At 43.4% G+C, this 121,896-nt stretch overlaps 2 protein-coding genes and 1 long non-coding RNA gene across 4 annotated transcripts; 1 reads left to right on the forward strand and 2 right to left on the reverse strand.

Moving 5' to 3' along the window:
- Positions 1-28,855: 28,855 nt before the first annotated feature.
- Positions 28,856-31,650, reverse strand: LOC115605190. The gene is made up of 3 exons (XR_003990533.1): positions 31,525-31,650; positions 30,603-30,733; positions 28,856-30,504 (listed from the first exon to the last, which is right to left on the reverse strand). It is a non-coding gene; the product is annotated as an uncharacterized LOC115605190 (long non-coding RNA).
- Positions 31,651-64,322: 32,672 nt separating this feature from the next.
- Positions 64,323-75,982, reverse strand: KIAA1143 (KIAA1143 ortholog). Its single transcript, XM_030479255.1, has 3 exons — positions 75,832-75,982; positions 73,801-73,960; positions 64,323-71,221 (listed from the first exon to the last, which is right to left on the reverse strand). Exons 1-3 carry the CDS (start codon positions 75,937-75,939, stop codon positions 71,013-71,015), a joined length of 477 nt encoding a protein of 158 aa, XP_030335115.1. The 5' UTR covers positions 75,940-75,982; the 3' UTR covers positions 64,323-71,012.
- A 133-nt stretch (positions 75,983-76,115) lies between these two features.
- Positions 76,116-115,864, forward strand: KIF15 (kinesin family member 15). Of its 2 annotated transcripts, none has more exons than XM_030479278.1 (35): positions 76,116-76,164; positions 78,648-78,687; positions 79,999-80,182; positions 81,403-81,479; positions 82,604-82,641; positions 83,567-83,664; positions 84,038-84,217; positions 85,333-85,542; positions 85,638-85,763; positions 86,866-86,988; positions 87,600-87,720; positions 89,976-90,067; positions 90,978-91,187; positions 92,261-92,438; positions 92,845-92,986; positions 95,821-95,962; positions 96,228-96,428; positions 97,377-97,484; positions 98,271-98,376; positions 98,966-99,131; positions 100,562-100,703; positions 101,862-101,941; positions 102,137-102,212; positions 102,475-102,561; positions 103,529-103,633; positions 104,482-104,604; positions 106,284-106,430; positions 107,404-107,508; positions 107,753-107,917; positions 108,365-108,471; positions 110,707-110,779; positions 111,332-111,369; positions 112,965-113,130; positions 113,533-113,664; positions 113,970-115,864. In XM_030479278.1, the coding sequence occupies exons 1-35, from the start codon at positions 76,146-76,148 to the stop codon at positions 114,051-114,053; spliced, it is 4,191 nt and encodes a 1,396-aa protein (XP_030335138.1). In that variant the 5' UTR covers positions 76,116-76,145; the 3' UTR covers positions 114,054-115,864. The 2 variants fall into 2 exon arrangements, with proteins under 2 accessions (XP_030335138.1, XP_030335130.1); XM_030479270.1 differs by having other exon boundaries at positions 76,120-76,194.
- Positions 115,865-121,896: the final 6,032 nt, after the last annotated feature.

Consider the following 121,896-nt stretch of genomic DNA (forward strand, 5'->3'; position numbering starts at 1 on the left):
ATCACAGGGATCAAGCACTGCTTGAACACCAGTGCCACAGATTGCGCTGGGGTTGCTGGGGACCAAGGGAAGAGGGAAGCAGCAGAGAGAAAACCAAAAGCAAAGGACAGAAGCAGAGGAACAAGGGGTTTGCCTCAGCAGCCATTCTCAGGCCTGGCTTGAGGGCTGTTGTTTGCCATTGGGAAGCTGCACGCAAAAAATTTCCCCTGCAGGAATGTCAAGAAGGGCATGAAGTAAAACACTTGGGACTTGGGAAATAGCAGCTTTCCCAGAACACCTTTTATTCCACATACACATGTGCAATGAAGTGTTGTGTTTTTCCACAGAACCCCTGCCTGATTGTTAGCCCAAGATGTAGGCAAAGGCAAGCAGAATCCAGACATGAACAGTCACTTACAACATTCCCTAACTTTTGACCAGTGGACTTTGTAACTGCAGCAGCCCTCTTTCACGATTGGTATGTGTCAGTATGTTGATGAACACACATACATGGACACACATGAGGTAGATTTTCAGCCTCTACCAGTGTGCAGAGCACTGCTGGAAGTAGGAAGCCTTGTGCAAGGTTGTGCAAGCCAAGACACAAACTCCAGAGCATGGAGGTAACACATCTCCCACGTTAAGCAGCACTACACCCATCAGCTGAGTCACAGGGGTTAGTACCCAGGCACCTATAGCAATCAGTTGTGGTTTCTGCAAGGCCTGGGAAGAGACAGCACTGTTACAAGGGAGGCCAGCAAGCAGCAGCTCTTCTGCCATCTTCCCAAGCCTTTCCAAGTGAGTGGTTTGGATCAGTTAACTCTTCACCAACCAGCAGATATGTCCTCTCAATCAATGCACTGGTTTAGCAGGCAATGAAGAAGCAAGCTTTTCCTCCTGCTCTGCATGCTTAAAGAGAAGGTAGCATTGGCCAGAAACATATTACCTGACAAGATGAGACACTCATTATACATGAGCCTGTGGCAGATTGCAGCCTCCCAGGTTTAATTGAAGTTAGAGATGTTTTTCCTGCTTTTACGGAAGGACTGTGTGCTGGGTTTGGCTGGGATAGAGTTAATTTTCTTCATAGATGTTCATATGGGGTGATGTTTTGGATTTGTGCTGGGAAGAGTGTTGATAACACAAGGATGTTTTTGCTGTTGCTGAGCAGTGCTTACATAGTCAAGGCCTTTTCTGCTCCTCACCCCACCCCGCCAGTGAGCAGGCTGGGGATGCACAAGAGGCTGGGACAGGACACAGTGGGGAAAGCTGACCCCAGATGGCCAAAGAGATATTCCATGCTATATGGCATCATGTCCAGCTTATGAAGCTGGGGGAAGAAGGAAGAGGGCAGACGTTCAGAGTGGTGGCGTTTGTCTTCCCAAATAACCATTACACATGATGGAGCCCTGTTGTCCTGGAGATGGCTGAACCCCTGCCTGCCCACGGGGAACAGTGAATGAATTCCTTGTTTTGCTTTGCTTGTGCACATGGCTTTTGCTTTACCTATTTAAACTGCCTTTATCTCAACCCATGAATATTCTCACTTTTACCCTCTCCCCATCCCAGCAAGGGAATGTGAATGAGCAGCTGGGTGGTTCTTAGCTTCCAGCTGGGGTTAAACCATGACAGACTGCCAACAGCTTGTTGAAAATGTCCTTCCCAGCAACAACAGGCCACCCAAGTCCCATGGCAGTGTTAGTTTCCTGCCTGGATAAGCACAAATCTTGTAATCAGGAGAAGTCTTTGCAAAGGCCCTCGGTGGCTTTCCCTGCCTAGGGACAGGAGGCTGATAAGCTGTGACTATGAGTTCTGTACAGACCATTTTCAGCTTTTCCTCTCTAGGCCACACAGACCTTTGCCTGAGGCACTGCTACTTTAAAAAGAAAAAGAGAAAGAAAGAAAAAGCCAAACTTAATCTGCTCAACAGCTTTGTTGGTGAGATATGGATCTGACAGTTAATTCTGTCTGAGTACTTGTTAGACGTACTTATGCACATGCATGTTTTTATTTATGGGAGACTGGCACACCCATGTCTGGCCCACTTCATAGCCTTTGTTCCAGAGACCTGGCAGAGCTTTCTGAAAACAGGATCCCACGTTCAAACCTATTATTCTATTTGCAAATAATGAGGTTTAATTTTGCTTGCAGTAGGTATCCAGAGGAGGAATGCCTGACTGAGCGTTCGCAGCTCGTGAACAGAAGAGAGCTGTGAACAGATAAAGCAAGCATATTTTGAAGTCGGAGCAAATACTTACAGAAAACATACTGCATTCCTCCAGCCTGGTAACCAGAGAGCTGAGCTGCTCTGTTTACTCTGGAAAGGAGTGACTCCCATCTGTGCAAGAGTTAGACAGAGGCTCATAGAACTCAAGCCATTTGTGACAAACAACTTTAGAGATTTCAGCCTTTGCCATCCACAGTTTGTTTGAAGCAAGGTTCTTTTTTAAACAAACCTCTTCTGTATTCATAACTATTTGGCAAACTCCCTGGGCAAACAAATTTCAGCCTCCCAATTGTTTGCAAGCTGTGTCCATTTGCTATTATTAGTTCTGTTGCAGCGTGGTGGACTCCCAAGTTCTTGCATGAGAAGGAAGAGTTGCCCCTGGGCTAGGCAGAAGTAGGCAGCCCAGCCTTGATCAGCAATTCACACCCTGCCTGTATAAATGTACATATCCACCACCACCTCCGCCATAAGACTATGAGTTAACAGGTCTGCTGTAAGCTCCAAGACACCCAGGAGCAACTGGTGCTGTTGTGAGAGGTGCTCATGATATTTTTGGCTGGTGAATCATTTATTTGCTGGGGAAAAAACAACAAAACAAAAAAAAGCACAGTTTCAGGGTGGCCGAAGCTATTTGTAAATTCAGGCAGCTCCACTTTTCATGAAGCATTAGAACATTTAGCAAGCTGGAGACAGGCAGACTGAGAGCAAGCTGTTCCAGTTGCTGCTGATTGGGGTGAGAAGGTTACCACCCCCAAGCACGCTTCACTTTCCCTACACTAAGGGTAGTTATCACATTTGCTTTTTTACTCTGTTTTACTCAGTTTGTTTGATTACTTCCAAACTCAAACCTGTAAACTTTACACTTTCCAGCTTAATAATAAAGATAAAAAAACCCTAAGAACATACCATTAATATTTATTTTGTTTTATTTTATTTTATCTTATTTTATTTTATTTTATTTTATTTTACTTTATTTTATTTATTTTTAATTTCCCAGGCCTTTAATCATTGCACAATTGAGAGAAAGTTACACAGATGCGGTAAAGTTATACAGCAGTAGGAACTGATGACAAGGACATGGGCGGAAATCATGACAACCAGCTGGGGACTGGGAGAAGAGAATAATCTGGACCAACAGCTGGAACAGGTCATCAAGGTCAACAGCTGGAACAGGGAGAGCAGGCAAGTTCATGGAGGAGCAATACCTTGGGTGTTACTAATGCACAGAAACTGCATTTGGTTCAGGAAATCCCTGAAGATACTTGAAGGTTGGGAGCGCATTCAGGAAACCCATACTTGACACGCTCGAAGCCTTCCCCAGGCACTCACATCTGGCCATTGCTGGAAGCAGGACACAGCACTAGGCAGATCCTTGGTCTGGCACTAGAGAGATACATGCCTGAGGAGGTGGACAGCTTAGTTCAGATCCCTGCTTCAGTTCCAGCCAAGATAGTCTGGTGAAGAGATTGTTCATTTGAGTAGTAATGACGTGGAGCTAGACTGTGGGAGTATGAGGGGGAGGTGGTAATGCACCTTGAGCTTTATCTGCTAAAGATACACTCATATAGTCAAGCAGTGCTTTTTTAAGGATCCTTGAAGACCATGAAGCAAGGCCAGATCACAGTGAGAACAAGTGGTGAATGATCCATCCCCGGCAGTGTTCAAGGCCAGGCTGGACAGAGCCTTAGGCAACATGGTCTAAGTGTGAGTTGTCCCTGCCCATGGCAGGGGGTTGGAACTGGATGATCTTAAGGTCCTTTCCAATCCAAACCATTCTATGATTCTATGACTCTAAGTGATCCCAATGTACAGAGGAATATAAGTTGACAGGTCTGTTTTCTATGTCTCTTACTAAGGATACAGGTGTCTCTGTGATCAAGAAGCATTTGCTAATACATTCTTCCAGTGAAGCACTTTTCCAGTCCTTAGAACCTCTCCTAACAGTTTTACAAAAATAATATTGCCTCCACTTTTTAAGGTCACAAAGACTCTTTATTTTTAACAAAGGCTGTTGGAGCAAGTGGGATAAGTGACAGCATCTGGATTTGATCTGCATCATTAATACTGACTTCTAAAGAAGGCAGTTCACACAAGGCAGGTGATAAGATCAAATATATTGTTTAAGCAGGCACAAGAAGAATAACCATCTGTCTTCCTTGCATCCTGAAGCTCTCCAGAGCATGTAAATGACAACACTTTCATGTCACTAGATCAGCCAGTTGGAACAGTCCTGGGACCACTTCTTTCAGAAGTTAGTATGGCTCAGACACAATCTCCCTGCATGGGAATCACAAGGTCTTTTTCTAGACGTGCTAAGAGAACTAAAGCATCACCTCCCAGAAATACTGCAGTGACCTGTGTAGATTTACTTACACTATTGGCTCCTGCTGGGCAAATTCAGGCTAGTGAAATGTATGTTTTGGGCCACACATTATAAGCCAACAAAATATGTTCTCCTACAGCATGGTAGAATAGAGTTTCTGGAGTATTAGGAGTATGTTGAGCCCCTGATGTCATATTTAACTTCTGTCTAGCACCGTCAAACCTTTAAACACATTTAGCATGGATGTGAGGGCATGGAGGAGAGGTGAAAGGTTTGGTAGAAACCTCACGTTAATTTCAGTATGTGTTCAAGTCACAGAGCTTTAGTTTTTGAAAGACATTTGGGGCTCAATTTGAGACAAAATTTGAGGGATCTGCAACTTGCACTGAACTACTGAAAACCAGGTACCACATCAAGACACGAACTGGACAAAATCCATGCCTCAGGCGCTGGTGCTGGGAGCAGTTTGCAAGTGAGCCTCATATCTAGCCTTTCCCAGGTAACTGAGTTCAGTGGCCATTGCAAAACTGCTACCCAAAGCCATCAGGAACGCTTGTCTTAGAGAAAGCTGCAAGCCCCACAGGTTGTGTTGTGATTTCTATAGAACTGCAGGGATCCTCCCATGCCAATTGCTGCATGGCCTTCCTGAGGGTCTTTGCCTAGGAATTGTACCCAGAGGTGCATTAACAAGGATTGGCATAGCAAAGGAGGTCTGTACCCTGCACCAGTCTAGAAAGCTCCCCTGTTCTGCAGACAGGAGATTTTCATCAGGGACGCTGAGGGTTTGAAAACTTCCTCTAACAGATCCCATTTTAATTCACCAGTGGTGTCCAAAGCAAGGCATAAACCGACCCTTTCTCCCCCATGGGCATGGTGGTGTGGAAGCCCATGGGCAAAGAGCTACACAGCCTACACCCTCTTACTTGCTTCAGGGAATGGGCAAACCCATGCTCTTCATTCCTAGGAGGACCAGCCCTGCTCTTCAGGCAGATGATGTGAGCAAGCTCCATCTGCAACAGCATTAATGGTGAGCCTTGCACATGGGGATTCCAACTCTTTTGCTGCATGTCAGTTCCTGTGCCTCATTCGCTAAGGATTCATTAATCTGTAGGGTAGCTTTTCCAGTCAGAAACCCTAACAGCTAGAGATAAATTAAGTCGGAATTGGAGCTGCACCAAGAACACTTGCGTAATCCATCCATCTTAAGCAAGATCCCCCAAGACAAGAAATCTCAGAGAGAGCCTAGAAAGAGATTATAAAAGAAAATAAGCCGAGGCACCACAATCATGTGCTGGTGGGATGGCCCAGCAGAAATGAGAACACCTTAGCCCGTACAGGCTGCTATAAGCACAAGTCAAAGCATAAGGCAACTTCAGCTGTGACCAGAACTTCTTTAAGAAAGAGAAAAAATGGCATCCTTCAGGACCTATGGTTCATTTTTGTGGCTTTCTCCTACAGTATATTCTGCTGTTGCCTTTCCCTGAGTACTTGTGAGAGAACAGGAGGAAAGCTAAGGAATCCCATGCTTAAAAGTGCATGCTCAGGTTGAGCTGCAGCCCGTCGGGTGCATTTCATAGAATCCCAGACTGGTTTGGGTTGGAAGGGACCTTAAAGCTCATCCAGTTCCAACCCCCTCACACTAGACCAGGTTGCTCTAAGCCCCGTCCAGCCTCGCCTTGAACACTGCCAGGGATGGGGCAGCCACAGCTTCTCTGGGCACCCTGTCCCAGCGCCTCAGCACCCTCACAGGGAAGAACTTCTGCCTTAGATCTAACCTGAACTTCCCCTGTTTCAGTTCGAACCCATCACCCCTTGTCCTATCGCTACAGTCCCTGATGAAGAGTCCCTCTCCAGCATCCTTGTAGCCCCTTCAGACACTGGAAGCTGCTCTGAGGTCTCCACGCAGCCCCTCTTAGCACAGAATACTCTAATGCCATACCTGTCCTCAGAGGGAAAAGAACAGGAAAAAGGTACACTGCCATTGTCTAGAGCTACATCCTGAAGTTGGAGAGCCCAGGCACCCGTGCAGTGGTGTTTCTCACAGCCTAAAACCACATTACCGGGTGGCAGCAACTGTCACTAGGTAGCAGTGCTGGGATTTTATGGGCCATTTCTCAGCTCATCCCTGTTTTTTCTCTTCTACAGTAATGACAATCCTGAGGTCAAAAGATTCACCTTTATCACGTAACTCCACCAGCGCGACCACCCCGCCCCTCATTTCATCTTATTGCCACAACAACCAGGGCACCTTGCTGAGGACAAGGGCTGGCCAAAACACTTTCATCTCCAGCAAAGGCATTGCTGGCTAACATTGTGCAGCATGCTTTCCATCACAAATCCCACAAAAACCCAGAGCAGCGTTTCTCCTGGTTGCACACAGACACATCTCAGCTTAATGCAGCGGCTATACAGGACAAGTAAATTAGCTGTCCTCACTTAGGGGCACTGCCTTGAGGCTCAGTGAGACTCTGGCATATAGAAAGGTGGGTAAGCACAGAAAGCATGACAAACCTGAACACATACAAAGGGGACTTGTATCAGAAGTAAGTGGGAGAGGATAAGGACTGCCAAGCTTTTAAGAGGAATTGGAATTTAATGAAGTGATTGAACAAAGAAATTGAAAGCCTCCTTTGCCTCCTGCAAGGGTTGAACGGATCTGAGCAATACTTGGCTTGGCTGCATTACAGGGTTGTTATTTAATTTTAAATAACTTGGAAGCTTTCAATGCACTTCATAATTCTATTGACATTTATGATTTGAGATACTTAATCTTGAAAACACAAACACAATGCTGATCTGCCTCTCACCCAAGAGAATTGAGAATCAGTGCCTGCAGCTCTTTAACGCAGCAGATCTAGGCTCTGTTTGCCATAGGCTAGCTTTTACCTAGCTCTGTCGCCGGTACCAGACAGGGACCTTGCACTTTGCAGAGCTGAATTATTCAATCCTGAGTAATACCTTTAAAATTCGATTGCTCCACATTTACCTTGCAAGGCTGTGACTCTGGTCTTGCTCCCGGAGAAAGCCTGGGCACCCCTTCCGTGGTGTGCTCAGGCTGGGATCCTTCCTCCCATAATCCTGGCTGGAATGAGTGGAGCCATGGCCACATCATCCAGACATGAACAGCAAAGCTGGTACAACTTGCTCTTGATAGATCCCTGGCTGCATGGAGGAACCAAGGATTCAATATCCCAGGCTCATTCCTGGGTACCCCAGGGCATCCCCAAAGCTACAGCTGACCTGTGTGTATGTTGGGGTGTGTGCACATGATACTGTACAACAGAAACTGGCTAGGTACCTTGGGGTCATTCTGCCTCCTCTGGAAAAGGATCCCACAGGAACCAATATGAGAAATGTTGGGATATTAAGTCTCATATTCAAGATCAATATCCAATTCATATATTTCAAAGCTCAAATCTTTCCACATGTGAGGGTTCATGTTGTCAGTAAGCATGTGTATTAAAATGGAAGAATATATGTGGCAAGCCTGAAATTAATTAGGGTCTGATTCTGCTCTTATTAACAGGCATGCAATTCCTATTGACTAAACAAGATGCTGTACCCTTAAACAGACTTTGGTCCTTAATTTTCACACCACAAAATTGGCACGGACATTTCAAAGGCATTACAGTAAGCAGAAAGCTTGACCCTTGGTCTTTGCTACCAAATGTGTTTTCAGAGCATGACCAATTTGTAAAGCCTAACATTACACTCATCAGTTAGTGAAGGAAGAGCACTTTGAAGATCAAAAGTGCCATGATTATTTCCATGTTTTTCCCAAACCAAAGTTCCCATGCCAAAGCCATGTGCGTCAAATGTCAAGCATTCCCTCCAATGCTTTCTTTCTGAGCAGACCCTCCCCATATGCCCCCATTGTTCTGCCTTCATCTGTGGTTTCAGGATGATTTTGCAAAGATGCGCTCAATGTACTGCAGGGACGGTGGAAGGTGCATCTGGACAGGGCAGCAAAGCAAGGTCTGATTTGGATTTCACAACCGTGTCAGGGAGCAGAACCTAACACCCATCTTAGATGTCAGCAGAGAGGGAGGATGCACTGGAGATGGGGCAGTGGATCACCGCTGCTCTGGGATGGCAGCTTGAGGTGAGGAGGTGGGAGGACACCAGGAAGCAACCAAAAATGAGAGGAAAAAGGGATGGCAAGAAAAAACATACTCTCGACTGCCTGACACTAAGCCCCATGCCTGGTTGATGGTGTGCTAGGATGTGAGCACGAGCATGGGAAAGCGGATGAATGGCAGATTTGGACCAAGTGGAAACCCCTAGAGCCTCACACTTCGCATAGGGAGACAAGGCTCCCTTTAGTGAGAGGCTTTGCCAAAAATCCTCCCCTCTGAGCTCCCACAGATGCCCTGCATGTCCATACAGCCAAAGGGATGTAGCCAGGTGGGAGCTGGGAATAATCTAGCGAACAGCAAACCCATTGGAATTTTTCCATTGATTTTAGTGGACTTTTGATCAGACCCTGAGCGAAGCAGAACTTCCATGTTTGACACCAAATCCTGTCCTGGTTGCAGAGAGAAGGAGGAGGATCAGGTATTAAAATGGGAAAAACAGGAGGCAAAGCTGCCTTCAAGGTTTTTTCTCATCTGTAAAGCTTCTGCTGTTCACAGACTAGTGGGTGCAGAGGAGAGGGGAGACAAAAAGGCCCAAATCACTATGTGAGGGAAGAATTTGCAGTGCTGAGATGCCAAAAGCCTGCCCCTTGTGAGATACTCTTTCTGATCTGCAGGCACACAAAGCCTTCATAATTGCCAGAGTCATTATTTGCTGTAGATGGCAGAGAGACATGACAGGTACTGCAGGACACATAATAAGCTGGAATGAGCAGTGATGTTCATCCAATACCATCAAAGATCGGGCTCATCACAGGATCCCATTTAGAGTCCACAACAGCAGCCTTGATATCGCTAAGGAATATGTTTCATTTAAGTGCAGACCTCACTCATTGCAGTCCATGGCTGTGTATTTGCTATATCCTCCTCTGCTCCCAGTTGCTGCAGCTACAATCTACCCACCCCAGCCTACCCCAACCGCGTATCTGACCCACTGTGTGTTAGAGAATGGCCACCTGCACTTTATTCACTACCTAAACTATCTCCAGTAATGAGGAGGCTGGTAACAACCTTAAACAGCATATGTTAAAATTCTCTTATCTGTCAGCCCAGCTTCCAAGGCTGCAGGTGCTGTGCTGCTCTCATGCACTTAGAGGCTGTAAGCTGCGTTTCATCTCTCAGACATGTTCTATTTACCATGATTCCCAGATGCAGCATCAGTGAACACCCCAGCATCCCTCCTTGCTTCCACAGCATGCCAGGGAAGGAGAATATGTCTAGACAGAAGGCAAGGATGAAGCTAGGGATACTTTTTCCTTCAGCAAACCCCCTGATGGCTTTCAGCACAGGAATGACAACTAGGGATTTATGGTTAGGTTGCCAAGTCCAAGCAGACAGACACCTTACTCAGGTGCTTTTGTGGGCTTGGGAGACGTAGGAGACAGCTGCTGAAACAGCATGGTGTGGGAGGATGTGTTTAGTCAGAGCTTTGTGAAGCACATTCCTGAATGTTTATTACATTCATATTGGACTGCGCAATTTATGGCCACTAAAGCTGGATACGAGCATTCCTGCAGGCAGACATGAGCAAGAACTGAGCCGGAACGGCATTTGATTTCAGTGGAAATCGTGCCCAATGTCTTGAGCATTTGCCCTTGGTATTTATTTATTAGCACTTGAATTTTGCACTGTGGTCTCTCTCTGAACTTCATCTTTTGTTAGTAACCAGAGTGCTCTATGTGAACAAAGCAAGAGAATCATAGAATCATAGAATGGTTTGGGTTGGAAAGGACCTTAAAATCATCCAGTTCCAATGCCCTGCCATGGGCAGGGACAACTCACCTTAGACCATGTCACCCAAGGCTCTGTCCAACCTGGCCTTGAACACTGCCAGGAACGGAGCGTTTACCACTTTGATGACAACTCTTCACTACTGCTGTAGGGCAAGCTGCAAACACAGAACAGGGCGCATGTGAGTTTAGGCCAAAGAATTTCATTGGCTGACTAATGTTATTTAGAACTTCATTAGCTGACTAGTTATTTAGAAACCATAGCAGTGCAACGTAACAAACAGCCCGGGCAACCAAAGATTCAGCAGCAGAGGCCTGGTTTGGGTGTACAAATATACTATAAAGCCAAAATGGCACTTGTTTTATTATGTTTCTGGGATATAATGCCTTTTCCTCCACTTCTAAATAAGCAGAAAGTGACAAATTTTGATGGCTGCAATTAGCCTCCCATCTTAGTTTTGTGGCTCTTCTGTTTAATGGTTCTTCTCCAGGAAAACCAGTTCAACAAGGGCTCAACTCTGCCTTGAAAACTTGATTAACTTCTAAAGGAGGCATTAATATAGCCTGGATAACCAAGGACAGATAGGGCATAACTGGAAGGAAACCAAAGAAGGCAGAGAAAACAGCCTTAAAGGACAGCTATTTGTACTAGGGAAGCTCCTTCCTTCAGCTGCAAACCAGAACTCAACCTCCTTACCCATGATTAATGCATTCACACTTTGAAAAACATGCAGCACTTTGAGTATGAAGTGAATTTTCAGGAGATTTACAACAATATCCATTAAGTGCTTTGTGTTAAAAAGAAAGACTGGGTCTCTATCATGCTTGCCATTTCTTCCAGTGCTCAGGATGTATTTGAAGACATTAGCTTGTAATCAAGCCAAGCTGGTAATGGTTCATGCAAGTTTTTGTAAGTCTGTGTAAGATTACATAGACCACTGTCAGGGTCTATTCAGCAAATCAGTTATTTTCACACCTGCCTGATGGTTTGTGCACCAACTACCAGCAACACTGTATGGTAACATGCCATGGCCTATGGGCAGAGCACTGGTGGCAACCAATGGGCACTTTGTCTTGTGGCTTATTAGCTCTACATGCACTTAGTCTTAATTAGCTGCCTAAGTTTGCTCTAGGAGAAACAGAGGGAGAACATGACATTTCCAGGAGGCAGTTCATCCCTTCTGACTTACCTTAGGACAGCTCTTTCCAAAGCAGCCCACCTGATAGATCTGCACTAATGAGAGAGTTACTTAAGACAACTAAACTCAACACCTTGCTTTTATCTAGCTTGAGTTAGAGTGTACTTGGGACTGCCACCAATACAACAGGAACTTTCAGGTAACTCAAAACGGTTTTAAGCTTGTTGTACCCTCCTTGACATTGCCCTGCTTTGCTGTCAAATTCACTGTCTGAAGCAAGCCTTCCAGACTGCCAGAAATAACCAGCCGTGCAGGCGAAATAAAGATTTGCAACTCATTGCATTAACTTGAGGCTAACGAGATCCCTAAAGCATTGCTGTTTGTGCTCAAAACCACATTACATCCCTTCCAAATGTTGCCTAACCCCTAGACTAGCAAGATCCCCCCAGTTCTGCTGGCTGTAACTTGCAGAGAGATTACCATACACTTACACTGGTGCCACACCACCATACAAGAAGGCACTTGAGCTTTTACTGCTACTGCTACTTCAGATCAAGATTTTTTTTTGCTTACAGATTTACATTTCTGTTGCAGGGCAAATTTAGGGGGTTTTGGCAGATTTAACCTGTATCTTTCTTGCAGTAACACACAAAGATTTCTTTTAAATGTCCCTCAGTGTGCTTCTTATCCTTGAATTATTGAAATAAACACTCCATCTTAAAAGACTTTGAGTTCCTTGAGGTCTGGGGAACTGAACATTTATTCACTGAACATATTATTATAGCGGTACCATTGCTCCTGCAATTAGAAGTCGTCTTCAGTCTGTTAGATCATCACAATAAAGATATTCTGCGTGATTTCAGATAGAAGCCTGTGATGTGCTCTAATTTCCAAGAAATTAGTTTTCTTTATTAGAAATATTTCCTTAGGTCAGTGTTGAAGACTCACAGGATGGCTTGCATTGCCAAGACCAATGAGTGCACTCAAATCTGTAAGCAGATTTAGCATTCCTCTTTCAAACAGCACTGTCCTGCTTCCTGACCCCTACCATGCCAGTAAATCCCATGTGTCTCTCAGAGCTCATGTGTCACCCTGTGAAAGGTGGGAACAATCAGTTGCAAATATAGACTCAGGCCTCATTAGTCAGCCATGTACTTATATAGCTCTTATCACTTTTGGGGGATAGGAAGGTATAAACAAAGGATCCCTTCCATTTCTTCAGACTCACCCAGAGTCTGATATACAATACAGCATGTTCCCTACGGCATCCATTGAGAGAAACCTTCTCTGCCATCCTCATGAAAAGCTGCCCATGAAGTTGGTGGGAGCCAGCCCTTTGCATTTTGAGTGCACATGGAGAACTGAGTAAACATTATTACTTGGCAGTGATCACAATGTACCCATGGTTTCTGAGAGTCACAGATAAACACTGAGTCCTAATGGTTAAAGCTGTCTTAGTTCTCCTTCCTTCTCACCCCAGCACCTGCTGAAGTGCTCAGGAAAATAGGATCAGAGCTCCTGTAGACAATCTATGCCATGCCCAGGCACTTGCCCTTTCCACTCCAGACCACTCCCAAGGCTTTCAGAAATCCTCAGCCACACCATCTCAACCAGCATCTCTAAATGAAGCTTTACCTACCATTCTGGTGCTAATGGATTTAGAGTCCTGCCTGGCAAGCAGAGAGGCTGGCTTAGAACATGAAGGTCAGTTGGTCAGTAGCCATTTACCAGGTTGGTACTTTGAACAGCATTGGACCACGCTGTCCAGATGTCAGCTTGGATGCTCCTGCCTCCGCTGCCTGAATGGTGAGTGAGGGGGTCTCCCCTGCCTCCCCCAGGTCCTCCTACTGCGCAGGTCTTCACATTTGTCCTTAAAACCTTTACTTATTCTCTGCATACACATGAAAAAATGGCCAAGGTATAGCAAACCTTGCCAGAAAGTGCAGATCTGGGGAGAGCAGAAGCATTGGGAAATTCAATCTGAATTTAATTGTTTCAAGTCCCACAAAGGGAGCAATTTTCTCTTTTTTCAGTGTTGAAACATTCATTTTCAACTTAAGGACTATTTAATTCCTTTCAACACTTCATTCTGAGATGGTGTTTCTCATTTCAAAATCATCCCAAGTTACAAGCAAAAGAGCCAGGCACCCTAAAAATAAATATTTTCCAAATAAAGTGTTACAGGTCAAGCCAAAAATCATTTTTGTATTTTCCCAGCGAGTCTCATAAACCTTTGGGGTTTTGATTCAAAACCCAAATTCTTCAGCCAGTGCCTTGACAAACCCTTTTCCAAGCTCTACTTGCACAGGATGTTTCCACCATCGGGTCTGTGTTTAGTGCTACAAGCTTCTCCGGATTTATCACATGTAAGGTGATTTTATCCTGGAAGACCACAAGAAGCACCATTATGGTTGTGAGGGCCCCATGTAGACCATCCAGTCCAACCCCCTGCCAAGGCAGAGCCACCCAGAGCAGGTCACACAGGAACGTGTCCAGGTGGGTTTGAATGTCTCCAGAGAGGGAGAGTCCACAACCCCCCCGGGCAGCCTGTTCAGTGCTCTGACACCCTCAGTGTAAAGAAGTTCTTCATCATGTTGAGGTGAAACTTGTCGTGTGTTAGTTTATGGCCATTGCTCCTTGTCCTGTCGCTGGGCACCAGTGGAAAGAGTCTGGCACCATCCTCCTGGCACCTGCCTTTGAGATACTGATCTGCATTGATGAGGTCCCCTCTCAGTCTGCTCTTCTCTAACCACTTCTCATCACAATCACCACAAGAGATAGGGAGAGCTGAGAGGAGATTTTAGACAGGATGCATGGTGAAGGAAATAACTTATTTTCACAAGCAGAGAGGCAAAAGTGCAAAGCTCAGTCAGACCAAGTCTGTGGCTGCTTTGTATTACCAGAAGCAGAGAAGGGTCTACCAGAAGCCTGCTGGACCTTGTAATGGGGGCAAATGCAGCTCTGACTCTGCCACCATCTTGAGAGCTCCTTCTCCATCCGCACACCCCCATGCAATACCCGTGCCAGACTCTTCTGACTCAGTGATGTTTGTTTTGATGTTTTTTGGTTCTCATCTATCACATCCATGGGAGGGGGAAGGGGGTTGGTAATTGCATTTCATTTAAATACTCGAAAGTTAAGCTTATCTCTCTGCCTGCACATGGGAGCATGTGTCCTGGCTGAGTGAGCTGACACGAGGTGGTTTCTAGGCAACTTCTGCAACTCATGAACAAGAACATGAATTAAAATTAAAAACCAAAACCCAAACAAGTCAAACAAAACAAGTAGCAGCTACTCCACACAAAACCAGCTTTGACTGATGCATAAGGTTCATGCGAGGTCCTCTGTGGGATTAATATTGCTTTACTGTTGAGAAAACCCAGCACCCCTGCGCCAGCATCTATTGTGAGACACGTGATAAGCATGTTTATATTGCCAACACACATAGCTTGTGTGTGATAAGAGGCCTGACAGGCCACGTCTGCGCGATGACATTACTTGGTTGCTGAAATTCCATAACCCAAGTGTTCCAGGAACGCCAGCCTGAGTACATCTAGGGGCTGGAAAATAGTGTCATTAACTCCAGTTCTTTCCTCCTGTCCAAAGAATTTTGCTTTGCATTTATCAATTCACCATACCTCTTTTTTTCAAGTGACAGGTAAAGTTTAGGCAAAAAGTACTGTCCTTGGGAGCTGCCTTTATTTGTTTCTTTTCTATGTACTACAGGAAAGAGGTTAGGGTATTCTGCAGTGTGTAGGAATTGATTGCTGTACTTTCTACTTCTCAGCCCAAGTTTCAAGATTAGGGTGAGGTGATCCCATTTCTCTTAAAATGTATTCTTCCAACATCTTGCCCAATTTATTGAATTACAAAGCTCTCAGACAGAACATGACATCATCCAGAGCTGCGTCATTTTTCCAGTGTCAGGAGTTTTCCAGAGGCAGGCGTGGTGTAATTTGGAGTGACGCAGCCTCTCTGCTGTCAGGCTCTGGCCCTTCCAGAGGGATAAACTCCTACAACTCACAGCAACTCACAGTGTTGGGACTGAATCATTTGTCTTCTGCAGAGGCTCCTCCACCTCTCACTACCTTTTATCAACTCTCCACTATTCAGAAGATGCGCCAAGGGCTATTTCTGGGGAGGTCTTGGATTGTTCAGAGAAATTGCAGCAGAACAAGGAAAGGCAATTTCTCCTCTCAGGGATTCGAGCTACTGCCTCAGGAAGACTTACAAAGAACTCTCAGAAACCCACAAAACTAGATGTTGCTTATTGTAGTTCTAACCCAGAATGAAGGACACCAACTGGGTTTGCAGTGCAGTATTATTATTGTTATTGTTATTACCACTACTACTAATGCAGAGTGAGTACCCAACATTGCTCACATACTAGAGAAGCTAAGTGCTGTCCTGCATTACCTGTTGGGATTTTAGTGTTTTCCAAGGACTTCAGCTTAGCCACAAGTGAAAATTTAGCAGAAGAGCTGATGGAGCTGCACCCTTTGTCCCCATGCGCTGCTTGATGCAGAACTGAAGCACTAGATCACCCAGCATGATGGTAGTTGCATAGTTATAGAGATCGCCTTTATGCATCTTGGCTGCTCTCACCCCTGCCAGCACAGGGGGAAATCTGACATGAGGTAACATTGGAAGATGCTCTTTGGAAAGTTCAAGTGGAAGATATGTATTTTGCAAAATTAAACTTCAAACCATGGATGACTCAAATCTAGGTCCTGTCATATCTGTACCCCAACAGTCTGATAGGGAAAGAAGGCTCCAAAAAGAACTCTTAGTTTACCTCCCCTGTGTAAGCAAACACATGGCTATGTATGAACAAGTGTCCCAGCAATGGCTAGGTGTGTTTCAGAAACCTTTGGTGGTTTTAGGAATTTAAAAGACCATTCACTCATGAAAGGCCTTTTCCATACTCTCCAGTAAGATAGCCAGAGCTTTGGAATTTCTCTTCCATGAAGGAGCCATCTACCCCAAAGGCATGGTGGTGCCTCATGGGTCTCACCATTTCAAGGATTTCACAAAAAAGGTGGCTGAGGTTTACTTATTAGGGCTTTACTTATTAGGATTCATCTTTGTGGTTCATCTCTTTTAGAGATCCGAGGTCACTGCAAGATATAGGAACATCTGTTTCTTGAACCCAAACTTACGGGCATTGGCAGCTTGCTCTAATTGTATGTGTGAGTTTGAGGGCAGAAAAAATACAATGTGTTATGCACACACACATGCACACAGAATATTCTGTTGGTGGCTTAAGCTAAAGCCTTAAATTAAAACACCAGAGGTATCAGAACCACAATTCTGCAGGTTCACCTTGCCCAGTGTTCAAGAGGCTTGCACCTGATGATGGATCAATCACAGCTAAATTCAAAGGCAGATGTTTAAAGACTAAAATAATTTAAGAGAGTAAGGTCTGAATTTTTAGCATCTAATGTAACACACTTGCATGAAGACCCTATATGACCCTATGTGAGCAATCTAGAAGTTTTCATCACTGGAAAGGAAAGGGAGAGCTATCTCCTCTCCATCAACTGCCAAGGAAGCTCCCAGGAATGTTCTCCTAATGGAGGACTCTCAGCTGAATGCTTGAGGCTACATGTTGGGAACAGAGGCTGTCATTAGTACACTTGGCTGTAGTATTCAGACTTGAGTGTAGACCAACACTCAATTACAGGCCTCACTGCTCCAGTGATGGTGCATCAGGAGTCCAGTTGCCATGCAGATATGCAGCATCTCTCCCACTTCCTGATGCTCTAGTGGTTATCTGCAGAAGCTGGTCACCTGGAGGAGTGGAAATAACGTAGTGGTAGCCAGAAAGTACTGAAGCAAACCCACTGAAGCTGGTAGAAGACAGTGGTCAGCATTTGCTAGCCATCAAATCACACGGTGAGTCTCCATGAAGCTCCCAGTGTACCAAGATCTCCCTTGCAGACACCTTCAGAGTCAGTGATGCCGAAATGAGAGGGCCATTCCCTGTTACAGCGCCTTTCATGGGATGTTTTTCAGCCCTATGGATCTGCTCATACATGCTGTTGTAGAGGAGAAGACCACAGGTTCCTCAAGGCACTCTGTGAACTGCAGAGACTGGTCTTGTCGACACCTCTCCTTCCAAACCCTCACTCCTACTGTGCTTTTTTCAAGCATATTTAAAGTTCTCTTTCATGTAATTGGCGATTTCCTTTCCCTCCCTCCTACACGCTAGGTTAAAAGGGGCAGGAGGTCCTTTTCTGTATTGATTTGTTTTCCTGACCTTTCAGATACATGCAGAGAAGATCAGCAAAAAGGCACTGCAAAAGGAGCAGAACAAAAGCACCGTGCTTGCTCTCATTTAAAGAAGTAAGGCAAACACGAGACTTAGCATCAAGTAGAAAATACACTATCCGCTGAGGAATAGAAAGAGGCTGCCTGTAAGGAGAAGGGATGGTGAGGAATACTGCTTGGCACTGCAGCACCGATGGAGCAGGCTCTGGAACTGGGCAGTCAGCCTTCAGAGAGCAGTCATCATCTCAGAGGGGTTTTCTTTTTAATGTTTCTTTTCATTTATTTTTTTGGGAAAAAATGTAATTTAACTGGATAAATCCCGTTGCCAAATAAAAAGAAATCAGATAAATTATTCTCAATCCTTGATATTTACACCTTGCTATTAAGCCACATCCCAGCACAGTGCACTGTGTGTGGTACACGTTATGCACTGTGCTATGGATCTGGTTAGACATAAAGCAGATGCCCTGATCTCTGGAGCTCCCCTGACACTTTCTGGTGAGTGCATCATGGTGGTTTGACCAAATTCTAAGCTGGGTAGTAACATTTTTTTCCTTGCTTAATTGCTCCCATGCATTCAATAAGATCTGATATTCATCTTCCCTTCCATATCTTGTAGCACTGCTTTGCTGTATTCCACCCTAAAAGCAGACATAGCACAGCAAGGAATGAAGCGATTCTTACAACGCCTTTACCAGCCTCACAGGGACATGGGGAGGATTAATTAATTGCTTTTATATCCTAAGATTAAAAATAGTATAATCATAATAAAACCAGCTTCCTACATTATCAGAATCAGTTACTAAAATCCCCAGTAAAGACAATACGAGTTTCCTACCAAAAAAAAAAAAAAAAATCAGGACTGTATCCTAATCTCACTCCTGCTGGGAGACACAAAAAAACTAACCCAGACTAACTTTTATGGTCAGTAAATTATATCTCATTAAAGGCCTGTGTAACATCCTCTTTCATAATTATGCTGAAACAAATTAGGACCATTTTAATTCTGAAGAGAAGAATTTAAGGAATCCATCCATTTATGTGGCACCGTTAATCCACTTTCAATTCACACATTTAGTTAATTCAGATTAAGTTTTCCTCAGTGGCTCTGCATAAGCAAATCCTCATTCTGAAGCAACCACCTCCCATCACAGATACTCACCAGCAGCTTTCCTAAATTCAGGAACCTTGTGGATTTACGTAGTCACACATGGGTGACGGTTTCTTCAAAGCCACAGAACTCCGGGATTCAGACCCGAGCACCAGAGAAGTGAGGGAACTGCAGAGGAGATTCTCCTAGCCCCTCACTCAGTATGTGACCTGAGGCACCTCCAAACCACACTCCAGAGGTGGTTTGTAACCCCTGAGGGCTGTCAAGCAGCCAAGAGCAGGCGGGATGTGGGTCCTCCAGTGCTGTTCCCTCTCATGCCTTGCTCATCCCTTGTGCTCAGAGGTAGCAGAGATTGGTCTCTCTATGCAAACTTACTCCTTCAGTTGCAATATCCATCCTAAAGGCATCCCTCGTGGAGCACTAGTGTTCACATGGTCAAAATAAGATACAGGATTGAGAGTTCCATGTCCATTTTTTTCACCATGAATACCTGCCAGGTCCTCAGCACCTCACTGTGGGCATAACTAATGTTTTAGAGAGAGAAATACTCAGTCAAGTTCCAAACCCTCTGAAAGATGACACTAAGAAGTGGTGGAATCACCGTGCTTGGAAGTGTCCACAAACTATGTAGACGAGGCCCTCAGTGCCATGGGTTAGTGGTAGCCTTGGCAGTGCTGGGGAATGGTTGGACTTGATGACCTTGAAGGTCTTTTCCAAACTTGCTGATTCTGTGAATCTGTGATAATCCGTTCCACTATATACCCCACTACCAGGGAGGTCTGGTCTGCTGGAAGACACCAGCATGGGGGCAAAGAGCCCACAAATGGGAAACTGAAGCGGCATACCTTGACACACAAAGAGCCAAGGCTCCATTCAAAACAACCAAAATAACCCTTTTCCTTGTGCCCCGAGGCACTGAAATTCTCTCTGAGAGTGACATTCTTTTAAAAGCAGAGTAATCAAATGTAAATTTGATTTTAAATTGTAAATTCTCAGCGCTGAAGCTGACGCCTGCACCCACAATGTGATGTGATGCACGGGGACAAATGCACCTGTGAAGAAAACACGTTTGTTCCTTTGGGTTCACATCAGGGCAACGTGCTGTAGATGGCTACAACTCCTCCAGCTGAATGTAAAGGCAGTGCTCTAAAAACCAGAAAGCAACATTGCTTTTATGTACAGTTAAATCTGGCTTGCCACCAGGAATTTGTTTAGGATACAGGGGGTCCTGAGGCTACATGCCACTGGTGCATTTTGAAGTGAGGGCAGATCTAGTAATTGCTAAGCAAACCTTTACAAATATGCTAGCGTAGCCTGCACAAGCCATGGGAGGTGTTTAGGAGGCTACAGAAGAGCATTCATTAGGGCCGCTCAGTGGTGAGGAGCTGAAGCACCAATGCATTCTGCTGAGAGAGAAGCAAACACACTGTTCAGAGCAGGTCTGCAGATAGGCACACCATTATGTAGTGCTCTGAGAGCAGTGTTGTGACCTTTTCAGCTTCTTTGTTCTAGATTTTCCTGTGTTTTCTCCTTCCTTTACTCACTGTCATTATCCCAAATTGCTCCTCTGCCTTCACCTCACTGTTTTCCCTCTTTCTTTCCCACTTCCCAGGTCTAAGCAGTCCTAGCAATACAAGAGCAGCTACTCTGACACTTCACTAGCTCTGTAGTCCTCTCTGGCAGGACCTGAACACTTTCGGACACGCAGACCTGGGTGCCTGTCAACTCAATGCATTACCAGTACTTTGCACCCTAAGATCCCTATATTTCTTCTCCCAACATAGCTAAACTGGTCCTGCAGGGTGGTTCATCCCATTTTCATCGCTTGCTCTCACTTGCAGTGGCTGGAGCTTAGGCGATGCTCTTGAAATCAGGCGCCTCCGTTAGTTTCCCCCTTATTTAAGGGTAGCTAGGATGAATCTGGGCTTCATACCCTGCCAGCCTGATGCATCCTTTGTGGTAGCCTTGAGGTTGATGTATTGTTTTGCCAGCTCAGGCTAAGGATAAATATAAAATCTGGGTTCATTGAAGCTGTATAGAGGCAGCCTGCACCGGGTTCAGTCCTTTTCTGACTATGGAGAAGCTCAAAGCCACCATCAGCTGCACAACCAACCTATGAATTCATAATCTGTGCATTTTTGAGGATGGGGAACAATTACTGTACAATGCTGCACATGTATTATTCAAGATCCTGAAGCCACCCAGCTGGCAAGACAACAAAAGAACAAACATTTTGCAATAAAATTCATTTTAATTGAAGAACCAAAGAGTCACATGTGCCCCTCCTTTTAGCCTTAAGGACCACAGTAAAACTAATGTAATTTTCAGAGGCACTGCTCTTAAAAAGGGGGTGAGGGAGGGCTTTGCTTTCTAACTATCAGAGAGCCATATTCACTTTTAATGCATATGCTACTCTACCATTATACATGGGAGACCATTTTGGTGAGACTATGGTGATGCATAATTCACCCTCCATGGATTCTATGGCCTGTCACCTCAAATGTTAATCTAGATTAACCAAAGAAGGGATAAACACAACAAAGATCTGATTCTATAAATTCAGTTCACATCCATGTCACCACTATACAAAACTGGTGCTGAGTGGGAAGCCCTTTGGTTTATCCTTCGCATAACAAATAGCTCAACAACTAAATTAACTATACATTAGGTATATATGATACAGAGACAAGTGTACCTATAGCTGTCTTCAGGACAAACTCACGCACCAGGCTAGATTTTGGGATGGCAACATTTCTTTCTGTTTCTGGTTTAACACATCATTAAAGGCAGCTTTGCATGGTTCATGGCTGCACTTCTGCACAACTTGAGGTTGAAGTCCCAAAGTGACTGAAACCACTGGTACAGCTTGTTCCAAGCACACATATTTATGAGGACAAAGCTCATGAGATCAGAAAGAGAGACCCAGATGAAGCCAGCCTCTGGCTAACTAACCGCAGCATCCCTCCACGTGCAAACCTCCTCATGCATTCCTCTAGAGTGACCTGCTGCTATTAATAGCCTGCTAACATCAGGGTCCAGCATGGCATATCCAAGAAAAGGAATTTGCTCCCTTTTGGAAAAGGCAGACAGCTACAGCGTTCCCTGGCCAGCTTCCCTGAGCTGCTCGCTATGCGGTGCTCTATCCATGCCAGGGCAAATTTCATAGCACCCTTCACTGGCTTAAAAGGGCATGCAGCAGGTGAGTGAGTTAGGTAGAAATAAAACATGGATTCGCTGTAATGGGATGGTTGTGGAAGATACAGATTCCACACCTGCTGCGGATGGATATTCTCCTGGGCAGCAGCAGTTGCTGGGAAACTGCTCTTCTGAAGCAAGCAAAGGGGTATTCCCTGCAGAAATTAGGATCTGCTTGATTAGACAGAGGTGTTTCACCCATACCCTATAGGACAGCACATCTGCTTTGTTGGGGACCTAAGCCCTTTATTTAGGGCTGACCCTTGTCTGACCAAGTCAAAAGTCCCACTATCTCCAAGTGGTGTAGGATCAGGCTCTTAATCTTTCAACATACCCAGAAGCACAGAGTTCAGTGAATTTCAGTCTTTTACTGAAATCTCTGGCTAGTGAACCCCAGTTTGTCCCATCCTGAGATCCCTGTAACACTCTGTTTCAGGTCTCAGAAATGCTCACGAAATTTAAACTTGCTCAGATTCCTCTTCACTTCCTTTTTTCAAGGGTGGGAGTTTTACTTTTTTTTTTTTTCTTTTCTTTTTTTCTTTAGAAATAGATTGTTTCTAAATAGCTGATTGCAGTGTTGATTCCCCTCCTTCTATCATGCAGGGTAAATATAGATACTGCAACAATGCTCTAAGACTGCATGCGCCCTATACTAGAAACCACTCTTGAGTTTTGTTCTGCAAAATCCATACGCATTGCTTACTGCTTGTTGGCCTCTGGTCAAAGGAAATAATAAATGACCACAATAGATTTAAGAGATGGGAGAAGAGATCTTTTGGATGTGAAAACATCACTGCCAGCAATGTCAAAACCTTGCTCCACTTGCCCCAGCCCCTCCAAACCCCATCCTGCTCCTGCCTTCCAGGGTATCATCAGTCCTGGAGGTGGGGAGAAGCCAAAGGAGCAGAAGCTGCTGAACTCTGGCTTCTGCAAACAGTCCCAGGACAATCTGCTCCTTCCCAGACCACTGAAGGGGGGGAAAAATACCCTTCAATTTTTTAAGCCTACATTTTGTATTTAAAAGACCACACACAGTTCAGAGCTTTGAAATAATACTGTGGGATTCAAAAGCATGTTTTCAGGCCATAATGATTCCTGGTGCTGCATCAGAGCCCTCTTTGAAGGAAAGAGGTGAAGCCAACTGGCTTTGGCAGGAAGGGAAATGGCCATCCAATGATCTGCCCAGACATCAGGTTTAAAACAAATAAAGGCTCAAGCAGCACCACAGGATGTTGCAAAGACCAGAATTACAAATGGGTTAAAAAAGGGATTAGACAAATTTGTGGAGACTGGGCCTACTGGCAGCTATTAAACGTGGGGATCTGGCTGCAGCTTCTGGCTTGTGAAGTTCCCTAATTCACTGATTGCCACCAACTGCTAGTCTTTATTGAAGGAAGATGTATCTACGTGCCCTCTGGTTGTAGCCTTCCCTCCCATAGCTGCCACCAGGAAAGGCAGTGTGCTGGTACAGCGGAGCTAATGCGGTGTTGTCAGCAGGAATCTCTTCCACAAATCCAAAACACAGCCCAGGACCGAGAGCTTGTGCAATAGTATGATTCTATGATTCTATTACATCCTCACTCGCACCAGTGGAGAAAAAGCATGGGGAGAGTCTCCAAGGTTGCAGCCCAGAGGGGGGAAGCCGTGCTCAGGAAGATCCTTCCCCAGGCTTTCCAGCCACATCCCCAGATCCCTGTACCTTGCTGGAGAACACAGATGTACTTTCAAAAGAGATACAGCTGAGATCAATGTGAGCAGCAGGTTGAGAGAGGTGATCCTGCCCCTCTGTTCTGCTCTCCTGAGGCCTCACTTGCAGCACTGTGTTCAGTTCTGGTGTCCTCAACATAAGAAGGACATGGAGCTTTTAGAGCAAGTCCAGAGGAGGCCATGAGGATGATCAGGGGCTGGAGCACCTCCTTTATGAAAACAGGCTGACAACATTGGGGCTGTTCAGCCTGGAGAAGAGAAGCTGCGTGGAGACCTCAGAGCAGCTTCCAGTGTCTGAAGGGGGCTCCAAGGCTGCTGGAGAGAGACTCTTCATCAGGGACTGTAGCAACAGGACAAGAAGTGGTGGGTTCAAACTGAAACAGGGGAAGTTCAGGTTAGATATAAGAAAGGAGTTCTTCCCTGTGAGGGTGGTGAGGCCCTGGCACAGGTTGCCCAGAGAAGTGGTGAATGCTCCATCCCTGAATAGAGAGGCATGCTCCTGCGCTCAGTGCTCTCTTAGCAAACCTCTGCAGCACCAGCCAATTCCCCACCCTTCAGCCAGGAAGAGTGAGCACACAACCAGGCTGTGATCTGCAGTGCAAGGGGGAGACCAAACAGTGCTTTCCACAGTAGGAGTTCCCACCTACATGCTCTGCCAGCTGTACCGAGCCATGCAGCAGTGTGTCTAGCCATTAGCATCGCACCCCCAGAGACCTAATTTGCAGAGGCTGCAAATCATGAGGAATACCTCAAAGAAATAAAAATATCCTATTAAAACCTCCTCTTTTTATGAGGGTTTCCACGGTCACCCTGTTTTACATCTTTGAACAAGGGGTAAAGGAAAGAGCCAGGTTTTGTTGCCCAAGCAGCAGCTGCAGAGTGGCAGAACAGCCCCCTCTCCGCTGCTGTATCTCCCCACTGTGTCAGTAAATCCCCTGCAGGCTCTTTCTGAACTGTCTCTGCAGCTCCTGCACAGCACTAGCAGATCTTAACATCCATCAGCAGACCTCACTCCTACTGTCACCCCCAAGACTTCTGTCCTCTTCCACCAACAGCTACCTGCCTTTGCCATGAGACAGCATCCCGTGTTACTCAGCAGGGTGGATTTCTCTATCTGGGAAGAGTCTGCCACTCCATGAGGTCTTTTCCCCTCACCTTGCTAAATAGCAGACAAGGTCTCCAGATGCCTCTGGCAGAGGACAATCAGAGAAAGCAGTAAAAGAGCCACTGAGCCAGTTCTTGGTCTGCTACAGGCCCCAGAAGGATTTGGGGAGATGCACAAGGTGAAGGAAAGCACCTCATATGATAGGACCAAAACAACTGCCTGTTCCTCCTGAACCCAACTACATGCCTGGCTTTAATAACATAGCACAACACGCACTTTTGCAGCAGTCATGAAGACATGCTCTGACCTTGAAGCCAGGGATCTTTTAGACCTGGACCTGCCACACGGGTTTGCAGGCAGTGAACAGTGGGAACATGCCAACCTTCCTTGCCTCTCTGCTGCAGATCCAACAGAGACAGCATGCAACAAGTCTCTGTTGAAGGTGGCAGAGGCAGATGCCAGACCCCATCCCCCTGAGCACTTAACAGACACAACCCCAGAGAGCCCTCCAACTGAAACACAAGGAAGGGGATAAGCACAGATACCCCTTTGGTGTTCTCCCCACCATGCCTTTCCAACCTCTGTACATGACACATACAGCTAATCCTGATTGCTCCCTTTGATAGTCTGTTAGTGATTTGCATCCTTCTGATAATTATCCCATCACCTGCACAGAGCAGATAATCCAGGGGCCAGCAGCCACATCCCGGGTTACAGAGTGAAGTGCTGAGTGGAAAATTTTAATGACTAGGGGCTGGTGAAATCTTAAATTGATGGCAATGGATGGTGAAGTCTCTTAAATAGTGTGAAACGCCCTTTTGGCTGCAAAGGGCTGAGGGAACCAGTGGTTGATAAATTGTTAAATTACATCCCATGGCCAGCTGCTTGTCTTGGGAAGGTACCGAATGATAAGTGTGCAAATTACCATCACTGCACGGAGCAAAACTGTTTCCAGCAGAGATGATCTGATAAAAGAGAAGTTATTTATCGTGATTAAAATGGCTACATTTGTACTTCTCCACACTGAACAGATCCTGAACTGGCAATCGTCTTCCCAAAAGGCACCTGAGCCTGATTTAAAGGGCTTTACAACTCCTTTAAGGGATAGGTTTTTCTCTCCTGGAGAAAGATGATTTTAATATCTAAATTGCTGTGTTTCTCAGAATTATTTCCCTGTACATTGCATGCAGCTTGCTTGCTTGCTTTCTTGCTTTCTCTCTTCCTCTTTTTTCTTTCTTCTTTCTTTCTTTCTCTCTTTCTTTCTCTCTTTCTTTCTCTCTTTCTTTCTCCCTTTCTCCCTTCCTTCCTTACTTCCTTCCTCCCTTCCTTACTTCCTTACTTACTTCCCTCCTTTCTTTCTTCCTTTCTTTCCTTCTTTTTCATGATTGGCTGCTCAGTGATGGAGGGATTAAGTGGTAGAGTCAGTTTTGTTGCAAGAGATCAGTGACTTCAGTTAGCTTTAATTACCACAGCTGGAAGCTCACCATTAGCCACTGCCCAGTGGCCTTTTGAACCTCTCAGGAGACAACTCAAATCAACTTGATATGAGCTCATATGAGTTATCATACGAAATACGTGCTTCCCATAAAGCTCTACAGGGTATCAAACCCATGCTGGGCAAGGCGAAGCTGGCAACATCCATCTGAGTTTAATGGATAAATGAAGCATGTCATTCTTTGGTACTGTTATTGCAGGATCCTTTAACTCAGGCCAGTTAAATGAAAGTTAGATGGGACTACCTATAGAGTACCATGACTGCCACAAAGAGCTGGCAAGAGCCACTGCTGGCACCATCATAGAGTAGCCGTTGCATAGGAAAGAGCTCAGTCACATTCCCAAACCATCCCAGTTCCCACCCTGAGGTCACGAGGGACTTGGCCATTTTTTCTTCCTTGAAACAGCGTGCAAATTGCATGATGATGATAGGCTTATAGCTCACCAAGGTAGCTAAACATGTCTGGGCCAAAAGACAAGAATGAATGCTACGACTTCAGTGGGACTTCAGTATGTGAAACCTATTTTGCTGAACTACACCCTCTTTCCAGTATTTCTCAAGGTCTTCTGAGGAAGACGTTGTTGGCAATTTGGTATTAACTTAGAAGCCTGTTACATCTTACTAGTACAGTGGTAGCTGGTTTAGTTTTGATCATCACATCATCTAATCTAACTTGCCATCTAGTATGGGCTAAGGGCTAATATGGGTGAGATATTTACCATCCTGCAGTTCAAGCTCACCTACATCAGGCTACAGTGCCCCTTTCGACATAATCTTAGCCTTGACTTGAGAAGTCTCTTCCAGAGAGACAATTCAGCACCAGTGTAGGTATTTCAAACAAAAGTACCTTTGAGAAAGGGGAAAGAAATTCAGGCCATAACTATATGATGATAATGCTGCAGTACTTGGAGCACCAGTGCTTTCCAAAGGCCTGCTAGCACCATCACCAAAGGCAAGAAAACATCCCCTTGCACTGACATGATCCCTTCTGTCAAGATCCACATCCAAGGACTTTGTAAAGAAAGTTTTCCTCCTCTTGTACTGTAGGAATTAAAGCTATTACAGATGACTTCTTTCAATATTCTTTCTCTATTTATTTATTTTTTTATATTTCAGTAAAACTCTATGCCTATGAAAGTCAGACATTCTTTGAGATTTTCTGATGCTCAGAACAGGTAAAGCCCAGTGTAGCACTTTATTCACAGGGAGTGTGTTCAACAAGGCAAGCTTAAAAAAAGAGCTGGAATTAAAGATCAGTTGGAGAACCAAAACATTGTTCCTTATATCCTCACATTTGCCAGCCAAACAAGCACAGGGCAGCAGTAGGATTTCATAACCAGGTTCCCATGGGGCTCCTCACGCTGCCCTGACAGGAGACAGAATGGAATATTCCTCTTCAGCTCCACCTCAGGATCAAACTCAGCTCCATCACGCCTCAGCAGAGTCGTGTCTTCTCAAACCAGGGACAAATTTGGCCAAGAAGCTTCAGCAAGAGCAGCACATACACAGCCCTGAGCAAAACCCAGTCCTGTCAAAATGCCTGTTTTCCATCTTCATTAAAAAAACATGTCCCAGCATCTAATCACGCAACTGGCAGAATGTGGATCTCCTTTAGCATGCAATTCACCCGAGACACGCTCATTCTGTCCTGACCTCCTTTATTTGAAGGGAAAGAACAGCTCTCTCAGCTCACCCCTGGCACGCCTCAGGTTTGTGCGGTGGTGGGACCTCATCACCAAGAGCCTTTTGTGTCACACAGACCAAAGGACGAAGTGGTACCCAGGCCCTCACTACCGTTACTGGCATCACCAGGAAAGGGCCAGATGCTTAGAGAAGCAAAAAGGGACAGTTTTGGTGACTTCTCTGCTTTGCTGAAGTCCAAATGTTTTAAGGCAGATTACCTTCCATGAGGGAAGTTTCATGAGAGGGAAAATACTGGGGTGCTGTCAGAGTATAGATTAACTCCTGGTGTGCAACAAAGATGTAGTGCTGAATAAAAAAGGGGGTGAGCTCACCTATTCAGTGTTCATCAAAAGAGGGCAAATTCTATATTGCCTAAATCAGGTGTAGAACAACACCTTCAGCTATGCCCTTGGGAAGGAAAACTCAGGATGACCCACAACTCTGGACAGGATTCCATAATCCAGTAACCTGGCTGTCCAATAACCTGGAGCGCCCTAGCTGGCACCTCCTCATCCACTGTTGTCACTATGTTGGATGGGAAGAACAAAAACAAATGGCAAAACTCAGAAGCTGCTCCCAAATTGGAATTATCCTTTTCCAACTGACTTCATTAACCAGCACTTTGTCAGAGTCTGGATTCTCTTCAAAGACATGACAGTCTTGGAGCTATTAAAATAACTTCAGCTGCTTAATTTCTAACAGTTCTTAGAAAATTTACCCAGGTCTAGTCGAGCAAAGCACTCCCCTACTTGCTCAGCTTGAGGTGCGCTTAAATTTGAGGGCCTGGACTAAAGCACATGCTTAAAATAACACACATGATTAATTGGTTCGCTAATTTGAAAGTTGAAAAGGTCCTTTTATAAATTCAGAGGGGAGACAGGATTCTGATCTCCAATGGCATCACTAAGCGTAATTGCTGTCAGATCTTTATGTATGGTGAATATATGTACAGCGGATAATCTAGAACTGCATTGACTCAAACCACACACCATGAGTAAGGGTTTTAGTGCTCATGCACTAAGAAAAAATCCCATGCTCCGTTTATGTTTCTGCTCCCCTGTGTCTCCCTTGTAGTAACCCAGGGCAGTGACAGAAAATGAGCTAATACCCACCCCAGCTTGCTAGGATTCCCTTTCCAAGAACCCAGGGTAACAGGGCAAGCTCTCAGTGGCATTCTGCATTAGTAATTCCGCCCCTACAGGGTCTGAAATGAATTTTCATTGGCGTGACTCACAGAAATGGAGAGCAAAGGGCCTTGATCTCTGCCCAGTGTCTGCAGAGGGAATGTTGTAAAGCCAGAAGCACCAGGTATGCAACAGTACACACTAAAATGGGTAAGAAAGGCCATATTGAATCAAAACAAAGGTTTGTCCAGCCCAGTAGCCTTTCTCTGACTGACAGTGGTCAGAAGTAGATGCTTAGGAAGAACAGAAATACAGGTTATGTACAAGATCTTTCCCTGATATGCCCTCTTAGCTTTCCTGTCAGCATTTTAGGCACTCTCTGGGTCTCAGGTTGTATTTTAGTTTCCAGTCGACCCATCCTCCCCATTTCTACCCAAAACTTTACCAAAAGCATTTACACTTTGGGCTGCCACAGCAGTCTGTGGCTGCAGCTCCATGAGCTGTTTCTGTCCTGGCATGCAAAACAAAGGACTTGTTCCACTGTTTCAGGGAATCCAAAAGGACCAAGTTTATGACTGATGCAGGTGACTAAGAATGAGACAAAGAAAAGATGCTTGTTATTTATCCTGCTGATTTGCTACCCCTCCATTCTGCTAATAGACATTGGCTGAGCAGCCACATCCTCATGCTGATGCCCATGACCCCCTGTGCACTTCCCTTTCCCTACAGCATCTGGTGTCAACCTGCAAGGTCCTGAGGGTAGAGAGCAATGTGGTTGTACTCTGAGGGGTCTATCAAGCTCCTGGTAACTGGGAAATATAATTACTGATAGCCCTATTTAGCCTATGCTATTAAAGTATGCAGAGCTGGCTAAAACTCATGCATCTTCTACTAGTCATTTTGCTTGAGATGGTTGACAACCAGCATGCAAATGACAAAGTTACTTTGTTGTAGAGGAAAAGCATGTGAGTACTTAAAGATATTGATGAACTGGACTATAAGCGGATTATCACAATGCCATGAGTAGAGACTAATTTCCCAGTAGAAAAAGCCTTTTGAAATACAAGGCAAAATGTCAATCCATTCACTAGTCACACATATTTAAAACATTCCTCTTCTTTTGCTCCCTGCTACCAACTCTCAACCTTCAAATGATACAGAACTGAGAGGAATGTGCAGCATTTAAACACCACATAACTTTCAGATGATCTGGAATCTCTGGATTTGGCAGAAAGGCACAAAGTTTGTACAGCTCTACAGCCTATCCAAATTGCCTCTGGAGTCTACAAACACAAACACATAGGCTTTCCTTGAAGATGATTGCTTCGGGGCAGGAGGATTTCTCCTGTGGACTGGTGGAGTAATCCCAGACTAGGTATACCTTGAGGGCTTCTTCCAGACCCTTGTTGTAGTCACGTGCAAAATTCCCTTTGATTCTTGCATGGCAAAGAGGACATACAGCATGAAACCCTTACGGGAGGGAACCCTCTACTTTCAGTTGAGATACAATGGCTGAAAGAAAGAAGAAAATAGAACTAGAAGGAACCTGTGGAGAAACCCTGGTGCATACTGTAAACATACGCAAGACTCCTAAGAATTAGTGGAGAACTTAGAGGGACTGCCTCCTCTTTGGGCAAATCATAGCTCACCCTTGGCAATCTGTAGGTGGACCACCCAAGCCATAGATTCAGCATATCTTCAGGTACATGAGCCCAGTGCTGTGCCACTCGTGAGGTCACGCACTTGCCACTAAGACCAGGATCTACCCTACCCGAAACCCTGCTGCTGGGCAAAGAAAATGTCAGGGTTTAGGGTCAAAGAGAGCGCACAGCTCTGTCATCTCGAGCTGCAATCTCTGCCTGGCAGAAAGGAGACCTGGGATGATGTTCCTGGTGTCAGAACTGCTTCTATGTTTTAGCAAGTGACCATTTAACTTAAAAAAATAGGTCCAGGAGCAGGACCTGTGCTCTACAGTCATAGAACAGTTTGCGAAGGGCCCTTCAAAGCTCTCCTAGTCCGACCCCCCCGCAATGAGTAGGGACATCTTCAACTAGAGCTAGGGACTGAAATCACACAGGGAGGGCTGAGCCAAGCAAAGTCTGACCTGGGAGGGGAGGTTTAATGGCACAGCTCAAAGGGGATGCTCCAAAACTAACTGAAGACATGGGGAATATTCCCACCCATCCCTTTGGGTTAAGATTTGAAAGCCATTTCAGGAAAACACATCAGCACATGATAAATCCAATTGAAGATGATGACATTTAATCACATCCTTAATTCTGCCCTTACGCTTACACGTGTACCTGGATAGGAGGCCGACAGCAGCACTCCCATTAACTTCCACTTTTCAGACATTCTGGCTGATCAGACCCTTATATCTTAGGGTCACCTAACTCGGCTGGAACAATACACAGGTTGTCTGTCTAGACATAAATCTATTTCTGAAAAAAAAGGGGAAAAAAGAGGGGGAGAGGGAAGAATGAAATTCTTTTAAGCCATTTTCATATATCCCAGTTTGAATTCATACTCAAACAATGTAATTTCACAGACAATTGTGGGTTCTGGTTTTGTCAATGAAAGCCGATAGATGATTTTTAGAGCCATTTAGAGGGTCCCACTGAGGCAGAACTGGAATCCCCGTTCCTGGCTGCTATCCAGGAGGATCAGGCCCACCAGCAGAGCAGGTGGTGTATGGGTCACCCGTGCCTGTGTGACAAACTCTGATAATTGGATTGTTTGGGGAGCTGGGGAAGGGATGCGACCGCTGCGCACAAATCTCAGAAGGGAATTGAAAGCGAGGCTGCATCCCGGCTAATAGCGCTCTATAACAATGCAAAGTGGCTAATGATAAGCAAAGGAAGTTCCATTAAGGCTGATGCAAAGGGGCATCATTGACCCCAAGAAGGATGTTTGCTGGGACCAGGTGCAGAAATGAAAGCAAACCAATGGCTTGTTTGAAAGTCCCCAATCTGCAATGTTAATGAACACAAGGGCCAGGGAGAGCCAAAGAGGCTGAAGTGGCCAGAGAGCAATTTTTCCTACCCATTAAAGTCATAGGCATGCTTAGAACCAGAGGAAAATCAGGAATTGGCTTGCCTAGTGCTGGCCATCCATTAGCCCTGCCACACCGATGGCAGGTTATTCAGGATGGGGTGGGATGGAGGGCAGGGAAAAAGTTCCCCTCAGCCCCAAGCACCCACCGAGCTGTGATGTGGTCAGTGGGGAAAGCAACTCTCGTCGGGCCAATAATGAGCCGCCCTCATTATAAGATGAGATGCCCGAGTGAACAACACCCTCTTAATAATGCACACATCACTATGACAACCGCAGAGTTTGATACCTGAGGACAACTTTATTGTGCTTGTGAAATCTCCTTATTTTAAAGACACTATTTATAGTTATCAGACATTGATTCGCCATTTCCACCCTCCTCCTCGTCTCTTCACCTTCCTTGTTTCCAAGGCAGGCTTGGCCAAAGTGTTTATGTGTCGCTCCTAAGGTTAGCAAACCACTGTTGAGTATCAGCCCCAGACTCCGCTGACATAATTATCCTGCTAGCCCATACATATAATCTGTAAAGCTAAGCCCAAACTATATTAATACCAGGATTAATTACTGCAGGAGCATAAACAAGGATATTAGCGCTATGAAAGCAGCGGTACGGACATTCGCCAGCCCATATGCTTGTCTGTAGGACCACTAGGGATTGTGTGGAAGCGGGAGCTTTGCGGTGCCCTGACTGTAATGAGAAATGAGAAAAGTGCTGAAAAATTGATGCCTCCTGCAGCTTGCACAATCCGCTGAGCAGCAGGGGGTCGGCTCCTTCCAGCTCCCGCTCCCAGTACAATATGCTAATTCCTGCATGCGTACCAGTGTAAAAGGGAAGAAGAAAAGATTTCACAAAAGGAGAGGGAAAAAATGCAAATGACAACCACAAAGATCACTGCAGAGAAATCCATGAGCTTTATATGGATTAACTGTGTTGGAGCTAGTGCTTGCCTGAGTTTAACCCTTTCTTGTCCTAGACCATTTGGCAGGTCCTTTTTGTGGAGCAGAGGAATACTTGCAGCTCCTTTGTGGGAAGGGAGGGAAGGAGAGGAGGGCAGCGGGGAGCTGAGAAGATGGAAAAGATCTTTTTGCTCTTTTCCATGACTGCACTCCTCTTGCTTTAATGTTGACAAGGAAGCAAGGGTCTGGAAGGGGGGAAAACAGGGGCTGGGAGAGGAGTTGAGAAAAGGAGCGTAACCTAATGTTGGTAGCATTGGAGAGAAGCATTGGAGAGAAGCATTGGAGCTACGCACCAGCCTGGTCCAGCTTTCACTGGGAGGGACTGGCAGCAGACCCTCCCTAGTCCTGAAAGAGATCCTCTAACTCCCTACGTCACTTAGAGGGTGACTTTGCAGCATGTGGCAGCAAGGTCCTCCTAATAACTACACTACAAATTCCTCACCACGGAGACAATTACCCCACGATTATTTTCTACTCCCAATTCACCTCCTCTTCCTCCCAGGCAAAAGAAGCAGATGTGCTGGCTTGATGACAAGCTGGAGACAGCCGATGTGCCAGTGGTCCTGTGGTTCCTCAGCATTCCAGCAGACAAGCAGGCTCCAGCAGCACTCAGACAATCCCACTGCCATTTGCACCCGGATCCAATCCCAGAGAGAGCCTAACCCGCAGCCTGACCACCTCTGCTGCCCATGGGAGCCAAGGGAATCGCTGCTACTGCAGCTCCAGGGAGCAAACTGGCCTCTCTGCCTTGCACAGAGCACTGCCAGTCTGAGATAAAACATTATATGTATCCTGCCCTTCTACTCTTCTCTGGTGAGACCCCACTTGCAGCACTGTGTGCAGTGCTGGCGTCCTCAACATAAGAAGGACGTGGAGCTGTTGGAGCAAGTCCAGAGGAGGCCACGAGGATGATCAGGGGCTGGAGCACCTCCTGTATGAAGACAGGCTGAGAACATTGGGGCTGTTCAGCCTGGAGAAGAGAAGCTGCGTGGAGACCTCAGAGCAGCTTCCAGTGTCTGAAGGGGGCTACAAGGATGCTGGAGAGGGACTCTTCATCAGGGACTGTACGGATAGGACAAGGGGTGATGGGTTCAAACTGAAACAGGGGAAGTTCAGGTTAGATATAAGGAAGAAGTTATTTACCGTGAGAGTGGTGAGGCACTGGCACAGGTTGACCAAAGACATGGTAAATGCTCCATCCCTGGCAGTGTTCAAGGCCAGGTTGGACACGGCTCGGAGCAACCTCGTCTAGTGGAAGGTGTCCCTGCCCCTGGCAGGGGTTGGAACTGAATGAGCTTTAAGGTCCTTTCCAACCCAAACCAGTCTGTGATTCTATGATTCTATGATTCCACACATATACCCCTCACGTATATAACAGAGGGGTGGGTGTCTGTATAACCCTGCTCTTCCTTCAGGTGCTGCTGGTGGAGGCCACCCACCCAACAGTTTAAGCCCCTCTTGCTACAGAACAGGGAGGCAAAGAGCATCTCCTCCCCAGCCTGCAGGGGGGAAATACCTATGTTACTGCTCTAAGACAAATCAAAGCCTTAATTCCTCTCCAGTAATTAAAGAGATTAGTTGCTCGCTCTTTAGTAGCAGCAGGAGCAGCAGTAGGTGCTGTTATGCTCGGTTTGGTGTATGCATAATGCAGCTTCTGTATGCAATTCTGTGTTCAAGCATGGACAGAAATCTTATGAAATATCTGTCATTAAAAAGTTGCCACTGGGCCTGTGTAATACAGGAAGTGATTAGCAAAAAGGAATTCTTTTAAAAGGTTTGGGAAAGAATTTAGCACTCTTGGGAAAAATATGACTGCTCTGGACAGACACTTGCAGTGAACAAGAAAGGCTGCAGAAGATTAAAATACAAAGAAGTCCATCCTGCCTCCCTATCTGAATTTAGCAGAGACTGAGAAAGAAGGACAAATGTTTTGGGGTTTTTTTGTGGCACAAAACTACCACCAGAAACTGGGACAACAACCAGTGAACACCCTGTCGATTTCAGTACCTCTGTGAGTCTTCAACCCACAAATGAAAGATACTTGTATCCCACTGGAAAGTCTCCAATCACCTTCTGAGTGTCCTCCCATCCGCTAGCCTTCTCCCTCAATATATCATCACCCCTCCTCCTCCAAGCCTTTTTTACCCTGAGCACTGCTTACACTAATTGCTCTTCTTCCTCTACTGCGTATTCTTTCTACCAAGTGATATCGAGTCTATTCCCTGGTCTGATGCTGGAACTTGTAAGAGCAGGTGAGTTCTTCACAGCAGATCCTCCTTCCGTATGGTTGTACAAAGCCTTAGAGATCCTGATTCAGAGCATTACTTAACTCGGCAGGTTAGGTGATGCTCTGACCCAGCTGACACATGCAGTGATCGTACCCTAACCAAAACCTTCTGGCTCTAGCAATAGCAGTAATAGCAACAACGGATGAAGAAGAACAGTTGGCAAATGAGGAATATGCATTTCTTGCCTCTTCCCAAATACTTTTGCTTATAGCAAAATACTTATTTTCTTACAGCAGTGGTACAAAGAACAGCCATTCCCCTAATATTTGTGCAAGAAAGGTTCCTTTGGGTAGATGTTCAAATAGCAAACAGCAAGTAAATGAAGTATGAGTTGTTGAGCAGTTATCATTTGGAATAGCAATGAAAACCATGTTCTGACTGGATGTGATCAGCTCCGTCATTTCGATAACCATCACACAGGAAGTCTAGGGTGGCACTAAAATTTCTTGTTTTTCTACCACTCTGTTTGCACCAGCCTGATAGACTGAATACGAATAATGTGCTTTAACCTTGTTGGAGTTAAAAGGTGTTTGGGGAAAGGGGGATGTAGTGCGCTTATAGCAGAAAGACTGTCCTCCTAAATGACAGAGTAGCACAAGAAGACGTAGTTATGAATATCATAGGAGGAAAAAACTGTAACTGAGGCAAAAGAATGTCTTGTTGGCAATAATTTAGAGCTGCTGTTTCAGGAATAAGCTGCCCACTCCTGAATCCCCTCTACCCAATGCTGTTTGCCAGAGCCAGCCTGCTGGACAAAACCCACCACCATCAGCCGAAATACGTCAGATTAAACCAGCTCATTAATGTGGCCTCTCGGATTTCTAATGAAGGCTTCTCCTTTGTATAAGCTAAACTGGCAGCCCTGGACTACACACGCATTTGGTTTGAAACAGGAACAATGCCTCATTCTCCCAGTCTGCACTGGCGTGGCTGATGAGCAGGTTAATTTTGACTCCTGCTGCAATTTAACACTATGGTGGCAAATTTCAGTTTAAATCCTTTTTACCCCTCTTTTTTTCTGCTATTTTGCATCCCTTCATCACCTCTGGGTAAAACCGTTTGCACTGTAAAACCTAGCCTGCCCTTTTTTTATCATTTAAACCTGGATCAGGTCATTGATGCAGTCCAAGGCCCAGTGCCACAAACAATCAGATCTGCTTTGCTGAAGGAGAAGCACAGAGGCAGGGACAGAAGCGCTTACACCAATCATTACTAAGAAGAAAGCAGGAGCCACACACCAGCAGAGGCTTCTAGAAACACCAAATGCTGTTTCCACCAGGGAAAGTGGTAACTTGAAATCCATGGCAGGACAATGCAGGACATTCTTTCATCAGGGCATGTCCATTTGAATTTGTGCTGAGCTCAGGAGGACCAGGTGAGTTTGCATAATTAACAACCTGACCTTGCAACATGAATGCAAATGCAGTTCTCAGCAAAGTCAACAGGAGATTGCTGTGTGTGAAGAAACCAAGGTTCCTATATGAATTTCATACATGGCAGTGATGAATTCAGCCATAAAAGTGTTTATACGGTTGTGATATTTCTTTCCTTCTTTTTTATTTTTAGAGAATTTCTAAGGTATTTGTGGTGCCAGCGAAGCACAGACAAGGCAGCGACCATTCCAGCAATGTATGGATATCCATTGTAGCGATAGGACAAGAGGTGATGGGTTTATCCTGAAACAGGGGAGATTTAGGTTAGATCTTAGGCAGAAGTTCCTCCCTGTGAGGGTGGTGAGACGCTGACACAGGGTGCCCAGAGAAGCTGTGGCTGCCCCATCCCTGGCAGTGTTCAAGGCCAGGTTGGACACAGGGACTTGGAGCAACCTGGTTGAGTGTGAGATGTCCCTGCCCGTGGCAGAGGGTTGGAACTGGATGATCTTAAGGTCCCTTCAACCCAATCCAGTCTGGATTCTATAACAACATCTTACTGCTGTTACAAAAAAATCCACATAAACTGAGCTTTGCAAAGCACTTGTGCTGCCACAAGCCCCACTGAAGACTTTGAAGAGGGCGATTGCTAAGGAGAAAAGTAGTGAGGCAATGGCAAGACTCCCTTCCAGAGGCTGTTCCACACAACTTGAGCCATGTGGAGACACGAGCCCTACCTCAGATATGCTAATGCCCTGGCTCCCATCCAAGGAAGCCATGGCACCACAGAGCTTTCCCTACCATTCCTATTGCCTGGAAAAGTTGTGTCATGCTGCTGCTTGCACTGTTAGACAGATGCCCCTCACTGCTCCTGCCCAGGGGATGGTAGATGTGCACAATATGCTTCTTGCTGTCACTTGGCTGTGGTGGCACTTTGAGTTGTGTGGGTTTAATTCCTGGATAAAAGGGGCTGCGTGAACACAAGTCCTGATTGCTACCCCGGGTTGCGTGCAAGCCCTCTGAGTGGGACTGATCTGTCATGGTGGGCAGTTCTCTGTCTGATGTGACCTGAAGTAATTAAACGTGCCCCAGCAGGCTGGTGCCTCCCTCCCCCATCTCTCCTCTCACTCCATTTGCTGGCATTTACCCAACATAACAGTGAGTGATGGCTCCGAGAGGCTGTCGCTGCTTTCCCTGCCATGATACGGCCATTGATCCAGCAGCATCTGCCAACTCAACAGCGCTCACTCTAATTCCCTGCCTCCAGGTTTGGCTTTTCCTTTTTCCCTTTCCCCTGCTGCGTGATAATTGCTGCAAAGGAGAACTCCCTTTTGACCAGCCTGAGGAGATCCAATTACAATCATGTCAGCACTCAAACTTGGGAATGTTCATGACCACACACCGACCTTGATCGAGGATGTTCAGCCCAATGTCAGGGCAGAGGGATGATGGCAGAGTGGAGAGGCAGTCATTCAGCTCAACCCCCAGCTGCCCCTCTGCTTTGGGTCCATCGCCAGGAACCTGCCTCGATGGTAATTCGCTGTATGGCCCTAAACAGAGGAGCCTGTTGCATGTTTCTCCTCTTTCTCCCCATTTCTCCCCATCTATGAGGCACAGGGAAGAATCACATCAACCACCAAGATGGAGTTATACTCTGGAATTGCCAAACCGTCACCAAAAGTCTATTATTCAGAGCCTGGACGTGGTATTTTTGCAAAGCATGAATGAACTCCAGAGCAAGGAGCACCCGCTGTAGCTTCAGAGATGTGAAGTGGGTCTGCCCTGGTCAGACCAGGGTGTGCAGACCAGTGTGAGCAAACTTCCCTGGTAGCAAAGCAATCCTCGCCACTGGAGCTGAAAGAACCACCACCACCATTGATAAGCTGCCTTACATGCAGCAGGTTCGTTATAAAAGAAGCCTTAGATCTGAAAGTTACATGAAAAACTTGGTATGAATTGGCCTGGCTCCAGATGACTCAATACAGCTCCATGGGAATCACTGCAGCTTCTGTGGACCTGGGGGATGTGGGACCCAGGGACAACACCAGTAGGATGTCAGACTGTTTTCAACAGTGTTCAAGAGTACCTTTTTTCCTTTCTTCCCTTTTAATGCACAATATAACTATTACTGACCACAAATAAGAAATATTTCACCATGGTTTTAATTTCAGTACTGGGCCAGACTAACCAGGAACCTCAAAACACTCTGTTTTTCTTTTTTCCTTCCTTTTTTCTTTTTCTTTTGTTTCTATTTTCAAATTGAGTTGTGCACACACAAAGAAAAGTGATACCTCTTTCACACCATGTAGCTACACAGGTGACTGCTCCACCAGGCACTTCACATCCTGGGGTGCAACCTGCAGGCTTGCTAGCAGGCTGATCCTCTTCCACACTAGGCTTACACACTGCAATGTACCCACCACTGGTGATGGCATCCATGAGCTCCTCTGCCCTAGCGAGAGGGAACAACTTTTACTTTCCCACTAATCTCTTTTGTTCCAGGTCTTACTTTGCTCAGTCTCCATCATCTGCATGAACAGCCTATCAGCAAGCTGAAGACATCTGACCTTTCCAACCACAGGCATTCAAATGTCATCAAACAGATCCTCAAACATCTTGGGAGCACCTTAAGTTTCCTAGGATTGGGGGGGGAATAGCACAACACCAGTTTGCTGCCTTTAGGAAGCTCCCTTTTTTGCCAGCGGGGAGGAGAACTGGGGTGCTTGGTGCTGTCTCCTCTTGCTGCTTTCAGCCCACCCCGTGGTGCAGTACGGAGCGGAAGGAAGGAGGCAAAAACACATCTGGCTGCCGTGCTTCAGCCCCGCTGGGGGTTTCCATGGAGCACCACGTGCAGCACCACCAGATGCACTTGGGAGCCGCATGCGGCCCGCCGGCTGCACTGCTGTCACCTTGTGCAGCGGCTCGTGTTGAAAGGAAACATCAGCGTGCCGTTTCATCTCCAGCCCGAGAACGCCCCGTGAGGCCTGGAGCTCACATTTCATCCAGATGCAGCAGTGCTGCTGCTGGGGCAGGCACAACCCTGGGAGGATGATGTGATCCCGCAGGCATCCCGCTGGCTCCAGCCCGCGGGCCTGAACCATGGCTCAACCTCTGGGGCTGGGAGCGGGCTGAGCATGCAGGAGTTGGAAAGACAGACTGCTCTTCAAGTGCTACAGGGAGGTCTTGGGCAGCAGGCAGGAGGAATCGTGGTGAGCACCACCCTATCATGAGCTTCTTGATGAGAATTTGTATTTTGAAGAAAATATATCATAGAATCACAGAATCCCAGACCGGTCTGTGTTGGAAAGGACCTTAAGATCATCCAGTTCCAACCTCCTGCCATGGGCAGGGACATCTCACACTGGACCATGTCGCCCAAGGCTCTGTCCAACCTGGCCTTGAACACTGAAGGTATATAGAGACATACTGACAGGAGACACAGGAGAGAAATGGATTTTCTTGCCTATTTTTGCTGCAGGAGGATGAGACATAGAATCACAGAATCAGCCAGGTTGGAAAAGACCTTTAAGCTCATCCAGTCCAACCGCTCCCCAGCACTGCCAAGGCCACCACTAACTCATGTCACTGAGGGCCTCGTCTACACAGGGTGTGAACACTTGCAGGGACGGTGACTCCAGCACTGCCCTGGGCAGCCTGTTCCAATGCCTGAGCACCCTCTGGGGAAGGAATTGTTCCTCATCTCCAGTCTAAACCTCCCCTGGTGCAGCTTGAGGCTGTTTCCTCTTATCCTATCAATTTCCTTGGTAGTAAAGCAATCCTCACCATTGTTACTTGGGAGAAGACACCAACCCCCATCTCATGAAAGAGTCTTTTCTCTGCTTTGTGTTCCCAAAGAGTATTTGGAGACATCCCCAGTCTGGTGAGATTACAAGGCAAACACTTCGTTCAGAGCCACAAGAAGAACTCTGCTGATAATACATATATACATACATAAATAGCATGGTAATAATGATTAACAAACGTGGGTCAGATGCTTAGCTAAGAAAAATGGGTACTGCTCATCAGCTCTCGGCAGAGCTTGGGTGGTTTATACCAGAGGAGGACCAGGGTTCCTTATTCTACCTGAGGGTTCCTTATTTGCTGGAGTGGCATCAAGCTGTTATTGCCATGAATTTAGGATGCCTGCTCCACTCATGATTAATGAGGCCACAAGTGAGTTAGTTATATTAGTCACCCTGGCATGACTGACACTTGGAGTTTTACTGTGCCACACCACTGCATCTTGTTTATGGCAAAGGATTTACAGGCACAAACCCTGACTCTGAGACTTCCTTAAAATCTGCTTGCTTAAACCCTCTACCTACCTTGCTAATTTGCCTTAGCAGAGACCTACGAGGGAAAAGAAATACAAACGTGCATTTTAAAATGTCTAAGCAACTCCCTCACACAGCAGTTCTGTCAGTCAGTGTTAGGAGTTTTAAATCTTGTTTTTCCATGGTTGGAAAAACTTGCTGTATTCCTCTGGAAAGGAGGATTTCTCATTCATCCCAGAGCAGAAAGCCTTCCTTTCAAGTCCTCATAATGATATATATTGATATTTGTTTCTTACAACTGTCACTATTTGGGGGACTAAATGTTGTATATCCAGCAATATCAGCTGGCAGACTGATTGATTGATCAGATGGTTGAGTTTTGAGTGGAAGCAGGGTTTCTATTTGAAAAGAAAATTCTTGCTGTCGGTCAATGTGGAGAAGCTTAAAGGAAATGAAATCTCAGATTTATGTCCTCATTTACAAATAGACAAATTTCCTCTAATTAGGGTTGAGATTTCCAGCTATGTAATCCCAGGGGAATTCACAACCAAGAAGCTGTTCTCAAGGAAAAATCTTCTTAAGCAACCAAGGCCAAAGATTGAGGTGATCAAAGGTGAAAGTTAGATTAAGTACCTGCTTGGGCAGCGTACCACATGGGTATATGATCATGGTAGGGTATAAATATGTGCATGCATGCATATTAAATACTGAATAAATTCACTTCAACATTTAAAAGCTTCCACTGCCATAAACCACAGTGTGAATCTAAGTTCATATAACTACTCAGGCACTGTCCCTGCGGATATCCTCACTCTGGAGCTGGCTGTGTACTGCGGTGCAGGCATTTTCCACCGCAGTCAGTTCCTAACTCTCTACCTCAGCAGTAAAAGACAGTTTAAGTGATCTAAACCGCAGGCACAAAACATCTATTTATTTACACTGGCTGCTTCATTTCCACCACTCCATGGAGTTAGTTAAGACTGAACTGAAAAGCAACCACTAGTATCTATGGAGATAGATAGTCCAATAAAAAATGTATATTTCACCCACAGCCACAAACTTATTTTCACTTGGGAGGTGAATGTGCCCAGGCAAGTGGGTCTAAGAACAGACTTGACATTTTCATTATGTTGAATAAAGGGAGAGGCTGAAGAGAGAGAACTGAAAAGCCTGAGGAGGTGAAAGTCATGTAAAAAGCTGCTTCCAACTGTGTAAAATGGTTAGAGACTCTGGTGTCATAACAGTTCAACACCAAGCTGGCAGCATATGCACTCCCATATGCCAGCTTCTCATGGGGCAAAGCACACCTTTCCTTGAATTGCCAAGCGTGATGCTGTGATCAGGTATTATTGAGGAGGTGACGGGGCTGGGACTGACAGGGCTGGTTTGTTTTCAGAGGTATTAGAGGTATTATATTCAGTTCCACGGTAGTGACATCTGCTTGGACTCAGATCCTCATGAGGCTCTTACTCATGTATATTATTTACAGCGCACTTCTTTTCCAGGGGCAAATGTCTAAAGATTTTCTAGTTGGCTTTTGGGTAAGAGAAACAGCTCTAGCATATAGAATCATCTCAGTGAAAAGAAGGATGGAATTAGAGGCAGGGAGGGTTAGAAGAAGAGCAGCTGGGAAAATATCAAATTTGGCTGATAATGGAACAAAGTGCTCATATGATTTATTTTTTCTTTCTTTCACTGGTGTCTTTTGCTAACAATTAAGTATCAAAAAAGGATATGGACCAAAACCCATGATATGAACAGATCCTCCCTGCTCCTCTACTGAAATTCAGGGAAGCTCAGCTCCAAACTTTGTAGCTTTCTCCTCTTTTGATATTAAATACAAAATCCCATTTCCCAAAGATTACATTCTTCAGTGAATCCATCTGCTGCTGTGCTGTTTCCATGGAGGTTGAGCTCATCAGCTTTTGGACTATTTTGATGCATGATTTTAGCCACCTTGAGGTCATACCTGAGAATCCATAAGGTCCTTTTTTCAGGAAACATTTTGTAGCTGGAATCCAGCACCCTACAAGGCTCACTGCAAGGCTGAGTCCCAAATCTATAACCAGCTCGAGAAGAAGGGCTGTGCCACGGTGGTAAGAGTTTTGCTAAGAAACCTATACTTTGTTAACATAGAATCACAGAATCACAGACTGGTTTGGGTTGGAAAGGACCTTAAAGCTCATCTGGTTCCAATCCCCTGCCATGGGCAGGGACACCTCACACTAGAGCAGGTTGCTCCAAGCCCCTGTGTCCAACCTGGCCTTGAACACTGCCAGGGATGGGGCAGCCACAGCTTCTCTGGGCAACCTGTGCCAGCATCTCACCATCCTCACAGGGAAGAACTTCTTCCTTATAACCAACCTGAACTTGCCCTGTTTCAGTTTGAACCCATCACCCCTTGTCCTATCGCTACAGTCCCTGATGAAGAGTCCCTCTCCAGCATCATTGTAGCCTCCTTCAGACACTGGAAGCTGCTCTGAGGTCTCCACGCACCTTCTCTTCTCCAGGCTGAACAGTCTCAGTGTTCAAAGCTTGACTTTATATGGGAGGTGCTCCAGCCCCTGAGCATCCTCATGCAAGGACATGATGAATTTAGGAATTAGATTTTAAATCTCTATACTTCCCACCTACTCAAGTTACCAGGAGACGACAAAAGTCTCAAGATGCCAAAAAGCTGAAGTGGGCTGTCCCTGCCCAGGTTTGTCTATTATGTGCTCCAGGGAATGGTCAGTCTGGTGTCCTGGCTCTACTCAGCCCTCTCCAGAGCTCACTTCCCCTCAATTTTGCCAGCATAACTGCACACGGAAGAGCTCCTCTAACCCAACTGTTTAAGTGATGAAAGCTACAAAAATAAACGTAATCCTGGAAGTGTTGAGGCTGACCCAGATTACTGTGACAGAACTGGGTTAGGGAGCACCTCCAACCTCCAGCTATGCTGGCAGATAGTGTTTAGCAGGGTGGAAAAGGACAGCTGGGGCATGGGGGTGCTCTGAAACTGGGTTCAGCGGAGGCCAGAAGACCACATTAACCCCTGCTTTCAACAGCACCTGCTGCCCAGAGAGCATCTCATTTCTCAGCTGGGTGAACTCTTCCCTATGGTGCAGGAATTCAGGAGGCTTTTCAGTGACAACAGCAGGAAAGCTAAAAGAAGCAATGAAGAGGGACAGGGTGAGAAGCTGGTAAAAGGTGAAGGTTGTCCTTGCTTTAGGGTCTAGCCCAAAGACTTCTGAATTATATACAAGTAACGGAAAAGCCCTCTTCTTTAACCAAAACTTTAGAAGGGAATAGTTTTCTTTCCAACCCACAGAAGCTCCAGGCTAGAGATGAACTCTGCCATCCCAGCAAGCACCTCTGAACTGAAGTCCATCCCTCACTCAACATTAGCATTTCCCCTTCTCCTACCACTTGCTACAGCAGCCACTTGAGACAGTGAATGTCAGAGCCTTTCACGTCTCTGCAGCCTGACTCTGGTCACGTGTTAGAAAAGATTATTACAAACGAAGGAACAATTATTGCAAAGAAAATAAGGTTCCAGTTTCCTGGAAACCCTCTTCTGTAGCAGGCTGTTAATCAAACTGTTTCAGAAGTAAAGACTTTTTCACAGAAATGAAGGACAAATCCTGCACTTCCCATTTGGAATAGGGCTGGGCGAAGAGCAGGAAAACTGGGAGTGGAAAGTAACCAGCCATCCGCCAAGGTAAAACTGTGTTTTTGTAGAGAGGGGGCATACGCCAGATCAAGGGCAAGCTTAGGAGATGAAGAGGAGATACGAAAGAAAAGGCAGAAAGGCTAGCTCTGTTTTTCAAGACTTCCTGGAGCTTTGCTGGCAGGATGCCTCTGTTGAGAGAGGGACTTCCCCATGCAAGGGAAGTCACCATAGCAGGTGATGTGGCCAGGAAAAAGTCTTCCTCAGCACTGGAACAGAATCAAGACATGATATTAAGGGGAAGCTATTTGCATTTGGTGAACAAGTTGTATTAGCTTAACAAAACCCTGCAATTAAGCTACATATTCTGGGCATCACCCACTGATGACCTCTCTGCTGGTCCTCTGGAATAATGTGTGTATATGCTGACACAAAGCACTCCTTTAATAACAACTTGAGAGCAGTTTGAGGGTGTTGGGTTTGTAGTAACCCCTGGAAAGACTGAGGCCTGGGTCCACTACCCTGTAACTGATTAAAAGCACCTCTTATTCTTAGCAGCACTCCTTCAGGTCTTGACTTTATGATTCAGGTAATGAGAGGAAGGTGATCAGAGATATTAATAGCCATCTTGGCTAGGTGGAAGATGGAAAGCTGAGTGCAAACGTGAATGCCTCCCTTAAGTGAGTTCTGTCTGTGAGCTTGGTGAAAGGACTGAAGTACAAGGGAGAGAGAGTCATTCTCATTTCCTGTAATATTTTATTGATTTACTTCACATAATGCAGTTCAATAACTCATCCTCCAAACCGATGAAACTTCAGCTCCATATAAACAGGTATTAATCTCAAGTAAATTACTGATGAATCTTAATTAAGCAATAAGAGAGAACAGCCCATATAGTTGGGCTGATTAATGGCACACCTTGGACATGCACTGAGGCACAGGGCAAAATAAAGTGCTTCTAGTTTAGACTTGAGAAGAGAAGACTCAGGGAGGACCTCATTGCTCTCTACAACTGCCTGACAGGAGGTTGCAGTGAGGTGGGGTCGGTCTCTGCTCCCAAGGAACAAGTGACAGGACAAGAGGAAACAGCCTCAAGCTGCACCAGGGGAGGTTTAGGCTGGAGCTGAGGAACAATTCCTTCCCCAGAGGGTGCTCAGGCATTGGAACAGGCTGCCCAGGGCAGTGCTGGAGTCACCGTCCCTGCAAGTGTTCACACCCCATGTAGACGAGGCCCTCAGTGCCATGGGTTAGTGGTGGCCTTGGCAGTGCTGGGCAATGGTTGGACTGGATGAGCTTAAAGGTCTTTTCCAACCTGGTTCATTCTACGATTCTAAGGTGTGAAATCAATCAGCAGAATGGTAACTCCAAACCCTCAGGATACTGGTATAGTTGAGGGCTTGACTGTTGCTCCAGCCATAACCATGACACTTTCAGGTGTTTGTTTGAAAGAAAATATGGCAGGAATTGAGTCCTGCCACAGATTCTTCCAAAGCAGACGGCCATGTGACTGCATTGCTATTTGCATCTCTCCTACACGTCCAAATAAAACGTGCCAGTAAGAACAGCAGAAGCATGGGAGAAGGTGTATAAAGCAAGAGACTCACCAAGAACATGTCATGTTCTTCAGTGCAAGCTGAAAACAATTCTGCACATTTCAGAGAGCATCATTTCAATTCTGTTTATGGTGCTGTAAATTAGGAGGGACTCCATGGAGGTCCACAGAACAAAGAGCGTAAAATTGATGCAAGGGAGAGAAGAGGGGGGAAAAAGCTCTGTATGTTTCTCCCCTTGCACACGAGCATCAGAGTCTGCTTCCTGGTTTATCAAAGCATGCTATAGCCCTTTCTAGAGAAGCAGACTATTAGCATACAGCTGCACCTCTTAGGAGAGCAAAACAGAAAGAAGTGTTGTTTTTTTTGTGGTGGTTTTTTTCTCCACAACAGGCAATATAAAACACACAGAAGAGGGAGACACGACAAAGCAAGTTCTCAGCTCCAGTAATTTAGTGCAGCTCCACTGCAGTTACTGGAATGACACTGATTTACAGTAGATGGTTAATTTACATCAGTCTCCCCCCACTTCTCTCTCTCCCTGGGTCCAGAGAGGTTGAAAGCAAACACTGAAGAGAAAACATATAAGGCCAAAGAAATTCAGTGTCAGAGAACGTTGCGGAATAAGAATGCATTGATATTTAACAATGCAAAGGCTATGTGCCACAGAGGGAAAAGGGAGGCAGAGGATGTTAGCAGACACTGGGAACAATTTCCAGTGGAAAATGCATTGCAGCTGGATGGTCCTGAACTGCTAACACCGCCTCTGAGCCTGTTCTGAGAAGGGGGAAAAGTATGTTTAAGTAAATCGCTACACACTGAGATTATGGGTTCATAATTATGGGAGCCCACTGACTGCAGGTTCCCATTCCCTTCTTCCTAGGCTCCTGCACCCTGAGGCTCTGCATGCCTCCATTCCCACTGCTCTCCCTCTGTCTCACCAGGATCCCTCTCTCCCACCACCACAGGACCTGCTGGGCATCTCCTTTTGTTTCCTGCTTTCCTCCTATGTCCCTTCACCGCTGATTTTGTGGGCTCTGCTTTCATTAAGGCAGGAGTCAGGTGAAGAAAAGAGCCATTGGCAATTAATTATCAGCACTAAGGACATCAGCCCCAAGGATAACTGCCCTTGCTAATTAAAGTACTGACTGTGGCTATCAAATCACTTTCTAGCTTTAGAGTACTCTTCCTGCCTGCTCTGTCCACCCTTCCAATCCAATTGGAAAAGTCCAGAGCAGGGTGGAAGCTTTGACAATGAAAATCAGATCTTTTACAGGATTGTTAGGAATAAATCATTTCTTAGGAACAATTCCTTTGAATCAAATTAATGTGGTAGGCTGTTACCTGGCACAGCTGAGGAACAACCAGGTCACTTGTTCTATCACAGAATCAAAGAATCCCAGACTGGTTTGGGTTAGAAAGGACCTTAAGATCATCCAGTTCCAACCCTCTGCCATGGGCAGGGACACCTCACACTAGAGCAGGTTGCTCCAAGCCCCGTCCAACCTGGCCTTGAACACTGCCAGGGATGGGGCATTCATCACTTCTCCTGGCAACCTGTGCCAGTGCTTCACCACCCTCACAGGGAAGAACTTCTGCCTTAGATCTAACCTGAACTTGCCCTGTTTCAGTTTGAACTCGTCACCCCTTGTCCTATCGCTACAGTCCCTGATGAAGAGTCCCTCTGCAGCATCCTTGTAGCCCACTTCAGACACTGGAAGCTGCTCTGAGGTCTCCATGCAGCTTCTCTTCTCCAAGCTGAACAGCCCCAATGTTCTCAGCCAGTCTTCATACAGGAGGTGCTCCAGCCCCTGATCATCCTCGTGGCCTCCTCAGGACTTGCTCCAGCAGCTCCATGTCCTTCTGATGTTGAGAACACCAGCACTGCACACAGTGCTGCAAGTGGGGTCTCATGAGAGCAGAGCAGAGGGGCAGGATCACCTTCCTCGACCTGCTGCTCACGCTGCTTTCGATGCAGCCCAGCACATGGGGGGTTTCTGGGCTGTGAGTGCACACAACTCACAACAAGAATTTGGCGTTTTTCACCTAAACACCAGAATAATGGATTGCATGTTAGACCTCTTTTTTCTTCCACTATTCACTCTGCTCTTCAGCTACCCTCCGTGTACACATGCACAGACACACACATCCCATTTGAGCTAGTGGCAGTCCAGTTATATCCATCCTAGCAAAGCCCTCAAGGGCAGATGTAAGCAATACCAGCCAAAAGTGCTTTGGGTAATGCACCTTTTAGTTGGGTTCACTGATGTAAATGAACTCTGGCAGGGGAAAAAAATGTTTGTTTTATGCTTGATGTTGTTTTAACTGCAGCCGCCATAAAAATCTAGCTGGAAATGTCACAGCAGAATCACAGCCTGACTGACAATGGAATACCAGCCAAGGTTTCTAGCTTTAATCTTGCATAAAGAAAGGCTCCAGGTCTAATTTCTAGGGCAAAGGGAAGCGGGCAGACCCAGCAGGCAAGAATTTAGAAGAAAAGAAAGAAGAAAGACACCTTAGGAGAAAACAATCCTACTACTAAATAGATCTTCATTCATGTACATTAGCAGATAGTGCTGCAGCCCATTCGTAGTCACTCTTACAACAGTCAGAATTTTTCTGTCTGTTTAAGACCTCTGGATAAAGCTGCCAATTGTTGAATGGAAAAAGCTCCAATGAAAATATTCAGCTTTGGCAGAGGCCAGGCCACCTACGAGGCTTTCCATTTCCCTTTTTTCTCCTCCTTCTCCCTCTCCCACCCCCCTTGCAGCCATTAATTTACTAGCAGCAGCTGTGATTGTCTGAGATATGCAGGGAAGCATAAGACCATCCTGTGCCTCATGCCAATGCTGTTAGTTCAGGAATATTACAGGATTATTTTTTTAAGATGTCCCTCCTGTTGTAGGCAAGGCTGGAATTGAAAAAATAAAAAGGAATTTAAGAGGATTTTCATGCAGTGTGTTTGTTATTCATGTTGTTGTTGCCACAGCATGTGGGATTTGTGTGCATTTAAGATATCAACTTAACTATGTTCCCTTCACTTCATTACTTGTGTTTGCCAGCTGATGGGATGCCAAGGTGAAGTAACTGAATCAAAGAAGATTTAAAGTAAATACCATTTAGAATATGGGGCAAACAGTGTAATACTAGTGAGGTGGCTAGAGAAGGGGGAGAGGAGGGGAGGAAAAGGGCTATCATGTGCTGTTTTAATAGAGGGCGCCTCTCCAAAAGACTAATGAGAGGAGAAACCAGCTGTCCTGACAAAAATCATCTCAAATGTTGCCAGAGACTTCTGTTGTCATCAGTCTCTTCTTTCAAAGGACTCAGGTTTTATTTGGTGATGTCTTTTACTGTGGCCTGAAAGGCATTTCATTCGTTAGTTATCCTTAGGAGGCTAACTACAAATAAACCACAGCATTGGGCTGTAGATTGGTTTTGTCCTGTTTGCACTGTTTCTCTACCAGATAGGCTTTATCAGTGTATGCCCAGCAGGTTTTGCCTTTCATCTTCTCATTCTCAGATTTTTTTCTTTACAGGTACCAAGAAGGTAAAGACGAAAAACTAGATGTTTGGTGGATAAGCACTGGCTACACACTCTATGCCCTACTTCCTTGTGCTTGGAGAGCTTTACTGAGTTAGATCATACGTTATTCACTCAGTCGAGCTTTGCCCAAGGGGCGAGCATGTTCCATTACCTTCACTCTTTTCTAGTCGGGACTGTAAAATCAACTATCACACACACCTATCTAAAACGTCACTTTACAAGGTGACAGTGGTCAGTAGTACACGTTTTAGAGAACGGAATGAGACATCCTGTTCTTGAAAATAAGAAAGTAACGTGGATCTTGAAGAACTGGCTTCTATCAGGAACAATCACTACTGCACTTAGGGCACTTCAAGGTTGGGGTCATTTATGTTCACTCTTTTAAACAATATTTTCTTTAGGGAGCACACTAGTGTGGAGAATTAAGAAAAACTCTCTCTTTATAACTCTCTGCTCCATCCAGACTTTGGAAATTCATTAACAGTGGCAAATTGGAAGAGATATGGCCCAGTGAAGGGGAAAAGTCATTGTTACCTGTTGCAAAAATCTTTTTTCTAGTAGCTTCAAAACTCATGGACATGTCAAGACAGCCTCCAGGTCAAGGGAAAGGATCCTGCCCCTCTGCTCTGCTCTCGTGAGACCCCACCTGGAGCACTGTGTGCACTTCTGGTGTCCTCAACAGAAGAAGGACATGGAGCTGTTGGAGCAAGTCCAGAGGAGGGACACTAAACTGACCAGAGGGCTGGAGCATCTCTCCTATGAGGAATGGTTGAGAGAGTTGGGGTTGTTCAGCCTGGAGAAGAGAAGGCTCCAGAGAGACTTTATTGCAGCCTTTCAGTACTTAGAAGGGGCCTATAGGAAAGATGGGGACAGTTTTTAGCAGGGTCTGTTGCGACAGGACAAGGGGTGATGGTTTTAAATTAAGAGAGGGAAATTCAGGCTGGATGCGAGGAAGAAATTCTGTGCAATGAGGGTGGTTAAACACTGGCACAGGTTGCCCAGAGAGGTGGTGGATGCCCCATCCCTGGAGACATTCCAGGCCAGACTGGATGTGGTTCTGGGCAACCTGGTCTAGTTGAAGATGTCCCTGCTCATTGCAGGGGGTTGGACTAGATAAACTTTGAAGGTCCCTTCCAACCCAAACCATTCTATGAGTCTATGACTTGACAGGAAAGGAAGTGGTGCTTCTGGGATCAGATAAACATCACGTAAAGCATGAAGAGCCAATGCTGAGTTACCATGCAATGGGCTGATTTTGTGGCTCACTTGGTGCCCTTCAAGCCCTGCTGCCTTCTGCAGAGCTGTCCATAATAATGTGTCTAGCCTTAAAATGGCATCAGGAAAACAAAACCTCTGCACCCATGTTACAGCTGGGGGGGGGCAGCACAGAGGTTTGGAGCAGTGAGAAGATGGATGCAGATCTCCCAAGTGCTTAGTCGGTGTCTCAACCATGAGTGATACCCCATCCCCAAGACCCCTTTGAGCAGCACATGTCTCCCAATAGTCCCAAATGTCACTGTGCTGCCAGCATGCCCCTGGCTGTGCCCAGACTGCAACTGTGCCTGTAGAACCTGCCCTTCTGCCAGCAAAGGCAATGACAGCAGGGAAAACAGAGGCCGCGGGGGCTTTGGCACATATTAGGAATCAAACCACATAACCAGGATCCCTGGAGTGTTTGTATGGTGGTTGCTAGCAAATGTTTGAGGCCCGGCAGTAACACAGGCACAGCTGCTGTCGCCCACACTGCTCAAAGCGATGTGGGACATGGTACAATCACACCTTTGCTCTTCTCTTGAGGCTTCTGGTCATTGCTCGAGTCACAGCCCAGCAGCACCAGACAAGATGTTAGGAGACCTGAGTGCATATGGCTTGAGACAGGTCACTCCACTTCTGTGCCTGTTTTTCTCAAGGGTTTACAGCCCTAATAATTATTCCTACATTATCATTCAATCTTTTTGCCCTGTTTACAGTACAGCTTACAAGGATGCTGTGTACTCCTCTCACGTAGTTTTAGTTTTTTAGCCTCTATTGTTTCCAAACCCCCACTTAAATGGCTGAAAATAGAATTTCTCTATCGATTTCTCTTCTTTTTCCATTTGGCAAACATTGATTTTTTTTTTGCCTTGTGTTTTTAATGGAGCTTGAAATTAACATGAATCTGTTTGTTCAGATCCCTGTTCGAATTAGTGCAGTTTTAGTAATAAAGTTAGGTACCTGTTACCTTGGAAACAGAGCTCTGTTTTAGCAAACACATTAGGGCCTACACAAACAGAAGTAGTAAAACCAAATGCCTCCATAGGAGACTGGTGGATGTTGGTATCGGCCAGTACCTTCAGCCCAGACCACGCTTCCTGCCTGATGATGATGATATTTAAAGTGTGATAACTCAGGAGCTTTCGCTGTTTCACAATGTTCAAGATTTTGCAGGTGCTTCTTTTCCCTTTTCATCGAGTAGTACCATGTTCTCAGTCAGCAGTAAGATTCAGTGCTTTTCACTAACCCTTAGTTGCCAAGTTATCTGAACTACTTGGTTTAGCTGTGTGATCCTGTAAAGGTGCAGGTGTACCGTGAGTACGTCTGATTCCACAGCAGTGGTAATATCCAAGGTACTGGGCATGATTGTCACAGCAAGATGGTCACAGGGAGCTGATGATTAGTTGTAGGGATGTACTATGCTGCTACAAATGTGCAGGTCTGAATAGTAGCCCTCATACTCAGAAAAATGTATTAGGCCTTATCTTCTGCAGAAGTGTGGGAGAGAGCCTCGAGACAAAGATACTGCACAGTATGTGACAGTTCGGAGTGGTGGTACAAGCACGGAGCAGAACGCACCCCACAGCCGAAACTGGAAAGCAGTTGGTTATATATAACAACTTCACAGGACAGAACAAGCGACAGAAGAGACTGAACCAGCTGTGTTAAGCTTTATCACCTGAAAATGGCTATTTCATAGAATCATAGAATCCCAGACTGGTTTGGGTTGGAAAGGACCTTAAAACTCATCCAGTTCCGACCCCCAGCTACAGGCAGGGACGCCTTCCACTAGACCAGGTTGCTCCAAGCCCCTGTGTCCAACTTGGCCTTGAACACTGCCAGGGATGGGGCAGCCACAGCTTCTCTGGGCACCCTGTGCCAGCGCCTCAGCACCCTCACAGGGAAGAACTTCTGCCTTAGATCCAACCTGAACTTCCCCTGTTTCAGTTTGAACCCATCACCCCTTGTCCTATCACTACAGTCCCTGATAAAGAGTCCCTCTCCAGCATCCTTGTAGCCCCCTTCAGACACTGGAAGCTGCTCTGAGGTCTCCATGCAGCTTCTCTTCTCCAGGCTGAACAGCCCCAATGTTCTCAGCCTGTCTTCATACAGGAGGTGCTCCAGCCCCTGATCATCCTCGTGGCCTCCTCTGGACTTGCTCCAACAGCTCCATGTCCTTCTTATGTTGAGGATACCAGCACAGCACACAGTGCTGCAAGTGGGGTCTCACAAGAGCAGAGCAGAGGGGCAGGATCACCTCCTTCAACCTGCTGCTCACGCTGCTTTTGATACAGTTGGGTAAGGTTCATTTTTCTCAATGTCTTCATTTTGCAGCATCATGCATGAACACCAGGATAGGACCATTTCCCCTTTTTCTACCCCTGAAAGAGGAGGCTTTTAACAGAGGCCAAAAAAACCTCCGTGACATCAGAACTGTTTCAACCTCCTTGAGTGGGAACTACATGACCTTAAGGTCCTTTCCAACCCAAACCATTCTATGATTCTATGATTCATGTATGCCTGACTTTCTGAGACCATGAGGCAAAGAGGTGTCTCAGCCATGCTTGCTCAGATTCCAAATAAAATTCCAAATTAAAAGAATGCTGAAAGAGACACGACATGCTGTTCTGCTGAGGTTTGCTGGGTTTTGATTGTTTCTGGCTTCCAATATCACCTTCAATAAAACAAAACTTGTAGTTCCGCAAAACACCAACTGCCTGGTTACTTATTCAGCTTCGTGTATCTTCTGTGGACAGGCTGCAATCAACGAAGGTTAACACTTAGTGTAACCTCAGCATTAACACATGCAGCATAACAGATGAGTACCACCACATTTGAAGAGCAGTTCACGAAGCAAAGTAGAAATGATGTGTGTGCAGGATATAATTACAGCAGTAATGTAATAACATTCCATGTTAGATTATTAGGGGTCTATTCTGCCCTTGACATGCCTACATAACTCCCATTAATGTTAATTGAGGTTATGCACGTGACTCACCAGCTGAACAAATCACTAAATTAATTACATGTAAAGTACCTGTTTCATTCTTTTTTATATCTACTGATACATTTGGCCAGTGCAAATGCTCATAGGAATGAACCACCACAGGGTGGAGGGGATGTGCAAAACACTGAGCAGATTTAAAACTCCCATTAAACAAACATTAAACAAAATTAAGTTTTGACAAATAGGCATGGGATAATGGGAATATGAATTCCTGGACAGGGCTTCCTGTACATTCTTCAGAAACCCTGGGGCTCTGAACAAGCTAGGAGAGACTCTTGCTTCTCTGCAACCTCCTGCAGAGGAGGTTCTCTCTTTGTAAAGCAAGGTGTTAAATACTGGCTCTGCAGGCAGAGGTGGCACCTATTGTGAGTGCAGCCATAGGAGCAACCACAGGCTCGGAGAAGGCACACAGCTTCTATTTTTATTTTCTTTCTCTGCTTGACAATCTCAACCCCCACTTTCTGTCCAGGAATGCTTTGATCAAGCAGATGTGATGACAAGGATCAGTGCGATGACAAAGTCTTTGCATATGGTGGGAGAAGTTTGGGCTTCAAATTCAAAGCGTGTGTTTTGCTGAAGAGTCTCATTCTGCAAACACTTATCCCGGCGTTTGAAGGGTGGAGATTGTTCTACAAGAAACTGAATCAACCTTCTTCACTCTGCCTTTGTTTCATTTTTGGCTTAAGCACCGGGAGCTCTTGAGCTTTCAGTATTCCTGAGCTGCTAAAACTGGGTGCAAAGAACAGAAAGTGCTTCCTGGAGAAAGGAGAGTGGCAGTAAAACCCCTCCATCATCTGCACCTCTAATATTGCCTCTTCCTGATGCTATAATTAGAGCAGAGCTGGGCTGTCAGCCTTTTCCACAGCAGGAACCCCCTGGAATCCCCTTCCCAGCTGGGCAGGATCTGGAAGGGATTCCCCCACCCGTTCAGCAACACGAGAAGGCCCGGATGGTCATAAAACCCTGGCACCTGTTTGTGATCCCCCACTGGGAGCGGGGGCAACATCCAGACTTCCTGAAATAGACCAATATCCATGAGAGCCAACGGAGCCCCCCTCGCTATACATTAGAAAGGATGCCTGAGCTTTTAAACCTTTATTTTGCATGGAGTAAACAGCCTCTCTGGTTTCATCTGGACCTCTCTGAAGTTACACTGAGCTCCGCTGCCCCCACAAAGAGTTTGTGGCCTGGCTCCCCATGTGTGCCTGGTGGCACTGGAGCATGTTGGGACGTGCCTAGCCATGTAAAGAGGCCTGGCTTCAAAGAGTTATGCTTACAGGCTTGCTGCCTCTCACAGGTAAAGGGGAACATAAGTTTCACCTCAAGACAGTGTGGACACAGCTGCCGAAGTAAAGTGACACCAACCCTGGCCAGCTGCACTGCAGATGGGGTTGCCAATTTAGTTACAATCACAGACTTGTTTTGGTTGGAAAGGACCTTAAGATCATCCAGTTCCAACCCCCTGCCACGGGCAGAGACACCTTCCACGAGAGCAGGTTGCTCCAAGCCCCTGTGTCCAACCTGGCCTTGAACACTGCCAGGGATGGGGCAGCCACAGCTTCTCTGGGCACCCTGTGCCAGCACCTCAGCACCCTCACAGGGAAGAACTTCTGCCTTAGATCCAACCTGAACTTCCCCTGTTTCAGTTTGAACCCATCACCCCTTGTCCTATCACTACAGTCCCTGATGAAGAGTCCCTCTCCAGCAGCCTTGTAGCCCCCTTCAGACACTGGAAGCTGCTCTGAGGTCTCCACGCAGCTTCTCTTCTCCAGGCTGAACAGCCCCAGTGTTCTCAGCCTGTCTTCATACATTTGCAGGGATGGTGACTCCAGCACTGCCCTGGGCAGCCTGTTCCAATGCCTGAGCACCCTCTGGGGAAGGAATTGTTCCTCATCTTCAATATTCCTACAGGTCTTATTCTTCTCGAGGAGCAATGAGCAGAATATATGACGGCTCTGCTGCCCTGGCATCTGGCTTACCACTGCCTCCTCCCTCACGGATGAAGACAAACAGCCTATACCAAAATTATGCTTCCTGGTGGCAGGGAAATGAAGGTAAGGTGGAATAAAGGTGTCTACAGACAAGATCGTGTTTCTTCCTCTCCGCTCCCTGCTCTTTGGTATGTGTCTCAATGTTGTCTTGGTGAAAGCCCATCAGCAGGACCATAGCAGCGAGTAGGGCTGGGGAACCTGTGCTCAATGCCTCAAAATGACCAAGAGAGATGGTGCTTAAAGAAATTAGGAGTTGTCATGGAGAAAGGGCTGGTCTCTGTCTCAGAAAGCTAAAAAGCTACCACCTAAAATCACATTACAGTATAGAGAATAGAAACTCCGATGCCAAATAAGAATTTTGATGCTTAACTTCAGACATTCATATTTAATAATACAGATGTATGCATTTGCTTGAGAAACAAAATGCCTTGTTCATCCCTTGGTTTTGTTCAGTCCATAGAAGTCTCCAAAAGGCAATTCAAGGTTATGGAATTGATATTTTAAGAAGGAAAGGTGGACCTTGTGGACATAGGACTGGCTTTCCACCCGTGTCTACATTCCAAAGCGCTTGGCTCAAAATCTCAGTTGCTGCCCATTTCTGTTTAAAAATACAATTACAAGCCAAAGAGAAAACAGCCTGTGGAAATGCTCATCAGCAGGTTTCATCATGTTTTCAAAAGGACAGATATCTTTCTGCCCTCATACCAAAAAGGAGGGGACTGGCACTCTGGAGAAGCTGCGAGCAGTCAAGCAGCCACCATATGGCAGATCCACTTAAATGAGCTGCTGTCCCATTTTATACCGTGCAAGTTTCATCACCTGATGTGTGCATGGATCCTATTCCCATAACAGCTCAGATTCAGAGATACCAGAAAACCTAACTCACCTCCAGAATGACTTTTACCCTCTAGCACATAGTGCCTTTCTAAGACATTACCTATGCATACAAGCGTGGTGTAAGTATACAAGGTCCAATGATTAAATATCCCTGTATCGAACATCCAGTAGTCGGAAATTATACTCTGCAATTCCACAAATATTGATTAATCGACCTGAACTCTTCTGCACTTTATGACATATCAGAAATCACACTTTCTTAGGGCCTCTCTTTTTGCATTACAGATTGCACTTCAGCCTAAATATTCAACTCCAGTTTGGCCTGCTTGATAAAAGTTCTGGACACATCTGTGCTGGGAGACAAGTGATAAATAATGTGGAAAGAGGGCAGGTGAGGCACTGCAGGTAGAGCCTGCCAAATCACAGAGAACTTGCAAGATTCAGACACTGATGATAATAAAGTCTCCCCAGTGGCACACAGAACTGGGCTATGCCTCCCTCACACCCCATGGGGCTGTTAGGGAGGTTGCCACCAGCAAAGTCTCACTGGATACTCTTCACATAACTACGTTTCCATCTCTGAGTATAATCACACCTCACGCTAGTGCAGGTTGCTCCAAGCTGCTGCTCTGGCCGCTGATGCCACAACGCAGGATTAGTGGCTTAATTGACGGGCAGCACCGAGTCAGGTCCCTCGTGTTGGTCGTGGAAGAGAGGGAGATTAACTGCAGGGGGTATAGGAGACTGCATATGGAGCACCCAAAAAAGGACTGGCTGAGCTTTAAGGTCCCTTCAACCCAAACCAATCTGTGATTCTATGATTTTACAGAGACCAGCATGGCTGTATGTTGCCCCTCAAAGGACTTTGTTCCTCACTCATCCCGAATTAAATATAAACCCCAGTGGCAGATGTGACTCTACATATGCAGAGGAGGGAAAGACAAAAAAGAGAATACGGGGACGGATAAGGAAGAAATAACAAGAAGAACACGCACTCTTGTGCTGGCAGCCCCTCGGCAAACCCGCGCCGCAACCAGGCCCCCCACGCGATGAAAGGGCGGGCGGGGCAGGGCTGGAAGGGCGGCGGGGCGCGGGGCCAGCAGCGCCGCCGCGCCGGGTCCGTGCGTGCCGGCAGAGCCGCGGATAACCCCCGGGAGTGCAGCCCCGGCCCGGCCCGCCGCCGCCACCTCCCCGCCACTGCCTGAGGCGCGGCCGCCATCTGCCGCCCCGCCGCAGCGCTGCAGCCGCGCGGCGCGGCCCGGCCCGGCCCGGCCCGGCCCGGCGGGGAAGGGAGGGGCACGCAGCGGCCTCGGCTGGGCCGGGCGGAAGGAAGTGGGGCGAAGGAAGCCGAGCTGGGTGGGGCAGGCATGGCTCTTAGCTGGTCGGACAGAGCCGAGGGACGAGGTTCCCCCGTCCCCGGTCCCACAGGGCGCTGCCTGGGGCTGGCGGGGCACCAGCGGTCGCCTCCCTCTAATCACTCTGGCATTTCCTTTGCAAAGCCGTGGCTGAAGGAAGCAAAGTTCAGAACTCGCGTTCTGTTAGCCCCCAGCTGAAACCGAGCCGCTCCAGTGTGCGCTGGAGCCCAGGAACCCCCCATGTGCTGGGCTGCATCAACAGCAGCGTGAGCAGCAAGTCGAGGGAGGTGATCCTGCCCCTCTGCTCTGCTCTCGTGAGACTCCACTTGCAGCACTGTGTGCAGTGCTGGTGTCCTCAACATCTTAAAGGTCTTTTCCAACCTAATTAATTCTATGATCATCGTAATACCCCCCTCGCATTATCTCACACACTGCAGCCACAGACTGCTGCCTGCCATCCCCAAGCAGGTATCAAGCTCCTTCAAGCAGGGATTTATTCCTTCTGTACTGTTTTGGGGCTAATAAATTGATGACGGGAAATAACTATCACCAGTGCAGTCAAAAAGTAGGCATAAGTTGTTAGGAGTGAGTGTCTGCTGAGCTGGAGCATGGGAAGAGCCAGAAACTCCAGGAGAGGAGTTTCTCTCTCTCGTGATCCTTGTCTGGTAACAAGATGTAAATGCTATTCCATCTCAATGCTTTCTTCACACGGTCAGCAGCCAGGGCACAGTCCCGTGGGTCTTAGTAAAAGGAAATAAGGCTAGAGAGGATGCTTACTTGGTTAGCAAATATTTATTCCTCCCTACCTGTATTGATTACCTTTAGGTATGAATAGCAATGGCATTCTTATCGTCCAAATGTTTGTTCTAGTCAATAACAAAATGAATTTGTATACCAACAAATCCACACTTATCCACCAGGCAAATGAGCTCACTATATAATAGAGGGGAGAATTTTGTCAAAAGGGAGAGTGTAGAAAGAAGCCTGCTTATAAGAATTATTGATAAAAGAATTAAATGTTTATAGAATCCAATTCCACATCTGGAAGCATTTTATACGCTCAGTCCTCAGTGATTACTGCAGCCATCTCAATAACTGCTGCTTGCTGAATAGAATTGATTTTAAAATCTCCCTGATTCATTTACAAATTGCTATTATTTTTTGTTCTAAAGTAGCACCCAGAGTCTGTAACACAGATTAGGGCTCCTCTGGGGTAGGTGCTGTGTAAACTCATAACACAGGAGGGTTGTACTTCCAAACCATCACCGAGGTACTGGCTTTCTGAACCACACAGCTTAATGAGATCCATGGGTGTGTATTTCTGCATGTGGTACTGAATGACTGCTCTGAATTGCTCTCCGGTGTCTGAAGGGGGCTACAAGGATGCTGGAGAGGGACTCTTCATCAGGGACTGTAGCGATAGGACAAGGGGTGATGGGTTCAAACTGAAACAGGGGAAGTTCAGGTTAGATCTAAGGCAGAAGTTCTTCCCTGTGAGGGTGCTGAGGCGCTGGCACAGGGTGCCCAGAGAAGCTGTGGCTGCCCCATCCCTGGCAGTGTTCAAGGCCAGGTTGGACAGAGCCTTGGGCAATATGGTCTAGTGTGAGGTGTCCTTGCCCGTGGCAGGGGGTTGGAACTGGATGCTCTTAAGGTCCTTTCCAACCCAAACCATTCTATGATTCTATGAAGATAAAAGCATTAATTTATTAGAGCTTATACAGGCTCTCAAGCACTGAAAAGTGTCTTAAAAAAGCCAGCATCCACCCATAAAAGTCTCTTAACTCCCTCAAACCCCTAATCCAGCTGGTGTTGCAGCCACTGTGGACTCTCTGAGCTCCTTAGAGGTGCAGAGGGGCTGGGGGAATGGTGGAGCACCATTCACAGGCAATTTGGCCTCTGCCTGTGCCAACCCAAAGGGTAACACAGGAGGCTTGCAGAGGGGTGACAGGATGCAAACACCTTCCCTCAACTGAAGAGCCAATGTCCTGAGAGGTACAAGGGAAAATGCACTGGGGCACTCACAATCCAAAAAAACAATTGCCACCATATGTAAATAGGTAAGTTAGACACCAAAGCGATAGGAAAAAAGTATTCTCCTCCTGCTATGATATGTGGTAATCTGCCAGTATGGGAAAACAAGACATTAGGAAGCAGTGCTACCCAGGAAACGTGTGACAGGAGCAGGAAATGAGCCCTGTTGCAGTGTCTGAATAACAAGGTTTCCCTTCCTCTCAGTGTTAACTGGTCAGCAGAATGAATGAAACTGCATTTCAAGGTCAAGTGATCCCTTGCCACAGGCTGTACCCACAGAGGGGAGGAGTGTTTTGAGCAATGCAGAGCACAAAGCAGAAACAAGCGACATGGGGGACATCTGCCCTCACAGAAAAGCCTGTGCTTGAGCCAGTGAATCTGAAGTTGGAACTCGGGGGGCACACGGGTTCTGGAGCACTGACCTGGCAGTGCACTTTATCCCCCCGTACACAACCACAGCAGAAGCTGGGGAATACGCACAAAGAATGCACGGCAAGGACAAGGAAGGTAGCCATGGTCACACCACAGTATCTGTGTTGTTTGTCCATCTATGTCCAAAGCACGTGAAGGACAAGTCTTGAGTGAAACAGATGTGCAAATACGGCAAAAGCTACTCTTAACTCTGATCCAAAGCCCACAGCAATCAAGGGAAGTCCTCTACAGCAAACTACATGCAGTACCCACAGCTTCAATGAATACAGTGAATCTGTAACAAGGAAATATCAAAGATACATAGAGCAAAGGGTGTCTTACAGCATCCTCATGAGCTCACCATCACAAAAACAACTGACAGCATTCTTTTCTCTGCTGGATGCAGTACAACAATTTAATGCCCAAAGATCCAGTCATATGTTACCAAATTTCATGGCGTATGTTGAGTTTTTTCAAGTCTCAGCTTCTGGAAGCTTTATGTGATTACAGGAAAAGCACAATTTTATTCTGGTTTTGGTTTTATTTTTACTTTAGTTTCTATTCTCCATGTAGCTGTAGAGAAAAGCTCAAAAGCAAAGAATGGTAAAAGGCCAAATTCAAATATATAATATATAAATACATATATATGTGTGTGTATGTATATTTATTATAATCCCACTTCATGGTTTGACACAGACATCTTTAGAACCTGAGGGTTTGGCAATACTGTTTTGCCCAGAGAAGCTGTGGCTGCCCCATCCCTGGCAGTGTTCAAGGCCAGGCTGGACGGGGCTTGGAGCAACCTGCTCTAGTGGAAGGTGTCCTTGCCCATGGCAGGGGGTTGGAACTGTATGAGCTTCAAGGTCCTTTCCAACACAAACCAGTCTGGGATTCTAGGATCACCAATGGCCAGGCATGGCCTTCGGGGAGGAAAACATATGGGGTCATATCGCTGAACACTACCAGTCAAAGAAGCAACAGTGCCAAATTCTTGGCTGCTCAAAACTGGCATAATTCCGCTGAGTTACATAAATCAGCAGCTGGGTCATGAACTAAGACTTCAAATAAGGGAAAATACCAAATTCTGGGAATGCAGACATTTCAGTTTGCTTCACACCCCCCATCTTTTGTTAAACTTGGTGCTTTTGGGTTGGTTTTTTTTTGGCATTTGCACAGAAAACATGCCAGTGTGTCTTTTACAGCACTCTGAGGAAGAAAATTCAAGCTGCTTTGCCTGATATTAAAAGATCTGGCATTTGGTAATATTTGGATGCAATCCAATTGCTAAACTGCTGAACGTCTGTAACGCCAGCACATCTTGAAGGGAAAGCAGCAAAAGACAGATGAAAATGGAATTTATCAACAGGAATAAATGAACATGTAAGCAGAAAGCAGCAGGAGGAGCACCCAGTGCCTGAGAATGGAGAAAAAGGTACCAAGCACATTAACAGAGGTATTAGTGATTTAAACACAGACACATAATGAAGCTGAGCACTAATGTCACGATAAATTGGAGTGGAAGAATGAGTTTTGGAGGGAGGGAGTGGAAACACAGCATGTGGCCATACGTATGATGGCATGTGAAATGAGAGTGACCCCTCCTGGAGTATGTTAGATGCTAAAGACTTACGCAAGTGATAAAACCTAAGTTGCAATATATAAGATTAATACACATCAGGAGAAACAGATTCTCTTGCTATTAAAAAGATTATAGGCTGGTCATAAAAGACTCACAGTTGTGTAACCTCCAGTATTTAGCCTCTGAACAAGTCCAAATACATTTTAGTGCTAATAATTAAAGGTGGGATATCAACCTTAAGCTTTGAATTTTCCCAGCTATTGTTAGTTTAAATCTGACTCTTGGCATCGCTACAGTGTGGATTTGCTTTTAGAAGGAATGGTGAGGTCCTAGGAATATGCCAGCAGCCTTCCTAATGAGTGAACCATTGAAACCAGGGCTGGAAGGGACCTTGCAGAGTCATCTAGTACAGCCCTCTGCCCTAAGGCAGGACCAATTCTACCCAAATCATTCCTGACAGATGTTTGGCTAACCTGTTCTTAAAAACCTCTGGCAATGAAGATCCCACAACCTCCCTGGTAATCTGTGCCAGTACATTACTTCTGTTCCAGCTAGAAAGCCTGTCCTAATGTCTTCCTTAAATTTCCTTTGCTGCAATTTAAATCCATTAGTTCTTTCTGTATTCCCAGTGGACACAGAGAACAATTTTCCTCTTTGCAGCAAGCTCTACGTATCTGAAGACTGGTATCACATTCCTGTTCCATCTCCATCTCCTTCCTCTAGATGCATAAACCCACTTCTTTCAAGCTGTCTTCACAGGCCATGTTTTCTAGACTTCTGACCACTACTTTCTGTTAGACTTTCCAATTGGTCTACATCTTCCTTTTTTGATGTATAGTGCACAAAAGTAGACACATTACTGCAGCTAAGATCTGAAGCAGAGGATAAGTAAGGGTAAGATTACTTCACATTTCTTCTCCACGACACATTATTTATAGGGCTGAAATTGCATTTGCTTTTTTCACCCATGGCCTGCGTTCAGTTTTGAACTCTCAGCACTCACAGATCCCTTCCTGCAGAATAATGACCACCGAGTCAGTCACCCCCATCATTTATGCATGTTGTTGGCTATAGGAATTCAGTGGCAAGACCCTGCAGTGTCCAACACTTAGGTTGAGTTTAAACCTATTTACCTCAATCAGGTTTAGTACAGAGCTCATGTATCTACCAGTGTCAGTTCACTGACAGCAATGGAATAACATCAGAAAATGGTTTAACCCAAGCCACCCATCCAGCAAGGAGTTCAGCAGTGGTGCTTCCCACTAGTACCATGTTTAGCATATTCCATCTGCAATAATCTGAAACACAAGGATTTCAGTTTAGAGGAGCTGGAGCAGTTTAAAACACAGGGAATTAAACACCAAACATTATAGCCTGGAGGTATCTAAATCATAGGTTGGAAATGATCTTTAAGATCAAGTCCAACAAGATGAAAGGTCTCTAACCCATCTGTATCCTGATGGGCATAATGCCCAGTGAGTGGAAAGCCCTTTCAATCTCCAGTAATACCCAAATCAGGATGAAATGGGAACAGTATCTGACCAGCTCCACGTTGGTTGGTTGTCCAGAAAGGAAGTTCAATCTCTGTTCATATCTGTAATGTATGGAATTACATTTTCCTTATACAATCTATAAACGTTCTCTGAGGAACCAGGTATTGTTTCTGTTTCTGCTCTATAGGCAGATCCTTCTCTGTAGCAGCTGGAGTAATTTGCTGGTACAGCCTTCAAGCAGAGACAGGACAAGGTTCCTCATAGGAATGAGGTCTAAACAAGAATCCCAGAATGCACTGTGGTAAGAAAAGGGTTTACTCTTCATGTGCCAAAGTGGGTTTTTACCTGAAATAGAAATACAAGTTACCCACCCAGTGTTTATAAGCACATTAAGCATTTAAGTGACATTTTAAAATCGCTCTTAATTTGATTCTTACCAAGTATTTGAAACAATTTGGCATGATTAAAGATTCATAGTGGAACACTAAGTAGCTCAAAGGAACAAGTATCTAACTTGAAAGAACATGAGCTGGCTTCAGTGTACACTCACAGCCCAGAAAGCCAACCGTATCCTGGGCTGCATCAAATGCAGCGTGAGCAGCAGGTCGAGGGAGGTGATCCTGCCCCTCTGCTCTGCTGTCGTGAGACCCCACTTGCAGCACTGTGTGCAGTTCCAGTGTCCTCAACATAAGAAGGACATGGAGCTGTTGGAACAAGTCCAGAGGAGGCCATGGAGATGATCAGGGGCTGGAGCACCTCCCATACAAATCCAGGCTGAGAACATTGGGGCTGTTCAGCCTGGAGAAGAGAAGCTGCGTGGAGACCTCAGAGCAGCTTCCAGTGTCTGAAGGGGGCTACAAGGATGCTGCAGAGGGACTCTTCATCAGGGACTGTAGCGATAGGACAAGGGGTGACAGGTTCAAACTAGAACAGGGGAAGTTCAGGTTGGATCTAAGGCAGAAGTTCTTCCCTGTGAGGGTGCTGAGGCGCTGGCACAGGGTGCCCAGAGAAGCTGTGGCTGCCCCATCCCTGGCAGTGTTCAAGGCCAGGTTGGATGGGCCTTGGGTGACATGATGTACGGTGAGGCGTCCCTGTCCATGGCAGATGGTTGGAACTGGATGATCTTAAAGTCCTTTCCAACTCAAACCATTCTGTGATTTTATGATTCTATGTGTAATTCCCACAGGTGCCTTTGCAAATCCCTATTTTGAATGTTGTTGTCTGTTGGATAAACAGCTTTCTGCACAAACATTGTCTGCCTGCAATAATTTATGAAAATCATAACATTGATTTAAGGTCTTCTCAGTGCTCCATAAATTTTATACAGCCCTTAAATTATAAAACTGCTACTGCTGGGGCACTGCTGAGAACAATGCTTAATCTCTTCTCTTGGGATAGTTGGCATGTCAGAGGAGAAAAGAAGAGACTCAGGCAGTTGAATTGTTTGTTTCAATTTACCAGGGCAGAATAAACCAGCCTGGCTCTAGTCCCACTGAGACCGTGTGCATCAAGGTTGTATTGCCAAAAGAGCTGCTCTGACCTTCCTCTGCCTTTCCTTGGGTTTAAAATCAGAAAAGAACTTGCATTGATTTCACAAGGATACTTTTTTTTTGCACGCATCATCACATTTGTGACACTTGAGATATTCCCCTTCTCATTTATAGTCAGCATGTTCCTGCTCTCAGATTCATGACAACAAAACTCTGCATCTGTCCAATTACACGTTGGTGTAAAAAAGCTCTGCAAACTCACTGTATCCTTATCACACAGTCCTCCTCCCAGCCCAAAGCTGCACCAGAACAAATGTAGGGGTTTTTTGCTTTTACTAAAATTAGAGTTCTTAGGAGTGTTTGATTTCTTTTTTCTACCTTCTTTGGCAAAGATTAAAGCCATCATTTTTGGCACTGGATCTAACACAAGGTGAAATTAAAGTCCTACTATAAAGAAACTATGTTTGAATGGGTTCCTTTACTTTTAAACCTGGCCTAGTCACACATTAAAACTGCAGACTGCTTTGGCCTTAGTGAGATGTTGGCTAAGAGCACGTCTGTTTTCCTGGTGAAGCCTCATCTGGAGTAGCCCAGTTTTCAAAGGCAAAGTGCTCAGGTCATTATTAGAACCACTCTTTTTGGTGTTTCATCTATGGATCCAAAGTCAGCAGCTCCTATCGTCTTTTTGTTACTACTGACACTTTCCAGGTCTTTCCCCTCTCCTGATAACACTTCCTAGTCTGTCATTCAGACAGACTTTAAGGGATGTGTTTTCAACCTTTCTGTACTCACGCTTTTCTCCCACGTAACCCTGTGAGTTTCATCCTTCTTCGTACGCTGTTTTTGCTCAGAGGTATACAAACCATCTGTGCCTCTAGTACAACGTTCTTAAATAGCCTCCAGGCAGATCTCTATGGTTTTTAAGTACTTCTCTTTGCCCTTCAGCCTGCTGTTAACCATTTTCCTCACAGTTTTATAATCTGCCCTTTTAAAGTTCGTTGTTACTGTGTTGTCCCTAAGGGAACCACTCTTTCATGATATCAAACCTAAAAGTGTGCAGTGATCACCGTTACCCCATGGAGGCTCAACAACACCTTCCTCTAATAACTTCTACAAGGTAGCTCCCTCTTGCCCATGGCCTTAACTAATCAGGCATTGCACTGAGGACTGCCACAGGAGTCAAGGAAAAGGAATCCTTTGCCATATGGATTGGAATGGCACCAAAGCCACTTTACATCTCGTGATAAGAGGAAAAACTGCTTTTGCCAGCTGTCACTTTACCTTCAACAAAAAGTGATCATGGGGTAAACAGTAAAATTCAATCATCTCATACAATTTTCCTGAGCAGTCCCATCCATTTCCCCAGGAGGAAGTAATTTCCCAAGGGCTGGCTCTGAGATTTTATAGGTTCTCAAGATCTCAAGGAACCCTACAGGAGGTTGCAGTCACTCACGTAAAACCCTGTGGTGTTTCTCCCCTGGTTTTAATGGTTACCTTGTGCCTGCCACCTTTGAAATGCTCTCAAGGAAGTGGGGTGGAAGGGGAGGTCTGTGACACGAACAATCTCTTTGCAGATGGAACACCTCGCTCTAGGAATGGGAATAAAGGGATGATACTGAAGAGGCAGCTGATACATCAGCCCTTCTGTTTGCTGAATGCGCAGAAGATTGATTGATGGCATCCTGCCACAGGAGAGGGCTATACGTTATTAACCAACTTCAATGGACAAACACTTGCTGAGGCTGCATATCATACCTCTTGTGCTGTACCGAAGCTAATGACTCATCTTCAGGCATGCCTGATGTCCTTGAGGATGCAATTGGCTCTACACAGCAGAGTGAAGCATCACTTAGTTAATACACTACAGCACAAGGGAAACAATCAGCTGAAACGATGACATTGCTACTTCCTGCTTCATTATAAATCTGCAGCTTCCTAACAGGATTATATACTGAAGCGCTGTAAAAAAAAGACATTAAGTCCTGTAATGAAACTTAAAAAATGTGTAATTAAAACAGCTAAATCCAGGCTTCTTGTGCTCAGTGTCTGCAAAACACAGCCTTTGATCCTCCAAATGATACTTCCTGCAAAAGTGCTGGACACAAAACCAATCAGAATAGAATTCTGACTCATTCCTTCCTGTTTAGGCCAATGAAATGAACATTTGCAGTACAACAAATTTGGTTTTGTTTAAGGGAAAACAAAACCCCAATCTTTTCAGACAAGCTACCCTGTCTGAAACCAAGGGTAGGAGCTCTTTAGGCCACTCACACATGCATTTTCTTGCTCATTCCGTCCCAGGTCTTTGCAATTTCTATCTCATAATGCAGCATTCTTGATGATTCATCTGAATTCCTATAATTTAGAGAAAGATCCTGTTTCTTCATAAGAAAGGTGACAGAGCATCTCACCTTTCCTGATGGCATCCAAGTGCAACGTGAAAAGCCTCCACTATAGGCATCCATTGCTGCAGTGCTACTACAGCACACCAGGTGTGTTCTGGCTTCCTGCTCAGCTGAGTGAGAACTGACACCATCATCAGTAAATGCCTTGGAGTCTTAATGAACTGGGAAATATCCAAGATTTTATTTCTAAAAACTGTACAAGATTCCCATGTTAGCTAACAGGCCATGTCTGACCAAGATTCCTGTATTAGGTAACAAGCCTCAGCTACTTTCACCTTGCTCCTCCATAGTTCTTCTCTCAAATAGAATCAGCCAGGTTGGAAAAGACCTTTAAGATCATCAAGTCCAACCATTGCCCCAGGACTGCCAAGACCACCACTAAACCATATCACTGAGGGCCTCTCACCCTTAGCTGAGCAAACTCCCTGAGAAGAAAACACATCTACATTCCCCACTACAGGAGGGTAAAAGGACTGGGGATGGGAGCAGGGAAGGGAGAGAGAAAGTAAAAGCCAGGAGAACTGTCCATTCCAGTCCTAGCCCCATGTTCCATGCACTTACTTTGGCTTCCCCTTTATTAGACAGTTCTTGCTATTATTGTTTTTCCATGTTGCACTGCTTAAGGCAGGCGATTGCTTAAGACAGTTTCACATTTCCTTCCTAAATGAAGAAGTAAACGTTCTCTTTAGTCCCAGGTTTCATGGGGAGTTGGTGGCGTGGGTAATTTTCTTGGTGTGGTACATTGAGAACACTGAATTTTCACATGACTATTCACACTATTCACTTGACTAAAATGCTTTTGTGCATCACTCACACCTCTTAATAAATACATCCAATTAGTTATTGTGAGGTGAACTGGGAGTGAAATACAATGAATACAAAGGGCTCCTCCTGGTCAGAGCACTACAAATCACAGTTGGAATAAAGGAAATAAACTGGGTTTCCGTACCCACTTTTCTTTCCCCTGCTGTGTTGCCTGAAGAACAACATACCTTTCATTATATTATTTCCAAGTAAATCAAATTAATTTATTTGCATTCCAGATGTCTGTCATGAAGTTGTAGGGCAAGAAGCATGATTAAGCAAAAGCACTGCACCCAATATCTTGAGGCAACACTGTTTTTACTGGACTTGTCTCCCAAGTCTCTCACTAGAAACAGTAGTTTTGTTTAAATGCAATGACTAACCAGATTCAGACAAGACCACAGTCTTATTCTGAACCAGCTGCATATTTGGGAGGCCCTCTCTAATTTTAAGGTAAATCCAAATTCCCTCTCATCCTTGGCAAGCGTTTATCTCTCGATAGCCATGTCCCCTAAACTGCCTCACAGCTAAAGGGAAGAGCTTTCAGGCTGTGCAAGAGAAGTGTAGGCAAGTATATTTTTGTGCTGATAAACAGAACCAGGAGAGTTTAAGGAAGCAGCCAGCGGTTAATTCAGTCTTTCAGATGAGTCTCAGCAAGTCAGTTGTTGAAATATACCCAAATATTCCTTCAGTATACTGTAATGCTACAAGATACCTCATGGGGATAAACATATATATATACTTTAATGAATTCAAACAAGTTTTAAGTCTACAAAATAAATTGAAGATTAATCCCTGGGAACCTTTGATTCTATGTTTCTTCTTCCTACATTTTCTCTTATTTATGCAGAATACAGATAAATTATGTATTTACAAATGTAACATGTCCTCATGGGAATGATCAGGCTGTCACACTGCACTTCTCTGGCAGTCTGAATATCAGATCAGTGCTACAGCAAGACTTTAATATGTATGTATAGGTCTGGTGTTAATTTTCTGAAAGGAAAACATCTATTCCTTCTCAAATCAGGACTAACACAATTAGTGTGAAATAGGATGTAGACTTGCACCCAATCTTATGCTGCAGGAAGTTGGTATGTATGGAGACAGGGAGCAGTCATGAGAGGCTTAGTTATCAGGTGACAAACAAAATCCCACTTTATGTACTTAAATTGTCATTAAAATATCTTTGGACCACTTAAAGAAATCATAATTTATTGTTTAAAACAGATGAACAAACTAAAACCAGCTGTTTCCCACAGCAACTTCTAATTTGCTCCTCAATGAAGCTGTATAGCCCACATAATCTGGAATGTCCTGTCACAACAGAAGAACTGATGTTGTACCCTGTAATTCTGCAGCAAGCTCAGGCCTTGCTTATATATGGTTGCAGAACAACCATACTCCCAAATGATTTCAAAGCCACTAGTCCCATTCCCACCACCTTCTTCTTCCCAATCCCATCAGCTCTCAGTGTTAGTTTGAATTTCAGCACATCCTGTTACATAAATGGCACAAAAATGGTCAAGTTCATTGTACTGTACAAGGGCCACTGAAAGAGTTTAGAGCCCTGTATCACAGCTATAATGTTCCTTGACTTAAATTTCCTGTTTATAAATCTACTTGAAGAAAACTAAAAGAATGCTTTTCCAAGGCTTACAGATTAAATACAGTTTCTTTTAAATAAGCTGTTTGAGATCCCAAATAATGATGAACACAGAAGTAGCCAAGTGGAAACAGACTTCAACAAACAGAAACCACCACCACAGCACTGAGCCCATCAGTATGATAACCAACGTGCACAATCTCCAATCTTTCTTTTGCATTAGTTGATAACCATCAGCTACAATCACCATTTTTGTACCTTGCTAGCACAATCCGTTCAAGTGAATTTGATGCTGCTTAGATGGCATTCACCACAGACAGGATTAAGACTACACGATTTTAGCAGTTGCTGCAAGAGCTCTGCAAAGAGCTAATGTGCCAAACCACACATGCAGAAGTTGTGCAAAAAACCTCTGAGACAGAAACCTTCAGTCTCTGTTCCACAACAGAGAAGTGTCTCTCTTTTGAATGTCAAGGTAACAGGTAAAAACCATACAGCTGCCAACTAAGGCCAGTAAAGAGAGAGGAATTACATGTTTAAAAATGTATTGACTGAAAATTTATACAAGGTCGATACGTACAGGTCTATTTTGCTACTCATTTGACCTCAAATAGTTTTTACATACATGGTTAAATTCTCTTTTAAAAGAAAGACATGCCATACTGTTCATACAGTTCCATCTGAACTGCAAAGACTTGCCTCTTGCTAGTTTTACACTATGTTTCTCTAGTTGGACTACAACAAAGTAAGGGAAGACCTTGATACCATGCCTCTATTTCTAGGCAAACCCTCAATCTTACTCAGATCCCTCAAAGGGATACATAACATACAAAAACATACAATTCCTAATCCTCATTTTCCTCATCGTCAAATGAGAGAAGACTGCTGTTTATTTGCTTAGCTGTACTCTGAGGAGTAGTTGCTTCTCCCTTAGTTTTCTTTGCCTCTTTCATCTTCTTTCTTGAACTTACATTGAAGTCCAAAATTTTCTCTGACGAACGTTTGGCTGGTTTCCTGAACATAATTTTTCCATCAGCAGGTTCTGGTTCACCATCTATAACAAAGACAGTAAAATCAGAACACACCTGCACATGTTCACATACACATACAGACCTTGACTAGTATCTTTTCTTGGTCCCCAGAACCAAGACCAGCGAGACCCTGACACAATACAACTGTGAAAATAGGTATTTTGGCCACAAAATGTCCTTCATGCAGACACATTTGCTACATGGCAACCAGTCCTTGAAGCTAGTTCTCCTGCAGTTCCTATTAGAAGCGGGTTCTCACTAACCAGAGCTGTAACTTCAAAGAGACTGTGAGCAGCCCCACACAATCCAGCCACATCCACTTATCAAAATGGAAAGGACAACTTCACAGGATCCATTAATTCCACTGTTACAAACTTCACTGTTTGTAAAATCCATGACAACACATGCACTTATTCCAGAATTATGGTGTATCTTTAAAGAACAAAATGCCACGTACACAATATAAAGCTTTTTAATATCTGCTGCCTTGCTGAGACAAAAGATCACATGATCATAAACCTGCCTTTCACTATCATATAGGATGAAAGTTTTAGGGTTTCTTTGTATCTGCAAAATCAACAAACTATTCCAAATGACTAATTCTGCTCCTCAACATGTATTAGAGCAAATAATTTAAAAACAAGGATTTGTTATCTTCCTTCAAGGATTATCAGGGAAGAGGTAGAAAGCTACTGCACAAGTAACAGCATCAAGGCAGTATTTCTGGGGAAAAAGTGTAATTGTAAAGTCATGAATCAGACATAAATAAAGGCTCATGCTGCAGTGATTCGCAACTTGTAGAATGTGTATCATCTGTCAGGGTGTTAAAAACCATTAGGTACTGAGCAAGATACTTTTCCTGAATTACCTTTGTGAAATTCATTATTCAACAGAAATTTCCTCACAACATGCATGTGTTTGACAACATGGTGTTCTATTTAGTTATAACCACTAAATATCTTTTGTCTTTAGCACGAATTCTTTCCTTAATATATAAGCATTATGGCAGAGGAACATTTCAGTGTTAGCATACACAGCACTGGCTGAAACACTCTTCAGTGCATACTCTAAGCATTACAACTATTAAATCTGGTGTCTTAAGGGTTGTGCGGTACAAATGAACACAGAATCATAGAATCCCAGACTGGTTTGTGTTGGAAAGGACCTTAAAGCTCATCCAGTTCCAATCCCCTGCCACGGGCAGGGACACCTCACACTAGACCACATTGCTCCAAGCCCCATCCAACCTGGCCTTGAACACTGCCAGGGATGGGGCAGCCACAGCTTCTCTGGGCACCCTGTGCCAGCGCCTCAGCACCCTCACAGGGAAGAACTTCTGCCTTAGATCTAACCTGAACTTCCCCTGTTTCAGTTTGAACCCATCACCCCTTGTCCTATTGCTACAGTCCCTGATGAAGAGTCCCTCTGCAGCATCCTTGTAGCCCCCTTCAGACACTGGAAGCTGCTCTGAGGTCTCCACGCAGCTTCTCTTCTCCAGGCTGAACAGCCCCAATGTTCTCAGCCTGGATTTGTATGTGAGGTGCTCCAGCCCCTTAATCATCCTTGTGGCCTCCTCTGGACTTTGGATCCCAAACCAAAGCCTGAAGACAAGGACCTTCAAATGAAGACAATCACTACAGATCTAAAAGAGGAAAGAGCAGAACCTCAAAACTGAGGATTTACATGTTTTGAAAAATGAACAGCTTCTCTTCACAACAGCCAGCCAGCAACACATCAGTTATCACATGTCAAAGTGCCTCAGCATTCGTGCGCGGTGGAAAGGAAGATTATCAGTTGGGAAATCTACTTCCCTACTACCTTTTCAGCTTCACAGTTTCACATATGATCTGATTTGGGGTTATATATTATGGCCCAGTACCTGTTAAAGTAATTTCACTTTCAACTCTGGGATAAAAATCAAAGCAACAAGAAACGTTATCAAATCATGAGCATCAAACTTCCTTTATAGTTCCCATTTTTAGAATTGACCATTAGCCAAACAAATGAATTATTCAAACCTCTCTTTATTAAAGTGGAAGTAACCAGCTGTCCAAATACGTGCCTCTGAGTAGAAATCAGAATGTAAATCTAGAGATCAGACTGACAGTGCAAAGATGGCCAAAGACTCAACAAAACCTTCAGCAAGCTGCAGCACAGTCACCCACAACTTCATTTCAAGTTTCACACTGGGTCCTCTCCATAGCAGAGGCATACAGGAGCACTTACCCTTTTATTCCCGTAAGGCAAAAAATAGGAAAAGGAGGCCAAGATCTCATACTAACTGCTGATGAACGAATAGAAACAGTCATGTAGAACAGAGGGCAGCAGTCTCCAAAGCACAGTGATCCAACACTCCTGGTGCCTACTACTGTGGATTTTTTCCTCCAAATGCAAATTATTACCAAAGGGGTAATAGGCAGAGGTGCCAAAATCCCATAGGGACTCAGTACTACACTCCTCACTACACACAATTATGTCTGAAAAATTCACACAACTCATGAAAGGTAATTTTAAATGGTAGAAAAGTAAGAAAGTATCAAGCTCCCTTTTATGGATTATCTCTCTTTGGCTATAAGCAAGAAATAAATAGTTTGCAACTCACCTGATTCATTTGACTTTAAGGACTCTTTGATTTGCTGTTTAATTTTCATCGCTTCTTCAGCAGTCAAGTCTCCTTTCTTCAGTGTTACCACTTGAGGCTGCTCATCTTCCTTGTCACTGCCACTGTCACTATCTCCATCTGCGAGTGGAAGCTGCTCTCTCTAGACAGGAGAGAAATAAAAGCAATTCTGATCACCCCACTCAATCAGAGCCACTGAGGGTGTGCTAGTTGTCTTTGGTTTCACTTTTGCAGTGAGGTTAGTGAAGAGATTTAGCATACTTGTCAGTGCCAAACTCTCCCAACACACATTGTCCCAGTGACACTCCAATTCTGTCACTGAGACATAGCATTCCCTAGAAAAGAAACTGTATGGGCTCCTTCAATTAGAGACCAAAACAGCAGGAACTTGGGAAGGTGAAGAATTCATTCCTCTTGTTCTTTACTGTACAAGCACTATCTGCCATGCAACACTAAGAAAATCTTAAATGTGTGGGTCCAAATTTGAATCTTCTATGCTGTACTCAAAGCAGCACAGAAAAAGGGAGTCCATAGTGGCTTTGTTATTAAAGCTACCTAACCAAATCACTGTGAGCATTATGGATTGACACAAGGAAGACCATTTTCCTGTTTCCACTCTCCCAAATTTGTGTTTTGAGACAGAAGAATCATTTGGGATAAAAGTTTGTAACAATAAACTTTCTGGCATGCAACAACAGTGCAACAACAGAAAGTTTGGAAGTAGCAGAGGAAATAAAAACTTCATCTTATAAGGAAAAGTATAGATAGCATTACCATTATCTACTGAATTTACCAAGAGCTAAACAAAATCTTCCTTGGGAGGTGAAACAGTTTGTACTAAATTAACTCAGGGCATACTTTTGTCTCAAATTTCTTTAACAAATCATTGTGAGAAAATTTCTGTAACAAATCATATTACTTTCCTGACCAGTCTGGAGAGAGTCAGGTGATAATGGCCTCTTTCTACTGGAATTGAACCTTAAAAGGCACTACAGGCAAAGGGAGCAAGTGGTGCAAACCAATACAGTGACTGCTTGTAATAAAAAGTATTTTCACAAATAACACATATCTAGTGGCACAAGTGTGATCCAAATCAAGGCAGTAACAATGGTGGGGTGCTTTTTATTTTGCTAGGTTAGTTTTCAGCTGCACAGGTTAGGGTGGGATCATCCAAACATCTGCGCAAGTACAACCAGGTAACAACATCACTGCACAAACAGCACTACCTAATGTTAAATGTTAAATTAACAGCTAATGTTAAACCACTGCTCCAATTTACAGTTCCTTAGTTATCAAAAAGAAACAACAACTTTACATGTATTATGATAATGACAGGCCTCTTTCATAAAGCATCCTGCATAACCTTAGCAGGAAACACATGCAAAAGCACATTGGTAACAGAAAACCCCTCAGAAAAGGCTGCCTTTTAACAAGCTGGCTCCAACACCCCTGCCTCGCCATCACATCAGTTTGTCTGCTGACCTGTATTAAGATGATGTTAACTCCTTTTCAATGTATTTTTTTTTTGCTATTAAACCACTTTTGTACTATATTATTAAGCCACTACTTATTTTCTGTCTGGGCTTTGTAAGGCCAGTTAATCTTTGGACATCACTGCTGTTTCCCTGTTGACAGAGACCACTTGGGCACGGACTGCTCTGCCAAGGGCACCATGATCACCATGGCTGCAGTCATCCCAAACAGCAGCGGGGAAAGGCACTGCAATTTGTTGTCGTTTTCAACCACCAGCAGGGAAGAAATAACAAGACAGTTTCGTTAACTTTAAGCAGGTAACTACAGTTCCCCCTTCTCCTACAGCGACAAAGCCGTAAAGTGCCGCTTCCCCACCGCCTTCGCTTTAAGCCCGGGGCGGGACACCAGGGCACGGGAGGCCCCATGAAGCGGGTGCTGCCCCGTCCCACCCCGGAGAAGGGCCGGTCGCGGCGGTGTAAAGGAATCAGGGCCCGACACAAGCCCGCAGGCATCAAGAGCGGCGCTGGCCAAGGCCGTTACCTTGGTTTCCACCGTGGGACCCTCCCGATACCCGACCTGCCGCTTGAAGCGGCGGAGGAAGGCGGGCTCGGCCGGCCGCACGTAGGAGACCTGGTTCCGTTTGCTCATGGCGGCCGCCTTCCCCTCACGCTTCCCGATGGCCCTCGTCACGTGAAGGGGGGAGGCGAAGGCACGTTCAGCCAATGGCAGGGAAGACAGAGTGAAATGGCCGCGCTCACGTCAGCTTCGGGGAGGGGCCACGTCGGCTGCGTCTCTTGGCGTCAGATTTGAACGCTCCGCGGTGGTGGAAGGGAGCTCGGCGGGCGGGAAGGAGCATGGCTGCCGCTGGGAAACGTAAGCGGGCACCGGGCAGCCCGGAGGAGGGTGAGCGGCGCTTCACCGCCGTGCGGGGACCGGGCAGCCTCCGGGGGAGAGGGGCGCTTCACCCCCGTGCGGGGACCTGGAGCGGCGCGGTGGGTGCCCCCGGCCGTACGAGGGGCGGCTCTGCCGGTGGGGGTACTGGGCTCCTCAGCGCAAGACAGGCAAGGAGCTACTGGAGAGGGTCCAGCGGAGGCCGCAAGGATGATAAGCGTTTCTCTTCTGAGGGGATATGGCGGGAGCTGCGCCTGTTTGGTCTAGAGAAGAGCAGGCTGAGACGGGATTGGGGGTTGGACCAGATAATCTTCAGAGGTCCCTTCCAACCCGAACGATTCGGGAATTCTGTGGTGTCACCCGTGTGCGAGAGCTAAGAGGGTCGTGTGCAGGGGTCTCGGTGCCCCACAGAGGGGCCGATGCTCCTGGGCTGTGATCCTGGAGGGGCCGCGGTGGGGCTGGAGCAGCGGCATGGAGAGCAGTGATCCCCGATGCCTCCAGAAGCATGTCTGGCACTGACATCCCTGGCTGATATCCTGAAGGGCTTCCCATGATTGATAGGTGTGAGCAGCCCTCCCGAGGGGGAAAGCTTCACAAACCCTTCTGCTCGCAGCTGCCCCGCGTTAATGGGTTCTTTCTCTGTAATGTTATCGAGTTTTAATTACCTGTGATTAAGGGGCTGGAGCACCTCCCATACAAATCCAGGCTGAGAACATTGGGGCTGTTCAGCCTGGAGAAGAGAAGCTGCGTGGAGACCTCAGAGCAGCTTCCAGTGTCTGAAGGGGGCTACAAGGATGCTGGAGAGGGACTCTTCACCAGGGACTGTAGCGATAGGACAAGGGGTGATGGGTTCAAACTGAAACAGGGGAAGTTCAGGTTGGATCTAAGGCAGAAGTTCTTCCCTGTGAGGGTGCTGAGGCGCTGGCACAGGGTGCCCAGAGAAGCTGTGGCTGCCCCATCCCTGGCAGTGTTCAAGGCCAGGTTGGACACAGGGGCTTGGAGCAATGTGGTCTAGTGTGAGGTGTCCCTGCCCATGGCAGGGGGTTGGAACTGAGTGAGCTTGAGGTCATTTCCAATCCAAACCAGTCTGGGATTCTGTGATGTTTGTAACTGTTGTCTCTCACAAATGTCCAAGTGAAAGCAGCCCTTTAAATTGGGAGCCAAGGACAGCTAGCTGGGAGTTGGTCATTTCCCAAGGTATAGGCTGTGCCTGTGAGTCTGATTTGAGTTTTAAAATGCACTGCTGCTTCTTGTCCCTGCTCATTTTGACACCTTGTGTGTTTGATGAATAAATAACTGAATTGGAAGATAGCACATTTCTCAAATGTTATTGTATGAATGAAAGATTCATTCTTTCGTTGTTTGGATTGGAGCTGAGGAACAATTCCTTCCCCAGAGGGTGCTCAGGCACTGGAACAGGCTGCCCAGGGCAGTGCTGGAGTCACCGTCCCTGCAAGTGTTCACACAGCGTGTAGACGAGGCCCTCAGTGCCATGGGTTAGTGGTGGCCTTGGCAGTGCTGGGCAACGGTTGGACTGGATGATCTTAAAGGTCTTTCCCAACCCGGTGCATTCCATGGTTCTATGAAAGCAGGTAGGCTCACACAGCAGCAGCGAGGTATTTGTGTAGTATTAATGTTAACGAGAAGGTTAGTATCTTTGCACATCTTTCTTAATTCCACTTGTAAAGGAATCCTCTTACAACAAAACCTCTGCACTCTTGGACACATTATAAGGTCTTTATTATTGGAATACTTTGGTAAATCTTTCATTGTCACTTTACTTATTTTTTACATCTGATTATGTTAATATTTTGAATAACCTGTGTGAAATAATTTCATGTCAGAGTCACCCTTAAGTAAAAGATAAGTAACACTATCTACCTACGGGGTAATACATCTCCTTGAAATGTGAAGCTGTGCAAAATGATGCTGATACCTGAAGGAGACCTTTATGCATTAGAGGGCTCTCTGTTACTTCAGAAGAACGAAAGGAATATAACTACCTTGATAAATAAAAGTGAAAGCTGTTCAGCTGTGCAGGTTTAGGAAGTTGAGGTTTTGCAGCAATGTCAGTAAAACTATTTCCTGTTGTGTTGTTGTTTTACCTGCAGTGAGTTAGTAGTTTTAAAATAGAATTGGAATATATAATACTGTTAGTATCCACATTCCTAATTCTCCAAAACACTTGCAGACCCTTATATATGTTGAGAGCCTCACTACTCACACTGCAGGACTAGAGTTTTCTCTACCTTTGCAAGAAATTACGAACTTTCTGCCAAGGGAAGACAGTTACTTATTATTGTTGTGCAGTTCTGATTCATGCATGAAGCAATTATTTGTAAGGCTCTCCATTTATCTCCCTCATTTTCTATTTCTAAAATATTTTCTATTTAAATGGGGGTTTTTTTGAGCAATAATTTTATCTCGTTTAATTCTTATGTGTGTCTTTCACTTTTATTTTCTAGGAGATTTACGGGACTCTGCACTGCCTTTGAACACATCTAGGTAAAGTAGTATTGGACAGTTTGCATATATGAATAATCACATTGCATAAAAAGTGCAAACAACACCTACTATAACTGTGAAATAACTTAAAGCTTTTCTTTCAGTGTTTTCCTGCACAAGATTGTTGCCTTTCTTTCCTAACTTCCATACAGGTTTAGTAAGTGTTGTTCTGAGGTGTCAGATTCCTCTTGGAATGCTGCCGTGCATTAAGTTCTTATTTCTCCACTAACTGCAGTTGGACTCTAGAACTCACCTGAGGAGATATTCCATGAGGAACTTTAATTCTGTGAGGAATTCCATAGCTAAACCAAAAAGGCCCCCTCCAAATATAAACAGTTTCTGCCACAACTGAGAATAAGATTATCTAGTGAAAAGATATGCAGCAAGTTAGTGTGGTGTGTCTTAAATCCAGTATATCATCTCTTTATCAGCTGCTTCCTGTTATTTTTTAGCCCTTTTCTCTGCCACTCCGCTACCCCACACTTCAGTCATACTTCCCCTAGTTTTAAAACTATTCTGTTCCTTTCTCTTGTTTGCCAAAACTAAAAATCAGTAACAGTTATAAAACCCTTGTGCTGTAACTGCCTTTTGGGAAAGAATGAGGTAAAGTAAATCCAAGATTGCTACTACTTCATGTAATAATTGAATTCCTTAATATTATATCTGTATACTGCTGTTTATGCCAGAACTCCTTGAAGTTTTAATATCAGAGTTATGCACTTACTCAGGCTAAATTTACTGGTGCATCTTCTGATAAACGCAATGAAATAGGTTAGGCAGCTTTTAGATATAGGTGCTGCTGTACTTCATTGGACTCATGGATCAAGAATTGGTTGTTCTTACCCTTCTTGTAAGAAGCAAAGAAAAATGCTAGCAACTTTCTTGCTGGAATGTAGCATCATCTGCTCCATTTGTAAAGTCTTTTTCAGTAGAGAGAAGGATGCCCAAAGCTCATGGTCTTAGAAACTACGGAAACCTTTGTAACAACGCTGGTCTTATATATCTCAGGTTCACTGTGAAATGTGTTTTTTTGGAGCTAAGGTTACATGAAACAGCAGTAAATTCCAGTAACTTCATGTTCTTTGTTTTTAAATCTGCCACTTTGTTACCTTTATTAAATCTGTGGCTTGTAGTGAATTGATGTGTACACAGTGAATTGATGTGTACGATATACTACTACTACAGCTAGTAGTGGTACATTTTCAGGAGAGACCTTTGTATGACTTTATGTGCTTAATCTGATTTTTGTGATCTGATTTAACAGCTGATAGATCTATTTTGAAGTAATCTAATGCATAAATATTCCTTTAGTGTTGAAGGTGATGCTATCAAAGTCTGTGTAAGGGTACGTCCCCCTTCAGAGGGAACCACCCTAAGCAATGGACATCAAGGCTTGTGTTTATCTGTTCTTTCCTCAAAAAACATCCGTCTGCATTCGAAGCCTGAGCCAAAGATCTTCACTTTTGATTATGTTGCAAATATGGAAACAACACAGGTAATGACTTCCAGAGTCTTGGAATAGTATTGCAGTTTTTCTTCAAATTCTGGCAACTGCTATACTAAACCTTTGTAAAGATGTGTAATGCTTTAGGTCTTATTTTTTACACTGGTCAGATTGGTAATATGTAGTTATAGTACAGAAATGTTGCACTAAATTCTGCTCTCTAATAGTTTTAATGTATTTTTAACTGTTAATTTCTTTAAAGTTTGCATCAAAATTGGAATTTCTATTTGTAAATGCTACAGTAACACCTTAGACAGAAAATAAACCTGCCTGTTGGGACAAACATAGAAATAGCTGGCAGTCAGTAGCTGATATTGAAGATGTGATTTGTATATTAGGAACTTATGAGTTTATAGCCTATTTGTTATATTTCCTTCTTATATTTTCCTTTGAAGCAGATGCATTGTTCATCTGGGACTGGTAATACGGGAAGAAAACCCCTTCAATTTAATTTCTGTAATATATTGCTTGCAATTCTGAACATAATTTTAACTCCTCTAAGAGTGCAATTCCCTTTAACTTCTGTTTAAAATAACCAGCCCCCCCCCCGCCCGAAAAACTCCCCAAAACCTACCCAGTGTAGACTGTTACTGGTAGCTAGGCTCTTCTTGCAGGTCTAAGAGAAATCTGTGAAAACAGATGAGGTTAACAGTTGGGCAGACCTGTTGAATATGCTATTTTGCAATGCAAATGTTGAAAGTTAACTATATGTGATAAGTGATGTTGAAAGTTAACTATATGTGATAAGTGATTTGATTTGATAAGTGTCATGGGCTCAATTTTGATGGTATAAATGACATAATCAAAAACACTGGGCCAAAATTAGTATAATATCTATTTGAAAGCTGTTACCATGATGCTGAGTTTTGTTGGTTTTTCTTTCAGTTTATCAAGGAATAAATGTTTTTCAGAGTGGTTTATGTCACAAAGACTTAGGATGTAATGTTTTGCTGTGAGAACCCCAGGGATCATGGTACATGTCTAACGTTAAGGAATGCAAGTGTTCAAGGCTGGGCTTTGAGCACCCTGGTCTAGTGTGAGGCATCCATGCCTGTGGAGGGGCTTGGAACTGGATAATCTTAAGGTCATTTCTAACCCAAACCAGTCTGGGATTCTATTTTATACATTATAAAGCTATGACCTATAAAATGCTCATAGAAGCAAGACTTAAATGTGTGGTGCCAAGTGCTTTCTCTTTTCTTTGTCCCCAGGAGTCAGTGTTCTCAACTGTGGCCAAAAATATTGTTGAATCTTGTATGAATGGCTACAATGGAACGATCTTTGCATAGTAAGTCATTTAATGGTATTTCACTGCACCATTTGAGGGCACTGTGTTAATGAGTAGTTGTGGGTTTAAGTGCCAGAGCCTGCTTGGCGTTACAGTAAACTTTGCAAGTGCTTCCTTAGTGTAGCACAACCCAGGGAATGTTGTTGCAGTGATGAAGAGTACTTCTTATTCCTCTTTCAGAGGAATCTGTCTGTAGGTGTTACACTCCTAATACGTAAGGCCAATAATGTGGATTGTAAACTCATTTCAATTTTACTGTTTGACTAAAACCTTCAAGTTTTATTGTATTGGTAAGGAGAAGGCTACTTGTTTTCATTCCATTTTACTGCGGGCATACTGAAAACCTCTGTAACTGGATATTTGGCCAGCTGAGCTCTTCAGTGAGGCTTAACTCTCTGTGGGAATACTCAGGAATGATAATTTTAACTTTCAAAATACTTTCAAGGTAGAAATATATCCATGACTAGTAGCATGAATATCATTATATTAACTCAATATTTTTTCCTTTGGAAAACTGAGGAAGCACTTTGGCCAAAAACGCTAAGTCGAAGGCCCAATCTAATCAAAACCTTACTGGAGTTTTTTAACCTAGCACAGCATTTGCAAAACTGTGAAGGGAAGTCTACTTTGTTGCAATAGAAAAATGTGGAAAAATGAAGGGAAATTGCCCTGAAGTTTCTCTAGCATGATTAATAACTATGGTCTAAAAAGGGGCATACTCAGCTTACAAGTATTTTTGTCATTTTGGGTTTATGTGCACAGCTGAGTGACACAAAACCGGAAAACTGACCCAAAAAATAGCTTAATATACATTTGAAAACTTTTGTTTTAATATAAAGTTCCTTTATTTTCCTTTCGAACAGAAATAAGGAAGAAAATGGTGGGTGGTGGGGGAGAGAAAAGGTGATATATCCAACAATTTCATGGTCAAATTTGCTGTTCTATTTGTATACTTTTTTTAGCTGACTCATTTATCAGCTTGCATCTGTAGTATTTTAAACTTTGCATTCTCCTTAAAAAATGTAGATTAGTGAAAAACTAAGAACCAGAATAAAGCTTTATCTGACTCCTTTTTTTTTTTTTCTTTTTTTCTTTTTTTTTTTTTTTTTCCTTGTTTTTATTAGTGGCCAGACTGGGTCAGGAAAAACCTTTACTATGATGGGTAAGTGCATAAGAGAATCTTTCAGTGGTTTCCAAACGTGTTTTTTTGTCTTGAGTTGAAATGTCTTGGAATGATTTAGTTTTTTGTCTTGCTACAGATAACTTTAAGGTTTAAGAAATGGTGTAGTGCTCAGTGCAGTTGGTTTTGCTTTATATCAAAATAGTGAAGTGTAGGTACTCTCATCTGTCTTTTTGAGGAAGTGGATCCTTTTTTTGCCCTGTTTTTAACAGGAGAGAAGCTTTCCAGTTAAACACTTCTAGTAAATGTTCTCAAAAATTAGTGTTGGCTTCCGTTTTTGGCTGATATCACTTGCACGCGTAGAAAAACATTGTAGTGTGCAAGGGGCTTCCATATTAAAATATATTGAGGTTTTCAAAATAACTGCTTCCAACCTGGCCAGGAAGGTGAGGCCCCTCTGTAGAGGAAGGGATCCCTTTGTAATCTTGTTCTTCATACAGTGATGATTTTAAATATATTAATAATTTTGGTTGACATTAGAAAGTTACTGAAATAACCAAAACCAGTTTAGCTGACATATATTCGAGGACCACATAGGAGTTAACTAAACATAGGGACAAATCTTCCACCCCAACTTTCTGGATCTTCAAATCAGGGTTAAAGTACCTGCACTGGCATACCTGCACATCTGTACATGTTTTCTATGGAAATTATTCTCTTTTAGACTTGGGTAACCTATGGACAGGTAAAATGAACTTTTGCAAGCATCATATAGACTATGTATGGATCTGATTATGGAATATTATCTTAGATATTGAAAGTTGATTTTTATTGCATTTCTTTTTGTGGTTTTGCCATAAACGGGCTAAAATGTGGTTGCTGAAATCTTCTATAATGGCATCTTGAAAAGGTCAACCATTGCTCTCAAGTAGTAACAATTCTTCTTTTTAATTCCAAATCTCTTTAGGACCATCTGAATCTGGTAATTTCACTCACAGTCTGAGGGGTGTCATTCCACGGAGCTTTGAATACTTATTTTTTCTAATTGAACGTGAAAAAGAAAAGGTACATTTATCTTATACTTCTTACTGCAATGAAAGTCATGTCTTACATTAAAGATTAGCTATGGCTCTTTGGTAAGTGAAGTTTCCAGGATTATTGCCATCTTGTGTTAGATTTCTTGATGAGAAACACAAGCTGCTCGTACTCTACCAAATTATAGTGCTTTCTTCAGACCCAAGTGTGCTTATATTTTGAGTCTAAAAATGCATCTAGGTTTCTGGATGTTGGTTGTCATCTGGGCATTGGGAATGTACAGTATGCAGAATACATACACAAACAAGTAGCTTTAGATATGTGTAAAAAGAGACTTGCTGCCATGCAATGCCAGACTTAATAAAACCAATCTGTTTATAGTGTAAATTACTGTGTTTTTCAGGCTGGTGGTGGAAAGAGTTTTCTCTGCAAATGCTCATTTATTGAAATCTACAATGAACAGATATTTGACTTGCTAGATTCTGCTTCAGCTGGACTCCTTCTCAGAGAACACATCAACAAGGGAGTCTTTGTTGATGGGGCTGTTGAACAGGTGTTGTCATCTGCTGCTGAAGCATACCAGGTATTTTTTGTCACTTTTTAATGTTTTGATGCTTATTTGGTAAATATTCCTCTGATTTTTTTTTTTTTTTTTTGCACACTTCCCCCGACACTCTCTTTCCCTGTCTCCATGCACTGAAAAACACTGTAAAAAAGCTGTTTCTAGATAATGCTTCCTGCCTATTCCACACATAGAATCATAGAATGGTTTGGGTTGGAAAGGACCTGAAGACCATATCACCCAAGGCTCTGTCCAACCTGGCCTTGGACACTACCAGGGATGGAACATTCACCACTTCTCTGGGCAACCTGAGAGCACCTCAGCACCCTCACAGGGAAGAACTTCTGCCTTAGATCTAACCTGAACTTCCCCTGTTTCAGTTTGAACTCATCACCCCTTGTCCTATCGCTACAGTCCAAGATGAAGAGGACTCTCCAGCATCCTTGTAGCCCCTTCAGACACTGGAAGCTGCTCTGAGGTCTCCATGCAGCTTCTCTTCTCCAGGCTGAACAGCCCCAATGTTCTCAGCCTGTCTTCATACGAGAGGTGCTCCAGCCCCTGATCATCTCCATGGCCTCCTCTGGACTTGCTCCAACAGCTCCATGTCCTTCTTATGTTGAGGACACTAGAACTACACAAAGTGCTCCAAGTGGGGTCTCACAAGAGCAAGTCATATAGCTCTGGATTTTGGAATACCTGAATTGCAATTACATTAATCTTTCCCTAATGTTTGCCCTACATGTATGAAATAACGGAAAAATACATCTCCTGCTACTTAGACAGCATATATGCTCTTGAAATTGTCAGGTTTATTTCTCCGTGAATGAGACACATATGCATAGTATTTCTGTAATTATTAACTTGTGTACTGCTAACATGCACCAGTATTGGATGCATTATACTTTGCACCAGCAATAGCATTCTTGGAGGAAAGAAGTGAATATTATAATTAGTGGTTTTATTAAGCTTGAGTGCAGCTATGGTTTTTTTCACTTTTAAAACAGTTTATTGGAAGAAAATTAGAGAAGTCCTTGAGATTTTGGAAGCTGTTGCTCTGAAATACGCTTACTACTGTGAGTGAATACTGAGTACAGTCTGAGATACTTGCTATCATTAGATACCTTTTTCATTCTTAGGTATTAAGTATGGGCTGGAGAAACCGTCGTGTAGCATCAACCTCAATGAACAGAGAATCCTCAAGATCACATGCAGTTTTCACTGTCACAGTGGAATCCATGGAGAAAAACAATGAGGTGGTTAACATTCGTTCTTCCCTGCTCAACCTAGTAGACTTGGCAGGATCTGAGAGACAGAAAGACACCCATACAGCAGGAATGAGATTAAAGGTTAGTTCTGTAAAAGCTGTGGTATATTTCTCCTTTCAGATGTATTGCCCTGTTCCATCCACCAAATCCATTCACCTTTACTCTCTCTTTTTTAGGAAGCAGGTAACATAAATCGATCACTAAGTTGCCTGAGCCAAGTAATGACAGCTCTTGTTGATATTGGTAATGGAAAACAGAGGCACGTTTGTTACCGGGATTCCAAGCTCACTTTTCTGTTACGGGTAATACATGCCTTCTGGATTTTACATGCTACTTGCGATGTACAAAAAATACTTGCTTGGAATGGTTTTTTTCGCCTTAAAAAGCTGAATTCGGGTACATTAAAGATAAGTTTCAATATTGGGCAGGTGGTAGAGAGCTTGAAAAGTATCTTTTTACCTAAGCAGGCTTCCAGTAGATTTATTGCTGTAGACGAATTTAATAGGAGATTATGAGACTAAATCCATATTTGCAAGTTTTAAAGAAAAAGTATATGTTTTCATCCCTATAATATGGGAAATAGTCTGCATCAGTATAGCATTTAGAGATGTGTTGAAATGTTTGAAAGAATTTTCAGGATTAGTCTACATGTGCTAAATGTCAGTATGATGTTAAGAATTAGGTACATTTACAGTTTCCTACCTGGGAGCTTATGGGCTCTTTTCACAGTGAACAGAAAACAAAGATGGAAACAGTTAAAGATTTGTTGGACACGCGCACTCATCAAAATGCTGTGAACAGAAGTGAATACCTGTAACATATTTTTTGTGTTATAATGCTTGTACCAAATACAGTATTTGTGTTACAACTCAGTGTTGTTGTGATCATAGCTAAATTTCCCAATCTTTCCATCCTTGTTCTATGTATATCTTAGAATCATGAGCCTCTGAAGAGCTATGTTCTTTCAATGCAACCCAAAATACATCAAAATTGGAAGGGAATTGCAGCTGTATGAGCTGTTACTTTAAGTGGTTATGTTCTTTTTAGGTGGCTGTGCTGTAAAGATGTCCACAAAAAATTACCTTCTCTAGTAGGGAGAGAGAATGCTGTTGAGGCTTGTGGGCTACTTTGATAGTATTAGACTTAGTCTTGGGTATAACTGCTGCCTTCAGTAGAGATTTGAGCTACTTGTTTAACAGCATGGAAATACATGAAAACATGCATGTAAAAAGGAGAGGTTCCTTTTATATCTTTGGTCAAGAATCTGTTGGCTTGGGTTTTTCTTTGGCAGTTGCCACCACAAGATAGGTTGGAACAGTCAACAGATAATAGTCTGAATACCAATCTGCTTACCAAGATTAAAGTGAAATATCTACTAAGGTTGACTTCTGTGTTTTTAAACAGGATTCCCTTGGTGGTAATGCAAAAACTTGTATAATCGCAAATGTTCATCCAGGATCCAGGTGCTTTGGTGAAACACTGTCCACTCTTAATTTTGCTCAGCGAGCAAAGTTGATTAAAAACAAGGTAAGAGAGTGACTCAATGTCTTTATCGTTGCAACAAACAATTTCTTGTCATTTAAACTACACATTTGCAGAACAGGGAGGCCTCTTTGAAATATTATTCTGCTTTCACTAATTTCAGTGCATATAACTGAAGTTAAAACACTAAATTTGTTTTCCTAGATATATTTTACAGCAAATTATATTTGCAAAGTACTTGTTTGCTTTTGCTTATGGAGTACAGCAGCTGGGGGACTAGGGAGTGGCTGATAATAGTGTGTATTCATTGCTTGTTCTCAGAGCACTTCATTAGAAAAAGTAATGAAATTGTCATTAAAAAAAAATTGGATTCACTGGTATTTCAGTGCATCTACTTCTTATATATGCCACTACCCAAATGTAATTTCTCATGAATGGTTTTTGAAAGCATGTTGGCATCTGGCTGGACACTGCTGCCTTCAATGTATAATGCTTTGCTGGTCAGAAAGCTCCAGAAAAAATTCTACAGAAAACAGTAATATTTTTAACCATTTTAACCTTAAAAAAAGGAGTTCTGCTGCTTTGTTTGTTTTCTCTTATCCTGTAAGACTTCTATTTGTACCTTTAGTAATTTTCTGTTAACATATTTGTGAAAGGCTGTGGTAAATGAAGACACACAAGGAAATGTGAGCCAGCTGCAAGCTGAGGTCAAGAAGTTGAAGGAGCAGCTTGCTCAACTTACTTCAGTGCCATCTATGCATATTTCTGTGTCACAAGGTAAGAGTTGGGAGTGAGGGAAGAAAACTTCCTACTTTGGTAGCCTACAGTGTTGGAGCCTTATGTAATTCAAAGTTTCTGAGCAACTAGTATTTTTGTAGGAACTGACCTACAGAGGTTACCTTTGTCTTATGGATCCCATTGCCTGTGTTTGTACAGAATATTTTGCAGATATTGTTAATGTTATTTTTATTTTCTTCCTCTTATAAGTGTATTGTCCTGGGTTCAGCTGTAAGTTACTCTTCTCCTTTGTAGCAGCTGGTGCAGTGCTGTGTTTGGGCTTTAGTCTGAGAACACCACTGATCACACATCGATATTTTAGTTGTTGCTCAGCAGCGCTTACCCCGATCAAGAACTTTTCAGTCTCATGCTCTGCCAGTGAGAAGGGGCACAAGAAGCTGGGAGGAAGGAGAGACAGGGGCCAGACCTGAACTAGCCAAAGGGGTATTCCATACCACAGCACATCATGCCCAGTATAGAAACTGGGGGGAGTCACCCTGCAGGCCCAGATCGCTGCTTGGGTTGGGCTGGGTATCACTCAGCAGGTGCTGAGCAATTGTATTGTGCATCACTTGTGTGTATTGGGTTTTTTCTTCCCTGCTTAGTTTTGTATTCTCTCCCCTTGCTATTTCCCTTATTATTATTATTGGTGGTAGCAGTAGTGGTTTTGTATTGTACCTTAGTTACTGGACTGTTCTTATCTCAACCCGTGGGATTTACATTCTTTGCATTCTCCTCCCCATCCCTCTGGGAGCAGGGTGGGAAAGAAGGAGGGAAGCGAGCGAGCAGCTGCATGGTTCTGAGTTACCAGCTGGGCTCAAACCACCACAGCGTATGTACTGGGCTATGGTTTTGTTATACCTAGAATACTCTTCCAGTTTGTAAGAGGTATGCTGCCTAATCCTCTAAGTAACCAAAAGTTTACATGTGATTGTACGTTTAGGTCAGGGAGGGCATTATGGTGTTGATAATGCTGCATTTTTAAACTCAGGACTGGGTTTTTTTCCCCTCTTCTGTTCTTGCCCCTTCGGGAAGATCCTAAGAAGGATGTTTACCTTCAATAAATTTCAATAAAAGATCTATTTCAATGCAAGATATTAATTGGGGGTTTATGTAATTGTTTTCTACCAGCAGCTTTTCCCTAGACCATTGTATCTGCAATATAGATTCCAGCACAGCTTTCTAATGTGCATACCTCTCTCTGAAATATGCTACTGTGTAATTTTGATAATGAAGTAGTAAACTTGGTCTTGCAACTCTTCTATCTTGCTGAGTCAACTCTTTCCTGATCTTGCCAAGAAATAGAAGATACAGCAATAGAAGTGATCGCAAAAGTTGAAAGACTTGTCTTGTATAAAGCATCTGTGGTTGAGTTTTCTGAAGGAAATAAAACCTCTGTGTTAGCATACACCAGTAAAACAAGTCAGTCATTATGTGGGACACTGAATCATTGTCCATGAATACATGAATATTGACAGAGGACTGAAAAATATTTAGACATGTGATAGAGTTCTGAGGCAAAGCAAGTGGTGATGCTTAAACGCTGAAGAGAGGTTTTAAGCAGAACCCAGTTCATCAGAGCTGTGTTTGTCTATGCAGTTGAATTGTGTTTGTAATATTTGATCACACAAATAAGAAATCTGCTTGCTGGCTACTTTAAAAACAGGAGGATATTCCATAAATAAGTAGTCTTGCATGTGTGAGGATAGGCAGGAATGCTATTTTGAATTAATATCTAAAGTGGATTAGTTAAGCCTTTTTATTCCCTTGTGTGGACACTTCCCTTCCAGATTAAATCACTGTCTACTTAATTCAAGCTTTTCCTGAATTTCCTTCTCCTAAACCAGTTAGTCCACTTTTAATATGTACAAACTGCAGTAATAATGCTAAATAATGGCTTAGTGTTATCAAATTAATTTCAGAGGGGTTTTGCATTTTATAAATATACTCTGCTGAACAGACTGATTCTTTCAGTTTAATAGAAGTTCATTGTAAAGCCACTTCATGCCTGAACAATTTTACTTATACAGTTAAGTATATTGACTGTGTTCTTTATCAGCACTTGCAGGTGACTAGGATTTACTGTCTAAAATTCCTTGCTCTGGGTATGGCTCGTGATCCTTGTAGAGGAATTATACTGTTCAATGAATGGATTTAAATTTTCTTTACACAACCATCACATTATGTATATAGGGAAACCTGGTGAACTGATATTTTAATAAATGTGGTATTTATTTCCTTGACTTACCTTACAGGTGCTGTTGAAAAGGGAAACAACCACCTAAATTACATGAATAAGTTTCTTGAAGCAATGTTGTTCTGGGAGAAATCAGAAGGTGAAAAGAAGGTATGAAAGCATATTTTTAAGTGCTTGATGTTGAAACTCACTCTCTTGATGATTTTTCCTTGGTTTTGAATAAAAATATTCTGTCTGAAAATAGTAAGGTTTGGTAACAAGGGAACTTGGTCAAATGACAGTCAAGATAAAATCTGCAGATCAATTGCCAACAGCTGGACTTGATCTTAAAGGTTTTGACCAACCTGAACAATTCTGTGATTCTCTTCTATCTTTCAAATTCAGACAAGCCATGGGAGAGCTTTCATAGTATGTTTAGTTTTAGGGGGTAGGTTGGTTTTTTTTAATTAGAAAATCCCAGTAATTGACCAGAACAACAAACTTCTCTTTTCCTGAACTTTGAGTGTGTGGATCTACAGTGTGTTTGAAGCAAACCTCCCAGTCATCCCCATTTCTTGTCATGGTGCACTACTGAATCAGCCCAAATAGATAATTTAAGAAAATCAACTGAAACCAGAACTCTAGGGGTGCATCTGATGTGCTGTACTGAATAACTAATCTACCAAGTCATATTGGAGTTTCTAAGTATAGAATCATAGCATCATAGATTTGTTTGAGTTAGAAAGGACCTTAAGATCATCCAGCTCCAACCCCCTGCCATGGACAGGGACACCTCACACTAGACCATGTCACCCAAGGCTCTGTCCAACCTGGCCTTGAACACTGCCAGGGATGGAACAAAGTAACTGGATGAAGTAAAGCTCTTCCAGTATAGCGAGCAGTGTGGGTTCTCAGTATGAGCTGTTGCTCTCTGTGAATCTGCTGCAAATGATAGTCTGTATTTCACAAAATTACTATTGACTGAGTTATGATTTGTCTGTGTGTATGTGATATGTGCACCTTAGAAATTCATCTAGTGTGACCATGACTTTTTCACTGATCTGTATATGTACTTTCTAAGAATTTGCTAGAAAAAATTGCTCAACTAGAAGACCTGTGTACCAAGAAGGAGAAATTTATTCAATCCAATAAAATGATAGTTAAATTCCGTGAAAACCATATTGTTCGCTTGGAGCGATTACATAAAGAGACTGGTGGAAGCTTATTGCCAGAAGAGCAAGATGATCTCTTCAGTGAACTGAGGGAGGAATTGCAGATGCTCAGAGAACAGGTAAGTTCTTTTCTAGAGCAATTTTCTTTTGTGAGAATAGCTCATGTGATGGGTGGATACAGGCTTTTTAGGAAGAACAGGCTGGAAAGAAGAGGATGGGTGGTGGTTTCCTTTATAGAAGCATCTCAAGTGCATGGAATTTGGCTATGGAATGGGTGGGTTTAGAGGTTGTGAGTGAGTTTGCCTAAGAGGAAAGGTTGGTAAGGGTGATGTCATGGTGGGAGCTGCTACAGGCCACTTGATGTAGGTTAGGTAGAGGACTGAGTGTCCTACTGAAGGAAGTCTCCAAATTACGAATCCTCATTCTTATGGGAGACTTTAATGTCCAAGACATCTGTTGAAAGGGAAAAATAGCAGGATGCAAGTAATACAGCAGGTTTCTGAAGGATAAGAACACAGATGCTGCATGGGCCGTTCAGGAATGATGCAGTCCTGGAGCTGTTTGAGGAAGGCAAGTAGCAAAGTACATAGCTAAGGCTCAGGAGAGGAGACTTCAGGTTATTCAGGTATGTTAGGTGTGGTATCACTTATGAAGCAGTTTTGAAGAACAAAGAAGCTTAAGAGAGAAGGCAGATTCTTTAAAAACAATCTCTAAGCACCAGTAGGAAAAAGGAATAGATGTATTACAAGACTAGCTTGAATCTGTAGCTCGTAACTGAGCTCTGAACTGAAGGGAGGGGGAGTACACAAATCAGGACATCCATAAAGGACTATAGAAACATTTCTATGGCATGCAGGGACAGTGTTAAAGTCAAAGCTAAAACTGAAAATGGATATCAAGAGCAGCAAGAAAAGCTGCTATTACTTTATTGTCAGTTAAAGCCTAAAGATATCAAATGTAAACCCACTGTCTTTTTTGTAAGAGCAGACTCCATGGGAGTAAGAAAATTAACAAACAAAAAATTGGGGTGGTTTTAACCACTGCATGAAATATCTTTTTTTCCTCTTCCATTACAATTAATGCTTATTAAAGGTACTAGTGCAACCATACCTCTAATATGTATGTGTATGCTAGATCTGTATAGCATTGTCTGGAAAGTAAAACCTGTTAAATAAAATACTGCTTATCACAGGTGGAACAACACCCACAGATTGCAAAATATGCCATGGAGAACTATAACCTCAGAGAGGAGAACAAAAAACTTCGTTCTTTGCAATCAGTTAAAAAGGCTCAAGAAATTGATGCCAACACAATAGTGGAATTGGAAAAAGCTTTCTCAGAAGCTTCGGCCACAGAGAAAAATACTGGAGGTAAAAATATGCTCATGTTTTACAGTAAGCTTACTTAGCTGAATTTCTGTTATGTGCAGCATAGTGTTGAAAATGTCTGTCTCGATGTATTTTTGCCTTCTTCAAAGTGGTACCTGAAGACTGATAAAACCAGTTTACATCATTTTATTCGCATTGGCCTTCAAGCAAATACAGCAATAGGGAATTTGAATTCTGGTGCATCTTGTGAACACCACCACGATGCCATTTTGCTGTCTTTAGTTGTCATAAAAGCTGCAGTAATATGAACTATTCTGCTTTTTTCATGTGGGCTGTAGCTAATACCCATGTTTTTTCATTCTCAATTGCTGTTCAAAAGGCTACAAATACTATCATTTTAGTAAAACTTAAGATACATGATTTCAGGGGGTATATGTTTGTTCTTTAGGTCATCATTTATATTCCACCACCATATCAGTGGAAGGCAACTCGCTGGCATCTGTTGAAAGGCTGAAAGCACGTCTGCTACAGACTCAGAGTGAACTGGCAACTTCAAAACAAGAATATGAAGAATTTAAAGACCTAACCAAGTGAGACAAAACAGTACAGAAATGTCTTTCATTAAATGTCTTCATTACTTGTATTGATTTTTAAAAGCTAGTCTCAGATCCTGAATATACAGTCTAAGTATTTTCCTTGCATGTAAGAGAGGGCCAGGATAAGATAAATGGCATGAACACAGAGAATGTTCCTATTGAACTCAGTTATTCATAGACTAGGATACAACCATGGTGCAATCTGAAGGTACATCTGCACTGCTGCAGATTTCTTTGTCTTTCCAAAAGCTCTTCTTTATGCTAAGAGGCAAAACCAATGCTTCACAACATGCAGGGAATGAACATGCCCTGGAATTCTGACAGTCACCTGCTTTAACAGGACAGGGAGAGTCTGGCTTAGTTTCCATGCTGAGCAAGTATTTTTCAGATGGAAGCAGTGACAGGAACTAGGAATTGGTGGGGCCTGGGGGCATATTTTGAGGGTTTTGTTTTAGTGCAACAGTAGTTTCTAATATAACATCTTTAAGATTGCAAGCTTAAGCCACCATAAAGTAGAATCCAGGCACCCCAGAAAATCTTGGCTAAGCCACGAGTTAATTTTTTCTCTCTGCTGCAAAGATATTTAAGAAAGCAATAATACCACTATCTTGAGACCTGTTCATGAAACAGGGATCTAATTCACATAAGAACAAAGATACGGTGTCAATAATTCATTCACATCCATTTGCTTTGGCACCTAAACATGAGATAAGAGTCTACTTTATCCTTACTAATGTAGTAAAGAATTTATTGTCATGGTTCTCCTTGACGGCAGCACAAGATAATGCAGAAAGCCTGTGTAATACCTTCAAATACAGGTGAATAATACCTGGCTTAACTTGATCAACAGCATTTCTGAAAACTTTAGGTCCTGTCACTGGAGATACAAGGAAAATAATTGCATTTCCAATAAACACAATGGAAACCTGGAAGCCAATTGTACAAATCTATTTTTTAGTCTTAGATTTCTGTGTAGCAAATCCTATGAGCTTTATAAATCCTAAACTCAGATTGTAACATTACCAATCCATCAATTGTCCTGCATCATTAGTTACAATGGTTTATTTATATCTTCACAGATTAATTAGTTTATTTTCCTGCTCACTCAGTGTATTCCTATTTTATGTATTCCATGTTTTGTGCAGGTCTTGCACTCTTGATAGTATGAATGCATTTGTATATCACTTACCCACATTTTCTTAGTGGAGGGCAGTCAAACAGCAGTGTGCTTTTGAGCCTCTGGATCCATCTCTAGATTCCACTGAATTTTAAACATGTTTCCAGTTTCAGAGTAACTGGATGCTTCCTTTTACATTCAAGTAAACAGAGTATTCAGAGCAGCCCTGCAGAAAAGGACTTGGGGGTGTTGGTTGACGAGAAGCTGAACATGAGCCGGCAGTGTGCGCTTGCAGCCCAGAAAGCCAACCGTATCCTGGGCTGCATCAAAAGAAGCGTGACCAGCAGGTCAAAGGAGGTGATCCTGCCCCTCTACTCTGCTCTCGTGAGACCTCACTTGGAGTACTGTGTACAGTTGGTGTCCTCAACATAAAAAGGACATGGAGCTGTTGGAGCGAGTCCAGAGGAGGGCCATGAGGATGATAAGAGGGCTGGAGCACCTCCCGTATGAAGACAGGCTGAGAAAGTTGGGGCTGTTCAGCCTGGAGAAGAGAAGCTGCGTGGTGACCTCATAGCAGCCTTCCAGTATCTGAAGGGGGTCTACAAGGATGCTGTGGAGGGACTCTTCCTTAGGGACTGTAGTGGCAGGACAAGGGGTAATGGGTTCAAACTTAAACAGGGGAAGTTTAGATTAGATATAAGGAAGAAGTTCTTTACAGTGAGGGTGGTGAAGCACTGGAATGGGTTGCCCAGGGAGGTTGTGGATGCTCCATCCCTGGCGGTGTTCAAGGCCAGGTTGGACAGAGCCTCGAACCACGTGGTTTAGGGCAAGGTGTCCCTGCCCATGGCAGGGGGGTTGGAACTAGATGATCTTAAGGTCCTTTCCAACCCTTACGATTCTATGATTCTATGATAAGTGTAATTATATGCTGTAACTGAATGAGTAAACTTGAACAATTTTGCAGACTGACTCAATGTATCCTAATGCTTCTGTTGTCCAATAGCAGTCAGAACTGAAGTTCTGCCCGGTTCCATAAGTTTTGTTGCGGATGCTAAAAAAGGGAGGATAAGTGATAGCATTAAGCTGCCAAAAGATGAAATAGTGTATTTCCTTTTGTTTGTAGACTTCGACCCTACAATTGTGTTAGCAGGGCCAACTATCACTGTGTCAGCACGTAGCTCTGCGGAAATACCTTATGAAAATCATTCCTACGTTTCTGCTTAACTGTTAGATTTCAGTTAAAGCACTCTTAGAGGGCAGAGTAATCTTAACAGAGCAACACTTCCAAAATACATCTTTAAAGGAATTTCTTTAATCCTGGCAAGCACCAGTTCAGCCTTCTCATGTAACTGGGTAACATTTTTAAAGCTTAAAACCATATTGGTATGGGTGATACCACATTCTCAGCAAAGGAATTGCAGAGCTCTCAGCTTATTTCTTACCATGTAATGGACTTTTTCCTGACATGTTTAGTTCTCCATCTGCTTGCTTCATTATGCAAGCACCAAGAAGCCTCCTAGCTTTGTCATTTTATGTTTCTTTTTACTTTTTAATACAGCAGTGGTGGCTTTCTTCTCAAAATAACGTATTTCAGTGTTTGGGCAAGCGTTCAGCTTCAGCTTGCTCCTTGGCAATACTGCAGCTTATTCTTCCTGATGGGGGTACATATTGATGGAGTGGTTTTGACAGTAGTAAAATACTTCTTAAACAGGAAAAAGCATATGGAAATGGAATCAGAGCTTCAGTCCCTTCGGAAAGCAAACCAACATCTTGAAAACATTCTGGAGGCAACCAAAGCAAGCAAGCGCCTAGAAGTCTCTCAGTTACACAAGCTACACAGAGAAACTCTGAAGGTATGGGAAGAAGTTTCTTTAAAACCACGCGTACTTACACCCGAGTTGGGTGAGAACACAAAGACTTTTATTTGTATGATCCCTTAACCTAACTAGCATTCTGGCATGTAATCCATATGGGATAAACCAGATCTGATGCTTTTTTTTGTTCTGGAATACTGACTGACTGCTACTGTAATCAGATGACACTGAAAAGCTTAGTGGTGTAGAACTAAGCACTTTGAGTATCTTATTTTGGTGTTCTGCTTTGTAATCTTTATATCAGATCATAACCACTCCATCAAAAGCTTACCAGCTGAGGTCTCGCCTAGTGCCGCGAATCAGCCCGGAGGTCTTAGGTCATCAGTCTGAAGCTTTTCAGTGTTCTGAAGAGGTGATGGATGATGTTTTGAAAGAGCCAGCTTCTCCAGAGGTGAATGAACAACAAGCATATGAGGCTATGGTTGAGGAGCTCAAAGAGGCACAGGTGAGTGTTGTGAATAAAAACTGATGTGTATGTGTATTCTAAAGTGGGGTTTGGTATGAAATAGTGGCCCCCTCACCAAACGTGTTTTCTTTTGCATGGGAAACTGAAGCACTTGATCAGTACTTAAGGCTTTGCTAAACAGATTTCTAATTATACATGTCTGTGTGTGTGTATATATATATATATATACACATAATTGTACTTAAAAAGATTGTGTGTATATATATATATATACATAATTGTACTTAAAAAGATTTACCGTGAAAATGTTGAAAGGGACTGGAGTTGAACATCTTAAGTAGTTTAAGATACACAGGATATTTAATCTTTTCCTATTTTAACCTAATAACTTGACTCTGAGGAAACTTCTTTATAAGTCTCTGGTGAGACCTACATCTGGAATAATATCTAAGCTTAATATATAATATGCATTCTCTGAAGAAACCTGCCAAATGATGCTTGTCCACCATTACGCTTTGTCTTTTTTCTAATGGGCAGGGAAGGTCTTTAGTCACATAGTTAACTACTCTCCAGGAGCTGAAACTAACTTCAGTGCATATATAACCCAGGCACAATAGCTAAAACTCCTCTTTCATGCTACCATAGTGCAGAGGTCCTCTAAGAAACTAAGCTAGTGTATATTTTGAGTAACTTCTTTGTAAAATCTTATTTCTCCAAGATGAGCATGTGTCTGAAAACTAAGTGTTTATTGGATTCAGTCCTTGTATTCCCTGACAGATTTTCTTGTGTTCTGGCAGTTTAGTTGGCAATAGGAGAAATCAGCTACTTAAGATACCAGTTTATTTTTGAGTGTTCTGTTTTCTGTTGGTTCAGGTCATAAAAAAAGAAAGTAGCTGACATTTTTATACTTAATATGCACAGACTGCCATATGGCATGTGAGAATAGCTGGAAGATGGGTGCTCTAATTTTGAGTGTCTGTGTCACAGGAGCAACTGAGCACAATGCAGACAAAGCTGGATGAAGAGGAAAGCAAGAATCTGAAACTCCAGCAGCAAGTTGATAAACTGGAGCATCATTCTGCACAAATACAGGAGGTGAGAGAACAATACAACACAGAGCCATGTGTGAGTGTGTATATATGTCAAGGTGATATCTACCACACTCATACTACTGTGTCTTCAGTGAGGTCTGCAGTGTTACTGTATTTTGGCTTTTGAAAAATGTACATAGCATCATGGCTCAGGTCTGTGCAGGAAGACAAAGACTTTATTTAACACAACACTGCAGGTCTGGGGTTTTGGGGGTTGTTGTTTTAAGTGTTGTGATGCTGAGCTGGCTTGATTTGAAGTATAAGCAAATAGACACTCGGGATGTCTGTGCTTGTTTTTGGCCAACTTGTTGATTTCTGGAAAACAGCAATAGTTACAAGGAAATTTTCAACTTTGGAATACTGAAAACACTACTTGCCTCAAGGAACTGAACCAAAATGTCCTTACTGTATAAAACATTTACAGGTCTTCCATAATCACTAGGTTTGATTTAACATAGAAAATGAAATAAGGCCTGTATGCTTCCTGGATCAGTCTCATTTCTGATAGCTCTGTTCTGAAGTAGACCTCAGCTCCTAAGCTGTGGGTTGCTTTTAAATGAACTTTTTAGATAAGGTAATATCTTCAGTTATATCCAGACTTTTTTTTTTTTTTTTCTTGGACTTCTATGGGTTTCAGATTTGCCTAATATCAAATTGAAAGAAAAATGCATCTTGTATTTATAACCAGTTGATTAAATGCTCTAATACATTATTACATCATTATTACTGCTCTGTGGCTTGGCCACTCCTACATTTCCTTCCGTTTAAAACTTGTACTTCTCTTCTCAAGCTTCTTTCATCTGAAAGGAACGACTGGAATAAACAACGCCAGGAGCTCCTGGAACAGATAAAATCACTTGAAAAGCAATTTCAAGACAGCCAAAGCAATACTGATAGTAAGTCTATGTAACACTGTCTTGGGTTCTGTGTCTTGGGTTAAACCATGACATGCTGACATTCCATATGAAGGTTTTGAGGTATCTTAGTGTTTTGGATTAACAATAGCACATTTGAGTAAATATTTTGGGTTGTTAGTCCCTAAAAAATTGATTTTTTTTTTTTTTTTTTAATGTTTTCAAAGAGTAAATCTCTAACATTTGCAGAATAGTTTTTCTCTGCCCAGTCTTGCACATTACACAATATTCAGAATTGCTCTCTGTTCACTCTGAATGTGAAGGGAGTACAGGATATAGTGTATAAAAAAAAAAAATTAACTAAAAAAGGGAAAATCCTCTATTGGTCTAGGGACACACAGTGATATTGTCTGGAATGGTTTTGATTCTGCCTGTACTCTTTAGTTCTTAAAGTCAATGTTTCATTGACCTTTTCCCATTAGAAATCCTTCTTGTGTGTGTGACCTTCAAGGTTAATCTACTGAAAATGCAGGAAGTTTTGTGAGACTTTCCCAGGATATTCTGCAGTGTTGCATGTCCTGTATCTAGCACAGTTTTCCAACTAACATGTCAAATATTTGGGTTTTGACAGTATTAAAAGGTGAAGTCTGTGACTTGCGCATTGTCCTGAATTCTGCAGACAAGGAGTTGTCTGCTGTAAAACTGGAATATCGTGCCTTTAGGGAAAAGCAAGAGAAAGAAATGAGTCAGCTTTCTGCTAGACATATGGATGTACAGTTCCAGCTGGACAGTGTCAGGTATGTTGGCGGTTTGGTAAAATGGCTTAACCTCCATTTTTGGAGGCATCCAGTGATTTAATTCTTTTCTGCATGTCAACTTGCACTTAGTGATCTCTTATTTAAAGTTGTTATTTTGTGTTTATGACCTTTGCTTATTTTGGTTTGGTTTGGGGGGGGGGGGGGGGTGTTTGTTTTTAACTCTTTCCCTGCCTATTTCAGAACAGGGAACATGGTGAAATTAGCAGAAAGAAAATAAAATGTGGCTTCCTTAACTTTGGTTTGCTACAGCATTTTTGCATTAAGTAGTATGTACCTGTAAACTTAAGTGACCTCCAGAAATGAAGTGGCTGAAGAGATATTGTTTCGTTCGGGCTGATAGGGTTTTTATTTTCAGTGTAGTCTTAAAAATTAACTGTTACTTCAGTCACATGAAGCAGCTGACATAGTGATGCTGCTCTAAAAATACAAGCAGAAAGAAACCATAAATAAAAAATAATCTGAAGTTTGACTACTGAAGCCTGAAAAGCTCACTATGTTGTATGCAAGAATTGCCATTATCATTAGCAGATGAAAATTAGTGAAGTTTTTAATAATTAGCATGACCTTAGTTATGTTGCAGTTTGGGTTTTGCTTGGTTTGTTGTAGTTTGGGTTTGGGGACGGGTGTCCTGGAAAGCTTAATTATGTTATTGCATTATCATGGGTCATAGAATCATAGAATAGTTTGGGTTGGAAAGGACTTTAAGATCATGCAACCCTCTGCCATGGGCAGGGACATGTCTTGGCTGAAATCAATTCTTGAATGATGCATTGTGAGACTGGGAACCTGGAATTGAAATTAAATGTGGTTTCATTGATCTCTTTTCTGTGTTAGCACAAGTACTAACTATTTGGAGGGTATTCTTTCTATAGGCTCTCCATTACGACCATGGTTCATAACACTTGTCTAGCAGCTCTTTTACCGCTCTTTGCTTTTCGCTTTTGTGAAAGATGCAATTAAAGTTTTCAGAGCAACAATTTAGAGGTAAATAACCAGAGTTGTGCGGAATATATAAAGGTATATGGGGGATAAATAACCCAGATATCAACTAAGCAACTGTAGGTATTGAAGATCTTTCTAGCAGTCTTTTGTCCAACAACTGGCTAAAAAAGATAATGTTGGGGGGTTTTTAATGGGTGAACACCATTGTTAAGACACAGTGACTGAAATTTCTATGACATTTTGTAACTAGTAAATTATTTCCAAGGATGAGAGTACTCTGCCTTCTCTGCCAATGCCACTGAAGTGAATGAGTTTAAAAACCAGTTACCATTTATTGTCACTTCTTTCTAAAATAACTTTATATTAGCTGTGGCTTATTGAATAGAATTCATTGGAGTGTTTTTATAATGAAACAAATTCTTAATGTTGTGGGTGGGTTTTGGTTTGTTTTTTTTTTTTTTTGGCAGGCTAGAACATGAGAAGATTCTTGAGGAAAAAGCAAGCCTGCAGGATGACTATGACAATTTGCAGGAAGTAGCCAAGTTTGAGACAGATCAACTGAAGCAACAACTTGAACAAGAAGCAGAAGCAATGAAAACTGAGCTTCGTGTAAGACAGTCAGAGCTTTTAAAAGACTTCATTATAAGTTACGTTTGTAGCCAGATTGCGTAATTCATAGAATCATGGAATGGTTTCGATTGGAAGGGACCTTAAAGCTTATCCAGTTCCAACCCCTGCCACTGGCAGGGACACCTTCCACTAGACCAGTTGCTGAAGTGGAAGTTGTCCCTGCCCATGGCAGGGGTTTGGAACTGGATGAGCTTTAAGGTCCCTTCCAACCTATAGTAATTTCTGTTACTGTATCATTGATAACAGATTCCACAGTAGTAGTAGGTTTCCTGATGATTTTGTTTGGAAAACGTGCCCAGAATCTTTATTAAAACTTGGTGCAAGATCTTTGCAAGTGCAAGGCTACAAGAAATATCCAACATGTTGAAATAGGAGGGGTTTTGGCTGAGGAAATGGCTCTGGAAATGTTGAGGGAGATGGATTAATCGGTAAAGGAACAAGAAACTGCTTTGAAAAAGAATCCTGGCATCAAAATGCTGGTGACCTTTTATCTCGGAGCTAGCTAGGACTGGTTTACTACTTCTATATTTACAAAGCAGTTTCTTGGATGTGGTCTTGTTAAAATGATGTGTGGCTTCTTGTGGTGGATCGCTGTCCTGCAATTCAGTTGATGGTGTCCTTGAAAGCCTGTCACACTGAAGTGACTGCAAAACAGCAGCAAGGTTGCCCAAGGGCCTTTGCAAATGATTTCGCCTGCTTTTCTGCAGTGTATACTGTGCCTGCTCAGCAAGTTTGCTCTGAGTTTTCCTTTTTAGTGTTTAAAGGGATACTGACAGATTGAAAATGATAATTTTAAATTCCTTATAGTCTGATATCTTGAACTGCTGGTTGGGGTTTGAAAAATCCCCCCAGATTAATCTATAGGTGAAAATTCTAATTTCTCCCTTTAAAACCTTTGATATTGAGGAACATTATAACTACATGAAATTATAATCAGTGGCAGGTGAAAAGAGCTGATTGCTTAATATGAATAAGAGTTTACTTTTGAACTTGTCTAGAACAAAGCTAAGGATCTTTCTGTTTCCATTTAAAGTTTCGTGGTGGGTTTTTTCAGTTATCTTAGAAATTTTAGATTTTTATTTTGGTTTAAATGATTATAAAGATCTTATTGTAACAACATATATCTTGATATTCTAGAATCTTTATGAACTCCTGAAAACAGAGAAAGAACTTAATGAAAAGCTAACATTACAATTGCAAGAAGAAACCAGTTCAAAGTAAGTTTTAATTAGCAGTGGGGCTTATTTTCATCTCATTTCATTGGGTTTGTCCTATGTTAGGTTTTCTATTCAGATGGGTATTTTGTTTGTAGAAGTGTAAGTGCTATAGGAATACACTTACATGACTTGATTCTTGTTAAAGCTTCCTATTCTTCTGATTGTATTTCTTACTAGAAATGTTTTCTTCTCCAGGGAGCTCTTGAAAGAGCTTGGAAAAACACAGGTGGAGAAACCATCCTCTGAAATGGTGACCCAGTGTGAGCAGCAGGTACAACAGCAGAACTGAATGTCTAAATCGTGTGTTCCCAGATTTCTTTGAGCATTAATAGCAATTTCAACAGTGAGCTGACTGTTCTGTTGTTTACCAGCAAAATAAATGTAGAGTTCTTGAGTTTCAGATTTTGTTAAGCTGTTGCTTAGTCCTTCTGGGAAGGTGAACAACTTACCTCCTTCCCTTTTTGCATGGCTTTGTACTTTACAAAGCATACTTCAAAAATAATTCTCTCCTTCACAATTATTATTTCTTCTAGGAAGCAAAACTGCAGAAATTGGAACAGGAGCTGGCTGCTGCTGAAGAAATGGTTGTTTCTTTGAAGAAGACAAATGATACAGATAAGGTTTGGGCTTATTTCTGTTATTGATACCCAGTTTTGCAGGTAACTATGTTCTGTAGTAGAACTGAAAGCCCAGAGCAGCCTTTCTGTGCTACTTAGTAATTCTGTGCTTCAAGGCAATCCTGGCTGTGTATCTGGGTAAAATAAATCCTACTTTTTCCTGGAGTAAACATGGAGTTTTCAGGGTGATAGGAAACTTGTATGTGTTCAGAGACAACACAACATAACTGACAGTTAAACAGACAAACAAAAGTATCAAGGTAAAGCTGTCTACTGGACAAAACATTCAATGCATAAACAATGCAGGTTTCCTGGTGATCATTAGGGCTTTCCAGTCAGTGCCATGTTGGAATGGGCTAATAGAAAAAATAAGAAAGCTGATGTCGGAATGTGACTCTGGGTATCTTTTATTAATAAAATCAAAGCATTTTCTACAGGAAAAGACTGCTCCAGTAGTTTGAAAGCTTAAAAAGCAAAAGTTCCCATAGTACAAGCATTCATGCTGTATGTAAAACAGGCATAAGAAATAGTGCATTTACCATCCAGCATGATTCAATGGTAAGTCTTCCTTTTTCCATGCTAAACGAAAACATTTGACATGTTACAAGGTCAGAAGGATCTGCTGTTGTCAGTGCAGTGGTGATCCTTGAATGTGCCTTTTCCCACTGCAAACAGATGCAACCTTAAACTGTAGTACTTCTGTTAAAACCTATTACAGCCTGAGACTAGACCAGAGAGCAAGGCTTCTGTTCTAATGAGCACAGCAGGTTATTTAATTCTTTGTGTAAGTGCTTAGAACAAAACCCAATGATTTATCAACAAATTTTCTGTTACTCCTTTGCGTGTGCATATTAAGGCCTCCTTTTCAAACAATTGTTTGAAATTTAGTATTGACAAATTACACACCAAAGAAAGTCCAGTAATAAAATGTGTATTATGATGTATCAAGATTAACTTTTCTATGTTGCAGGAAGTTGTAACTGACTTGATGAGACAGATCCAGGAGCTGAGGTCTTCACTTAATCATAAAACTGAGTCCCTAGATGGTCTGACAAGAGAGCTCGAGGATATAAATGTATGTTCTGTCATTTTGAAGGGCATGGTATAGTTCTTCTGAAATGGAAGGCAATGACATGTCTTATCATGGTTCTCAAACAGCATAACTTGCTGTAGCGTTTTAGAAGGAAACTTCTTTGTTTTGACATGCTGAAATCTTCTGAACACTTTTTTGCCTAAGGCTGTCTTGAAAACTGAACTCCATGTGGTGGGTAAAGAGCTGTGTCTCCAAAGGGACCTATTCACATCCTGCAAACTACACTCAGCTGACAGTCACGCTTAGGTTTGCTCAGAAACTGGCAATTTAAGAGCTCAGCAATTGAAGCTGAATTGTAAATTAATTTTTGAGTGAATTTTTGTTGCTGATATTACTATGTTCTCCATCTGAAAACACATATAAAGAACTAAAACTATATATTTGAGTAAGTGAATAAATATGATGCATTTTCTTTATCGAAATAGGTCTGGTTTGCAAACGGAGCAGCCCACAAAATGCTTTAGATAATGTATATGTATGAACTATGAATTCAAAAGGTCCTACGGACAAAACGTTGATGAGACACATTTCTCCATATGGTTATCTGGTTTTTAATAATGGTTTTAGTGGTTAATACGTATTGTGGTGGCTAATACATATTAAATCTTTTTCCATTGTTCTGAACTCATTTCTAATAGCATAGTTTGTACAATGTAGCAAGTATTATTTCATTTTGATTTTAGTAACTGACCCTGAGATTTTAAATGTTTGTAGTTGTCATCACAGGATTTGCAAAATACATTTATTTGTATTATGTTGGCCAACTTTCTTTGATGACATCGATAATATTTCCCAAGATAACATAAAATTTAATATAATACTCTTTGTAGTGCAAGTATAATCTTCTTCTGGCTGCAAGAGAAGAAAGCAAAGGAATCATACAGGATCAGGAAAAGAAGATTGAAGAGCTGAGGGAAGCCTTGGAGAGAAGTAAAATAGCTGATAACATTGAGGTAAAAACAATAATATTAGTATATTATTCTATGATTATGATAATTTGTTCAAGAGACCAACTGGATGTAGTTTTGCTTAAAATACTTGTGTAAAACATAACCTCATTTTGGTTCAAACTATAGCCAGTTAAGCTGTTCTTAAAGGAATTTTTTATGAGATACCTGACAAATTCTGTTATATTATCACATTACGTGACATAAATATTTTATAAGCTACTTCATAAAAACCTATGCTAAAAGCCTGCTTTAGTTTTGTTAAGGCCACTGAGGAGTCATCAGCTGAATTTAATGGCAACATTACATTAGCAGCTGAGAAATTAAAATAGGTAGACAAATATATTATGTTTAACATTCTCTCTTCCCCCATTGCCTCTATATTCAGTAACATATTTTCTTTACTCATAATTTTAACTAAAAGCTCCATCTGCTGGAAACAGATTTAGGATGCATTGTTGACTTAACTGCTTGCTTTTCAAATTGCATCTTTCATTTTTTAACTCTGTCTTTCCTGTTATTGCTCTCATGTTTTGGTGAACATGCCCATCAGTCTAAAACCACTAACCTCTCCTTACAAGTAATTTCTGCAAGATCATCTGTCGTATTACATATGCTTAGTCCAATTATATAGCACCGGTTAAGTCTTCCAGAGTAGTGTTTGCTTCACCAAACCCCATTCTTAAATAGATTTCTACTATGTTTAATAAACAGATTGTCTTCAATAATAATCATATCTAAATCTGGCATTCTGGAACCCCCAAACTGAGTCACCTGCCAAATGGATCACTTTATTTTATTATAAACCGAATACCAATTCTTACTACAGTGTTATCTGTGAGTGTATCTGGCTCCTGATAAAAATCATAGTGTTTCTCCTTCTTTGACTTTGTGCATCAGTTACTAATTTCGTTCGTGCTTTCTTGACTGGACAAAAAGAACTAATCCAAGGTGGCGTTTAAAATACTAAGGAGTGTTTCCCCTTCTAGGTTAACACCCTACCAGACAGGGTGGGAGTCTAGATCCTAGAATAAATCCAGAGGTATCTACAGAATAGCAGTGCAGTAGAAAGCTGTAATCACTAATTCACTAGGGATTAAAATCTATATATTATTATTTCTTATTTAAAGCATTGTATCTCTTCTTAAGTGTACATGATACTTTAAAACAGTGGTTGATTCCAAATATCTCCTACAAGTATCTAACTGACTATACTGTGGTAAAGCTCTCATTTTTGTTCTGCAACCAAGACACTGGATACAGAAAACATGCTAAAATAAGAAATTTATAGTTGAGTGCTTGTTGCAATTAATGATGAAAAAGTGGGGGGGAAAATGGAGGTGCTTGTAGCTGTTGGCACTTTTAGCAAGAATTACAAAAGTTAAAATCATGGAATCAACCAGGTTGGGAAAGACCTTTAAGCTCATCCAGTCCAACCGTTGCCCAGCACTGCCAAGGCCACCACTAACCCATGGCACTGAGGGCCTCGTCTACACGCTGTGTGAACACTTGCAGGGACGGTGACGCCAGCACTGCCCTGGGCAGCCTGTTCCAATGCCTGAGCACCCTCTGGGGAAGGAATTGTTCCTCAGCTCCAGTCTAAACCTCCCCTGGCATCTTGAAACAACTGCTTCAGAGGGTAACTTTGACATTTCTTTTTTTGCTCATCCAATGACTTAAAATAGAGAGACCTTCTGTGTGAAGACTTACATCATACTGTTGATCAGCTAATAAAACTGACAGAAGCCTCCAAGAAGCATGATTCATTGCTTCAATCTGCACAGGAAGACATAACAAAGAAAGAAGCTCTAATCCAGGAACTCAGGGAACAGGTAAAACAAGGAAATTCTTCTGATAACTGGCTCCTTGGGAGGGAGCTGTGGTTAATTGTAGCTTCTGGAATAGGCTTTACTTGTCATTTTAGAGCGTCTTGTATGCAATACTCTTGGTGAAGAGCAACACTCCTTCCTGTAAAAGCAAAGTAGTAGTAGTAGTAGTTCAAAAGCTTCTGAACAAAGGCTAGGTAACTTTTAAATACTTTGGAATAGGTGTTTAACAATCATGAAAATGTTGACTCTGAAAGCTGAGTAAAATTACCAGTATCTATAATAGAGCAACTTGAGGCTGTAAGCACTTTAACCTGGGGGGTTATTTTTTCTTCTGCTTAACACTTGCCCACAAACAAGATCATTATATGATGAGGATAACTGTTGAGCTCTATAAATTATGCAGTCTGAGATGATTTGGAGCTTTTGCAGACCAAATAGCTATCTTAAGCCTTTGTCCAAATTTTAGTTCTACTTGTCACAACTGTCCTAGCCCTAAGTGATATGTTTGTGCTGGCAAAAACTCTAGTTAGGATAAGTTGTTTTGTGAAGGGTTCTTTTGTCACATTAGCATATTCTCTTTCAGGAAACTGATTAAATCTATACCAGTAAAATCTTTGTATCAAATCACGTTTTGTCCAGTAATGTTTGCCAACAAAGTTGATGCTAGTTTTTCTGTGCTAGGAAGCTCTTTGAAAGATAGCTTGTGTTAGCAAGGTGAACCAACAACAGGATCAAAATTCAGGTTAATTACATAATTTATAGTATATAGATGCTTTCAGAAAATGCTTGTTACATGCAACTATGGAATGATTAACAGTTATTAGGTAAATGTACAAAATATTTATGAAAGTGAAGTCTAAAGTAATCTAAAATAGCCCATGGTGTACTTAAGCTTGCTCACAATAGAGATCTGGCTGCTGTTTACTATTTTGTATGTATTATTAACTAATTCACTTCTAATTGGGGTTTCTAATAGTTGGACAAAGTGACAGAAGAACTGGAGAAGAGGAAGAATGAATATGAACTAAAAATGGAGCAACTAGATTGCTTTGTTGACTCGTCTTCAGAAACATTTCCTCAGGTGTGGCATTTTCATTGTAATGACTATTAAAACTCATCAAAAAGGACTGATAAACTTGACAATGTATCAAGAATGGTCAAATCCAATTCACCTTCTTTGTAACTCTAATGTATTATTGATGACTTTGTCTGCCAGGAATTTTTTAACATACATCTCTGATTAAGTATGAAAAGATGTAACCAATACATAGGGGAAACAGTTCCTTGCTAATAGTTTGTTGGTTTTGTTTCTTTTAACTTGCCAGTGTGCAAAAACTCCCCCTAAGTTTGATGTGAATTTGGCAAAGCTCTTGGAAACTCGTGAGCAAGAAATAGCTGATCGGAGGGCTTCTGCAATAAACCTGGAGCACCTTGTGCATGAGCTGAATGAAGAACGAAAAGCTAAAAATGATGAAATTCAAAGGCTGAAGGTACTGCGAGTTAGTATCTCAGGCAATTTGTAAGGTTAAAATAAGACAGAACACAGAGCTCAGATTTTTAATGAGCTCTGCTTAGTAGTCTGCCCATTAAAGCAGGAAGGCAGTTCTTGGTCTTCTCTTTACTTAGGCTGATAACAAATGGTGACAACTTGTTTGCAATGTCCCATAGATCTCATCTTCCTAAGGACTGAGTTGTTTCCTGTTCGTGAATATCAAATGGTATCATCATTTTTGCTGATGAAACTGTTCTGACTTATTCTAAATCAAGTTTCTAATGAAACTATGAATGGGAGGGTGATGCAGATCTTGACCAGAGAGCTGTGCTTCTTTCTGATCGTTTTATCTTCTCTTTTACTCAAAAAACATATTCAATTGGAAATGAAAACTGGAATTACAATTAGGTCTTCAAATAAAACATTTCCAATTTCACTTGCTTAGGAACAATTAAATGAGTTGGAGAACTTGCGTCTGGAAATGCAGATACTGGTGGAGAACAACAGGAATTTACAGAACCTTGTAGAAGCTCAGAGACTAAGCAAGAACAGGTAAAATAAACCAAGAAAACCTGTCTTAACTTGAAGCAAGTTAAGCAAGCAAGAAAAATAAACAAATGTACAGGTTTTAATTGAAATACAATCTTGCCTATTTGCTCATATAATTAGAGATTGACTCAGCCTCTTCTATGAAAATGGTTTACTGGCTTGTAAACTTTATTGCCTTTAAATCACAGATTCTGAAATACAAAGCTTTATAAAGGAAATAGAAATAGAATGTGAAATAATTACCTGCATAACCATTTCTATGTATTATATATTGCCATATCACTTGCGTAGTTATGGATTCAGTAAATAGGGAATGTCTAAATGAATTCAATGCAAGCTTTAACATAGCCATAAATGGAATCAGGCCTCCATCTTGTGAACTTCCGCTGAAAAGATGGAACCCTTTTTTGGGGAGTTTGAAGGTTAGTGGGTTGGTTTTTTTTATGGGGAGAGGAGGTATCAATTTTGTAAAGAATTAAATAATCTGCTGGTTTACATCTTGTGAAATGGAATCTTAACTGGCAGTAAATAATTCTTTTGATATTTAATGACAATTCATTTTTAAAGGGCAACTTAATAAACAGTAACTTAATGCTAAGTAGGAGTTTAATCTTTATTTGCTTATTAGCTGTTTAAAAATATTTTCCAGAACTTTTATCTGTATTCAGTGAAGTATCAGTGTTGTCAGTTTTAGAACTGACTTTTTGGTAAGATTTAACATAAAAGAACACTATTAAATTTGCAAAATTAAGTATTCCAATTAGAAGATGCTGTAGTTGCAGGTGTCTATGCAGCTCCAATTTGTCCTGCATTATATGTATTATACAGCAATCTTCAATTATTAAAGATTCATTTGTGGAAAACATTCTGTGCACAAGGTGGGAAAGATCAGGTGGGATACTGAATGATGATGATGTCTTTAGGGCATTCTGTTCAGTTTGCAATCAGGTTTAGGTGGGGATATTCACAGCAGACATGTCTTATATGTTAAGGGAGCAGCTGATAGCAGCAGGTAGTAATTTACCTTTTGTGTGGCCCAGTGTTAGAAAGTGAGATGATTTGATCATTGGTGTCACATGTGACAAAGTAATGATCTGTGACATCTTGGATTGCATTGGAGGATGTTTGAGAATACAGAATGAGACCAAGGGTCTGCTCTCTTTTGGTATTTAGAATTAGGGCAGGGAAGAGGAAGCTGTACAGGAAAGATCAGCCTGCACCTCTAATGCTAAGCTGGAGCAGGCTCAGCTCACTACTTTGGCTGACTAATACTAGAATTTGAAAGGCTCAAGCACAACCAATAATTCTATTGGTTTAAACCAATAAAACTTTTTAAACTCTCAACCTTAAACAGTAATTCTCAGAAGCTTTAAAATTCATGCAAATATCCACTGAGAATAAGTAAACAAAGTGTGGTGCAGTTTTGTCCAACTACTTATAAGCTGGATGTATATTTGGGTGCATTTTGGAAGTGGGTGGTATGAAAATTTGACAAGGAAAATATGATTTTTATTTTAGTTCTCAGAAGTTGTTAGTCTCTTCAAGCTGGCATTTAATTAACATTAACAAAAAAGACACCCACACATACACATACTCTGAGAGACTGAGGCTGTTTATAACATATGAAAAAGAAATCACCCCAGATAGGTATGCTAAAGATTTTAAGTTACTGAAAATAGCAATCATTTATAATTACATCAAATTACAGGAACTGTTAATCAATGAAGTTTTCCCCTTAAGGCACACTACAAGAATGAAGTGTTCCAACAGTGTGTTGGTTTGGGGGTTATTTTAATTTTATGGTGTTTGCTTACTTCCAACCAATGTCATCTTTATTAAAAACTAACAAAATGAGAAGTTTCCAAGTCTTCAGAATACAAAAATCTTCTACGTGCTTAACTTGGCAAGACCACTGAGGAAGGAGTTGCTTTCTGCAGTCTATATGCATGTGAGCATCATGAACCAACAAAATATCTACCTAAGTCCCAAAGCTGTCTAACATACAGTTGCATAGTTATTAACCTTTGAATTGTTTTCATTAAAACATTAGATTTTCTATATTCTAACAAAGGAGTGATGTTTTTGGAATATAAAATTTTAAACCCTTCTAGAGTTATTTCATGATGTTTGGTGTTCTGAGTAGGAAAATGTGTCAAGACACATTAATCTGGGTAAGATGTTGATTTTACAACTTGTTTCCTCTTTTTGAGAAACTTTCCTCCTTCTTTGATTTCTTAGTGATCAGAAACATCCTGACGTTCAGTACCTCAAAGAGAAAGAGGAGGAGGTTGCTGAAGAACAACGTGCCAAGGTATTACCCTTCTCGTGTTTCCCTGCTGTGAAGTATTAATATTTTCTTCTATTGCATGGCAGAGAAACACACACTGATTTCTAGTGAATCCTAACAGATGCAGCCTCTTATATCTTAAGGTTTCTATTTTGGTCTGACACCAATGAACTCAGTGTCAGATTGCACAATAAGCAAAAACAAATTCAGACCATTAAATCTGACTCATCTGTAGAGCTGGAAAGTGAAGACTGTGTCACTTGCTAATGTCAGGGTGCTGCAAAGGGAAGTTAATGTCACAGTGGAGGTTGCCATGGATCTCCCAGACAGAAGAACCCCCTGTTTGAGCTTTGCTCTGTATGAATGGGCAGAGATATTGCTGTGGGTCATTTGTGCTGGCATGAAACTGGAAATATGTGCATACAGCAAAGACATTAATATTAGAGACGTGAATTACTGGGCAGTAGGATGACTTTGGTAGGATCTGGAATGAGATAAGTAGCATCAATTCAGTGACAAATATTTTTATATATATTAAACATGAAGAACATAACTAACATTTTTGAACTTTTACAGAATAAAGCAGTGGAGGAGATGCTGAAAATCAAAGCAGAGTAAGTTTAAATATTGTTCATTGAACTGGAGACTTGTATTAAAATCATTAATGCCAAAAAGGTATATTTAAATAATAGAAGTCCAAGATCTGAAACTATAAAAGGTGTAATTTGTAAATGTTGTTTATACTCCTGCAAGACACATTGAGTTCTTACTCTTTCTTATCAGCAGGTGGTAGTAGCATCTACTACTACACTTTCTAAAATGGTAGCATTGTATCAGGACTGAAATAGATGAAACCATAGAAAAACTTACATTGAAAGGGACATTTTGAATTTTAAATTATAAATCTTCTGAATTTTTATGTGCACATACATTTTAAAATTGAAATACTGTTCATTTCTTTAATATCATGCATATTTTACAATTTTAATCTAATTATTTGCCCTTTTTTATGCTATTTGTTAAAATATTTTGCCTTTCAGCTTGAATAATGAACATTGATTATTATTAGAAGATTCTTAGATAGTGTTTGCACTATTGTGCAAGTGGTCCTCAAAATTCAAGTGACTTGCACCATGGATGGATAGTAGTTAAGAAATAAAATACTAAATTAGTCAATAACAATTAGTTTGAAAATGTTGCTCCTGCTACTCATCTGTATTGCTTCATGATTCATAGTGGCTGAATCTCCTAATATTTGAGTTATTTATATTTAATGGATTGCTTTCTATGTAATTAAGATGAAGGTAGGTTTTTATGCACATGGTCATTTCAAAAGTAATTTATATCAAGTTTTCTCTAGTCTTGATTAGGGTTATTTTGCTATTTGATGCATTGGTTTTTCATACCTCTCTGGTCTCTGAACCAGAGTGGTACAGTGTCTCCTACAAACAAATAATGCACAAAGAGGGTAAAAAGAGACACTTTTGTCACTGAGAAAACATCTTGACAAGTGCAGCAAATGAGTTCTGTTGTTATATAGTAACATGAGGCTGCAGTGAAACAAAACCAATGGCAAAAATACTGATTCTAGGATTCAATGGCAAACATAATTTAGGCAATATTTGAATGGTTATGTGTAATTACTAAAGTTCATCTCATCAGGAGACAGGCTGCTGAGTTTAGTGGCATAGTTTAATGTTCTGAGCCTGAAAGAATTAAAACACTTTCAGCACACAAGATGTCTATCCAAAGTAGTGGTCCTGCTGTTTCCAGGCCAAACAAGCTCAGAGCTGTTCAGAGATGTTTCTGAGCAACAAGGCTGTTGGGGAAAAGCAACAATTTAGATGAAACCTGGAGAGCAGCAGAGTTCATCTGCAAATTCAGATGACTTTGCATTAATTATAAGTGTTCTTGTAAGTGAAGCTTCCATTTTCTTTCATGAGTGGAGCTGTACGTCCTGGATTGGAAACAGCATACTTCCCAAAAAGAGCAGCAACTCCAAAACATTGCCTAGTTAAGAGACAGTATCAAACACCAGCAGAATGGAATTTTTCCTTCTCTTAGCACTCAGTTCTAGGGAAAAATATATTGTCTCAAAAGGATACTCTTAAAGGAGCCTGCCTCCATGTCCAAGGCTGACACAGTAATTCAGCTGCATGCCATTTATGTTGGGGTTTTCTAATATTTTATGATTCTTTTATATTGGCAGATTAGAAGAAACCAAAAATAGCCTCAGAATCAAAGAGAATACTTGTCTTGAAATTACTCTGGAGATGGAACGAACAAGAGCTTTGGAGCTCAAAGCATTTCATGAAAAAGAAGAAATAAGATCAAAACTGGAGGAAGTGTATGAAGAGAGAGACAGAGTTGTGAAGGTTATACATGTGTCTTTTTTTGGTTTCTTTACAGTAGAATCCTATTCAGCAGGTAGAGCTGTTGCTAATTGCACAATATTCTGAATTGAATTAGCAATCAAGGACTGCCTCTGAAAATGTTTTGTCTTGCAGTTATATTTGTAATGCTGTTTCCCGCACTAGTCTAACTCTGGGTATGGAAATCACTGTTGCATTTCATAAGTCAAATCAAGGGGTGCTTTTTCTTTGCCCTTCAGAGGGATCTCATGTACTATCTAAGGAGGCATAAGACCAGTAAGTATTTCCTGAATGAGCTGACTCTTTCATCACATGTTACAACAAACTTAAATGTTAGTATGTTCTAAAGAAGCTATTCTGGAAAAAAGGAGGGGCTACAGTCTACAGTGTATTTATTAATTACAGGAAATGGACTTGCTGAGGAAGCAGGTTAACTCTCTTGCGGAGGAAAACGGGAAATTAATTGGTCATCAAAACCTAAAACAGAGGATTCAGTATCTTGTGAAACTGAAGAAAGATTACACTGAACTTACGGCGGTAAGTTGCAGAGTAGAATATAAATGAAGTAATGGCCTCACATAGAGAGCTAAGCTTTGAGAATGCAAACTAAACCTCTTGCTCTTCTGTTGGAGAGCCATGAATAGATATCTCTGATTTTATGCAGCTGTGTAGGTTGTGGCTGGTCTGTCTCCTCACAGGTCCCAGACAAGGATCACCCCATTTGATTTCCTCAAGTACATAGTGTGTGAAACACTTGAACGAGCGTAGATACTATCTAATTAGAAGCATGAAAGAAGTGAGTATAACTTCCTTAGTGCACCCATGTTTGTTCTGTTTTACAGGAGACTGAAAAACTGCGAGTTGAAAATGCTTCTTTGAAAGAATCAAAAAAATGTGATGCCTGTAAACATCGGGAGCAGCTCTAATGATACAGCTTCAGAGGCAGAGTTTTAAAGTGTACAGAATAAGCAAAAACCAGGTGTCAAACTTATTTATTCTGGGACCGCAGCAAAAGTCAAGTAATTTAGTTCCTGGATTTTTGGCTGGTAATAACCTTTAGTGAAGAATTGAATTCCAGCCATGTGGGCAGCTATCAATGACCTATTATCGCCTTCCTGGCATTTCTCAAAAACTGATTTTTGTATCGGTGCTAGAAGGTACTTCCTTGAACCTGTCACTAGTTCTATCAATCTATTTTTGGCTATTTTATACAGTACTTACTTTTGCCCACAAAGCAATGGGGCAAGAGAGTATGAAGAGAAAGATGCGTGTCAGTTGGAGGGCAGAATTCCTAGTGAGTTCCTGCACTGTTTGGCTGAAGGGAAGAAGAATGAAGCTTATCTATGGATTTTGGAGTTGCCTAGTCTGTCAGATTGTTTTCTACTTGAACTTTGATGTGAAGTAGTAAGGTAAAAAAACTCTTTAAACTGGAGCATTTCTTTTTCATATAGTATATATGACAAATAGCATAGTAGAGAGCCTTTCTGTGTTGTATGTCTGTAGCAGAACTTACTCCATCCTTTTATAACATAACAAATAAAGCCTTTGTATATAAACCACAATGGCCCACGTCCATTTTTCCTTCTCCCCTTTCACCAACAGGTCCTGTTTCCGCCGTCCCGGCGCTGAGGCAGGCTGCAACCTGGCAGTGGGGAGGCGAGGGGCTGCTGGGGGCGGCGGCAGCTACTGGGGCCGGGCAGGGAGGCGGCCTGCTGCTGGGATAAGGAAGGAGGAAATGGCACAGGGAAGCGGCTTGCACAGGTTAAAGCGTGCTCTGTGTTATTCGGGGCTTTGCTGCTTCCTGCATCCGTGACGGGGAAGAAGCACGTGCGGTCTTCAGAGGGGTTTGGAGGCAGAGCGGGAGGAGCCCAGCTGTGACTTGGCTCCTGAGGGCACCCGCAGGGTGGGCAGGTGAGGTGGGCACACAGCGGGCAGATGGAGCCTGTCTGCTGGTGTGTAACAGAGAAGTGTAGTATGGGGATGCCTAAGAGCAAACCTGGCTCTGAAAGCCTGTTTGCAGTGGGTTTATGCCAGTTTGACTTTAAAAGCAGGGTGTTGGTATGCTTGAGTGCCAAACGCTTGTCCTCAGCCCACTGTTTCACTGATAGAGTCAGAGACTCACAGAATGGTTTGATTGGAAAGGACCTTAAGGCTCATCCAATTTCAACCCCCTGCCATGGGCAGGGACACCTTCCACTAGAGCAGGTTGCTCCAAGCCCCTGTGTCCAACCTGGCCTTGAACACTGCCAGGGATGGGGCAGCCTCAGCGCTGGGAAGGTGGGAAGGGGCATGCTGGTGAAGGGTGGGAAGGAAAAATTAATGTGGGCAATGGTGGTTAATGTACAAAAGCTTTATTCTTTTATAGAAGGATGGAGTATGTAAGTTCTTCTACAGGAGTAAGCAGGGGTCACTAAGTGGGGGAATAGAAGACACTGCTTGAACAGACACAGTCCAGAAAAAGTCACACAACCCAAACCAGTCTGGGATTCTGTGGTTATTAGAAATGGTTAAAAAACAAAATCTAAGTCCTTGTTAATCCTGTTGATCCTTTTGTGTGTATCAGAAAGGGTGGCAGGAAGGAGAATTGAAAAATTTAAATCCTGATGCTCTTATCAGTGTGGATCATGTGTGTCTTTCCCCACCCCCAGAAGGATGTGCTCTGCACTGACAGGAAAGCAGAGCATGGAATTGCTGAAAATGCTGACAGCATCTTTTCTGGGTGTTTTTCTCCTTTGGAATGTACAGAAGTATTGCCCATTTGTTGGTGGGGGTTTTTGGGTGTTTTTCTGAAGGTGCTGTGATGAAGTGTTGCCAGCAGGTCAAGAGAGGTGATCCTTCCTTTCTGCTCAGCACTGGTGAGGCCACATCTGGGGTACTGGGTCCCGTTACGGGATCTCCAGACAGACATGGAGCTACTGGAGGCAGCCCAGCAAGCGCTGAGAGGTGAGGCTGAGAGAGCTGGGACTGTTCAGCCAGGAGATGGGGTGGCTCAGGGGGATCTCATCAACGTGCACAGATACCTGAAGGAAGGCTGTGCAGAGGATGGAGCCAGACTCTTTCCAGTGGTGCCCAGTGGCAGGACCAGAGGCAACAGACACCAACTGAAACACAGGTTTTCCCTCTGAACATCAGGAAACACTTTTCCACTGTGAGGGTGACCAAGCACTGGCACAGGTTGCCCAGGTAGGTGGCGGAGTCTCCATCCTTGGAGATGTTTCAGAAGCCATCTGGACATGGAAATCTGTGACATGGAATATGCACTTTGAATCCTGTGTTCAGCTCTGGGCCCCTCACTACAAGAGAGACATTGGGGTGGTGGAGCAGGGCCACAAAAGGGCAACGGAGCTGGTGAAGGGCCTGGAGCACAAGTATGATGAGGAACGGCTGAGGGACCTGGGGGGTTTAGTCTGGAGAAGAGAAGGCTCAGGGGGGACCTTATCGCTCTCTACAACTGCCTGACAGGAGGTTGCAGTGAGGGGGGGTCAGTCTCTGCTCCCAAGGAACAAGTGACAGGACAAGAGGAAACGGCCTCAAGCTGCACCAGGGGAGGTTTAGGCCAGAGCTGAGGAGCAATTCCTTCCCCAGAGGGTGCTCAGGCATTGGAACAGGCTGCCCAGGGCAGTGCTGGAGTCACCGTCCCTGCAAGTGTTCACACCCCGTGTAGCCAAGGCCCTCAGTGCCATGGGTTAGTGGTGGCCTTGGCAGTGCTGGGCAACAGTTGGACTGGATGAGCTTAAAGGTCTTTTCCAACCTAGTTCATTCTATGATTCTGTGCATCTAGGCATGAGAGCAGCCATCACCTGCGCAGCAGAGAAAGCAGCAGCAAATGTTAGAAGTGTATTGACGTTACTAAGAGGTTATGACATAAGGTAGCAGCACCCAGATGGATTTTATTTCCCAGCCAGGGTGATGTGTTGTGTTGGCCCAGCCTGAGAGGGGTCATTGCACTTGAACAAAAGTTCTCCTTTGCTTTCTCCTCTCCCTTGCCAAACTTTGTCTAAAATTACTTCTGCCACTTCAGGAGTGATTCTGGATTATCTGAAGTGTACACTGAAATTAATCTTTTAGAAAAGCAATCAGAACAGTAATCCTTGACTCACTGGGCTGGCTTGGCTGAGCCCTTAGCAGGGTAGGAATTTCTACCTCCCTCCTTCCTTGTGGGGAACACCTGGGGATATTCCTATCTCTGCCAGCATGCCATTGTGATGACCATTCCTCTGCCCAGGACGAAAAGGGACTTAACCTTTCACTGGAGAACCTTCCTTCTGGGCACAATGTCACCTGCAGAGCACACTGTGGCTGATTTCCCTGGCTCTGCCACAGAGGAAGGTCAGAAGAACAACCCATTGCGTTCAGGGTCACTTTTGAAGATCACAATTGCTGTGGTGGTGGGAACCAGCTTTGCTCCACCACTCACAGACCTACAGTCTAATTCAAGTCAGGCAGGGCATCTGGAGGTCTCTAGTCCAACCCCTGCTCTGCAACAGGTCACTCGTGACCTTCTACAGTCTCTCCAAGTAGTCTTCTCCTCTCTCCAAGTCTGGAGAGACCATGGCTTCTGTTCCCACTGTTTGATCACTTGTTTTTCTTTGTATTAGATGGAAATTTCACTTGTTCCAAACTTGCTGTCGCTTGCCATATCCCAACTCCTTGGTGAGGAGCATGGGCTACATCCTCTCCACACCCTCAGGCAGATGGTTGAGGACAATAACAAGGTCTCTTTCTTTAGGCTTTATTTTTCCCCAGCAGCGTGCCTTGGTAGGCTCTTTCTGATACACTGAATTTAGGTGAAACACAGAGAATCGGTTTCCCTTCTCATCTCTTTACTCCCAGATCTGCCTACCCAGTAGAAGAGAGGTGTGTGGATGTACACAACTACACTGAGCTGGTAAAACTGTCTGGTCACAGAGGCAGAGAGTGAAGCTGGGAGGCAAACCCCATCCCATGGTGAGCCATAACAGAAGGTTTCTTCCTCAGAGTACTGGTAGCAGCTGGACTTGGTTGTCCCTCTTCTTCCTTTCCACAGAGTTTGCCAGGGTGGTGGTGAGAAAGCAAAGTGCTTCATTGATAGGAATCCTTTTGGATCCTTTACCATTGCCCTGATAAAGTTGGAGCCCTTTGCCACAAGTGGGGCTAGGTGAGCCCAAACCCCTGAACCTCTGTGGCTTCACATCTCCATTTCTGTCTGCTTTAAGGTGGATCCCACCATGGACTGAAAGGTGACGGGCTAGGAAGGCATGATCGCTATGGGCTTAGGAAAAACCTGGCTTTTACTTGCCCTCATGTGCTCCCTGGGTGCTTGTGAGAGTCAGGATGTGCCTGTGATCTCCTCCCTTGGTGTCTTCACATCAAGTACATGGTACCTGGGGGCTAGGGAGATGGCTGCAGCAGCTAAAACTGTGGGTTGGAAAGGGCCTTAAGATCATCCAGTTTCAATCCCCTGCCACAGGCAGGGACACCTTCCACCAGACCAGGTTGCTCCAAGCCCCTGTGTCCAACCTGGCCTTGAACACTGCCAGGGATGGGGCAGCCACAGCTTCTCTGGGCACCCTGTGCCAGCGCCTCAGCACCCTCACAGGGAAGAACTTCTGCCTTAGATCTAACCTGAACTTCCCCTGTTTCAGTTTGAACCCATCACCCCTTGTCCTATCGCTACAGTCCCTGATGAACAGTCCTTCATCTTCATGTAATACCAGCTGTAATTCAGCTTCAAAAGCCCACTGTTGGGTGTTGCTCTAAAGCACCCACGAACTACTGAGTGTGAATGAGTTGTCAGTGAAATACATAGGGTTTTCCCTTTTGGGGTTTTGCTACAGCTGCCTGTGCTGCTTCACATCAGCTGTGTTGGTTTGGTGTTTGCCTGCAACGCAGTGATGTGAATGGTCTTTGCAAAAGCCTTGCGACTCTCCTGCTCGGCTGCTGATTCTGTGACCATGACAGCCTCCAAATTTGCCTCTTCCATGAGTAGATCCCTTCCCCACGCGCTGAAGCCTGAAGGAGCACAGCAGCTATCGCTCTCTACAACTGCCTGACAGGAGGTTGCAGTGAGGGGGGGTCGGTCTCTGCTCCCAAGGAACAAGTGACAGGACAAGAGGAAGTGGCCTCAAGCTGCACCAGGGCAGGTTTAGACTGAAGATGAGGAACAATTCCTTCCCCAGAGGGTGCTCAGGCATTGGAACAGGCTGCCCAGGGCAGTGCTGGAGTCACCGTCCCTGCAAGTGTTCACACAGCGTGTAGACGAGGCCCTCAGTGCCATGGGTTAGTGGTGGCCTTGGCAGTGCTGGGGCACGGTTGGACTGGATGAGCTTAAAGGTCTTTTCCAACCTGATCGATTCTGTGATTCTAATGTGATGGTCTCACTGGATGCGAGTGGTGGCAGCTCATCTCACAACCCACATTGCTGGCCATAGCGGGAGAGTTGCAGGCAGAAGTTAAATGGTTGTGTCAGGCCTCAACTGCTCTGGCTGTTGTTCACGTCAGAGGCTGTGGGACTTCCCTGGGTGGTGCAGGAGGAAGGGAGCTGCTGCCCAGGGCAGTGCCTTGCACAGTTTACTGAACTTCTCTAATTGCCAGTGAGAGCCGGAGCTGGGAGCTTTGGTTTGCTTTGCCTTTGTCACCTGTGACAAAGCAAAGCCACCCTGGCTGGGTGTGAAGATGTACCGCCTCTGCTGACAGCAAGAGCAGTTTTGACCCACAGGGTTTTTCTGCTCACTTTTCACTCAGCAGCCATCCAAGACCTACAGAGAAATCAAGAGAGGGGCTTTTGACAAGAGAATGTAGTGACAGGACAAGGGGGAATGGCTTTAGTATGAAAGAGGGGATATTTAGATTTGACACTAGGCAGAAGTTCTTCCCGGTGAGGGTGCTGAGGCGCTGGCCCAGGGTGCCCAGAGAAGCTGTGGCTGCCCCATCCCCGGCAGTGTTCAAGGCCAGGTTGGACACAGGGGCTTGGAGCAACCTGCTCTAGTGTGAGGTGTCCCTGCTTGTGGCAGGGGGTTGGAACTGGATGAGCTTTAAGGTCCCTTCCAACCCAAACCAATCTTGGATTCTGTGATCTTCAGCATCACCCACAGCAGCTATTTCTGTTGATGGTCCCAGCAGGAGTTCCTTAAGCAGGGTTTTTCTCTCTCAGCAGAATTCCTTACAGCTCTGGCAGCACAGGAGGCTTTGGGGTGGCTCGTCCCAGCAAACCTTTCTTTCTGTCTTTTCCTTCAGGCCATCCTGGGCAAGTTTCTCTGCGGGGAGACATGGGCACCTCTGTGGTGGGTTGGCCTCGCAACGATGCTCTGCAGCCTCGTGCTGCTGCACATGGCTGTGCTCTGGCTCGTGCAGCACCCAACGGAGAGGGAGGAGTGATGGCTGCTGGAGGGGACACGGTGCTGTGCTGTAGCACCCCTCACCACCCTGCCTCGTGATGGCACTCCCAGCTAACCCTGTGCGCTCTGTACAAGGACCTGCTAACACCTACTCGCTTACTGACTTGCAAAACCACACTGGTGGCATCTTTCCTGGCAGGTTGGCAGTGGCATGGTGGCAGTGACAGCCTCGGAGGGACCTGGTCTGCTCTGAGTCAGTATTGGTGGTAATCAGAGCCATGGGCTTATCAGCCACTGTTCCTCTTCACACCCTGTGGCTGTGGAGCTTTCCCAGTTCAGGGAAGGCTGAAAGTAAACTGTGGAAGGTGCCTGTGCATCAGTAGTTTTCCATGAGAGGGCCCCTCCTGAAATAGAAATGCAGTCAGATGCAGAAGGCAGCTGATATTGCTGCTCTGCTGTTCCTGGTTTTCTTCTTGAAATGGCTCCATGCCTGCCCTGTAGGGCTGAGGAGCCTTTCGTTAATTCCTTCAGCTTCCCATCAGTCACATACACCTTTTAACTTGCTACTTGTACCTGAGGCCTGTAATTCTCAGTTAACCCTTCCTCATGTTACTCGCTGTAAGGTTGCTGTGCTTTCCTTTGAACTCTTCACCAGGATGGGGTTTTGATCACCATTCCTGCTGTGTGTAGGTCCAACTCTAATTCTGGGACACTGGGAATGTCCATGTTCAACACATCCCCCTCCCCACTTCACTTGGGAATTGCTTTAATGGTTGGTAAAATGGAGTTTCTTAAGCAACATTTTTCTTCACAACTCTAGGTGATGCTGATTCCTATCTGTGTGATGTAATCAACCAGATCACTGGTACCTACACATCAGTCCTGGGTCAGTGTGTCTGTGTTCATGTGCTGGCGCAGAACATGTGTCAGGAATCACCATTTCTAAGGTACTGACTTCTCTCTGTCCACACATCTTGTTTTACTAGGAAGTTTTAGTTGCAGTCCTAATTGAGAAACATTCTAGTGATGCCTGTAAATGTGTGCATCATGCTGGTGATATCACCTGTTTGCTCTGGGCTTGCCAGGTTGTCTTCTTGTAACCACAGAAAGTGAGTCACGGTTGTGGCATGTGCAGAGAACCTAAGGACACATTCCTGCCAGCCTCTGTATCAGAATCTGTCAAGATTATCATGACTGGCAGACCTATGCTGTGTCCAGCAGGAGCATAAAAATAGACTTGGGGTGGAAATGCCACTGGAGTTGGGTTCGTGCCTTTCCCTTTGTATTAGAAAGATGTAAAGTCAGTGTCCCTGGAAGAGCCTGGGAGCTCTTTGCTCCAAGTTCCCAGCTTCAGGAGACCATCCTAGCTCATCACCATCTGGCAGCCGTGTACCAAGAGGGGCAAAGCCTTTGCCTCTCTCCTTGGTGTGCTCATAAATCTTCCCCTCCAAAG

This window comes from Strigops habroptila, chromosome 1, assembly GCF_004027225.2.
Source record: "Strigops habroptila isolate Jane chromosome 1, bStrHab1.2.pri, whole genome shotgun sequence".
Lineage (NCBI taxonomy): Eukaryota > Metazoa > Chordata > Aves > Psittaciformes > Psittacidae > Strigops > Strigops habroptila.

Coding starts and splice junctions, on each gene's coding strand:
- KIAA1143 (XM_030479255.1), bottom strand. CDS start 75,939: ATGAGCAAACGGAACCAGGTCTCCTACGTGCGGCCGGCCGAGCCCGCC. Junction 73,961..75,831: donor GTCCCACGGTGGAAACCAAG/GTAACGGCCTTG, acceptor TCTCCTGTCTAG/AGAGAGCAGCTTCCACTCGC. Junction 71,222..73,800: donor CTTAAAGTCAAATGAATCAG/GTGAGTTGCAAA, acceptor TCTTTGTTATAG/ATGGTGAACCAGAACCTGCT.
- KIF15 (XM_030479270.1), top strand. CDS start 76,146: ATGGCTGCCGCTGGGAAACGTAAGCGGGCACCGGGCAGCCCGGAGGAG. Junction 97,485..98,270: donor ATTCTGCACAAATACAGGAG/GTGAGAGAACAA, acceptor TCTCTTCTCAAG/CTTCTTTCATCTGAAAGGAA. Junction 107,509..107,752: donor CTTCAGAAACATTTCCTCAG/GTGTGGCATTTT, acceptor TTAACTTGCCAG/TGTGCAAAAACTCCCCCTAA.